The 120,708-nt window shown below is 39.9% G+C and overlaps 3 protein-coding genes across 3 annotated transcripts; 1 reads left to right on the forward strand and 2 right to left on the reverse strand.

Annotated features, from left to right (window-relative positions):
* Window positions 1-1,620: 1,620 nt before the first annotated feature.
* On the forward strand, window positions 1,621-65,004 carry CLOCK (clock circadian regulator). Its single transcript, XM_066548425.1, has 24 exons — window positions 1,621-1,731; window positions 11,013-11,114; window positions 13,265-13,351; window positions 29,750-29,860; window positions 32,075-32,165; window positions 33,841-33,900; window positions 34,304-34,452; window positions 38,565-38,656; window positions 39,967-40,056; window positions 41,351-41,471; window positions 43,050-43,163; window positions 45,583-45,701; window positions 49,426-49,508; window positions 49,718-49,824; window positions 50,275-50,422; window positions 50,629-50,704; window positions 51,589-51,730; window positions 52,097-52,197; window positions 53,100-53,189; window positions 54,348-54,506; window positions 55,847-56,053; window positions 57,096-57,304; window positions 57,599-57,869; window positions 59,441-65,004. The coding sequence occupies exons 5-24, from the start codon at window positions 32,119-32,121 to the stop codon at window positions 59,621-59,623; spliced, it is 2,568 nt and encodes an 855-aa protein (XP_066404522.1). The 5' UTR covers window positions 1,621-1,731; window positions 11,013-11,114; window positions 13,265-13,351; window positions 29,750-29,860; window positions 32,075-32,118; the 3' UTR covers window positions 59,624-65,004.
* A 4,153-nt stretch (window positions 65,005-69,157) lies between these two features.
* On the reverse strand, window positions 69,158-78,906 carry TMEM165 (transmembrane protein 165). The gene is made up of 6 exons (XM_066549099.1): window positions 78,733-78,906; window positions 76,916-77,141; window positions 74,367-74,542; window positions 73,506-73,688; window positions 71,319-71,424; window positions 69,158-70,051 (listed from the first exon to the last, which is right to left on the reverse strand). The coding sequence occupies exons 1-6, from the start codon at window positions 78,904-78,906 to the stop codon at window positions 69,975-69,977; spliced, it is 942 nt and encodes a 313-aa protein (XP_066405196.1). The 3' UTR covers window positions 69,158-69,974.
* A 1,113-nt stretch (window positions 78,907-80,019) lies between these two features.
* Window positions 80,020-87,246, reverse strand: SRD5A3 (steroid 5 alpha-reductase 3). The gene is made up of 5 exons (XM_066549100.1): window positions 87,038-87,246; window positions 83,668-83,819; window positions 83,086-83,280; window positions 81,810-81,932; window positions 80,020-81,368 (listed from the first exon to the last, which is right to left on the reverse strand). The coding sequence occupies exons 1-5, from the start codon at window positions 87,244-87,246 to the stop codon at window positions 81,109-81,111; spliced, it is 939 nt and encodes a 312-aa protein (XP_066405197.1). The 3' UTR covers window positions 80,020-81,108.
* Between the last annotated feature and the right edge of the window lie 33,462 nt (window positions 87,247-120,708).

Raw genomic sequence — 120,708 nt, forward strand, 5'->3', positions numbered from 1 at the left:
TGCATATTATCGAACGGTATTACAAGCCTCGTACACACAAAAGGGTTGAGGCAAACACGTCTGGTCTCTGCCGCTCTGGGAATTTCACCCGTTTATGGACAGGAAAGAAACCACGGACCTCCGCTGGGACGGGTTCGTAGAACCCCTGAATACCCCGGGACGCATTTCCCGGAGAGGACCCGGGATGTCGCTTGTTGCGCTTTGGGGACGCGCGTGCGACAGCGTTCCGTGCCGCGTTCATCGTGCCGGTGGGGAAGAGTCTCCGTTCAGCGGGGCCCCCTCCGCGGGTTCGGCTGGCGGCTCTGCGCCTGCAGCCCGGTGCCCGCTGATCTCACTCGGAGCCCGACTGCCCACTGACCCGGTCGCGGCTCGGCGCCGCCGCCATTTCCCGCGGCCCGGGGTGAGGTGAGGCGAGGTGAGGCGAGGTCAGGGAGGCGCGCGCCCACCGCGCCTGCGCAGCGCACGCAGCCCTCCCCCGCCCCCTGCGCAGGCGCGGCGAGGCGCGCGCGCGGAGCGGGGATCACCTCCCCGGTGTGCCGTTCGTGCGCACGCGCGGCGGCGGCGGCGGCCCCGGGGTGCCGCGGGTTGCAGTGCGCGCCGGCGCACGCGCGGTGGCGCGAGGCACCGCGGCGGCCGGCGGCGGTGGGGGCTCGGCGGCGCAGGCGCAGTGGTGTCGGGGGGACTCCCGGGCCCGGGTGCTGCTGTTCCGCCGCCGCCGCCGGAGGAGCAGGAGCGGGAGGTTCAGTCGGGCAGTGCCGGCGGGCGGCGGGCGCAGGGCTGCGCGCGGGGAGCGGCGCTCGCCGGGGCAGCGCGGGCGGGCAGAGGCAGCGCGGGGCCAGGTGAGCAGCGATCGCGGCGCGGGGCGGTGCGGGCGGACCCGCCGGGCCCCGGTGTGCGGTGGCGAGGGGAAGGCGGGGACGCGGCGCGGAGGGGAGCGGTGGAAGTTTGACAGCTCCGGCGTGTGTCTCCCGCCGCGGACCGGGGGGGCGGGAGTGCAGTGGCTGCCCTTGGGCGGGCACGGCCGCGGCCGGGGGCGGGGGGCGCTCGCGGGGCACCCGCTAGGCCCGGTGACCCACTTTGCTCCTGTCACAACTCCCGGGCGCGTCGGGAGCGCTGCCCGCCTGGCCCCGCGCCCGCCAACCGGGCAGGCCGGGCGCAGGACTCCGCGGCATCCCCCGGGCCGGGCCGCGCCGGACCGAGCAGAGCCGCGGGCGGCACCTCCCCTCGCGGCCGCCGCTCCCCGGGGCGACTCGTCCCGCGGCCGCCGGGGGGACGCGCCCGGCCCGCCGCCCCACGCGCGGGGGAGGTTTCCGCGGCGGCCCTGCGAGCGCGGGTGTTTACACGGCGGGCGGGCGGGCGGGCGGGCGGCGGTCGGTGCCCGCTCGGCCCCGGGCCCTCCCCGCGGCGGGACAGCTCTCAGCTCTGCGGGGCCTCGGGCTCCGGCGGCGGCGGGAGCGTGCCCCGCGCTCTCCCTGCGGCAGGTGGGCTGGAGCTGCGGGTTGCGTATGCACTTGTAGGCTTTTTTAACCCACCTCCTCCCCCTTTTTTTTTATTTTTTTTTGGTTCCGATAACTTTATTGCGATAACTGCAGCGTGTTCACTCTCGTAAAACGTGCGGGATTCTCAGTAGCCCCGGTCCGTTTTCGAGTTCCTACGGCCTTAAAGTCAGTGTGTTAAATACTCCGTGCATGCAGGTGTGAAATGCAACCAGCGAGGGACTGGAAATCCGTGGTACTTCAATTTTGTGTTTGGGTTAAGGTGGATCAGGATTTTTGGTTGGTTTCACTTTCAAATTCCAGATACTTTAGGCCTCGATATAAATTGGAAATGGTTTTTTTTTTCCATGAGGAGGAGTGCTTATGAACTAATGAAACATGTTTGCAGTGAGATTTTTGAGGCTGTTGTTTTCATGTGCTGATAAGAGTTAACCTACCAAGAGGCACAGGGAAAGTCAGGTATGGCTTTGGCTGGAATATGAAACTGCATGTAGAGGCACAATGGCCAGTCATAGAAGCTGATGCTCTGAATCCTTAAAGTAGGTGTTTTGTTTTTTTTTAAATGACTGGTTGACAAACAGTGCTTTTGGTGGCAGTATTGACTTGACCTGGCCTGCCTCTTCCTTGCTGCAGCTGCACCAGCACAACGGTTCGTGGAATTGTGTCCCATAACTAGCTTGAGGAAATGATCCAGGTTAAAATTAACTACCATGGTTTTATGTTTTTGTTTTTTCATTTTAATGTGGTTATATTTAACCTGTATAATTTCTCTGGCTAACAGGTGTGACAGGAGGCAAGAGGATTGTTTAAGCAAATACCCTAGAGAAAGAAGTACTTGAGAAATACACCTCGACTGTGGTAGTCCTGGCAAAGTTCAGTATGAGCAGTTGCAGTTGTTTCACAATGTTCAGTTTTACAGAAATAATATTGACTTTGTTTATAAATATCTATGGGGTTTGGGCCTGTTATTTGAAATTGGACAGCATTTGAATGTTGTAACAGAGGGATTCTACTTGAAAGTAACTCTGCTGTTAATTTTTTTTTATAAATTAAAATATTAATTTTCATATGTATCCACTCAAGACACTTCCTCAAACTCATTACAGACATGCTTTCAGATTACCAGGCATAATGTGTTTGGTTTAGGTTCCTTTTGTAGAATATGGCAACTTTGCCTGAGAATTTTGTTGGTAAGGCAAGGGTTACTGCTTCTTAACAAGCAGTTCAAACAGGGAAAAAACCCTCAGACTTCCGGGTTGATATTTAATAGTTTAAGGTGCCATTCAGCCATGCCTTGTTTTTTATTTCTTCCGCTTCATGTTCTTGCATGGGAAAGTTTTAACACATTTAGGTAAAATAAAAGAATGTGAGGAAAGCAGTGCGTTTTCGTTACTAATGCTCTCCTAAGGACCCCCAAACCTCTGCTGTAGGTTACTTTAGTCTCTTTAAAAGCACTTTAGTCTCTTTAAGCACTTTAAAAACTGAGTGGTAATTACCTTAAATTTAATTTGCAGTGTTGGTTAATTAGCTTCTTAGTATAGAATTTCACAGAAGTCATGAATCTTTGTGGTTGAATTGGTCTTGCAAAAGAAATTGCGGCTTTTAAGAGCTTTGAACTTTTGCTTTTTCCCCTCCCTATTTTAAATTTCTGCAAAAAGTTTAATATTAAATGTGAGTTGATATTAAATAGCAGTAGAGGTATTGCCGCCCACCTTCTCCATATGTTCTTTATATGAAATATTTTTATCAACTTGGAAAGTTGTGAATTTTTTTATTAAAAATGAATAAACCTGTATTGAAAATAGTTGTGAATCAAAAATGCAGTTTGCTGCACTAGGTAATTTCCTCATTTGAAAGCAGCTCCTATATCTATGCTTTCCTTCAGGAGACACATATAATTTGTTGTCAGTGCCTCATGGTTTCAGCTTAGTTTTATAGATGAAGACTATGGATAGCTCTCCTCTTAGAGTAGAAAATTAGTATCCTAATACAGTTTTAAATTCAAAATATAGTTCAGAAGAAGGGGAATTACAGCTGAAAGGTGCCTTTTCATCACATTGTCATGAGTTATTTTTTCTTGAGGCAAAGGCTTTGGTAGATCTCTGAAGTAAAGAAAAGTTTATTTTAGTGTTTCAGCCTTTTTAAAGTACTAGCTTCTTTATGAACACTGCAAACTGTGAAGGCCAAATGCGAAAGCAGGTGTAGAACTGTTTCTGAGGATTGGTGATGTTAGTAGGTAGTGGCATAGCAAAGTCAGTAGTGATTGTTCCTGCCATTCTTACTTTCTGTTTATTTACTTTGCAAGGTATTTTTAACCTTTCAGCGTTAGTGAACTGGTTCACCACTGAAAGGGTGGCACAAGACCAGGAGAGTCACCAGGCTGTTGGGAGAACAGTGGCTGTTTTACAGTAGCTTTATCTCTAGAGGCAAAAAAAGTGTGAGACTACAGATAGTCACCAAACCATTCAACTGTTTCTCTCATCTTAAGCTTACACTGAATTATTGTTAGTAGCAATGATATTATTATTTTGGATTTAGTGGTCTTTCAGAATAAAAAGATGTGTTGGAAGCACATCTTCATTCCCGTAGCAGAATCTGAAATTAAAGATCTCAGCGTCTCTCTGTAACTCTGGCACAAGCAAATTTGGGCAGATCTGTTAGGAAGGTACCTCTTTGACTTCTGTAGGTGGTCCATATGGGGAAAGGAACTTACTAGGATCGTTGGTTATTTTGTTAACTCAGTGGGAATCTGTAATAATTTGAAACTCTGACAGATGTTACACTGTTTATTTGTTGTAGGACTTAAAAGATGTGAAATGCAAAATCACAGAGGAGAAAGAAGACTCAGGGTTAATGTAGCTGCCCTGAAGGGTTGAATTCTCTATCCCTACTGCTGCCACAAAATGCCTTTGTCATGTAAAAGCCACTTTAATTTTGGTATGCCTCACCTCTGAGTGTTTTAATTTATAGTCTTAGTGTTCTCTTACCATACTTTTTGTGTGTATTATAAATTCTTTATTATAGCTACTTTTAGAATATATAGTCATATACATAAAATGCTTTGGTCCACTGTGGTTGTCATACATTTAATATAATGTGGAAATAACAAGGTTTCACAGGTTCTTTCAACAGTTTAGAGCTGCACACTTTGGACTCTTTCCAACTGTTGCATTTTGTCATTAAAATCAGTGAGTAAATTTCCTTATTCTGTACTGATGTTCTGAGTATATTATGAAATCATCATTAATAGTATTAATATTTTATTAAATATAGATCCTTAAAAATTAGTTATATATATGAGATTCAAGAGTGATAATAACATATTTGGAGTGTGATGCTTTTGAAGCTCAGTATATGCTATGGGCATTCCTCATATTCATGATAAAATTGTAGCCAAATTAGGAATAGATGTGGCTACTTCAATGCTTTTTTGTTAAAACTATGTGTGTGATCATCTCAGAGTATGTGAGAAGGTTTCAGTTTTGAAGCTAATGTCATTTTACCAATAATGAAAGCCTGGTACCACAAGATAAGTGGTGTTAGATTATTATGCTTTTGTTAAAACACTTCTTGGAGTAAGACAGATCCAGTTAAAGTGGTTTTTTAAAATAAATACATGTGACATAATTATTCTATAGAGGTCTTTCTAGAGTTCCACTAAAAAGGATATTTGCAGGTACCTCTGAGATGGTTTTGGTTTATGTTGTATTGTGTATATGGCCAGATCCATAAAATAATATGGAGGAGTCAAAATTGATTTAGATGAGTTTTGTGTGTCTAGCTCCAAATAAAATTGATGTCTGTCTTAGAGGATTTCTAGGTTTTCACTGGTAAAGTTTTCCAAAGTTGAACACTGAAGTTTTGTTCTCATTCACATCTTCCAGAATCTTATCATAACTGAGCATCTTGGCATCTAAATCTGTTTACTATTCATAAATTAGGCAATCTGTAAATTAGGCCTTCACTTGTTCAAAGGCATGTTCAAACCACACCTCAGGCACACCTATGGAATTGGACTTGGACCAAAACCCTGTGGTGACTCTCCCTTTTGTTCAGAAGCACAAAGGAGTGAGGAGGAAGAGGCTTTGTTCATGTGTCCTGTAAAAAAAAAGAAACGCCCAAAGTAAACAGCAAACCAACAAAACTCCAAAGCCTGGAACCTCACTTTTCCTTGCAGACAAATGATTGAAGTCTAATTGGGCTAAAGAGATATACTAGGCCAGTTTTCTTGGAGGAAAAGGATATGATTTATATACCTATATTTTGGCCTGTGTTCCATTTAAAATTTTGAATGCCATTACAAACTAGGACTAGAATTACATCTCTTCTTTGCTGCCTTAGAGAGGCATGCATACTTCTGGTGCTGCTCTGTCCAGTAAAACTTTACTTTTTATTTTTGCTTCCATATTCTGAAAATTGCCACTGAAATGAAAAGTTAGGAGTTGATGCATCTTCTCAGTGTGATGCAGAGCCTGCTGAGAAATTAGGGTTTGAACCCTGAAGACTAGAGTTTTGCTTTCCAGTTTCTGTGAACCAGGTTACTGTGCTGTAACGCTGTGCTGCTGGACAAATGAGAGCACATCTCTTCCCCTCTGCTGGCATGTTAAAAGAATATAATACTCCTGCTTTGATGGGAAAAGCTTAGCTATATGTATGGCAAGGACAGGGACCTGGATTGTGAGTACTAACCTTACCTATGTCCGAGGCCTCCAGAAACACGTGAGGGCAAAATACTGTGTTCACTGGTTGCTTATATAATATAGTTTGTGTCTCTGTTAAGTTTTGAAAAAGTCTTGCTGAATGATGCAACTCTCCCTGGCTTTGGTACTTAAGATCCTTTGGTACTTTGGATCCTTTTTATAGATCCTTTTGTGTGGAATCCCCTTTTTCTGCCCTGTTTTAGTGAAGACTCTGCTGCTTTGGGGTCTGCTACAACCAGAGCAAGCCACAGAACTTGCTAACCATGCTGCATAGTAGTGGTCTTGCTGTGGGACACTTAGAAAAGGAGGAATACCTGGGAATGGGCTGATCACCCAGCATGGTGTCAGAATTTAAAGTACTTTCTAGCTGGGAGTAGTATTGCTAGTGACCTCATCTACAAGAGTTTTCAGCTTGCAGCATCACAAGTTTGTGAGTGTATCTCCATTGCTTGCAAAAGAATGATCCCAGGTCCCATAAGCACTTCATTATCTGCTGAACTGGTAGATCTCCAGAAAGTTTCAGCACTTTCTTCATTGAGGCAAGTATTTGTGAATGTAGAGGCCAGGCTGGCTGGTAAGAAGTGGCTCTTGTGGGAGGTTAATGTGTGAGTTTCCTAATGTACGTTAGAAACACTGAGGAAATAAATATATATTTTTACATCTTAAATTATGATCTTAATGAAAGCATGAGATACTAAGCTGTCTCATAAAAAAGGTACTACAAAACACATGAATACAGCTAATTTAGTATTTCAAATTCTGAGAATCCTGCTGCTGTTACAAATAAAACAAAAGTCTCCATTTTTATGTTTGAGTTTTTAATGAAGTAGTTAATAATAGTTTCTGGCATTTAAGGGCATTTGAAGTGCTTGGTGGCTATTTCATTGCATGTTCAGTGTAATGTCAGTGACTGCCTGTTGGATTTTGGCTGTTACTGACATGCACTTTGGCAGAACAGTGTTCCAATAGTTTAGAGGTTGCTGTTGAGAAGATGGTTGTGAATACAGAGAATGTAGACTCCTGCTGGTGTGCTAAGGTAGAAGGTATGTAATTTTTCAGATTACTCTTGTTAGAGATATGTTAAATGTTTGGATTTTCACCAGTCATCCAAAAGCCTCAAGATAGGAGAAAAAAACCTGTCGAATTCATGTGGTAACTTTCCCACCTTAGTTCCCCAAAGCTTAATTTGAAACCTACAGGTGAAATTGTAAAAAGATAAAAAAATATTTTGCTAAAAGCTGCTTCTTTCCTTGGCTTAATAAACAACTAGGAAATTTTCCTCGATTAAAAGCTGGAGGGAGGGAGTTGCCTTTTTTTAAGCCTGATTTCCTAAGAAAATGTGATTTATGCTTTTTCCTTGTTTTCTCTCATTCTTTCCTTACATATTCACAGTAGCTTTTGAAATAGTTGATCAGTTGTAGCCATGTTTGTAGGAGGGATGGAAATCACAGACCGTAATGTTACCACAGGTTTTGGGAAAATGGGCAAGCTGGATATAGAGAAATGTGTCACTGCCCTCTCTTGAGTGAGACATAATGCAGTGGGATTTTGGTACTGACCTTTTTTTTTAACATGCACTGGGTCTGTGTTGGGTAGGAGACCAGGAGTTGTTTGTGTCATCAGGGCTTGAGGAGACAGGAGGAATATTGTGCTGTTTGGAAAGGGAGGGGGACCAACAATATCATAGTGTGACATTATAGCAAAATAATAATAAAAATAATATTTTTCTGTCAGCAAAAGAACAAAATACAGTATTTCCCAAATCAGATTTCCAGTAAGCCCACTCCTCTGTCTTGTAACACAGAGTTACTTCTGGAAAAGCAGGAACTGAATTTATGTCTAGAATGGCATTTCTCAGCTTCTTTCCTGTCTGGCCTGTATTTGCATTACTTATTTATCATAATAAACAGCAGACTGAAATCAACTTGAAGGTTTTTATGAAGTCTTAGTAGAGAAATGTAGCATGTCCTGCTGGTTGGTTTAGAAAAACTGAAAATCTTAGTAATGCTAAAAGTGAAGAAAACTTCATTAGCTTGTGCTGCTTTTGATTCTAGAGAATTCTCTGCTGTATAATATAAAATATACTTGTCAAGACTCATAATCTTCACAAATTTTAATTTCTTGATTTTAAGTATTAAAATGGTCCATTTAAAAATATGATAACTAACTGCAAAATAGTTTTTTTTATGCTTGTGATTGTTTTAAAGTAGTTTTCATAGTAACAACAAATACTCTAAAGGAAACAGGGTTTTCCTCCACGGTGAGTAGAAAAGCAAGTGGCAGCATGAATCACAGCTTCCAAGAACTGTCAGAATAGAAATGCAGATTCTCTCTCTCTCTCTCTCTCTCTCACACACACACACGCACACACACACACACACACACACACACACACACTTTCCTGTCAGTTTTAATATAGTAATGTGATTTAATAAAGTTTTCTTGCCATCCACAGCAGCAACATCCATTATGTGTAATCAAGCTACTACTAGCAGTTGTGTGTTTGAGAACTACTGTTCAGAGCTAGTATGGTAGTTCCACTGATAGCAATTTTACATATCATATATTTTTCTGGAACTGTTTATGTTGTTAAGATGTTCTACTTCATTTTTTAGTATAGTCTTTTTTTCCAGCTCAGAAGCGTTAGCTAAACATTTTGTGCTGCCCTAGAGCTTTTCATGATGTTTCATAGATAATAAGATAGAGTTTCAGCCTTGAGAAGCTTGTGATCTGAATTTCACTGACATAGAAAATGATGACTGTGACCTCAGAAAGGGGGACAAGGATTCAAGTTAATAAGCGAGTCATAGTGAGTGAATTAAACAAATTCTCATTTCTAAGAAGATAAGATCGATCAGCAACAAGTAATATGAGAATATAGAAGCAAAAGGCAGCATAAAGCAAGTCCAAATAATATACATATTTGGAGGAAAGGAAGCAAAATATTTTTCAGGATCTGGAAAGCATAATGAGATCAGAAAAGTAGTCTGGATCAAGAGAAGGTAGAAGGTTTAAGGTAAACTTAAGGTAAACTAGAAGGTTTAATGAAATAGAGCAGGAAAAAGATCTATAGAAACTTACAGATTATGTTGATCGGTTTAGCTCTTCTGAAGAAAAAAAATGAGACAGGAAAATGATTTGAGAAAATGACAAACTGTTTTGATCAGTTTGGCAGGGAGGTTAGGACACAAATTCTACTAATAAGATATTTTTTTTAACCCTTTAAGAAATATAGCTGTCACTTGAACTTGCTTTCAAAGTGAGTGGCAAAATAACAGGCATCTGTGCCTGAAAATTTCATCTCAGGCATTCCTGTTGCTCTGTTGCTACCTTCTATTACACACAATTTTTCTGCAAGCTGGAGGACTTCATATGAATTTCAGTACAATTGAGAGTGGGGCTATAGAAGTTTTTACCATCAGTGGTGATTGACATACTACCGTTTTATCCAAGTCAAAAGGATTACAAACTTTTTTCACTAAAATAACTGAAATTGCTTTTCCAAATTATTTTAGTTAAATTTGTACTGCCTTTATATAGACAATTAGATTTATGGTTGATTTAGATTGAGTTACATTAAACTTTATGTTGCCAACAGAGGAACTAAAAATAATGTTTCATAAACTGGCATAGATTTTTTTAAAAATGCACCTTAACTTCCTGCTCTATAGAATATATTTTGCCATTTCTTATCTACATGCTGGTATTTGATTCAAATCATTGATTTTTAACATTTCATATGTCATTTGACCACTTAGAAAAATAGATATGTAGGTGTTAATGCTCTGTATTTCTTATCCCATTAGACTTGGCAGTAGATCTCCTTCAAACATTGACATTCTTCTTCCCCAGGCTGACAGCTTCTTCTTTCTATGTTATATGTACTGGGAGACAAGGTGGTAAAGAACAGGGGTGTAGAAGTTACTTTGTTTTGGCTATTTTATGTCAAAGGAAATCTGTCAATCCTTGCATCCAATGGAAGGGAATAGATTTATGTATGCCTTAAAGGATATGCTTTGCTACATGGGAGTGCTGAATAGAAAATATCAGCAGTGGGTCGATCAGTAGCAGTAGATTTTTCCAGCAGGATTATCATCACTTAGATGATATTACCAAGTTGGTGCATGTGAATTTAAAATACAGCATGGTGTGTAGTAGTACAGAATTAATGAGCTGTAGCAGGTGGGGTGCTCTTTCTTTGTTGAATAAGTAGAGTGGTTGTGTATAAAAATCTGTTGTATAGTTAGCTTTTGCTCAGCACATCTTACTGTAATTGCTTTTTTGTTAGTGAGGGGAGTTTGATTGATAAGGGGAGTCTTGTGCTGTTTGCATGCCATCTTCTCTGAGAGTTTCTAGTTGTGTGCTGAGGCAGTTCACGTGTGCTGTTTGAACCATAGTACACACAGTTAAGATTTTATTGATGCAGTTTCTTTCCAGAAGTTTGCATAGTGTATTATTAATGTTCTGCAAGGTCATAATACAATCTGAAGCAATTGTAATGCACTAATTGTAATATTGATGTTTTGTAGACATCATTACATCTGTAAATTTGGTGTTACCATTTGCCTCATGGGTTTGGATTTCAGACAGTGCTAGAGCTATGTAAAGGTGGTGTGCAATGTTGTAGTACTCTTCATGAGTATTTACATCATTCTCTTGAATAGAAAAATTAGAAAGTGAATTTTTTGACAATTTAAGGATGCGTATGAAATTACTGAAATGGCAGGAGAGAAAACAGAAATAATCAAGGGCTCATCCCCAAAAAGGCTTTTCAAACAGATTTTCATTAAATGATGGGGTTTTTGTTGTTTTTCAGAAGACCGTGCCAAAGAAGACTTTTACTCAGATGACATCACATTTGGACTACTAATGCTACCCACCCACTCTACAAGGCACAGTGTATTTCTAGGTAATTTAAGTAAGTATGTAGATATTATTGCTACTAGAACAGTAATGCTTTAAGGAGAAACAGCTCTTTTTCAACCTCAGGCAAGGTAGACATTCCACTTCAATTTGAGATTTAAATTAATGGTGTGCGTGGGCAAGAATAAACTTCAAATAAGCTTTTTATAAGCTTTTATCCTGTACACTGGAGCATGGAATGAAACAACTGAACTGTACCTGAGCTGCCTTGGAAACTAGAAGGAAGAATAAGCCCAGACCTTATGAAGGCACTGTCCCCAGCAGTGCAGCGTGCTAATGTGGCCTGTGGTTTCTGGGACTAATCTAATATCTCTCCCAGGGATGTGTTGCAGTGAATGAGCATATGTGCTGCCATGCTCACTGCTTTTCTGAGTGTTTTTTTTTGTTTGTTTGTTTGGGTTTTTTTGTGTGGTGTGGTTTTTTGTTTGTTTTGTTTTGTACTGGTTTTTGGCTTTTTTTTGTTTTGTTTTGGGTTTTTTTTTGCAGATGCTCTTGTTGAGGTGATTTAATACCCCATTCATGTAAGGATATAACAGAAGAATGCATCTTAAAGGGTTCAATTACCACTATCTCTGTTCACATGTCACCTTATTTATGAAAGAGTTGCTTCTCCCTGCTTCTTTGATTGGACACTGTGTACTGTCCAGCTGAGGATGGGCCAGGAGGTGCAGATTTTCATCTTTGCAAGATTTGTCCATCTTGTATCTTGCAGTAAGGTTGCTGATTGCTTTGTGCATGCAAAGAGGGAAGCACAGAGCAGCAGGGTAGTTGTTTATGGTTCATCTTTTGAGCAACAAAGGGATTTTGATTCAGTGTATCATGAGGATCATGGCCATGACCCTCTGTAGACTTCGTGTGTGTGTTTTTATGTTTCATCTTTCTAAGTAGGTATTATTTTTCAGATGTTCTGTTGTTTTTTTGACTGGGTAAAAACATAGACTTTTATACTGGGTCAAAAAACCCCAAGAAATCAGTCTATTTATGTAGAGCAGACATTGTGCCAATCTTGTTGAAATGGGATTATTTTGTCTTGCTGGCAGAAAGCCTTCCTGTATTCCTAGTGGCTTATAATGCATTGGAGGTGCTTGGTCATACATGAAATATGGTCGTGAATGGAGTTACAGGTAGCAGTGCTTGTAGTTAATGATGCTTTCTGTTACAGAACCCTGGTTTTAGTTGCTTATAATTTACTATGACTTAAATCTCTGTTCTATGTCTCCTTCACCTAAAATTTGACCAAGCATCAGTTTGTGTCTGAGGATGAGTTTAGAGGGAGGAATGTACTGTTTTCTTGTTGCAAAATGCAATGAAAATTTTGCCACTGGAAAAATAAAGCACCTGCATATGCTGGAGCAAGCACTCAAGGTTTTAGGAGAAACAAATTGTTATGCTGCAATATTTTTTTCTGCTATCCCACTTACATTAGGCATCATGATAGATTTCTGAAAATATGTTTTGTACCAGTTCAATGAATTTCCTAAATCCATTTCATCTGTCCAAATCAGATGAGGTAGATATGTTCCAAATCCTTTTAGTCATAAGCAGACAGGGCTACTGAGCATGTTCTAGCTAGACTGTGAGAAGTAAACAGGTCTAATCTCCTTGACTCCATTGTAGTGTCAGATATAAACACTGAGTAAGAAGATTTTCTTCTCTACTCTGTGCTTTTCCTTAACTTTATCATGCATGCACTGTTGATTAGGTCCTTCAAATTAGGCTTCAGCAGTATATTTCCATAACTGTTGTTGATTTTTTTTCCTTCAGTTTTTCTCTATTCTTTGCTTTTTCTCTTTATTGCTTTTATGTGAACATTCTCTAATGTTCACAAGATCATTATTTTATCATAATAATATTGATTTTTTTGGACAGTGCAGGCTGTGTGTGGTTAAAAGTTATGAAATACTTCTTTTTGAGCAACCTGAAAACCTCTATGTGTTGTGCATCTTTGATATTGCTTTTCAAGTAACATTTTTAAAACATGAAGACTGTATTTGTTCTGAAATGGAAAGGCAATATAATATCCTTAAAATTTTCAGATTATGTACATGTGAAAATTTGTATAGTGTCATCTTTCTTAAAAGACAGTTTTTCTTTAGGAATTGCTCTAAAGAGATCTGATTTTTTTTTGTTTTCATCTAAATTTAGCAAATGTAGAGAGAAGCCCATTCTTTCATTTGCAAAATCTTCTGGAAATCTGTTTGGATCTTGTGTACTGAACGTCAGTGAAACTAGGTAAGTCTGAATATTTTGGTTATTCTAAGCAACTAATGAATTAATTGCATGTGAAAAAAAAAAAGGTTAAAAAATCCTATTTGTAATTTACAGTTCTTGGAGAAACTCTGGCATATAACCTAAAATCTAGAGGATTAAATTATAAAGTAAATTACATAGCCCAGAAAATAAAGGGCAGAGATTAAGCAGTATATTCCTGGCTTTACATCTTAGGTAAAAAGCTGTGTATACACCAAATATATTTTATCTAGTGTTTCTTTAATGAAGTTATTGTATTCCACAGATCCCTTGATGAGCTTCCCTTAGTATTTCTTTGTTCCTGTGGCTGTTCTCTGAGATGATGTTTAGAACCAGGCTAATTTCAGTCTTACAGTAGACTAATATTCCTGTGTCATTAATCTGATTTTTCTCAATTCCCATAGTTGGTTAGCACAGGATTTAGAGATCAATTTGAGTCATTGCAGTAAGCCCATGATCATCTTAACCCCTTTTAAATTTTGAGTTAGTGGAAGTTAAATCACAGTAGTACTGCTTACAAACCTTTCTCAGATTATACTATCTGACTTTCCAGGGAAAAAAACAATACTGACACCTCTGTCTAAAAGTTCAGAGATGCAAGAATATTTACGTTTCCCTTACTGTATTTAATAGCACAGGTAATAGGAGGAAATGAATAAATAAATGAGAGAAAGGCTGAAAGAAATCAGGTAGAAAGAAGAAGAGAAGTAAAATACTTGAAGTGAGAAAACAGGACATAAAAGATGAAGTAAATAAGTGAAGAAAAGAGAAATGAAGCCTAAGAAATAGGGATATCTAGATTTATGTCTTCTGCTGAATTGTGGCACAGAGGAAATAAATTTTTTGTGGAACCCAGTAAATAGTCTTTTATCATGTTTTTGTTTTTCAATTGTGAGGCATTAAGAAGACTGCTTACAGATTTTTTCTGAAGTCTTTCAGTGCCATCAAGTATTCTGTTTATGACATGACATCTCTTTTGATTAGTCTGGTTTGAAAAGGTAGGGTTTAACTCCAATGTATGCATTACAATTGCGATTTGGATGATTAAAACTGCTTTGGAGAAAATCTCACTGTTGTCTCTCCTTACCATTTGCTTGGCTCAGTGTGTTTGAACTATATTTCTTTCTCAGAACACTAGTCTGTGAGTTCTGCTGCAGGGGCAGAGTGCTGTTCTGTCTCTACTGGGGACATGGAGTTCTGCATCAATCATGAAATTCCTGGAAAAATTTGAATGGTCCATGTGATAGTGATGTTTGCTTCTGGAGACCAGATGAAATCTAATCCAAAATAAACCCTCTTGAACAGCTAGCATAGGAGTGTCAGCACCAGCTGCTTTGATCTACTGATCCATTTCTAGGGTTTCAGATTACTTTCTAATGGGGACAGAGCCATAGTTGTTCACTTTGGTTATAGGTCAGTAGATGAGGGCAGTGAACCTCTAAGATATGTATCTCTGCTTCAAGTACAGCCATGAGTTTGGGTGCTGATTTTGAAAAGTTTTGAAGTGCCAGAAATACTTCTTTTCAGTTTTTGTAATATAAACTGTGTTGATGAGACAAATAAATTCTGTAAATGACAGTGGTTCAAATGATTAAATTGTACCTGCCTTTTGTAATTCTGATGGATTAGTTGGTGTTTTTTCCGTGCTTGTATTTTTAAATTGTTAAACAGAGGAGTCTTCTGATTTCTTTAATTTTATAATTTTTGTATAGAATTTGAAAATATGTATGCTTCCCACCCCAGGTGTTTTGCTTGAGCTGCTCATCTGCATTGATAAAACCCCAAGGCCAGTGTTTTATGGCAGTCATTAAGTAAGAGCAACACAAAAAATGAAAAAGAGATGGTCTTTGCAGGTTTTTGCAGTTATTACCCTTTTTTGTGCCTTAGCTGTCATGAATCACGACAGACTTTTTTTTTTTGACCTGGAATGAATTCCTCAGTTGTTAAGGTGTTGAAAATCTGAGTAATATTTAGGTGCTGGTGTTAAATCATTTTATCTTGAAATAGCAGTTGAAAGAGTAGTCTCCATCTGCCCTGTTTAATTTTAAGTTCAGAGTTTCCCAAGAATTTTGCATACTTAACTGTAGTATAATATCTCACACATCTAAGCCAGTAATTAGGACTAAATTCAGCTATGTTTCTTGTTTATTAGATGTTTGCAGAATCTTGACCTTGGCTTTCAGCATTTTCTCCAGAAGATTTCCAATATTCAATGAAGATTTCTGTTGATAGGGATGTTTCAACCTACTGTCTTTAAAAATATAATCATTAATATCCACCCAAAACTATTAAGCTTGTAACAGCATAAGTAGCAGCAGCATTTTGAAACTGTTTGAAAAAAATCACTGGCTTTAATAAAAACAATGAAGTTATTTTCAGTATTATTTAATTTGTTCAGAATTGAGATATAAGCCTCAATTTAAACTGAAGAAAAATGTTGAGAGTCAAAATGTGAGTTATAAGCCAGTAAGTTCTGAAGACTCCTCATGAAGTAATCTTGCCTTAAGAATATTTCACTGTTATGTTGAAGTGCTCTGTTTGTGTATTTTTCATGTGTTTGGTATAAGTAAACTGTTTCAAGCTTGAATGAGTGCTTAAATACAATACAGCTGTTTTCATTTCCCTGTTAGCATATAGCCTGAACATAAAATTCATCTTAGTTTCAGGATTTCCTTGAATATTGATAACTTTTGTTGTCCCATTCCTTAGTACCAATGTTTCATGGGCCACTAGCAAGATCCTAGGTCTTTGAAACCATTCTCACAATGTGAGCAGAGGGAATTAAATAAAACCTGATTGTAATTTTTTTTTTTATAACTGATATGTTCATTGTAAATTGAAATAGCTATAATACTTTTATAAATATTTCTTAGTGTTGCTTTTAGGGATTTAAGAGCTAGATGACCTAAGTCAGGTTTTGTTAATTGAGCAAAGAGCCCTGTGAGGGATAGAAGCATGCACTGTGAAGGGGCCTCTGTCCCAGCAGGGAGGGTCTCTGATGGTGGCAGTGACTGCCAGAGTGACTCCTGGATGGTCAGACAGGGAGCTCCCCTTAACCTTGGGATCTCAAGAGTGCAGAGAAGACTTTGAGGGGCAGGAAATGAGCATTCAGAAACAAGTATCTTGGTACACAGAAATAATGTTCTGTGAAAGAAAAACTTGGGAATTGTAGAAGATAAAAATTAAAAAACTGAGGAAGGGAGTTTAAAGGCACGCAAATGTAGCCCTAAGTAGTTGATATGATTTTTTTGTTGGGTATTTTAGATGGTAAAAAGGACTAATAGTTCTCACAGATATAACTTTGAGGACACATTTGAAAATTTGTAGAGTTTATATGGGGTGTCAGAATAGAATCTGAATTTCCAAAAAAGGAGCTGAGTTTTTGACCTTTCCCCACGCTTAATCTAATCCTGAAAATTCTTATCTTAAATATTGTAACTGCAAAGTTTTTAAGAGCTTGGTGTAGAATTTCCTGATAGGTTTTGTCTTTGAGTCAATAGCATGATCTTAAAATATTTTTGAAGGAATGGGAGACACATGACAGAGTTTTACTAGGAGCATTGAATTAGTCTGCAAGGTATTAACAGGCTTCATTATGAAAATTCCCTGTGCCTGAAGAGTAATATTCTCATCATAATTAATCAATTTAATTTACAATTAAATTGACTGGAGCCAATATTTTGAAGGTGATACTGGTATATGAGAAGAAGGAATTTGTTGTTTGTCCTTTGCTGTTTCTCTGGTGATCCTCAGAAGGTGATTTCAGTAGGTTTTCTGGACTTAGCACAAGCTCAGAAGGTTTCAGAGGAGAGAGTGCATGCTTCTACTGCTCAGGAGAAGAAAGGAAAAGTGAGAAAATTTGTTATCTACATAAATAAATAAGGTTTTAGAAACACAGACTGTTAAAAATGTTAAATGTTAGTGTTACTTTAAACTATAATTTTTTTTTGAGCTTTGTTTCCTGAACATTCAGAAATTCAGTTGTGTTCAGTGCTCTAATGTTTGAATTAAGATATTCTTCCTTTATTTCCTTTTAAGAATATATGCAGAGTGATTATAGTAAAATTAAATTAAATTTTGAGTTGATTTTATATACTTTTTTTTCTGTTGCTGCATTGCTGGTTTTGATTAGTTCATGCAGCACTATCTCTTTTGTTACAAGAATGTAATTTTCTACCTGAACAAGTCCAATGTGACTGGATGCTGGCTGGTTTTATTTCCTTTGGTTCTTGCTTGTAGCAGGGTGGCAAAAAGATACTTAGCATCTATACCCAAAGTGGTTACTGAGTGTTTTGCCGAAAGTTGCTAGGGACAATAAAACTGAACTTGTTTTTGTCTTAGTTTTGTTTATTCTTAAGCCAAAACAAGAGTTATTTCCTCTCTGTATCAATTGCAAAACTCTTCTGGTTTGTTGCTTTTTTGGGAGTTGTGTTTCTGTTTTGGTTTGGTTGGTTGGGTTTGTTTTTTTCTTTTTTTTTTTTGGGGGGGGTGTCCCTTTCCCTATTAAGGCACTTCTTGCCCTTGTGACATGAAGTACTTCTTGTCCTTTATCTCAAGTCTTGCAACAGTAATTCCAGTTGAGCCCAGATTCTTCTGGGCTTCTTCTTTTCTTCTGACAAAAGAGTAACTCCAGTGTTTTCTTTAGTGAAATTAAAATCTGGAATTCTCTAAGTATAGTGTTGAGGATTTTTTCACAGTGTAAGCTTGTTTTTTCAATAACAGGTAGTTGTATTGAGGGATAAAGTGAAAGATCTGGCAGGCACTATAATGCTAGAAAATTAAGTTCTTTACTCCTGTTAAAGTCCTGTTAACCATAGGAATATAATAGCAAGCATGCTAATACAGAAGTGTGTTTTGCCACATATTTTTTGGATAGAATCATAGGGTTGGTTTGGACCTCAAAGATCATCCAGTTCCAGTCCCTCTCCTCCATGAGTAGGGAATGCCATTCACTTGATCAGGTTGCTCAGGATCACATCCAACCTGGCTTCGAACACTTCCAGGGATAGGCCATCCCCAACTTCTCTGGAAAACCTGTTCCAATGCCTCAGCACCTTCTGAATAAAGAATTTTTTACTAGCATCTAATCTATATCTTTGCTCTTTTAGTTTTAAACTGTTTCTCTTTGTTCTGTATCTGCTTGTGTAAAAAGTTGCTCTCCCTCCTTTTAAAAGCCCCCTTCCAAGTACTGGAAGGCTGCAGTGAGGTTTCTGTGGAGTCTTCTCTGCTTCAGGCTGGAGAACCTCAGCTCTCTCAGCCTGTCTTCCATAGGAGAGGTGCTCCAGTCTTCTGATCATCTTTGTGGCCTCCTCTGGGCTTGCTTTAACAGATCCATGTCTTTCTTGTGTTGAGGATCCGAGAGCTGGATACAGTCACCCCTTGTCACTGGCCTTGATTTGGACATAGAGTCATTCACCACAACTCTCTGGCTGTGTCCATCCATCCAGTTAGTTTTCCCTCCAACAGTCCACCATTTAAACCTATGTCTCTCCAATTTGGTGAAAAGATCTTGAGTGGGACCATGTCAAAAGCCTTACAGAAGTCTTTGGATGACATTGCTTGGTCTTAACCTTATCAGCTGTTGCTCCATCATAGAAGGCCACCAGATTGGTCAGGCATGATTTGCCCTCAGTAAAGCTGTGCTGGCTGTCTCTGATCACCTGCTTGTGTTGTATGTGCCTTAAAATTGCTTCCATGATCTTCCCAGACGCAGAGGTGAGGGTCATTGTTCTGTGGTTCCCTGGATCTTCATATCTCCCTTTTTTAAAAAATAGGACTGATGTTTCTGTTATTCCAGTCAACAGGGTTTTTGTGTGACTGCCATGGCTTTTCAGGTATGATGGAGAGTGGTATGGCAACATCATCTCATCAGGTCCCATAGACTTGCCTATTCAGTTTCATCAGGTGGTCCCAAACCTGCTCTTCTCTTACAGTGGAAATACACTGAAATGACCATCCCCTAGTGCTTCCCATGTTTTGTTTTGTCCTTTTTTCAGTTACCTCATTCATTTTCCTGTTACCATTTTCTGGTCTTCAATATGATGTGCAGGACTTCTGGGAAAAGTGGTGGGTGGAGGTAGGGAGGAGGAGGAGCTGCTTGTTTGGTAATTTTTGACTTGGACTGCACTTCAGTGTTGTAGCTTAAAATTTTCCAACTGTCTCATTTTATGGAAATGTGAAGTCTCACTTCTTTCATTTTGAAGATGCTTCCAGTGAAGTACACTGCCTACTCCATTTTTCAGGCAGGCAAACAGTCCACTCTTCACAAGAGCCTTACAGAATAATTTAGCTGTGCGTGAGTCACCCATGCTGGGAAATTTAGGTACCAGAAGCACTTCCACAGCTGCACAGATCATGGATTGTGCAATCAACTTGTAAAAAGTAAAGTGGTGACTAGCACTAAATATTTTTAGACGTGTTTTTACTTACATTTATGCATTTCTGTGTGATATAGATAATTAAATTTCAAATAAAATATTGGCTTCCTAAAACACCTGTCATATATTCTTGGGTGTTGCTGTTAGCAACTGTTGTCAATTAAAAAAAAATTATGTCCATTTGGTATACCTGCACAATTTTAAGTGTTACAAATAGTTGATGTTGGTATAAATCATTCATCAGATTGTCTTTGCTAGCTGAAGAGAGGAAATTTAATGTGGCCGTGGAAATGAGTGGTCAGAGTAATGATCAAAGGCTAACATTACACAAACTTTTGGCTTGATCAAGGAGATTGGTAAAAGTGCTTACAAACAAAAGTAGCTGTTAGGGTGTGAAGTGCCTGGTCTCTATAGCCATGTAGTTACCTGTGTGGTCTGTGGGTATTGCTCTTGCTATCTTTCATGTGGTAATTCTTTATCTGTGGACAGATTCAGAGGAAGTACTTAGTCTTACTTCTCCCACATTCTAGGTAGTAAATACCCTGACCACGAGTTAGGAATAAGTGTTTGTCTCTGTTTAGAGAAAACCAACCACAGAAAAGAGGGCAAAACAAGTAAAAAAAAACCAAAAAAACAACAAAACAAAACCACCTACAAAAATCCCTTGAGTTCATTTTGTTTAGTTGTCTGGCGTGTTTTTTAGTTGTCTGGAACTGGTGTGCCAGTTCCCCTCTGACCCCTCCCATCACTTTTTCATGTGGGCATAACTGAGCAGCAGTAAGATGTTTCTGGATGTGCTAGATAATTGTATCTAAAAGGAGTAAGTTGATGATATAAAATAATTTGATGTCCCTTAAAACTGATTTAAGACTCATAAGCGATATCCTTTATGGACTGTAAAGGGCAAGAATGAAGCAGGGCAGCAAGTAAGATTACAGCCATGGACTTCAGGAGAGCTAACTTCTGCCTCTTCAGGGATCTTGTTGAAAGAATCCCATGGGAACAGGAGTCCAAGAGAGCTGGTTGGCATTCAAGCATGACTCCTTTAAGGCTCAAGAACAATAAGCAAGAAGTTGGACAAAGGGGGCGGGAGACCTGCATGAATGAATAAAAAACTGTTGTCATTTTTCAAGTGTAATCAGGAAATACACAGGAAATGGAAGCAGGGGCAGACTGTTTGGAATCAATATAAAGTACTTGTCAAAGTAGAAACACAGCAGGAAGGGCCAAGACCCACCTGGAATTAAATCTGATTGAGAATGTCAAGGACAACAAGAAGGGCTTCTTCGAATACATAAATAACAAAAGAAAAACCTAAGATAATGAGGGCCTCTTACTAAATGGAAAGGGACCCTGGTGACAGAGGATGAAGAAAAGGTGCAGACAGTGAACAACTTCTTTGCATTGGTCTTTGCTGGCAAGACCTGCTCTCCAGAATATCTGACTCACGAGACCTGGGTAAAGGAATGTTGGAGGGAAGACTTTCCTTCAAGGAGGTCAATGATCATTGGGTTAGAGAACACCCAGGTAAACTGAACATTCACAAGTCTATAGGCCCTGATGGATTGCATCAGCAAGTGCTAAGAGAGCTGGTGGACTCTATAATGAGGCTGCTCATGAGAGGTCAGGGCAATCAGGAGAAGTACCTGAGGACTGGAAGAAAGCAAATGTCACCCTGCTCTTCAGAAATGGCAAAAAGGAGAACCCAGAGAACTACTGAAGAGGAAGAAGAGGAAGAACTTCTTTACTGTGGAGGTGAACGAGCACAGGAACAGATTTCCAGGGAGTCTTTGGAGTCTCCCTCACTGGAAGTACTCTGGAACTGTCTTGCACAACCCTGTGCACTGTGCTCTAGGATGACCATGCTTGAGCAGGGAGGTTGGATGGGGTGACCCACTGTGGTCCCTCCCAGCCTAAACCATTCTGTCATAAAGGCATTAGGTGCAGAAATAATTTGCATATCTTCTTACAGACCCTCTTGGTCAACTGTTGACTTTCTTGATTTCTGAAAGTTTCAGAATGGCATAATGAGAACACAGCAGGAAATTTTGACTGAAGTTTTCTCTTTCTTTATGTAAAAAGTAGAACTGGTCATTTGAATGTAAAAGCTAATAAATCTTAATTGGGTGGTTTTTTCTGGTCTAGGATTGAATTTTGGAAAGATTCATTTGTGTGAATTTCATTATCTCTTTTTAGCTTCCTTTCCCAACTTTTAAGACATACCTGCATGCTAAAAGTCTGGCAGTTGAAGTGCTCATGTAATATGTAGGTTCACGTATTTCAGGAAGAGTAATTGAGGTGAATAGCTGAGTGTTGTTGCAGTAATAGCAACAATGATAAAGTCTCATTTTCTAAACTTAAGCCTGCATTTATATCAACACCAAACAGAAATTTTGCATGGAATGGAAGAAGAATTTTCTTGGTGTTATCTTGCTTTGAATGTGTAATAATTATGTCTGTTGAAATAGATAATTAATTTTCTCCAGGACAGTTTTCAAAAAGTAGTTGACTTTCTGTATCTAGTCATTCTTCCCTTTTATTATTGGGGTAGAGGAAAACCAATGTTTGACTCTGATCTGTCTCATTTATTGGTGAATTGCCATGTTTATTTTCCAGTATAGGAATTAAATGTTTAATAAATTTTTCTTCTTTGGTTTCATTTGTTAGGATTCTTCATAGTATTTTTGCTTTGATGAAAATGTGAAAAACCACTTTAGAAAAATTGATTGTTAAACTAGCATTTGTGTGTGATACCAAACATCTAAAATTTATAATGCTCAGTTTCATAAATATGCACATTTTTAATTGGATTAATTGTATCAAAGTGTTTTTAACTCCAGGATAGATATATTGGTAGTGTTATTTTAAAGTTTTTTCTTTAAATTTCTGTTAATATTAAGAAATCATCAAGTAAAGATTTTTTTTATTGTCTGATAACTTTATTCTGTAGAAAAAATTATTTGTAGGTAGTAAATAATTGTATGGATAGTTATAATATTCAATGGGAATTTAAACTTCAGAATGTGTGTGTGTAATTTTTTCACCTTTTGAACTTTGGAAAAAACTTGTCAATTGTCTACCTTCTCAATTCCATCTAAGAGACTGGAAGAAGGAAGTTTGGTTTTATTTGTTCATTGTGAAATGTACCAAGTTTACGTGGGTCCTGTTAGAGAATAGCAGACTGCAGATCTTAGACCATCTATTGCACTTTTTTCTTCAGCACAGTGAGCTTTAATTAAGGGTCTGTTCTTCAGCGGGTTAGCTGACTACAGGTTGTATCTTCTCAGCATTCCATTAAAGGAAATGGAGATTTCCGCAGGGATGTGGAAGTTTTCAGTTTTGAATGGTAACACTAACAGGTTAGTAATTAGCTTCTCTTGACCTAAACTCCTGTTGTGAAGTACTGGTTTTGTGTTAAGCACCATTTAAAGAGACAGTAGGAGTACTTTTAAGCCAGACTTGATTTTGAAATATATATTGTATTTTAGATGTGCAAACACAACACATACTCAAGTCTAACCCATGGTACTGTATTATAGAACCAGGAGTGGGAGATGTAGCTAAGATGTTCCTGCTCTTTATAGAGGGGTAATGTTTCTTGGCTGTGCCAATTTTCAAAGATAGGTGTAGCCACACTTTTAAAATGTCTTCTTTATTATTTTGTTCTTATTAAAATTGTGTGATATGTGTGTTCTTTTAAACACATAGTTTCATAAATCTGCTTCAGTATGTGACCAGAGCTAAAGGGATGTGCACCTCCAGTGGAAGCCAAGGAAGGGTGGGGCCTTAAAAAAATGGGAGCAAGTGGGATGATAACATGTAGCCACTGTCTTTTTTTGTACAGACTAGTTGCACATGATTTGCAAACATTATTTCTTTCAGTCACTTTTACAGCTTTGTTATTGAAGGAAGGGAATCTCTTGTAAGGAACTGTATACAAATGACTGAGAAAATATTTTAAATGAGACTACGGAAGAATAATGGCTGGTTCTGATGGCTAGGTTACTAAATGCTGCCTTTCAAATTTATCTTATAAACTTGAGTTGGTACTATTTCTTATTGTCCTTTTTGTTTTTCTGATTTGGGGAGCTTCTTTATTGATGACTCCGAAAATTTGTATTGTATCACTTTCTTTTAGTATCTTTGTTAGTAGTTTGATGGAGGCACATAAACAACACCTCAGCTGTTTATAAGTGGTTAGCTGGAATCTTGGAAGGTGAAGATAGTACAGCCTGGAAAGGGATGTAGGGGAAAAAGGCCTGGTAAGTGCTTCAGCACCCCGCAGCCAAGAACCAATTATTAGACACCTGGCAACCTGCTGAGTGCTTTCCTGGTCACCCCCAGGGAACTGGAGGGAAGCCAGGCTCAGGCCAAGAGCCCAGATTGCTAGAGAATTCCTGATGAGGTAGCAGGTCTGAGGATGTTTGGAGAAGTCAGTTTGGTGAGTCAGAGACCAGATCAGTGGGATACATGGGCAAGTGTGGGCCAAGTTTGAATGTATTATAAAATAGTTTAGGTTGAAAGGCACTGTAAAGATCATCTGGTTTCAATGTTTCCCTTTTTCCAGTCACCTGGAACTTAGCTCGATTGCCATGACTTTTCAAATAATATGGAGAATGGCTGTGCAAATACATCAACCAATTCCCTCAGGAATGCAGGATGCATCTTATCAGGTGTCATGGACTTAATGTATAATCAGGTTCCTCAGGTGATCACGAATCTGATCTTCCCTTACAGTGGAAGAGACTTTGTTCCTCTAGTTTCTGTCTTGCAGTCCATCTATTTAAGAAGCATAGGAAGAGAGGTTGCAAGCCGAGACTGAAGCAAAGAAGTTGTTGAGTACCTTAGCCTTCTCCTTATCTGTTGTTACCAGTTTACCAGCCTTGTTTAGTGGGTGTGTACACTTTCTTTGACCTTCCTTTTCTGGTTAATATAGCTATGGATGTTGTTTGTTATGCTTTGCATCCCTTGTCAAGTTCAGCTCCAGCTTCACCATGGCCTCCCTCATCCCATTCCTTCACAACTGGGCTGCATTCCTCTACTCTTCCCGGGATACCTGTCCTGGGACAGAGTAGAGGGATGCGTTTATGTCTTGCCCTTTAGTTTGACCAGCAGTCTCTTCTCATCCTTGCTAGAGTCTTGTCTTCTTTGCCTGATTTCTTGTGCCTGGAGATCATTAGCTCTTGTGCTCTATGGAGGTCATCCTTACAGATCTGCCAGCTTGTTGCTCTCCCTTGTCCTTGAGGGCAGTTTCCCTGGGGTTCGTACTGGCTTGCTCCAGAGGCCTAACTTTACTGCTCACCTGATTCACATCCCTCTGGACTGCAAACTCCACCAGTGTGTAATCACTGTAGCTCAGGTAAAGGTCTGAGGCTTACTAGAGCTTTCTTGCATGCATCTTCACTGCAGTCTGGGCCAGGATTAGGGAGCTGCACTGTATCAGGGAGGGAGCTATGGGACCATCTCTGTGTTGAGTAAGGGGAAAGAGATACAGACTGCAGAGGAGGGTAGAAGAGTGGCTGCAGAACAGCTGGTCAAGCAGAGATCAACCCAAATGATCTGGAGCAAAGGAGTGTCTTCTTTTTCTGTGAGCTAGAGAGATAGAAATTGCAAATGTGGTCAGTCCCAATTCCTAGAGAAATCTCTCTCCTGGTGGTGGGACAGTCTAATACACGAAGCATGCAGGAGAGAATTGCTTTTTCCTGTAAACCTCAGAATTAATTTTTCTATGAAGATATTATTTGCGGTGACTTTTGAGCAAATTTGTTTGAACAGCTTGTTTAGGTCCATTACCTTGTTAGGGAGTAGACCGGGGCACATCTGTGTGACAAACCATTTCTAAGAACTTAACCTCTCTTTACCTCTGTTGTCATGTTTTCTGCTATTCAAGGTGATCTGTAGCCTCTTTTAGCTGCTGTGGACTGTGTATGATGGTACACAAATAGTATGCACTCTTTCAAATGTCATTATAAATCAACTAAATCGGTGATATCACTAACTACTACCATAACAGGCCTTCTAACAGGCATGTAATCTCTCCTGTAGACTGCTTGGACTTACCCTCTTACCAAAAGTCCTTCAGTAGCAGATATGAGGCTGCCATTCAGGTAATGGCAACCCACACAACCAGTCTTCTGTTCTACTGCACTTTCTCCACTATATATCCTTGAGTACCCCCTGAGAAGGTGATGGACCTAAGGAAGCTGCTCATCCACAGCAGACTACTCATGGCCACTCAAAATTTTCCTATTAAAAGCCATCTGGGATCCCTCCATGCTAGAAGCAGCCCTCTCCTCTGAAGCACTGGAAGATGAACACCTGCTGCTATAGCATGTTTTATCTCAGAAAATGACATTTCTAGGATGTTGTCATCTCTTCTGTGCAAGCACAGACCAAAAACTGATTTGTTGGTGTGGTAGAGGAAAGCTTGCAATATGTGACTGTTCCCAGCTGCTGGAATAACCAGCTCTTCAGCTGCAAAGTTTGAGCAGAGTTCCTTGAAATTGCTTTTAGCCCCATCTTTTGATTTTTTTCCAATTGCCCTTTTTCTTTTTTTTTTGAGGTAAAAAAGGAGAAATGTCAGTTTTAAAAACAGTATTTTCACAGACAGCCTTTGATCAGCAAGAAAAGATTAATCAGTCATTGCCCTAATTTGCTTTCTGTTGGTATATATACCATTGCAAGCAAAGGAGCAACTACCTTGAAAGCTGCTTACTTGTTCTATTAGGCCAAAATATATGTGATTAGAGAGCAAGTGCTTATGGTTTACCTGTCTAAAGATCTCTTGCTCTACAAAATGCTATGGTTCCTGGAGAGAAACTAAAGCAGGACAAATTCTTCTTTTTCTTCTCCCCTCTACTCCACCTCCAAAAAAAGAGGAAGGTAAAGAGAAAAATGTCTGGGCTGGAGGTGATCCAATGAAGCAAAAAGCAAAATGGACAATATGAATGATAGTGATGTTCTATTCTGGGCAGGAGATAATGGCTGGATCTCTGCTTGTCCTAATTAAGATATGATGTCCTAGTAGAGTAAAACCCCAGAAATTCATTATCCAAGTGATCAGAAGCTTGTGGAAAGAAGTGTCAGGAAGGTTTATAATTATCTTCAGAATCTCTGTAATGAACAGGGCTTCTGACACTGTGCTTACACTGGGAGTCAGGTTCTGCTCAGCTGTTTGCTCAGTGTGATGTTTCTGCTCTTGGTCTTTCTTACCCTGCTGAGTGACCAGTGTTAAGAGCTCTGCAGGGCACTAGGTGCTGTGGCTTTGATTCTTTAAACAAGATCTTCTCTACAGCTAATCCTCGATTTTAATAACTATTTTACTCCCCTGACAAAATTTTATTATAGCAGAGAAATCAGATTGTATTAAAGAAGTTAATCAATCTCCATTTGAAGAAACTGTAGGGCTGGAAAACTGTATTGCTTCATATGTTTTTCCTGTGATAATCCCGGTGTAAAATTATTTGCCTTAATAATACAAGCCACCTCACATTATTTCTGGGGGTGGTAATCTGCAAAATCATCTAAGTATTACTTGTATGCCATGATATAAATTTGACATAAATCAAGGCATTTGTACAAAAATATTTTTTACAGTACAAGAGCAATACTTATTCTTCCTTAAAAAATATTTTTCAGTGTTACCATTATGGTGAAGTGCTGGAGACATAGAGATTTCATTTAGTGGCTCTGTACAAAATGAAATACAGGCAATGCATTCACCATTGTCCCACTCGTTTTTCAGTGCAATCCTGACAGAACATTTGTCATTAGCAAGACTGTACAGTAATTTCAGAGTTTGTTCAATCTTTGAATTTGTTTTCAATATTTAATATTACCAATGTGCAATCCAATATTGTTAATAAAATTGGACTGAAGGTACTGAAATTTTTTCAGTCTAAAAAATGGAATTCTTTATCAGATGGTGTTAACTTTATTACTTTATGTTGTATTATGACTTTTTACCCTGTAACTTATTGAGAACCTTTTTTATTTGGCCAAACAATGACTTGGGACCCAATAACTTATTGCCTTTCCGTGAGTGATAAGTCAGCATCGTGCAGAATTTGCAGTATTGCTAGTTTTTGTAATTTTTCTACAGATTGAGCAATTTTGTGTAGTAATGGTTTGCACATCCATGGCAGTAACTAAGATTTTTGATTGAGGACCTCATCTTCCTTTAAGATAGTAAGTTTCTAGCCACCTTGGTTACAGAAAAGTTGGTAAACATGCCTGAATGTGTTTAAAACACATAGTGTCAAGCGACAGACACACATAATATATTTTTCTAAAAACTAATGAGTTATGGAGACAGAATGATGACCTTTGAAGACTTATGGCTGCCAGTGCTGGCATGTAGGTGTTTTAACCTTTCTGCTGGCTTTCACATGCATGCCATTTCTACTGAGTTAGAGATCTATGTGGTTTTGGCTACAAAAGCTTTTCCACTGTGATTAGCTTCTCTTTTGGTCTGACTTAAGCTTACTTGTCTTCTTTTATGATATATGCGTATTCCTCTCCTGCTTTTCTTAAAATCCCTTTTTGAAATATGTGTAAGAGCTCACTTTTTGAAATTATAAAAGATGGTTCTGTGATTAGGACCTGTAGAGTTTGTCTTAAGTGTGTAATTGTGATTTAAAATAAATGCATCTCTACATACTGCAGAGAGGAGGTCTAAAATTTTCATCATTAGAACTCTGTTAGGCACTGGATGAGAGTTGGCAGAGTTGTTCTACTCCAAGCAGTTTAAAAATACTGGTTTCATGTTGCAGACTTCCATGGGACTCATTGTCACTATTAATGTTTGCACTTGTCAAATGGAACAAAACAGAATAGGAGAGGAGGCTGTAAACACCTAAAAAAGTAGGTCAATGGGCCAGCAGGTTATTTGGCCAGGCAAGAATGAGTGGCTTCATTGAATCACATTGTAATTGTTTTTCTCCTGTTGGCAGATTGTTCTGCTATGCTTTAACTTTCTATGTTAATGTTTGCATCTGCATTTTAACCACTTGAGAACCTCTGTTAGGTGCAGGAGAAGGCACTCTTAATTTTTTAAATCAAATAAGTGATAATTCTGGTGTTTTCTATAAAAGTCATCAATGAATTTACAAGTAGCATAACCTTAGTTTATAGGTTCCAGCTTCCTTTTTAGGTTTTAATATACTTTAAAATAACGTTTTTTAGAAATGGAGGAAGTACACGTTGTAGTGAATTTGTTTTATTTTCAGGACAGTAAGCAAGGCAGATAGAAACAGGGAGAGGGAAAAAAACTGATTTCATGTAGCTTAAAAATGTGGAAAGTAGCATGGTTCAAGGGAAGTAACTATAAATGAAATGTAATGGTATAAAGAGACTGGAAGTAGGCAATCACTTATGTCAGTACTGAGTTCTTGTTTGGAAGAAGTTCAGTTGTGAAGCAAGTTTGTGATACATTCTAGGAATTGATTTTGAAGTGGATTTTTAAACAAAGAGTTAATGGCTGTGTTTGAGGAAGAACCAATAATGCAACTGGGCAACTTTGCTAGTTGTGAACAGCAGCAGCATTCTACACTTGCTGGAGTCCTGAGAATAATAATTTTGGAGACTTGGAGAGGAGATGTAACACAGAAAGCCAGAAGAGACCTTAATAAGACCTTCAGTGAAAAGATGTTTAAATAATGGTGTATAAATACACTTTGAAGGTAGTGTAAGTGGATGTGAAGAAGTAGATGATATGAGTGATACCAAATTCAAAAGTGAAAAGGACATCAAGGCTGAAGATATAGGCATAACGTGATAGCTTAAAGCCAAGATAAAACTGTGTCAGAATGTCTTGCTTATCAAGAAGAACTTTAAAGCAATGTCAATTCAGATAGTAAAATACTTGAGCTATTTTTGATAAGCAGAATATTGCATTTAGAGATTATGCTCGTTAAAACAATTGCTTGTCTTTATTATAAAATGAAGAAGTAGATAATTTTTAAATTCACTGATTTTCAAGTTCTCCATTGTTATTTTTTGACAGTTTGGAGTTTATTTTCTGCTGAAGAGGATACCTCTAACTCCACATTGTTCTTCACGGGAGCCAGGTTTCATCCCTAAACCTCATACTTCAACAAGTCCCAAAGTGTAAAAGGTAAAACTGTGTTCTTATAATTGATAAGGTTCCCATGGCTTTCAGTTATCAACACTGATGGGCTGAGTAGCAGTGTTAAGTAGTGTCTTTTGCTCTCCAGAACATGACTGAGTTTGAATCTTAGAAAATAGACATTTATTTACCTAGTGTTTGCTTTCAACTTGACTGGTTTTGGTGGCATTATCTCTGCAGTCTTATCCTTGGCATGTATAAGCACTGAGAGTGTTCAGAGTCTTGCAAATTTGGATGCAAAGAGAGAAGGGTCAGACCTTGAAAGGTGAGAAACCAGTGTGCTACAGGTGCATTTCCTGTACTTTTCAGTACTTTAAACTATTTGTCTTGGATACCAGATCTAGGTTGTCGGTTCTGACATAGAATCTGTAGATTGTAATGAATGATTTTGTTGAATTCTGGGAATTGAGTGCTCTGTTAAAGTGAAAAATACTGACTTTTAAATTCTGATTCTGCATAGTGAATATGTCATTTATGTCACAAGTAAAAGTTTTCTGTATTTAGCTGTACAGGTGGTTTTCTTTTGCAGATTAGGGAAAGTGTATAATTTGTCTTACAGAATTTCATGTTGCTCTTGATCCCTATAATTTTAGATGCCATTTCTGTATAAAAATTAACACAGAGCTAGAAGTGTAATTAGTGCATAGTTGTATTAGTGCTTACCATGTAAGCTAAATGAAAACAAGTTTATAGCTTTTGTCTTGATTGTAAACTTAGTTCCATGCCAGTCACAATAGTTAGCTTTTACTGCTGAGCAACCTGTCTCTTGTTGTGCACTTTTGTGAAAAATTGAAATAGACACTTCTTCACAATTCACTTTTCTCATGCCATTTATGGCTGGTTTTAAATGCCACAACTCTGTTACTTGGCAAAGTAATTTGGGGAATTTATTTTGTCAGTATGGCCAGTGCAGTTGTTATTTGGAAGAATTGGAGGGAAGAAGTGGTTTGCTGCCAGTGTGTCTTCATAGCACTAGATTTTGGAGGTGAAGGCAAGGCAGAGGTGGTCCGTACTAATTGAAGAAGTGGGCCATTTGGGCAGAAACACCAGCATGCCTTGTGATATGCTTTGAAAGAGATCCTGCTGCAACACAGCTCTCCCATTTACTTTCCTGCTGCAGTTATGAAACTTTGTGGTGAAAAATGCTATTCTTGTGAAGGAAACCCACACAGTATGTGGCTGTTGTAGATGCAGAGATAGTTTGGTTAATCACAAGCTTTCTTCCTTAGTTCGCTCCTCAGGCTTTTGCTGCTGTATTTCTTGTGGTATTGACACTGCAAGTTCCACTGGTTTTAGTACTCTCAGAAACAAATCTTTTTCAGAAAATATTGAGTCACTAAATTAACTATTAAGTTTGTAGCCTGCTAAAAATTCCTGAAGATCAGCAAGTTCAGCTCTTATAAAACATGTTGCAAACAGTTGTTCCCTAATCAGTGCCAATGTTACAATCCTGCTGCTCCATTTGAGCAGCCTCTGAAAACTGACTTTTCATATGAAAGAAACAGGTTTAATTCTATTGGTTTATGTTTGAATTTAAATTTAGCCTTTTCATAACCTGTGTTGTATTCCTTCTCTCACTATTAATATTTCATTCACATTCTTAAGTCAAAGTCAAATGCACATCTGGAAAACCAAAAACTTCTTGTCATGAGTAAGTGACTGCTTTAAGATATGGTCAGATTAAATTTCGCACAGTACATAGATCACAGTCTAATCAGTATCTTGTTGTTATCTTTTTACATGTCTGTTATAACAATGTGCTCAAGAAAAAGTACAGTAAGAATAAATTATAGTTGTAAGCACTAAGTGCTTTCTGTTTGCAGTATTTCTAAATACAACGTACTGCTAAGTGTATTTAACATCTGTTCAGCCCTCAAACTTATGAGGGTTCTTTAGGAAAAAGTTCAAATAAAAACTAAAAGCTATATCTGAATTCAGAGTCATAAAGTGGTCTGTATTGGTTTAGTACAGACTTACTTACTGCAGCCTTAATAATGTTCTCTTGAACTCTGTCATTTAAAATGAGGTATTAAGGCCCAGGTTATGCTGGTAATGGAGACTGCTTTAGAGAAGGTAGGAGGGCAGAGCAGAAGGCTGGAAGAGAGGGGAGGATTAGGAGCAAATGAAAATGTCAGTATGCTTTAACAAAGAACACATTTTTTTTCCCTCAGTCACATTTTGATCTTTTTTCTTCTCTTACAGGCAAGCGTACAAATGTCTACCACAAGACTAAAGTGTGCTATGTTATGTTTTTTACCATAAGCACCCATAAAATGAGCTCCATTGCAGACAGGTATGTTAATAGATATGGAGAGTTTTGGGAGAATTACTGTTCAGTTCTTTAATAGTATTTTTTAATACAGTTAGTACATTTAGATGTTAACTTATGCAAAAATTAAAGAGTGAGGTTTTGGTTATTTTTGAGAAAGTTAATTTGGTAGTTGCTAGATGTGTCATTTTGTAGTCACTGGAAATAGTGATTTCAATTGCCTGATGTTAATCTTAAAATGCATTACTTGTTTTCAGCGTTGGAACAACATCTCTGCAAGCTGAGCTGATTTTTAACATTTACTTGAACTATTAATTTTTTAGTACTTCAGTTTTTGATTAGGAAAAGCAAATACATTTAAATGATTAGTGTTGCTGTGGATGATAGTAAAGTGACCTGCTAACCTATTTCAAGGGAAAAGTAATAGCTGAGGTATGTTTTCTGCTTGATTCCTTGAGCTGCACTCTCTTAGCAGCTTAGGTGAACATCTGTATTTAATATCCAGTATATTACCATTTTTGAGACTTTGGGAAATGAAACTTGCATCTAATTTGTGTCAAGTTAAACACAATTTAAAAGAAAAGAAGAAAAGCAAAAGGTAAAATTTCTATAATGCTTGTTTAACTTGTCAGTTTTTCTAGTGAAATTCTGTGGCATCTCACTGAAGCTTCAGCCTTTTAAATATATGACTTGCTTCTACAAGCTTGATGTTTATGTAGTAGTATACAAAATAGTAACTTCCTAACATCACTGCTTATCATAATGTACAGTAAAATTGCCTGATGGTTTATAAATCAGAGAGATGAGATAAGCAATGTAGAAGAGTTACTTGGCTTAAGGGAAGGGAACATTAGGATAAGAAATTTCAGGGTAGACAGACAGAGCTCAGTGTGGACAGCACTAAACAGGCTGAAAGCAGGGAGAAGTTAGAGAAATAACATGTGAAAGTCCATTATACAGCAGTTTTGGGAAACAGAAGAACAGTTTTGACTTCACTTTCAAGGCGAAAGGAAGTGAAACAAAGGAAATGTAGGAAGGATGCTGAGGCATCTTTAAAGTAAAACACATTCTTATTTTGGTATTTTAACACCTCTTTAGCAGTAGATGGATAGTTGTCAAGCTAAGAAAGTTATGTGATACTTATTGAGGAAGAAAATACAATGAATAGTTACTGTTTAACATTGATATTAATTGTGTATTTATGGAATTAAATATGTGGATGAAGTATTACATATTCCTTAGCACTCTTCCACTAATAGTATTTCAGAATTCAAGAAAAATACATATTCAGTAATTGGAATGGAAATTGCTAGTAAGTAAAAATAAATCACATATGTCTTCTCCCGTGTTTTCAAAAGAGTAAGGTAATGCAAGTAATCAAAAAGATACAAAACCATATTTAAGCATTGTTCAATTAAGTGTTTGTATAGGGCTGTAAGTTCTTTTGAGAAACAGTTCTGTCAGAAATAGAAGTTTTTTTTGCTTTTTCTTTAGTAAGTGCAAGCAGAACATAGAAGACTTAGCTTCAGGTTACTGATTATGGTCCTTGTGAGACATCACAGTAAGACAGTTGCTTTCTTGATGTAATGGAGATGATGATAGTGAATAGTCAGCTCTTTCCCCTTCCTCCTTCTTTGTTATTGGACTTTAAAGGAGAGGAATTTCCACTCCAACATTTATTTCTTTCTGTTTCTTTCAGAAATGATGGAAGCATTTTTGATGGGCTGGTGGAAGAAGATGACAAAGATAAAGCAAAAAGGTAAATTTCAAAGTTACTTAAAGCTAAGAAAGGTTCTATACTTTAGGCTTTAACTTATCAGTGTGATTTCTAAACAATAAAATGGTTACTCTTAATTATAAGTGTATTACTCAACAACATTTCTTCTACTGTGATTTTTCAGGTATATTGTATATTTGTAATTGTGGTTCAGTTATTTGTGTTTTGTAAAAGGATATTTTATTCCAAAGGCTTCACTGCACTGTTCCTTGAGGAGGAAGCCATTCTTCAAAAATATTGTCTGAGATATGGAGTAGGTGTTTTTGTGACAGTTATCACAGCAGAAATTCTAAAGGAGCTGTTTGCTTCAGGAACCTGGAAGTAGTATACAGCTTATAAGAAAGTCTCACAGTTTTTATAAAACATTTTCATATTTGCTTTTCAGAGTGTCTAGAAACAAGTCCGAAAAGAAACGTCGAGATCAGTTTAATGTGCTTATCAAAGAGTTGGGTTCCATGCTTCCAGGTAATGCTCGGAAGATGGATAAATCCACTGTGCTGCAGAAGAGCATTGACTTTTTACGGAAGCACAAAGGTAACAATAAATCTTATTTATAAATTCTTAATTTTTTAAGTGATACATTATTACAAAAAATATTAAAAATTTTGCAGCTTCTTTAAGGATTTTGTCAAAAAGTTGTGAAGCGCTTCTGGAGAAAGATATTCTTAAGATCATCTAGGTAGCAGAGATATAACTGTGTAAGAGCCAGGACTATTTGTTTTGTCTCATAGTTGTCAATGAAATCTGTTTCACAAAGAGAAGATTTATTTTTGAAATAACCACAAAGTTTTTTGTTCTGGACAGATGTTGGTGCAAGTTGTTAAAAGTTTTGCTTCACAGGAAAACTGCCGATCCATTTGACTGGAAGTACTTGCTGGAAATACTTATTAGGTTATTTAGATAAGCCTGACTTGAACAGTTGATTTGTTGCTCTGGGTTCTACATGAAGCAAGATAAATCACTGAAAAGCTAGTCCAAGAGAAGTTAGTGCTCCTTCTTGTCATCTCAAGTGCCTACACACCTCGCTGCTTAAACAAAGGTGATAAGGCAGTAGGGCATTGTGGTTTCCAGCAATGTTTTTGAGTTGGTTGCTTGACAAGAGAAAGTGAAGTACTGGGGCAGAGAGACCAGGAGTGTAGGCATTTTTGCATTTTTTTTTCCTTTTAGCTGGGAAAAAAACTACAAATACATTAGCTAAACTTTTAAAGTTTTAAGATGTATGCATGGATGTATAAGCCACTGAGTGTATGTGTGTGTGTTGTTATTTAAAGGTCGTGTGAAATGTCAGAATGATCAATATCCTTGAACATCCTTGCTATGCTTTGTTCCTCTGGCTGTTTGCATCAGCTGATGGTGGGATATACCCAGATATGTTGTACTGAAATTTATTACAGGTTGTTATTTCTGTCATGAAAAAAAATTCTTCCACCAAGTGTATTCTTGTTTGTGGCTGTTAGATATTATATATATAAAAATATCTCTGTTCCTGCTCCTACACTTGTTCTTAATATGGCACCTTGTGGTTCACACTGCCAAAAATAAGATGAAAACTGAAGAAAATGGACTCCTTTGCTAATTCTTTAATTTCCTTGGATAATTTCTTGCAATACATACTGACTAGAAAGCAGTAGGGTCAAAAGAAGTAGCTATAAGGTTATAAAATAAGTAAAGCTATTAAGTGGATGAATAGTTATATAATTATCAATAATATATGTGTCAATTTAAGGTATGAGAAATGTTTTTCCATGCCCTAGCATGTCTCTTCCATTAGTGTTGTGTTTCCAGTAACACCAAATGTGTACTGAATATTGCTATTAAAATTGTAAACATAACTCAAATGAAAAAGGAGGGGGTATCATTTATATGAGAATTCATAAATTTGGGGGGTCCCTTTCCAATTAAATATTGATTGTGCTGTTTTAATTTTCTGAGATACCTGTGTCTTATGACAAAAATAAAAGCCGTATGAAGGCCCCTCTTGTGTAAAATTTAGTTATTTAGGTAATAAGGCTTTGTGAAAATCAGTTCTGTTTCAAAATTATTTTATCTTGCTGATTCCTGACACAAAACATAGAATGCAGAACAAATGTGTGCCAGCCAGCCAGCAGCACCAGTCATATTATTTTTTTCTTCAAAGTGCTTTCTGAGATTTGATTTTTAATAAAGGGGCAAAAAGCAGCTCTGGAGATGGTTGCCTTTTAAGGCATGGCACTTCTGTCCTTCACTTGGTGTGACAGAATGCAGCTCTGTGTGACTGCACATATCATATTAAGTTCCCTAAAGCTCTGGCTGCCAGTCCTTACTAGCATTGCTGTGCACTATTTTACATTAAAATGTTTTTGGACAAAGTGTTGGCAAAGTTCAGAAGAATATTTTATCTTCTGAAGTGCGTGGATATGTTACAATAAAGCTGAATGACCTAGCAATAAATGGATTGTTCAGCACTGAGTAGCTGCTTTATGGTTGAAATCCTACTGTGTTCAGCCATCAGGATTTAACTGCATTGCTTCTGGCTCTTTCTGGACTATCTCCACATTATCCAAGCTAGGTACTCTGGCACCAGCTCCAGATGAACTAGCTGAATTGGTTGTTGGCCAGTGTGGATTTCTCACTGGGAAAATATAGGAGGCTAAATACACTGAAATTGTATCACTGGGAGCTTCTCTTTGACTAATACTGCCTGACATCTTTCTTTGAATTTGTAAACAAGAAATTTTTTAGAATTAGTAAATACTGAGGAATTTAACTGCAGGTAGAATAATTGCAAGTAGTAGACTGATACTCCTACAACTCAAAGAGAAATGGTACAGATCTTGGCTTGGCTAGCAATTTCTTTAGAGAATTCTCAGTGCTGGTGTAGACATACTTCAGATACAGAACTTGAAGACTGAAGTTTAATGTGCAAGTTTGGTTATGCTCTTTTTGTTACGTAGCTCAGGAATGTGGCCCTACTGTCATTTATCTATGAGTGCAACCTTCTGACAGAATTTCTAAGTATTTCTCTGAAGGTACCAAGTGAAACAGATTCTTTCTGTTGCTTTCTGTTTGCCTCTGTCATACTTGCTCTAATGATGGAAAATATAAAAGAACACCTGTACTTGTGGTATATCAGAATGGTGTGTTAGAGGCGTGAACTTCAGCTTTTATTCAGCATAAATCCATTCTAGTGCAAAAGACAGACTTTTTAATTCTGAAGTAGGATGGTTATAAGGGCCAGAATGAGCCAGTGAATCAGACTTTCCCAGTTTAAAGTGAACATTATCTGTGTTCTGTGGAATGAGTGCACTAAGTTCCTGGAATTTTGCCTCCACTTTGGTGGTAGAGCTTTTCATTTTTGTGTCCTTTTACTTGCCCTTCAGTGTTCAGTATCTTTGTGCTAACTGAAAAGCTACATTTGGAGTTATGCTTAAGTTTTATTTATTCTCCAGCCCACTCTTTCTGCTTTGTGCTGCCATTTCAAAACAGATTGGAAGAGCCTGATTAATTTCTATGTTTTGTGAGATCTGATAATTGGAAAGTCTTATTTGTTGTTTTTTTCACCTCTTCTTGCAGCTTTCCACTTTTGTCCAGTTTCTTGCATGACATTGCTTTTGTTTGCTGTTCTTTTAGTTAAGTCTAAAGCTCTTTTATAAAGTTTTTCCCCTTCGGTGTGGTAAACAAAATTACAAACTGCTCCAGCCCTTTGCATATTTTAACTCAATTCCAGGTTTTCTGGCTCTTTAACCCACCTTAACAAAAACTCTAGCTTATGATCTTTGTGCAGATTTGTCCTTTAAAAATCAAAAACCTTAAAAATTGGTTTGGTTCTTTTGATTTGTCTGAATACTTAATTGCTTGTCCAAGATTGTTCTTAAAACCAGCACTTCTGTGATGCCCTTGTTATTCATCAAAACTGAAGCACTGTGAGGTCTCGCTTCTTGTTGTTCCGGTTAGTGGTTGATAAGGAAGCATCACTTGCAGAACCCAGGGTCAGGCTTTGCTTAGCAGCTGTTGATTCTCTCACCTGTATATGGAAGTTAATCTATATACTTCTCAACTCCTTCAGGAATCTCTGCTTAATCTCTACTTTTATGTCCAGGTTCATCTGTGTGTTTGTAACAGGCAGGAATTCTAGAGTGGAGTCTGTCATGCAGCACTTAACAATCTTGGTTGAAAAACTACTCTTTTTTAAGTCTAACCAGAAAAGAGCAGGAAGAAGAGAAACAACAATGACAATTTTTTTTTGCAAGGGTTAGAATGACAAGATTTGCCAAGATACTTGAGCATTAGCCATTTAAATTACATAAACAGATTAAGAATTTTGGCTTTCTAAACCTTTGTAAACAACACTCTTAATAAAACATTTTATTATAGTCTCAGAGGAAAGCATAGTATTTTTTCATTATCAAAGTCCATTACTTCAGTATTACCTTGAAGCCTGGCAGGGCTGCAGCACAAACTGGTTGAAGGAAAGAGAAAACAAATTTAATTATGACAGAGGAGAAGACATTTATTTTCTTTTTAAGGAGCAATATCTACATGTAATGAATGAACAGCAGAGGAGACTGGAGAACTTCTTCTGTTTCTTAACTGTGTATATGTAGTTTAGGGGAAAAAATGGCTTTTAGAAGTGTTAATCCTTACACTGTGTATGTGTTTGATTGTAGAAATTACTGCACAATCAGACGCCAGTGAAATTCGACAGGACTGGAAACCAACATTCCTTAGTAATGAAGAGTTCACACAGTTAATGTTAGAGGTATATTATTTCTGGTTTTTTGGCAGTAGAATAATTCCTCACCAGGAGTCATTCCATTATGAAATTTTTCAGTTTGATGGCATACCTTTTTATTCTCATATTTGGGTTGTAACTATATGTTTTCATGAAGATAAACCATCAAAATTCCTATGTATTCAGAGTTTCAGAATTATGTTTCAGAAAAGCAGATTTTCTTTGAACTACATTTTCAATTAAATAAACATAGTAACAGAGCAAGTCCGTAAACTAAGGTATTTACTGTCCAAGTGGATATTTTAAATTATCAACATAAGGAAGGTACTAGAGAAAAAATTATTAGGCATAAGTTAAAAATCCTAATTACGAAAAAGGCATAATATATCCATGTAACTTGTGAGCAATAAGTAAGTGTTTTAATTTCTTTACTTGCTATGCTTTACAAAACTTGTGAGAATGTTACTTTGCTGAAGATTACTTGATTAGTTGCAAAACTACAGAAAGAAACTTTAGGTATAAGCTATTTTTTCATTAAAATGAGCATAAGTAATTTATATCTTGTTAGTGAAACAATTTTTAATAATAGTTAAAAATATTACAAATTAACAAAAACTTTTTTTATTTTCATTCCATAGTTAAACCTTTGCTTTGATGCACAGATACAAAAAAAGTTCAGGGTTTTGGCATTCAAAAAATATTTTAAAGAATCCTCTGATATAAGAGGTTTTTTCGAAGATGTGAGCTTTAAAATTTCCTGTTTAGAAATACAGTTCTGTCATCCTTTGGTTGGTACTTTTCAACTGAAACATGTTGTATTCAGAGGAAAGAAATTTGAGTTCCGTAGAAGATAAGGCATTCAATATTGTATCTCACAAGTTTTCAATAAAATCTCACTGCAAGTTTCTTTCTTTGAGATTGGGAATATTGAGATTTTTAAATACTAAAATTCATTGATTTTGCTGGCTGTTTTACTTGTTCTTCTCATAGTTTTCCCACATCTTCTTGCATTTGTCTCTAGCTCATTTTTATGAGCTTTCTGATGTCTAAAATGGTGACGGAATTAAAAATAACAGGAAGGCAGAGTGGGAGTTGGGGAAAACAGTGGCTGTCTATATATGTACTTGCTTCTGAAACCACAGATTATTTAACAACAGAACAGTATGGAAATTGTAATGCTTTTAGTGTAAAAATAAGATTAAGGATTTTTACATTCCCATTTCTGTAATAAACTAAAGTAAAATTGGTCTGTATTATTTTCTGTATTGAATATAGCTTAAAATTTTTAGTATGCTCTGTTTCTTTTTTATTTAACTGCCCATTATGTTTAATTTCAGGCTCTTGATGGTTTTTTTTTAGCAATTATGACAGATGGAAATATAATATATGTGTCTGAAAGTATAACTCCCTTACTTGAACATTTGCCAGTAAGTAACAAATTGCTTTCAGTAACATATCAGTTTGTCTGTGGTTGATTGCTGTTCTGATAGGAGTACTAATTAATTGTTGGCCTTTCTGGCTTTGTAGGACAGATATATGCTTTGTTTTAATGTTTCTGATTTTTCTTTAGCACACCTGCTTCCTACTGGTCTGACTTCTATATTAAACATTTCCTTTGGAAATGCAGAATGCAGTCAGCACTGTGTTAGAAAGGATTATGAAGTGCCTAGCATCAGTTTCAGTGTAACTGAATTAGCACAGTTGATTGCAGGAGACCCTTTAGAGTTCACAGCCTCTACATGAATCAGAAGAGTATTATGAAAGATCTAAATAATTGCATTTTTTTAACTGCTTTTTTACTTCTTTTTTGTCAGAGCACTCTGATAAATACATTGGTGCTGGTTCTGCTTTTTAAGTCAGTATATACTTTGGGTTATCATACTCACTTATCTTTAATCTGGGTGTCATTGCTCACTGGTACATGTAACATTCTAGTTTTTAAAGTTACCTTTGAATAATGTTACTCTGAAGTGAGGCAAATTAATTACTGTGAGCAATTGATGAGATAAATTGAGTGCTTTTCTAGAAGAGAAGGACAAATTCTGTTTAAAGGCGAGTTGCCTTACTGTGGTAAGAGACAAAATAAATTCTCTTAAGGTATGCATGATAACAGTCTGAGAATTTTTAAAAACATGCAGGTAATTGTGATTTTTAGTTTTTCTTTTAGTAGAATTTGCCAGGTTCTCAGAAACACATTTGTTTCTGGCGTTAAGTTGTGATTCATGAATTCTCAACATACATTTTATGATTCCTTTTTTTGAATACTTAACCAAATGCATTAATGCATGTAGTAGTTGTTCAGTTTTGCTGCATCCATTCCTGCTGTTCACAGTTTTGTGTCCATAGCTGTGGAATTGATTATAAAATGCAGTAACTGGCAACTCATGCTCACCCAGCAGCTCACTCATCACCCCTCAGTGGGATGGGGGAGGCAGTTGGAAGGGTAAAAGTGAGAAAACTCATGGGCTGAGGTAAAGACAGTTTAATAGGTAAAGCAAAAGCCGTGTATGCAAGTGAGTCAAAGCCAGGAATTCATTTACCACTCCCCATGGGGCAGGCATATCAGAGTGAGGTTTTTTTTCCTTGGGAAGTACTAATATGTATTCCAGCAGGTGGCTTTGTTGAGTCAGTAATGAACTGTGGCATTGTTTTGTATTAAAATAGTAGGCTTTGTGACATTGTACATCTTGAATTAATGCTTACTAAATATTTTTCTTTCAGTCTGATCTTGTGGATCAGAGTGTATTTAATTTTATCCCAGAGGGGGAACATTCAGAAATTTATAAAATATTGTCTTCTCATCTGCTGGAAAGTGATTCCTTGACACCGGAATATTTAAAATGTAAGTAGTTATTTTTGGCTAACCCCTGTAGGCAGCTCAGCCCCACACAGCCACTCACTCACTCCTCTCAGTTCGACGGACAAAGAATCAGAAGAGTAAAAGTGACCAAACTTTTGGGTTGTGATAAAGGCAGATTAACAGGTGAAGTCAAAAGCTGTCTGCACAAGCAAAGCAAAATAAGGAATTAGTTTGCTCCATCTCTTCAGTAGGCAGTTGTTCAGCCATCTCTAGGAATGCAGGGCTATGTCATGTACAGTGATTACTTGGGAGGACAAATGCCATAAACCCAGATGTCTTCCCCTTCCTCCTTTCCCCAGCTTTTATTGCTGAGCACATGCCATACAATGTGGAATATCCCTTCATTCAGCTCTCCCTGCTGTGTCCCCTCCCAGCTGCTGGTGCACCCCCAGCCTCCCCACTAGCGGATCAGAGTCAGATAAAGAGAAGGCGTTTGCACTGTGGAAGGGCTGCTGTGCAGTAATGGACACATCCCAGTCTTAGCAGCACTGTTCTAGTCAAAATCCAAAACAGGGCACTATGTGAGCTGCTGTGTAGAAACTTAACCCTATCCCAGATAAAACCAGTACAGTGGTTGTGTTAAAACTATCTACTTGGAATTATACAGGATCAGTTTTTCCAGTGTTATTTAAGCAGACACATATACTTCAGCCCTGAAGAACAGAAGTGTTACTTTGTGTCACCCCTGCTCTAGAGTAGGATTTTCAAAGTTATGTTGCCTTTCAGTCTATAAATTTCCTGTGTGACAGAAATGTTCATATTGTTTACAGAGCTTCTATTTAGACAGTTTTAGCAGTTGGCAAGTATAAATACATGGCAGCCTAATGGAGTTTGGGAGCGTGTGCTTTAGTGAACTTAAGTTCAGGGCATTTTCTTTAATACAGCTCTAGGTCTCAGAGGTTTTCATGCCACTAATATTCAAGCCCTTTGTGCACAAAATCTAAAGGAGTTCTTTAGATTAGTTACTGTCATGCTGGTTAAAAGCAGCCAATGTTGATGCCTTATGATTTTACCCTTTATATTTTTCAAATCCTGTATGGCACTAGTGCATAACTCTAAACTCCATATAAAGTGTTAGTTAACTATTGGTCAGACAAAACAATCCGTCTAGACCTGAGATTCAAGAACACCCTACAGTCTCAGGCCCCAAAAATTGTAAAGAAAAGTGAACTGGAGGGGGGGGGGAAGCAAACTGGGGGTATATGACTTCATTACCTGAAGCTGTAATTGGAGGATTAACCCCTTATATGTAAATGGACCAAATGTATGTTGTCTGAAAAACTCGTGACCATTGTCCATCTTGGGTGTATCCTCTGGAAGGCTTCTGACTGCCCAAGGTGTACCTGTTTGAAGGCCTTTTATAAATACCCACTTTATTCTTTTATTCTTGTCTAGCCTGTTCTAGGTAGCCACTCCAAGGCATTACTGTAGCTAGCTGTAATCACTACACTTACAGTATTTCAATTGTATTCAGCTTAATTATTCCTGCATTTCATTTCGTGTTGCATGTGTGCTTCATCAATCATATAGCCTATTACTTTGTTTATTTTTTTTTCCTAGCAAAAAATCAGCTAGAATTCTGTTGCCATATGCTGCGAGGAACAATAGATCCAAAAGAGCAACCTACATATGAATATGTAAAATTTATAGGAAATTTCAAGTGTTTGAATCATGGTAAGTAATTTCAGCAGTGTTGGAATGGAAAATGTAGGCAGCTCCACAGCTAAACTGGCTTGGGACCATGGTGCCAAATGTAGGTGAACTAAAATCAGGCTTTCAAAAGAAGATCTTGAAGCAGTTTTGTTACTTCTATATTGGTGTAATGAAAAAGAAGAAAAACTGCCTATCATGTATTACAGGTCTGTGTATTTGAATGCAAAATGTAGTAAATGTGGTTAATGCTTTAAATTAAGGAAAACTAGTATTCTGTAAAGCATTGTTCACAAGAATGTAAGAGAAATTTAAGGAAATGCTTTAACATAAAGAATCTGAATTTAGTTCAGCATAAGCCATATTTAAGCAGGTGACTAACTTGAAGATCTGTGGTACTGAGTACCTGCAGTTCTCATTACACAGGCAACTGAGAAGGAAAATGTAGGTTTTCCCCCCATTTCAGTTCTGCGCTTCACTTGACAGGAATTACCACTCAGGTGAGTGGGTGGGCCCTACAGTTTTCTGCATTGAGTTCCTACTCCCTTCCACTGAAATTATTTTTATTAGCTATGTATAATATTCTTTCTCTGTACTGCATCTCTAATCTGTTTGGCCAGGTTGTGCTGACTATTTACTTGAGAAGCCTGTTTATTTGTCCAAGTGGGTTCTGCAGTGTGGTCAGTAGTAGATTCTTAGAAAGCTCACCCAAAAATATTATGAAAACCAGCATGTTGTAAATAAATCTGTGGGGTTTTTTATCTGATACCAGTGTTTCACAAAATGAGAAGAGGTTGGGTCTTAATGCAAATGCAGTTCTGTAATATTATAGGAGACACAAGAAACAGTCCTGAAAAAGCCGAATATCATGCTAGTCCTGGAATGAGGAGTTGGGAAACTGCAGACCTATTGGTTGCAATTCAATATTTGGAAATACTCTGGAAAAAATAATTTAACTATATATGAATTTCAGGAAGCTAGCAGGGAATTGAATGGCAATCACTGTGGATTTTTCAGGTAGAAATAGCATCAAATCAGTTCAGCTTCCTCTACCAAAGAGTAACACACTGTGTGGATAAGAGGACAAAGCACAAACAATGATGGACTTTCAATACGTGTTTTTGTTATCATATTCTCTTCGCACAAACATGTAAGGGAAGCCCTTGTTAATTGAAATTGCTGGAAGGTAGCTGCAGGAACTGATTGAAAAGGTTAACCAGTGTTCACCATCAAAGTGTAGTCTGGATTTGATCAGGATTTTCATTAATGTTATGAACAATTGAACATAGTTTGCAGTTATGAAATAATCCACCAAAATCGACAGAAGAGTTCATCCCCAAATTAGAAAAGAAATTAGTTTGGGCAAAAAACCCAGAAAAATTGACTAAGAAATCATGCAAGTTACTACATTTAGGAATATCAAACTATATGAACAGGGATAGTTGCAACCAGTTACATAGAAGTCCTTTAGGAAAAGGAGTTACTGTGGAATGTAAACTGAGCAAGACCATATCACCTTGACCAGCCACCAAGCTGAGAAAATGCAAAAGCCTTTCTAAAATATAGTCTAAATCACATGAAATAATCCCACTGTACACTTAGCACAAGGCAAGATAAACTCTGAAGAACAAAGGACAAAGGCTAAGAAAAAAATAAAAGAAACTGCCTGTTTTCTTTCTGATAGAAAGAGCAAGGAGCTGTGAGATGAAATTGCATGAAGAAAGTTCAGTAGGAGTTCTAATCTAGAGCTGAATTAAAACCATTGGGGCTTTGGAAAGCCTTCAAAGTGATTTGAAATCACCATCTCTAGACCTTAGTAAATATAAACTAAATTGGTAACTGCTGGAAATGAAAGATAAGGTTACTCTGTTTTGAGGTCTAGTCCATCATTTGCCTCCTTTTGATTCCATCTCTATGATTCAATAAGTGGAATTTGTTCCCAGCTCAGTATCCTGATTCTTTCACTTCCATAATTGTGCCTTTGATTCTTCTGTTACTCGGTATGTCATCAGCATGTGTTGCTTAAATGTGATAGAAGGTCTAGAAAAGAAATACTTACCTCAGAGTTCAAAAGAAAATAATAGCCAAAATATAAAGATATTTTTCGTAATGTGTAATCCAGTGATTTTTACCAGTTAGCAAGGATTAGAACTGTTACTAGTTCCTTAAAAATGCTCTGTCAGCAATAATATTGTATTAGTGGTAGTTCTAGTTCTTTGGGAAAGTTACTTGATGGTCATGTTCCCATTACTACTATGTAACTACTCCTACTACTGTGGTACTATTCCTGTGCATGTAAGTCTAGATATGGAGCATTTTTCTTAATGCCTGTTAAGTTACAAGCAAACCACAGATATTGGGCCACTTATCTTCTGATATTACTGCCATTTTCCTCCATACTTACACTGTCATGTGTGTTGTCATCTCCTCTGTCTGCCCGCAGTTCCCAACTCAGCGCACAATGGTTTTGAAGGAACTATTCAGAGATCACACCGGCCTTCATATGAAGAGAAAGTTTGCTTTGTAGCCACAGTTAGATTAGCTACACCTCAATTTATCAAGGTATGTACAAATGAAATCACTTTTATATCATTCTTAAATGGACTCTGAATGGGAAAACTTCAGAGAGAATGCACACAACATTTGAAATACTAATGAAAACTGTAAGGAATCCTGTTATATGAAACTGAAAGTGTCTGTTTCTTACTTCAAATAAACTAAGTTTTATGCAAAGTATCAAAAAAAGTTGTGGTGAACACTAATTTTAAATAGTAACATAAAAGAGAAATATGCATGAAATAAATTTCTAAGTCCACAGGAATATAATTTAGCAAGATGAACTTAATATGAAAGATTACATTGAGATTCCACTTTCACTGGAGAAATGATTGATTTTAGTTGAAACTTGGATGTGAATTTTTTGTTGCTGGTGGTCTTTCTGCAGTTTGACACAAGTAAATCTCGGAGGGCTTAATGAAAGCTTACATTACTTGTCAGTAATGAAGAGTTAGGTTTGGGATAATAGAAGTCTTTTGTTTCAGTGCAGTTATTCAGAAACTCAGTAGTTTAAACCTACCGTTTTGCTTAGCTGCTAATGTACCATGTGAAGCTGCCTTTCCAAGTTTAGAATTGAATGCATATGATACTTGTAGTTCAATAAGTATAATCCTGTTTCTCTCCAGAACCAGTCAAAATAAATACTCAGGATAAAGTACAGTATAGTCTGTGATTGTGATTCCAATTATATGTTTCATACAAATGCATGAATCAAGGTTCACATAGTTTGCTATGTGACATTTGTTTTTGCAATTCAGCTGTAAAGTAATGCCATGAAATGTATGTGGCCCGATGTTAAACTACTGTAGTAGTCTGTAGTACAAGAACTCTGAACATTTAAACATTCTGCCTCTTAAGTTTAAAACACTGATGTCTTGAGTTTAAGACTGTTGGTGGTAGCTTCTGAAGACATGGTTTATATACTTTGCACTTCAAAAGCATAGTAGGAAGCCTGTGGAGAAATCATATAAACCTCCTCAGTTCTGTCACGCTGAATAGGAATTTTGTGTCTCCAGACTCTATGCCAGAGAAAGTTTATTCTTTCTGAAGCTATGGAAATCTGTCATGTGACACTTTTCTTTCCATGCAGGTCTAAAAAATATTCTTCCTGTTATGCCTACAGTTGGTAGATATGTTATATGTGGGATTTTTACTTCATGAAATAATTGTGGAAAAAAAGACCAACCTGACATTTGCAATTGCTTTTGTCTTTTAAAGTATGACAGTTCATAGTAAAACTTTTATGTTTCCTACTTCTGGAAGCTGAGGAAGATCCATTTATGATCTTCAAGTGTCTCAGTCTCCTGCAGGCTAAAGCCTTACAGATTATTCTGTGGCCAAAGTTTCATTCCTGTACTTGAACCTCTGAGCCCTGTGTGCCCAAGGAAGCTTCCATGTTATAAAATTTTTAAGATCCTCCTGAGACTTTAAACCGATGCTGTTTATTTGGGAAATCTTTTGAAGATTTACATTAAAGAAGAAGACTCACATTAAAGAAGAAGACTTACATTAAAGACTTGATACCTTCTGTTATTATTGAGGCTAGCATTGACTAGACTTAAGCAAATTAGTGTCTGTCAGGAATTTTATGATCCCAGTAACTTCACTAACAAATGTGTGATGCAGCCAGTAAGGAGATGTGTGTTTCAATACTTGCCTTATTTAAGGTAGAACATTTCTGCTCATCTGTCATTTACTCTCTTTCTTTCAGTTGGCATATGGTTCCAGATTTTTTTTTTCTCAAATATAATTTCTCAGGATATGGAATGCTTTTTGCACCTTTAAGTTCACGTTTTTATTTTATGCATATGACTCTACCACTTCTGCAACAAAACATCTCACAAATTTTGCTCCCTAGTGAAGGCATTTGGTTGTACACATTCTTTAAAACATTTGTCTTGCATTTTGGCTAGTTGATGATTGCCTTCTATCAAGAAGGCAGGATTAATCCAGCCAAAAGGATTTTACCAGAATACTTTTTGTTACAAATGAAAGTCCTTTCTTTTCTAGATGCCTTGTTGACAACTTCAACAAGACGCCTTGTTGAACAAGCTGGCTTCTGCCCAGGGGTATTTTACAGTGGAATATCTGCAAATTAATAATATAAATGCATTGAATAATTAGATACTAACCTGCTGCCATTTCCTCTCTAACCATTATGTTTTTACTGTGGTTTTACTGCCTGCATTCAGTGATTTTTACTTTTGTTTTGACTTGTGCCAAAATATTTAGATCAAAATAAGCAACAAATCAAAGGTATATCTCAAGGATATACTCTTGCTCTGTCATTTCTCTTAGTTTGAGTGGTGCTTTATTAAATGCTGTAATTTTAGGAAAGTAGATGAGCTTTGGGTTCTAGGGGTAGTTTCAGGTTTGAAGCTTAAGTCTTGCTGTCTGGAGTTAACATCAGCAGTCATAAATTTGTGCCCAGAGTTGTTAAGTTCAGTGCCTCCATCTAATTCATCCATCGTTCCATCATTTTCTAAGTCATTGTCTTTAGATTTTACAGTGATGAATGTGAGGGAAAAACATTGCCTAGATATGGTCACTTTTTCCTTTTATAGGAAGAAAACTTAGATCTATTTAAAAAACTGTAAAATATGCAATTAAACTCCTTGGATTATAACTTGAAAGAATGAAAAGAAAGGTGGTCCCTCTGTTGGTCTTCTGCTGTATTTTTCTGCAGAACTACTTTAGTTACAGATGTTTTCAGGGCAGCAGTGTGCTTGTCTCTCCACACTTGTTATGAGTATTATGTCAGTGTAGCAGCAGCTTCCACGTTGCAGTTTAAGAAACTCTTTTACCTGATCATCAATAGATTCCAGTGTGCTCCTGGCACTGGAAATGCCATTGCAAGCTCCTGCAAATGACAAATGTGTGCAGGTGTCCAAAAGACTTACCTCTTAATTTTAATGTAATTCTTTGAGGTGTGTATCAGCCATCTTCCTTCTCATAAGGCAGTACTAGAGGAGTTTGCAAAGGAATTGGTTGGCTTGGGGTGCGTGGTGTTGTGACTGTCTCTGCATGAGGCACAATACTCAGTGGGGCATATTTACCTTTCTTGAAGGGGACAGTAGATGTTGACAGTAGAAGTCAGCTGAAGTTGTTTGAATACATTTGAGTGGAATACATTTAGAATTATGTGCAGAATACCTTAAGATTCTGTTGTAATGGAAATACAGCTGTTCTCTTACTTTTCATGAGTTCTAAACATAAGAATAGTATGTTATTTGTAGTACATGTCTGTGCACTCAAAGGATTTAGAGTACTTTGTGTTCACTAAAGGGAAGAATCATATTCCTAAACTCCGAGTAATGAGACCATTTTACTAATGTTGGGTTTTACCCATTAAAAAGACAGACTATAATCAGACTGGTGGGAATGTTTAATCTCTTCTTTTGAGTGTTACAATTTAAAAGCATAACTGCAGGAACTATGGATTTCTTCTTGTACTACTGTGTTTGTAGATATTCCATTTGAGTTTATTCTCATGACATGGTTAGTCCATTTAAATCAACCAAGCGTCAGCTTGGCACAGTTGAGATTAGATTCAGATTAGATTCTACCTCAGTACTGTGCATCTAAACAAGCAAAACCAAGGAAGCTGTCTAAAAATAACATTATAACTATTGTGGAATTATCTACTAACTTTAGGTATGTCTGAATTTTGAAAGAGCTTAGGTACTAGAATAGAGCAGTTTTAAGAGATTCTTATTTTTTTCCTTTTTAGGAAATGTGCACTGTTGAAGAACCCAACGAAGAGTTCACATCTAGACACAGCTTAGAATGGAAGTTCCTATTCTTGGATCACAGGTGCAGTTCCTTCTGTGTAGGAGCTGAATCACAGTGGTGGCTGTAGTATTTGGAGTTCACTAATCTGCATTAACTGCTCATAGCTTGTGTTTGGTTTAATTTTTTAATTTTCTTTGGAGCATATACGGTAAACAAGAAAGCTTATATAATTAATTCTGATTTGTTAGAGATGTGTGTGAAAATAACATTATTTTTTTTTTATTAATTAGGGCACCTCCGATAATAGGTTATCTTCCATTTGAAGTTTTGGGAACATCAGGCTATGATTATTATCATGTGGATGATCTAGATAATCTGGCAAAATGTCATGAGCATTGTGAGTACAACCAAGTCACTAAAAGGAGCAAAGTTGTTAAATTGATCACTTGTTCTGGTGAAATTTTGTGATATTTTGAATGAAGTGTCTTTATTCCCATTTGTTTGACATTATTATACTGCTGTTCCATATCTTCTTTTCTTTTGATACAGAACTACAAAACAGATATAACTTTCTCTTACAATTCTGGGGTTTCATTGTGGTAAACTGGAGTGCACAGCTCTATGACTAATACTTTTCCAGTTCTTCCAATGGCATTTAAAAGGCTTTATAATGTTGAATAAGTGCAAAAGCTGGTGGAAAATTTTTGAACCTGTTCTTGGTCATTGTCTTAATCCTGGATTTAGACATGGGTTTGGGCTATATGAACCTGGCAAATAATGTTCTTTTAATGTAATTGGAGTATTTACAACCTGGCAAGACAGTAAACTTTATTCTTCATCTTTACAGTGATGCAATATGGGAAAGGGAAGTCATGTTACTACAGATTCCTTACAAAGGGACAGCAATGGATTTGGCTGCAAACTCACTACTACATCACGTATCACCAGTGGAATTCCAGGCCAGAGTTTATTGTCTGTACGCACACTGTTGTAAGGTAGGTTATTTCTTAAAGTAATCCTAGTGGTATGGGAGCTATCTTGATGGTATTTTGGAGGTAGAGAAATTATAGCAGTGTGAAGAATCACTGGAGAACTTCTTGAGACACTTTATAAGCAAGATGGTTTTGAGGAGTTTGGTCTTTGAGGTGTATTTTTTAAATCATCCCATGATATCGTAGTTATCTTTGGTTTGTTCTTCTAGTTATGCAGAAGTTAGAGCAGAAAGACGACGAGAACTTGGTATTGAGGAATCTCTCCCAGAGATAACAGCAGATAAAGTGAGTATTTTATATAATCTTATTTTACATCTTCACATACTAAACAAAATATGCAAGCAAATATATCGCAGCAAATAGTGTTTTATCCCCCAGGAAAGTAAATATTTGATCTCTAAATAATGTGACTATGGAAAATTATCAAGGAAGTCTAGAAAGAGTGTTTAACTCTGCCTGTAACACCCTTATCTTTTCAGGAATAAATGTGCATGTAGTTATAACAGTTATAACACCCATAAGTTTTTATTAAGATCTGATTTCTGCAGTGTAAGATTTCTAAAAAAATGGTCTCCCTTACTGGATGTACCCATAATCTGAAAACCAAGATCAACACACCAAGAAGGAATTCACAATAGGAAAGTAGAAGCTGTTTAATTGTGTGACTCTATCTAACTTCTTAAAAGTATACAAAATTTGTCTTGAATTAATGTCCTTGGAAGCTCAATGAGTCTTATCAGCTTGTGGAGATGACCTGACATGTTTTACTCTGACAGTTCAGAAATGTTTTCCTTTGGCAGTTTCACAAGTTTAATCTGTCAGTGCTCCTAATGGAACAAACTCATCCTTTCTCAAAAGAATAAGCAGTTCACTCATTACACTGTTGTTCAGAGTGAAACGAGTGGCTACAGAAGGAGCTCAGCTCAGTAGTCAGTTTGTGGCCTAAGTCTGCATGCATTTTGGTTTCTGGGCTTATATAGCTTTGGCTTCCAAGGATAAAAGCCTCAAATGGAAACAGAGCTTACAGCCATCAAACAGGTGACTGCTTCTGCATGGTCACCTGTGTGAGGGGGTTGATTAGAAACAAAAAGGTCTGAGATATTTTCTAACAGAAATATGCATTGTGCTGGATTAGATAAATTATTGGTTTTTTATGTGTGTCTCTTCAGAGTCAGGACTCTGGGTCTGACAATCACATAAACACAGTGAGTCTCAAAGAAGCACTGGAAAGGTTTGATACCAGCCCCACACCTTCTGCTTCCTCCAGGAGTTCAAGAAAATCTTCACATACTGCAGTATCGGATCATTCATGTAAGCACCAACTATTGAAAACAAAATTGCTTTCCTTAGGAGGGCTTTCTCTACTTAATTTTATTAAATGCGTAACTGGCAGTTAATAATCATTTTATGAAAAGTGTGCAGGTGAAAATACCCTTTGTGATGGTTCAGAGATCTGCAGACTACTCTGAAAAAGACTTTTACTTCTAGAGTACAATATCAGACACTAGTACACCCTATTTCAATCCATCAGACTGGTGGATAGTCAGGGGGAAAAATGAGTCCAAGCCTTTACAGTTTTTTTATTCATTAAAAGCTTCCTGTAATTAGATTGTTGCATTACAGAATTGAGATAGCAGTTAAGATGTTTCTTTTTGTTCTATCTCTCAACATTGTCAGCAACACCAACTAAAATGACAGTGGACACTAGCACTCCTCCAAGGCAAGGCTTATCTGGTCATGAAAAGACTGCGCAAAGAAGATCATCTCTGAGCAGTCAGGTAACTTCAGAGAGGAATGTTGTACTTTAGAGTGGAGTTCACCTTTAAAAGCTATTATTAAATCCATATAAGCTTTATTTCTTCTAAAAACATAGTTTAAACTTTAAGAGTTTTTCTTGGAATAAGCGTCTTAGGAATTGCATCATCGGTATTGGTGTAGTAGAATTTAAAGGAATACAATAATTAAGCATATATGTATTTAGGTTTTGTCATTAGGATTTAAAAGAATGTGAATGAATCTCTGCTTTCATTCACACAGAACTTCTTTCTATGATTCTGGATTTTTAATACACACATATATACGTGTAAAATTGCCAGTGTAATGCTATGTGTGTCCCCGTAGAGAACTCAAACAAATCTATGACTAAGAATATTAGTGAATACTTCCATATCCTTTCTGAAATCTTGGTAGTATGAGAAATTGTCATGCCTCATGTACTTGGTGCATGTTTTCCTGTTGAACTAATACATTCACTTCATAAACAGAATGCTTATTAAATATGCATTACAATATTATATATTAATATACCTAGATTTCTATTAATATAGAAATATAATATATAATATTTCTAAAAATCATTAGTTTAAGAATAAATCAAAGGTGTCAACTTCCAAACTTGTTGAAATTGAGACTTCTGAAATAGTTCTTGTTGTAATTTCTGTTTTTCTGCTTATATATATTTTTAGCAGTAGAAAAATTATATATATATTATGTAGATAATCAATTGCTTTTGTTTTCTTAATTCTCTAATAACTAAGGTTAGATATTTCAGGAAACAATTTACTAGTTTGTATTATATGTTCATATAATGCTGTTTTGAATTTGACTCTTTAAAGAAATACTTCATGTCAAATATGAAGTTCATTCTCTTATGATTATGGAACAATTTTTTTAATCCTAGTCTTTAAGCTCACAGTCTCTTGGACAACCAGTAACACAGCCAGCAATATCTCAGCCTGCAACTTTACAGCTCCAGTCTGGAATGACTCAGGTATGGATTAACTCAATTTATTGTTTGCTATTTTTTAAACAGTCTTGTTCTCCTGCAGTAATGGGCTGCCTGTGGCTTGGGTGGATGCACTGTTCACTGAGAAAAAAACAGTTTGGATGGCCAGGCCCAGAGAGTGGTGGTGAATGGAGTTATGTCCACCTGGCAGCCAGTCACAAGTGGGGTTCCAGAGGGCTCAGTACTGGGGCCAGTCCAGTTTAATATATTTATTGATATGGACAAAGGGATTGAGGTCACCATCAGTGAGTTTGCAGATGACATCCAGTTGGGTGAGAGTGTTGATCTGCTGGAGGGCAAGGAGTCTCTGCAGAGGGATCTGGATAGGCTGGATCCGTAGGCAAAGAAATTGAGTCCTTTGGTGCCAAATTATTCTCTTGAAATGAGCAAATTCTGTAATTTGACACTTTTGCTTTAGTTTTTTCTTCCTGTTATTTGTATGGATATAGTTTTCAGCCTTGTGCATTAGCAACATAGATATAAAAACAGTTAAAGCTAAAATATTTTAGGGCATGAATTTAAAAATTCATCAATGCGGCTGGCAGCTTTCAGGCATATGCTTATAACACAAGGCTGCTTGGTCTGTGAAATGCTTCTGTGTAATAAGAACAGGATATATTCCTCAGACATCTGCTATAGGCCCCAAGTCAGTGTAACATTTTGATATACTGACTTGGGGCCTATAGCAGATGTCTGAGGAAAAACAGAAGTGGCTAATAGTTTCTCTATGGGCTCAGCCTTCAGCTTTTTGTGACTGAGGGTATTTTCCCAAGTTATTTGTATGTTTTAGCTCTGGGTGAATCTTTTTTTCTAAACTGGCACAATTATAATTTTTAACATGAGAGAGCTTTCACATCTACAGTACCATGTAAATTACTAAGGCTAGACACGCACATACACATATGTTTGTGATTTGGACACCAGTCAATTTCTTGTGCTATGGAATTCTTTTAGTTCACATCAACTAAATGTTGATTCTGATTCTGTGATGTTTTCATACGCATTAATTGGTTCTCAGATAATGGTTTATTAGTAATTTGAAGAGCAATGCTTGATTTATTTGCTTCTGTGGAGGACTGTACTTATCTCTTGTGAATAAAATGTAATTTTTGCTCAGCTTTTAATTTGTTGATTGCACTACAGCCTGTGTTTCAGTTTTCAGCTCAATTAGGAGCTATGCAGCATCTAAAGGACCAGCTAGAGCAAAGAACACGCATGATAGAGGCAAATATTCATCGGCAGCAGGAAGAGTTGCGTAAGATCCAGGAGCAGCTTCAAATTGTTCATGGTCAAGGACTCCAGGTGAGTTATTGTATCACTTGCAGGTTTCGTCTGTAGAGAATTTAGACATCTGAATTGTGTCTTGGGCACCTAATTCCACAACATGATCCTCCATATTCCCTGTCAGCTGCCATCTGGGCCATATATGTCTAAAATCCGTAGTATCTGAAGCTGCTGTTCCAGAGGTACCTGATGTTTTGCTTCCAGATGTATCTGGAAATGCCCCAGTGTTGAGGAGGTCAAGCCTAGCTTATCACTTAACCTAATTAAATGTAAAAGGATGGAGTGGTCATTCATTCTTGCAAAGTTTTGCAGCCATTAGAATATTAATCCAAAATCTGCAGGATCTGTTTTTCCCTTTTAGCTCTGAGGATGTTAAATCCATGTTTCTTTGCTTAAACTGTCCTATCAGGCTGAATGGCTCTACTTTGCATGGTAAACTTGAAGGAGTTCCTGAGCCAGAAAGACTGAGGTCTAGAGGGTGCATTACTCGGTCTAGCAGCTGACTACATGATTTCTGATTTTTTTTTAACCAGTATATATTTTTCTGGTTTTGTCATTGTCTTTTCAGCAGCTATGCTTGGAAGAAAAGAATTACCCTATTGGGTTTTTCTAGTTAAAAGACCCAAACAAAAAAAAAAAAAAACTGATCACCTCAAACTAAGATATATTTTAAGGAAATAATTTAATATTTTCAGTCTGGATTGTGACTAAAGAATAGAAAAAATACTTCCTGGAAGTATTGAGAATGTTGCTTAAATTCTCTTGGAAGAGTAGGAGTTTCTGGTGTGTGCCATTTTCAGTTGTGTGATATTTAGTGTAAACATGCCAGAAGTAGACTGCCTTATTCATGTCTCAAAAGGAGAGATTCACAGCTCCCCTTTCCATGCAGTGTGGAGGGACCTTGTTCAGGAATGTGAAAACTAGAAAAAATACTTCAGTGATGCACATTCTGCCTTGTTGTAGACTTGGGCCTAACTTTTTGTAAAGAACATAATATTTTTGTGCTGAATTCTGTTTATTACAATACTGTTGGAAAGTTCAGTATAATCATTACGATTTCCTGATTGTCAGGGAAGATTACATTCTTGGTGCTATGCCTGGGTCTATTAATTCAGAGATTTTCTTCATCTGATTTAGTGTTACTGAGGAATGTCCTACAAAAAGAAGTGTCATTTCAAATATGTTTTGTCTTTAGATAGTTGTAGACTACATTACTGGTTAGTCTCTAAATGGTGCTTTTTCTTTAAGGACAAATATTGAATGTTAATGTTTAGAACTCTGGAAATTAGGATTCTGATTCTTACCAGAAAGAGTTGAGTCTCTGAATACTGACCCTATAACTTGTGGAATTTTTTAAGATGTTCTTGCAGCAGTCAGCTTCTGGACTCAACTTTGGTTCTGTGCAGCTTCCTTCTGGAAATTCTTCAACTGTTCAGCAACTTGCGCCAATAAACATGCAAGGTCAAGTTGTTCAGACTAATCAGACTCAAAGTGGGATGAACACAGGCCATATAAATACTCCACACATGATACAGCAGCAGCCTTTGCAGAGTACCGCAACACAGGTAAAATTCCATTTGCTGGATTGAATATTTGCTCAAAACCACATCTGAAACACAGCAGCTTCCCTGACATTCACCTGTTATGAACGAGTGTTTGAGATTGCTTAAAAAATCATTGGCAAGGATATCAGCAAAAGCCTGATTTAATATTAAGTGGTAGCACGACAAAGTTTGTTGGCAAGATTCACTCTACTACTTACTGGATAGTTAAGGCACAATAAGGAAAAATCAGGCAGCAACAAAACCAAACAAAATCCAGGCAATCAAAACAGAAGTGAACTGAGAACTGTCTAGGGGTGTGTATGTGTGTCTGTGTGTGTGTGTTTGGGTGCATGTGACAAAACAACTGTGAGGGTAAAGATACAAAGGAACATGGCCTAAAAGCTTAACAGCATTCACCTTATACATTAAATGTAACAATGTAACAAAGAAATAGCTCTTAACTTATACCATAAACTTAACCTTAACGATTTAGCAGAGGCATAACAGTCAACAGCATGTATCACCACAGAAGCTGTTTCTTCATGCTGAATACTTCTAATGGGTTTGACCATTATGTGTATGAAGACTCCATAAATATCTGGTCTCTGTGGTCACCCTCCTCTGTACCCTTTTCCACATTCCATACTTCTTTTTGAGATTTGTGGAAAGGCAGACTAGTGATGCATTTTACCATCTCAGCAGTAGGCTAGTTCCAGATTTTCAAGTAAGAAATTCTTGACATTATGTGTACATTTTACTCTAAGTTGGGCACAGAGATGCTAAAGGACTAAAAAGATAATTTTGAATAAACAGTATGCAAATAGCTGAAAAATTTACGAAAAAAGAAATAACCTGAACAGAAAAAGAAGTTAATGTAAGATAGATGTCCAAGGTCAAGTCCCATCTCTAAATCCTCAGTCAGTAGAAATACTTGTGTACTTTAAATTAAGAATTCATTTGAATAGAAAAAAACTGGTGGTTTTGAAGTATGGGCTGTGACAGTGAGGAGAACAGCTGTAGTACCTGGCTATTTTCAACTTACTATCTCAAAATTTCTTTCCAGCATAATCAACAAAATGTACTTAGTGGACACAATCAACAGTCTTCTCTTGCCAGTCAGTCACAGAACACAGTCTCAGCACCTTTGTACAACACTATGGTGATTTCTCAGCCAACAGCAGGAAATGTGGTGCAGGTTCCCTCTAGCTTATCGCAGAACAACAACCAGAATGCTGCTGCAGTAACCACTTTTACACAGGACAGACAAATCAGGTAAATCTTCAAGACCTGTATTTAAGATGACTTTTTATAACAGTATGCTTATGCAGTTGCACCATATACCAAAGGAACTAAAATAGCATTAAAAAGATCATGTGATTTGTGTTTCAATGGTATGGATACAACCACTGAAATGAAACAGCTCAAAGTAACATGTTTGCAGGCTTTTCAAAATCCATGTTGTTATAGCAAAATATGGCTTTGAGAAATCTGCTTTTCTCAAGTGTATGTAGTGCTTCATATTTTTTTTTTCCTGAAGAGACTCCAAATGTCTTTTTCTATTAACAGATTTTCTCAAGGTCAGCAACTTGTAACAAAACTTGTCACGGCCCCAGTAGCATGTGGAGCAGTAATGGTACCAAGTACTATGTTTATGGGACAGGTGGTGACAGCTTATCCCACTTTTGCTGCCCAACAGCAGCAGACACAGACTTTGTCAATAACACAGCAGCAGCAGCAGCAGCAGCAGCAAAGTCAGCAGGACCATCAGCAGCAGCTCACCACAGTGCAACAACCAGCTCAGTCACAGCTGACCCAGCACCCCCAGCAGTTCCTACAGGTAATGAATGTAGAGCTGTCCACAAATTTTCCCAAGTTCTGGCACTTTCAGCATTACTAGGTTATCCAGGGGTGCTTTACCTGAAAACAAAGCACTTAAAATAGTAACCTGTGACAAAGCCAAATGCATGAGGTAAGTTTATTCTGTAGCAGTTCTCTAAAATCCTGTTACTTAGAGGAGAGGTGGTCTTTCCTGCAGTGTTATTCCGTGCATTGTCCTGTCTTACATCTTTTTCCCTTTGAATTGCTGCTCTTGATTGACTGTAGGATGAAAAAACAGATGTTTTCTTTAAAACAGTTTACATTTTCTTTCATTAACTTTACATGTTAATGCAGTAAGGTATGAGAGATGATGGTTGGTCTGGAAAGCAGCACACAGCCCAAAGCAAGACATGTCCCAATAATATGAGGCATGAAATTCTGTCTGGGCTGCAGGGGAGGCTGAGCAGCAAGTAACTTTGTAAGCAGAGAGTAAGAAGGGAAGAACCTTGTTTTAGTGGAGAAAGAAGAGAGATTGGGTCAAAAGAGAAGGAAGACAAACCCAAGCAGTTTAGAAATAGGAAATCTCTAAAAGAAACAGAAGGTAGAAGGAATTGATGGGGAAATCTGTTGCCATTTGTTGATTCCAATTAATTACTGGAACATGCATCACCCAGCATCTAGAGTTGGTAAAGGAGATGTAGTGGTGGCTAGAACACTAGAGAGGCTGTTTAGCAGGTTGGTAGTGTCTGTGTCTCTGTTTCTAAATTTAAAAGTTTATACAATTTTGACTTAATTCTGGTGAAACAGATACGTGAAATATGAAGATCTCAAAAGGTCTGTGCCTACTCTAGAATTTCACTCTAGGCAAAAGTCCAGTATTTTTAATATAAACTATTAAAGTGCTAGAATTTGAAGTGAAGTAAATACTCTTTAAAAAGGTCAAAAGTGCCTTTTCTACTTCTGTTCACTGGGGCATCTTACAGTCTGATTGTGTAGGTGCAGCAGTTGATGTACTTTACTCTCTGCTGCAGAGCATTTCAGGATTGAGATGTCCTAGTGCATTTGTACCTATCCTTCATTGTTTTATTCAGTAATCTTTTTTTGGTGTTCTAAGAATACTGTTAAAACCAAGTACCATTTCCCACAGTAATAAGTCTCCTTCAGAGGGGATGTTGGGGTCTGCAAATGCACCATTTTCTTTGACTGTGCATTTTGTCTGTGGGGAATAAATGTGATCTGTGCCAAATCATGCACTATTTTTTCATTTGACTGCAATGACAGCTACCTACACTTACTCAAATAGATTCTTTACACCCTGCTATGCTTTTGTGGTGTGAAATGAAGACAAATTGCCATGTATTCCTACCTATCCCCACAGAAATTCCAGAGACCACTTACAGCTGCTTTATGAATTCAGATGTGCTGGTTAAATGTATTAGTATGAACAAATCCTTGCATTGTTTGCTCAGCTTAACTGGCCAAATCTGAAGTTTATTTTGATTGAACCCTCATAAAAAGTTAAAAAGCAGCTGGGCCCGTATTTCCCAGTGCAGCAGGAAAAAATAATTTTTTTCTATTTTCGTGTTTTAGACATCCAGGTTACTTCATGGAAATCAGTCAGCTCAGCTTATTCTCTCTGCTGCTTTCCCACTACAACAAAGCACTTTCACTCAGTCCCACCACCAGCAGCATCAGTCTCAGCAGCAGCAGCAGCAGCTGTCACGACACAGAACTGACAAGATGACTGATCCTTCCAAAGTTCAGCCACAGTAGTGTGGGCGCTGCCTCTTTTTGAAGCAAACTGCCAGGAGGGGCTGCCCCACAAACAGTTGCACTGAAGCTACAGAGGTAAAAGTATGAAGGCTTTCTAGCACTGTGGTGTTGAGATCTACTTCTAACTTCTGGAATCTGTTAAGAAAAGCCACAAGATGATGATGGGGACATGGCCAACTTTGAGCGTTGCCCCAGTTTCTGTGTTCTAAAGGATTTGCTGCCATGTTGTAATTTGTCCAGGTGAAATCTCCAAATGTGACTGAAAAGAGAGTGATGCTGAAAATATTGGTATTTTTATCAATCCTGTACATTTTTAAAGTATTAAAACGGACATGGAGCAATTGTTTTGAATTAGCAGGAAAAAATGCCAGAAATATAGTCCAAAAACCATCTAATTTTTTTTCAGATGATTACAGGACAGTAAATATTTTGAAAATGTTGTGTGAAATCCAGTTCTCTGTTGTACAGATGCTGTAAAATATTGTGTATATGTCTGCATAAAAGGAGAAAGAGCAAAATATTTTATATGATGCATGAAAATGTAATCTGTTATTTGTAGGTTTGAATATGTTTCCCTAAATTCTCACGCCATACTCAGACTAATGTTTTCCTCTGTTCTACCCTTTTGTTTACAACATGATGCATCATTATTTTCACCCTTAATGTGGGCACAAGTCTCTTGTTTGTGCTTTGTCCGTGATGTCAGGGTTTGTTCGGTGAGGTATAGTGTGTTGATAAGTTGACTGCTTGAAGTTAAATTATTGATGAAGCTGTTTGAACTGGTGATCATGCATCAGGGTTCAGGACATTCAGATTCATAAATATCATCCATCATTTCATAATGAATTCATCATTTTATTTGAAAAATAGGAATTTGCACTGCTTTCTTGCGGATGGTTTGGAATTTTATTCCCCAAAGCTATCTTTTGATATAGTTCATAGTTGGAAATATTTATGTAAAAGGTTTAAAAAAAATGACAGTAATTTTCAAGAATGTTTCAGTTATAGGAGTAATTTGCACAAAAATATATTTACATTTAATAACCTTTTGGGCACTTTTTAACCACTTTCTCTGTGGTGAGAATTGTAACTTGTTAAACCATGTTGGAATCTTTTTATTCTCCTTCAAAAATTAGTCAGAACTAATTCAGGGTCATTTTAACAACAACAACAAAACCCATAGTGCCTTGATTTTAATTCAGGTGATAATGTTGAACATCTTGAATTACAATGTCTTGAATCTGTAACCATTTTCAATTTTGAAGTCTTAGCACATTGTCAACCAAACTTGTGTATTTACTTCATAGATATTTCTGTATTGTGTTAATTTAACAGTGGTCTGAGTTGAGACCATGAATATTTTTGACTGGTACTCCCCCTCAGACAGTAGCCAGAAATACAGGAGTCTTAAAAATCTCAGATCTTTAAGGTAATACTCTTAAAAAAAAAAAAGAAAAAAAAAAAAAGGAAACCTTAAAAGACAGGACTCCTTTTGCAGAAGGAAGAATAATAAGCTGATGTTTTAAAATTGTTTTTGGAAGCATTTAAAGTGTGTTTTGGGGGAGATCATGACTGCATTTAACACTACCAGGTATTGATTTAAGAGCTATCACTGAACTAAGACTTCAGAAGGCAACTTCACTTTATAAAGAAAATAAAAAGTTCCAACAGATATGTGCTATTTAAGTAAACATTGGTAGGTTTTTATGGTACTAGTTTGTGGAAACCAGAACTTGAGAGGAAAATTAACAAATGCTGATAGATCTGATAATTAATTAGAAACAAAAACCAGTAAAAGCAGTTAAAACTAGTGCTAGGGAGAGAAAGCTGGATTAATCTTGAATACTAGGGAGGAGTTGAATGAATGTAACAAATGGTGATGGTCTGTTTTGTACTGTGGAACAGTTTGATTGTATTACTGGATGAACCAAACCCGCAGGAGGTAATACCAGTTTAGCCAAGCCTTTGATGCCGTTGGTTATGTTTTGGGGCCAGCCTTTGCCTCTGCACATGTCCCAGCATTAGACCTTTGTTATTCCCCAGTCATAAAGCAAGTGCTTGGCACCAAAAAGCCAAGCAGTGAACAAGGAAGGAGAGTGTGAGAAACACAGTACCAAAGAGAATCCGATTGCTCTCTGCTCCAAAAAGCCTACTGCAACCTGGAGCAAGGAACAGATGCCAATACCAAACATAGCAAGAAACACTTTCCCTTCTTTAAAGGGATTTCTGGCATTCTTCAGACTGGGATAATTGTCAGAGACTTGTTTCTCTAAAGTTCTATGTAAAGAAATCCTGCCTTGCTCTGCTATCCCTACCACTCCATTCCACCTGTTTCTATATGAAGCTGCATTGACTAGAGGTCTGTGCTATCACTTCTCTGCCTAATGGAAAATAGGTTAGATACAAATTTCTTTAACCAATTACAATAAAAATATAGTGCTAAAAAATAAAACTGGGAGGGCTTTAATACTGCTGTTAGAACTACTGAATAATGGTAAAATAGGTGTATTAAGCTATTATACTGAGAATTACAGAAATTAGAGATACCAGCCAGACAGTTAATGATGCAGCTTTTTATATAAAAAAATTTCAGCTTCTCTTCCCATTCTCCCCTCCCCAGATACTCTGGTGTGCTGCTATAGGTCTGTCAGTAAAAAGGCTAAACTAGGAGAGAGAAATCAGATTATGGGATACCGTGGCTGCTGAAAGAGAGTAGAGAAACATATGCTTTGATCAAGAAGCTTTTTGTAGCCTTAGAGAGAGGTCATTCAATTACAGAACTACCAGCTAGTAGAGAAAGGATAGAAGACGGAGAAATTCTAAGGAACTGGAAAAATACAGCACACATTTGAAGAATTCCTGATGTGAATCAGGTGAACTTCACAAAGGCAAGTGTGTAGAACTTAGTCCAGATTGTGTGCAAGTATGGAGATGCTTTGTTCACAAGTAGTGACTAAAAAGTGTATATTAACAGATCTGCAGCTTTCCCTGTTGCTGAATCAATTGCTGAACTGTCCTTGAGTTTTAGTGAGAAGAGGACCAGGCTGTTGCCTCTTTCTTAATCAGCCTTTTGCTTCTGCTGGACTCATTTACTACAGACTTACTTGCAACATCCTGATAAGTAGCATGACAGTGAGTGCTGTGATGCTGCAGGTTCTGGAGCAGAATTGTTGCAGAATGACTCTGACAGAAGGGAAGGGGTCTGTTAAGGGGAGGATTGTGAAGAAATGGGCTGGTGATACATAATGGAGTGAAGAGGATGGCATTTGCATGGAGTTTAGGAGATAGACATTGTCTGCGATGGGTGAGGCTTTGAAGAAAAGTGTCTGGGATAACTTCAGAGAGAAAAAAGAATATAGCTATTTTTATATTATATTTAATATATATTATATTTGTATATAAATATGAAAGGATTCTAGTAGGAGCTCTCCATATGCCTTCCACTTCATCTAGAAGGTTTACCTTCTGCACTACGGTTCCAGTGTGTCACCACCTTCTGTGGGCATCTTGCCTACTGCCAAACACCAAAATTAGTAACCCAGCATCCTTACAAGAAATAGGTTTCATTTCAGCTTTATGTAAAAATGAATAAAGTAAAGATATATCAGGCAGTTTTTCACAGGAAAAAGAAATTATCTTAAGACTTAAATAGCACTTTCTCTTTTTGGTTGGGGGTTGGTTTTTTTTGTTGTTTTTGGGGTTTTTTTGGAGTAATAACAAGCACTTTATTGAAAAGACTATTTGAAAAACAGTTTATTTCTTTAGTCAGTGAAACTGTTAAAAAGGGGGCGCAACAAGGAATAACATGTAAAACTGTCAAGAGAGACATTTCTGGAAAATGTTTCTTTATTATGGTGATCCTTGAGGTTTAAAGTGCAGGATTAAAAAGGCTTCTAAAACTAGTTGCCTTTGTGTTTTATATGGCCAGGGGAAGGGATTAGGGATGATAGCTTCCTTGGAAGGAGGCTTTTTAAGTTGCACAGTTGCCTATGAGAGAGAATCATCTGGAGGCTCATTTGCCTGCTCAGTAATTCTAAGTGTCCCTTAGGATTATAAATTGTGTAAAAATGTTATTAAGGTTTAAAGATGTGGCCTTTTTCAAATGTTAAAGTCGATTCAAGAATCATTTATATTTTCAGAGATTTAACCCAGGTATTGTTATGAGTGTTTTAAATGTCACGGCATCAGGAGATGTCAAACGTGTCAGATTCATAAGCTTCTCTATTTGAAATAATTATTAAAATTAGATGTACAGTCAGAGGGCTGGAAAATGGTTATTTTGATTAAAAGGGAAAAGAGACTAGTTTTAATAATTAACCTTTTATTTTTTTACTTATCCCTGGTGGAAAAAATTGAAGAGAATGAAATGAATTTGGATTAAAAAAGACATATTTAAACAAATCATAGTAGATGAGACAGCTGTGAGAGAACATTTGAAATTGTCTTGGTTGTCCATGAGACTGGGTAGTTGCTTTTTCACTACCATGATTTTTAACACTACATTCCTTGTCTTTTTCTTTTTTTGTCTTTTTTAAACAGGTGATTTTAAACTCTGCGATATTTCATGCTATGCCATCTGCATGAATTTTGCCAGCATGATATGCTATATTCAAAGAAAGTATACCTAAATAAAAAGGAAGGGGGGGGGGAACAAAACACTGTGTCTGAAAAAAATATTTTATGGCCTAATAACAGAGACCCCAGCTATGACTGAGAGATGCTGCATTAATAGACAATCAATCAATGGGTAATTATTTATGAAACGCTTTTGGGAATGGTCTTAAAGATGTAACTGCTTTGAAAGCAGTTGGTGAGCTGTCGTTTTCTAACAAGAAAGGTAAAAAATATTTATTTTCAAATATATCAGATTGAATTTTGAGTTTTTAAGCAGTGTTGATTTCACAGTGTCTTGGGTTTCAGCTTTGTTTTGTATTTTTTTAACTGGCATTAGATTTATATACGTAAAAGAAAACAAACAGAAAAACCCTAGTGCCGTTCATATTGACGTCAGGAAATGTAGATACAGTTCCCTGGTGTTCATGTGACCATTACTAACTGTCAATTTTTTAACTGAATAAATGTAACTCATTTAAAATTTTGCTTTCTGTAGCTTCTAAGGTTCTAGAGGTTTTTTTCTGAGTTGCTTGATGTCAGTTTTATCCAAGTTTCACAGTGAAGCGCTCTTACCCTTCCCACGACTGTACCAAAGGCACTCTCTCTCCCCCACCCACAGAACTGACTTGTGAGAAGTTGCTTGATGTCACTTTTATCTTCTCTCCCCTACCCAGACAAATGACTTGTGAGATTTCAGTAAAATGCATACTGTATTTTTTCCTTGTCTTCTCTCTGTATCTCTTTATAAACTGATGCCCCACTCTAAAGGCTAGAGACCTCTGATTTGTGTATTTACATTACTGCCTTGGAATTTACTCACACAGCACTTGACTGAGTGTGCACAACTTAAAACTGCTTTCATACCCTCATGTCTACAGCTCCTGTTCTTGCCAAAGGATGGAGAGCACTGCAGCAGGTTTGGTTGGGCAGAGACCTTCCCTCATTTTCTGTCATGGGCAAAACACGCCTCTCTAAATTGGTGCCACTCCCCTCCCGGGGTATTTCTTTTGCTGGTGAAATGTCAAAGAACAATATTTTAAAAGGAGGAGAGGTGGTCTGAAATGTTGGCTGTGCCACTGAGCAAGGAAGCAGAGACTTGCATTTAGCTGCAGCCACAACTTGTTGAGAACATGTAGCTCCTGCCTCGAAGAGCTGTGTGATAATATGTAACCTGTCAGGGTGGTCTGACCCCCTTTTCACTGATCAAAGTGTAAACATTAATAATTCCACATTAATTAAATGTTTAGGGAAAGGAGGATGGGAAGAAAATTGTGTAATTGAAATGGAATGCCTGGAGAAAATTATAAATACAGTTAGCCATTTTTACAGTCTGCAGTATTTTCTTTTTCTGTAATATCACACTGGATGCCCAGAGGAAGATACTGATCTTTTGCCTTTGAGAATTAAATAATACTTGTGCAAGCTGTAAATTACTTCTATATGCCATAGGGCCCCTACTCCCTAGGAGTGAAACCAAATCAGCTGTAGAAGTGCTGTAGCTGTAGTTAAGAACTGTCACCACCCATCAGTGATAAGACTGAGAGCATGTAGCAAGCAAGATTGTCAATTTTCTTAAAATTGAACTTTGGAAAGAGCAGTACATTTTTCTGTACACTTATCATGAAAAAGAGTGGTAATTACAACTGCTGCCACACCTGTAGCAATTCTTTTAAATGGTATTTTGCTGTCATGCAAGCTTGAAAACAAAACCCATGTTTATAAGAGAATGAAGCTGTTAAGTACTTGTAAAGATTAACAATCCAAAGGTTGGTTGTACTTCTGACTCAGGCATTAGTGATACAAATTCCAGATTTCAGCTGTTTGAGGGTAACATAAAATAGCAAGAGCCTTACTAGTGTTCTTTGTAGCACAGTCTATCACTGTCAGACCCTTTACAAGTACATTTCCTTGGGAAGGAAAAGGAAGTAATCCCAAAGAAACATACAGCTATCCTAGTGCCCACATCAATGGGAAATGCTGCAGAAATGACCCTGCATCTCCATTAGCAGAAGCCTGTAGCTGCAACTTGCCAAGGGTGCTGACTTCAGGGGCCATACAAGGTCATCTCTGGAAAAATGCCATGTCAGTACAGCAAGTGCCATTACATCATTATTTCCATGGCTCTGGAAATTAAGAATAACTCAGATTATATTAGGATGAAACAGTCTGATCCTCTTGATTTAAGATGGGATTTTGTTTTTTACATGCACAGTATCTGGGACAAACATGGAAGTACACTGAACTACCAACCTCTTTCTAGAAACAAAACTGCTCACGTAAATCCGGTGGCAGCATTCCAGAGCCAGCCTGGGCAGGAGGGGCAGCTGAGGTGAGGGAGAGCCTGTGTGGCAGCAGGCTGCCTCTTGGAGTGCTCGGGGAACACACACAGCCCCTCTCTCACTTCCAGGTTTTCCAACTTGGTGTCTGACTCACAGATCTCAAAACAGCAAGCCCAGGCACCAGCCCAGCACACACACACCTGCTGGCCTTACCCCAGCAGAGTGGGTTTGCTGGTGATCTGGTCCTGTACTTTGGTTCAACAGGTTTCCTTTAAAAAACTTTGTCCTGGATGGAAGATTAGTTTACTTTAGTCTTGGCTTATTGCACTTTGCCATATACAGAGTAATGAGACAGGCTTTAGCTAAGAATTGGGAATAGGCACCTTTGAAAATAACAACCACAAGCTTTTCTCATTGTAAACATCTCAGTTGATGTAAGAATTTTCCATCCCAGTAGAACTGACCATCATCTCCATTTGACTCCTATTGTGTGGAAGTGAGGAATTGCTGGCAGAGTGCACTCGCAAACCTCTGCTGGTGCAGTGTGCAGGCAGAGCTGTAAATTCCTGTTTTGGATGCTGCTTTTGAGGTTCCTTTGGCAGCAACTGCAGTCAGCTGCTCTCACCCCAGCAGGGAAGGCTGCAGGATGGATGGAAACCTGTGGTGGACAGTTAGATATAACCTGTTTCCCATGTTATAGACACAATAGTTTGCAGAGCCTTCCCTTCAGCACTTGAGCTCTCACTCACTGCATTTCACATTCTCCAGCTACAAAAGAACAAGAAAGCACACAGGATTGTGGCAATCGAGGCTTCAGCTGGTTACATTATATATAAATGCCCATACATTCTATATTGCTTATATCTCAAGTATCCAGGTATTTTGAGACAGAACAGCAGCACACCCCTCTCGCTGGCAATGTTCTACAACAACAAGAAGTCTGATAAAAACTGCTAAAATCTGGCCCCTGCACCAGCCAAGAGGTGAGAGCTGGCCAGGGTGCAAGGCCTTTGAGACACTGTTGAGGGACAAGGCCAAGTCTGTGCTGGAAACTGCACAGCAGAGAATTCTTAGCACTGCTAAGAATATGTCACTGGATCCCTCCATCACCTTCAACAGTCTTTCCTTATGTTCCAACTCAATTCTTTAAACTGTGAAAAATGTTAAAAAAAACTCGACAATGTTAAATCACTGTCACTAGTAGCAACTACTGAAGCACCTTTCAAAGCTTTTACTAAAATTTCACAAGCTATCTAATTTCATGCTAGACTTCCAACAAGTCAATGTTCGTGCTTAAAGAAAATAAAAATCAAAAAGTTACTCTAACAGCACAATTCAAACTAACCTGCCTAGCTGGTCTTTGAGAGCAGCCAAATACATTGCTATGACTGGGCAAAAGCAGTACTTGGCATCTGTGTAAGTTCATAGTAGTAAAATACAGATGTGGATATTGCAGAGATTTGTTCTGCAAATTAATGCTTACCTCTACAAACAACCTCTTGAAGAGCTTCATTCTTCTGTTGATCCTGTGATCCTAACTTTTCATATAAAAAATAGCATTAAGCAGCACACATAAACTTTGGGAACCTTCTACAATTAGAGCATGGGTTGAAATTAGAAATTATGAATGAATGAATTAGAAATTAGAAATTATGAATGAAGAAATTAGATGTTAAAAAGTAATTATAGCAAACTGGGTCGGCTTTTTGGATTTTCAGAAAAAAAATCCTGTGTCTTTTCCCAACTACATTTAAAAAGAAAAATCAGGTGGCACCACAGTTACCCTGCCTGGGAGGGATCTGTATGAACGTCCAGTGGCACCACTTCTGATTAACATAACAAGAAGCTACGTTAATACAAACAGAAGTTTAGGCTCTTCCTCGTGGATCCCTGTTCCTGCCTTGTTTTAATGTGACCTCTGCTACAAATGCACTCCCTACAGGAGGTGAAGCTCATCATGGACAGTGTGGGTCCTTAGACTGTGGGAAAGAAGAGGCTACAGGTTTGGCTACAAAGTTTGCTTCAAAAGAAAACAAAAAAACCCAAACCAACAACACCCCTTAAAACAACTCAAAAAAAAAACCAAACCCAAACCACCAAAGCATAACAGTTCCTTTGGGCCAAGACATGAACATGTAGACCTGGAGCCCAAAATGGCAGCCTGTTTTCATACCACTGTGTGTGCCTGGCATTGTACTGCTATGGTCTTTAGAGAAATGTGGCATTAAGGGGTTTTCTGGAAAGAGAAACCCAAGAGAAGGATTAGGGGCTGTTCTGTTTCTGATCTACAAATGGAATGGTCAAATCTATAATGCTCCATTCGTACTTCAGCTTCACAAAAGGGCAAGTTCATAATATTAGACACCATGTCTACTATCTTCCAAGAGTGCTATAAGGCAGATCTTAGTGGGTTATAAAGGCTCAGAATCCAAATCACCACTGGAGAGCAGAGATAAGCATGCATTTCTACAACCCATATATCTTCAGTGCTCAGCATTTTCAAAGGCTTCATAAGGCTGGTATTTATCAGAAGCAAAAATAAATTTAGTAAACTTTCCTCACCTAAAGTACATAATCACTAGGTAAACCTTTGTAGCAGGAACTATGGCAGCCATCAAAACCAAACTGAAAATAACACAGATTGAGACACTATGTTTTATTAATACTCTTCCAGATTACATTTCTATTCCTAAAAAGAAAAATCAGGAATACATCTAAACCTAAGAATACCATTACTTCTCAGTCCTGGGAATAGAACATGGTTAGGTTGGACCACTTCATTACTTTCTGTATACCTTAATATTAAAAAAAAAAAAAAAAAAATTCAAATAATACTAGCTCCAGCCAGATTGCATATTGAACACAGTAGGTTGTTAATCCCCCCACATCAATTTCCTGATAAAAATCCCTGATTAAGAAGTTTTCCCTCTAAATTAAGTTTATAACATTCTCTGTTGGTTGGCTCAGCCACTGGATGGTGTAGGAACTGCTCCCAGGTTTCTTGTTGCTTAGATTATCCAGCCTCAGGTGCACCATGGAACCACCATCTTTGGAGGTGGAGCCAGCAGTTTTCTCCTTAACACAGTCTGCTTCAAGAGGCCTGAAGAATCAGCTCTTGAAAAAAACAGGAAAGGTGGTTGTGTGTAGGGGAAGAAAGGAGGAATTCTCAACACTTTGGAGAGTTGATCCTTGAGCTGAGCCAGGTCCAGCAAGTGAGAAAACCACTCAAATCCCACCATGGGAGCAGGCACCACAGCACAAACAAACCAGACAATAAGCAGATCTCCAGTGCAGAAGCTGTCCATAAATGCATCAGTCCCATGAATCATCTGCTATAAAAAGTTCAGTGTCTCATCTTCAGCATTGTTTAACTAGAATTCTGTACATTATATACAAAAATGCACAAGGATAACTGCTTGATGCTTCCAATCCTTGTTCTTTTACAGCAATGAAAAATTTTAAAAACCAGAGTCTGGACTTATAAATAGTGCAGAAAATGCAAAGGCTAAGAAGACAATGCCTCCTATGATTGTCACTGAAAAGAAAACACAAAACAAGAGGAAATTAGATGTCAAAAAGTAATTATCTTCCATGACACATTACAGACATTATTTTAAAAAAATGTCTGATTCCCAAATAACCTTACTTAAAAATTCAGGCTACAAGCAGTGGATGTTGTCTCTAGCTCACTACCGGGATGCCCATATGCCAACCCACTGTCTAAGCATCTCCAAGGATATATTCTGGCCCACAGAAGGAAACTTTGTTTTACTCTTACTTGAGCCAGTATAAAACTAGGTTAACATCTGCTGTTGAGTATTTGGCTGTATGGCAGAAAATAGGATGGGATATTCTCATGCCAGAGGAAGCCATCAATTGTGACTGACATATATTTAGCATTTTTTACATGTTTTAGGCACCTGTACTGAAAGAAAAAGTATAAAAAACATTAACTACTTGCAATGGCCACAATCTGCTAGAGGCTGGGATAGAATTCTGGGAAAGCACCACTGCATATATTCCCCAACTCTTTAAACAAACTAATATGTCCTAGAAGGATCTTTGGTTTAATCTAAGGCTATTTCTGTGGCTCAAGATCCACACTGTGCTTGGAGCATATTAAACCATTGTTAGATTAGCATTTTGTCACCAATTTCCTTGGCAAACAAACACAACAGCGTGCATGTTTCACTTATAGCAGTGAACCTGGTTTTTTACCACCTCTGCAATTACAGCACAAACATTCTGAATGAACACATATAGGAAACAGCTTCACAGGATTATTTTTGGGAGCAAGAAATCTCAGCACATCATAGGACTGACAGTGGAAGCAAGTTGCAGCCTAAGTTAAAGAAAAACATACAACCCAATGTAACCTTACTGGTCCTGCCTGTTGCAATTAGCAGGTATGATAAAAAAACCCATTTATGCCACAGAGAGTAGTTTTTATGGCTTTTAAATGGCTGGTGTAAGTCATTAGGATGCAGTTCTGTTGCTCACCTGACGGTCTAGACTCAGAATTGCAAAAGAATTTCTATTATCCACTGTCAAACAATAAATACTGACCATTTAAAATAGTGTATTTCCTTCCTCTGGTCTCCTAAGAGAAGTAGCCAATAGTGAAGTAAAATGAGGTGGGGTGTAAGACAGACTCAAAAATAAATCCCCAAATAACCCAAAGGAAACCAACAGTTTTTATGGTTTTTCCTAAAGTTTCAAGAAACACTGTTCCCAAGCATGCAGCTCTTTACCCCACAAGCATTACCAGCATTAGTTTTTTGTTGGAGTGAGTTTTCACTTACCAGTCCTAACAGAAATTTTTTGTGCTATCATTCTCCCTCCAATAACTGCTAAACCAGTGCATAGGCAATGTCCCACTGTTCCTCCTACTGCCACACCATAGGGGTCCTAAGGGGAAAAAAAAAGCACAAAGGGAGGATAAATAATCACTGTTGAAAACCCACTAGTCCTACAACAACCTCAGAGCAGTGCTTTGATTCCCTGGTTGCAAACTGCCAGGCATGGAGGATACTGTCTGGTGATTGCTCTGCTGCTCAGCCCTGTCTTAAAGACTAGTAATAGTGAACATCAGCTGGTGAGACAGACTTAAACCCAGCCTAAGATAGGAGCATATAGCATGTTCAGCTATGCAGCATCTTTAAGTTGTTAATCATAGATCCAGAAATGGCTCTGCTGTAGTTAAACCAACAAGCAACGTCTAGAGGGAACGTGGCAGCAGTTGAAAAACACAATATGCATCAGCTGGAAGAACACCCACCTATCTATAAAGAAAGAGCAAAATAAGTCCTTGAACTGCAAATGAAAGCTTTCAGCAGCTACAACATTCCAAGTTCTCTGCCCTGCTTCTCCCACTTGTGCTCCACACTCTGCCCCACTCCATCACCCAAAGGGGGAAGCATAAGCATGAAAGATCTGAAGTCCAGAGGATAATAAATTATTTTAAAATTTGCTGTCAACAACAGCTTTTCACATCACTGAGTAACAGCAGCTCCTCAGTGTGTGAACAACTGCAGTACATAAAGAGGTTTCTCAGATCTCCTAAGAAATTACACAGCTAAGGACAGCATGTGTCCCCTGCTCATCTCTATGTGACACTTTTAGTTCCAAAAGGAAAAAAAAAGGCTGCTGCCATCACCTAAGGAATGCATGAAATCTCAAAGAGGCAAACAGCAAAACTGTCTAAGAAATTCTGTGGTTTGAAGACAACACTCACTAGCCCAAAAGAACCAAAACCACAAGCCAGTGAGAAAAGGTGGCAAGCCCCAAACAGGGCAGGAAGAAGCAGGGCTGAGCCAGCAGAACAAACAGGCCCCCAGGAGCAGGACCCAGAACCCCTGGATACTCCTACAGCCAGCAATTACCTATATAGCCCTCACTGGCAGAAGGTGGATCTCATCCCCCCATTCCATCATAATTATTCACTGATTTTAAAAGCCAGAAACAAGATACCTTCAATTCATTTTTTGTTTGGTAGCACTCTTATGAACATTTCATATTCTACAGGTACAGCCCACAGGTTTTAGCTACAATGCTCAGCACTTCACAAACCAGACTAAGGAGTCTGACAGACACTTCCTAAGGGGACACTTAGGAAATGCAAACCAGAAGGCAACAATCCCCTGTAAAAAGATGGGCTTAAGCAACTTGCCTAGCAAATTGGGCAGAGGCTGTAGTGCTTCCTTTTTTTCCAAGAACAATGAGATCATCCTCTGCTGCTGTTAGCTCTAAACATCTTCCCTACACTGTAACAGAGACAAGAGGTTCCTGCAGGTTACAGCCTCCTTCATTACACAGCCCTGATTTATCCCTAGGGAACATCTGAAAGTGCACCTGAAAGAAGCATGAGTCCTAGGGAAAAAAATGTAAATTATCTCAATGCATGAAAGAGCATATGCAAGCTACTTATATTTATTAAAAGCTTGACTATAAGCCTTCATCTTCCTTTAAGTGTAATACAGCTATATACACTCTAACCACAATGAATATAATTTAATTTACAGCATTACATAGTGCCCAGCAGTTTAGAGTTTATTGTCCTTCTATATTAACCATATTAATTCATATTTTAACAAGAGGTATCTGAGGAGGTTATCTTTCTAACAGTTTAAAGCTTGATGGAATGGAAGTATTTTTAAAGTTACCCACTTAAAACTGAATGACCACAAAGAGCAAAGAAACATCTCTTCTGTAACATCTCTCAACACTGTAACAAACCCCAATTGATGTCAGCTGCATGACATAAAGCAGCTATTTCCAGAAATGCCAGTGCAGTCCCAATCATGTAACAGTAGTTTTAATACTACACAGAGCTTCAGTGCATTTCCTGTCAGGTCTCGACACAAACCATGTGAGGCACATCAAGGCAGCAGGTGTGAATCTGATACCTCCTGCAAGAGTATTTTGTTTCTTATCCCTCTATGGGCAACCCAAAGAAGGCAGAAGAACAGCAGGGACTCTGCAACACTCACCTCTCTGGCAGCCAAGACTATGGTTGTTAATTGGGAACGATCGCCCCATTCTGCTAAAAATGTTAAAGTAAAAGCTTGAACAAAGATTGGTGAAATAAAGTGTAGCCATTTCTTCTGAGGTATAGTGGTGCCTGGCCCGGATTCCACATCTCCTGGCCCATTTAACAGTTTAGTTCTCTGAAGCTGTGGAGGTCAAGGGGAAAAAAACCAAGAAATAACCATAAAATTAAAAATGTCATCCAAACAACCCAAATTAAACACTTAGCAATAAAGCTAGATATTTTGTTTCTAGAATGTTATCAGCCACTGCCTGCTGCATTATCAACATATTTATAGTCACCATTACAAAAAAAATAGCTATATATACACATACTGTGCATACATTCACACATGCTGTGTATACCTAATATATACACATACTGTGTAGATGTGTATATCTCCACATGTGTGGAAATATACACACATATATACATATATATAGCTGCAATCAGCTCTAACCTTTGATTATTGTCAATCTTGTATTGCTTACAAATAAAGTGTCTGACCATTAGAAGAAATAAAAGAAGAGCCAGGAATAAGCTGTTGGTGTCCTCTCTGGTAGCAATGCATTAAAATCACATCAAAAACGCCCACTAACCAGAAGGTCCCTTCTCTTTTAAGAAGCCAGGCTTGCCACAGAACTGGAATCACCTGCTGAAAAAGCCTTCAGGGAACCACTTCTACCCCATCTACCACACATTTTCTGTGTCAGTTTATCAGTCACAGACACAGCTGAACACCCCAAACATGACAGTGCTGCTCTGCAGCTTCACAGCTGTAATTCTTCCACCAACTGTCATCAACAGCAATTTCATTACTTACTTCCTCATCTTTTTTTTTAATTTCTGCTTGAACTTCCTCCAGCTCTTCCTGACCTTCATCTGGACTCATTTTCAAGCCTTCCCGAAGCATTCGGATGCCAAAGATTGCAAACAGTGCTGTTGACACATAGTATGTGTACACACGAGGAATAACCGTGGTGGCATAGCCAAACAAAACTGAAAAGAAAACAAATGTGTCATTTAAAAAAATAAGCATGAGGATCATAGTTGTTTTTCCCACATCTAAGAAATGCTTGCTAGCAAAGTCAGCAATCCAAATATCCACTGATAAATAAATATTGCATCTTTTGTTAGTTCTGTATAATTTTCTAAGTTTTTGGAAGATAACATGCTAGAAACTCCAACCGTTACTGGTTATGCCAGAGACTGAAGTCCACTAAGACACAGACAATGCACTCCAGCCAAAGCTGAGGCACTGCTGTTCCTGAGAGCCAGTCCAAACAACATTATCTTTCCCATCAAGGTCTATGCAAGTCCTGTCTTTCTCCATACACACCATTAAACTACCATCTATAACTGTGTTAGATTAGTCATAGTGTATTCCAGGTAATTCCATTTACATGTTGGATAGCATCTCTTTCCAATCATTTCATTTATCAGATAAAGTCAGAATAAGATTTTCAATGAGGTAAATCTACCAGGCATATCTACAAATTATCCAGCTGGGTGAATCCATGTCTGTCTTCCTTTGCCAAATGCACATTACTATTTCCTTGTTCCCCATATTCCCCACATACACACAATGTGACCAACTTCAATCTTTCTTTATTTCAAAGGCAGATCCCTCTTACAGACTGAAAAGCAACCTTCACAGCATGTCTTTTAGAGGTATTGAGGGTGATTAAACTAAGCCAAAACAAGTTCTTAAATAAGAACTTGTACCCAGGACAAAGTACTTAGTTTTCACAAAGTAACACCACTTAGCATTTTTGACAGAAAAAGGCCTATATAAATGGGAAGAAATAAAAAGTCCACGCCTTATATTCAGGGTTGTTTGGACCATACACTCACAAGTGTTTCTGCTACTTTATTCCACAAGCAATTAGATAAAAGGAAGCATATTTGCTTTGTGTGCTTTTCTGTACACACCTTTTTAGTTGAAAAATACAATCAGAAGTTATTACATGATCTAGAAATAATTCTGCACTGCCACTACCAGAAGTAAGAATGAGACCAGAATTAATCAGCCTTATTACTCATAAATGCAGCACATACATAAATAAATAGCAGTACTATTTCCAAAGTAAATAAACCAGGAGTTAAAACTAAACTTCTTTAGAAAGACTGAAAATACTGCAGTAAAACAATGCAAGAAAGCTAGACAAAAAGGCTTTTTTCTAGCATTTCTTACATATATAAACATAGACACAGTGAAATAATCAGAACTGTAAGACAGTTTATTTTGTCAAGCACAGCTTGAAAAAAATATCCCCAGTAGATTACTTGGAACTAAAGAGTTTAAGTGAGTATGTCTTCATGAAATCAAGGTGGGCAACCCCACCCAGGAATTTCCAAACTCAGCTTGTATAAAACAAATCAAAAGGCAAGAGATAGGAGAAGGAAAGGGTGTGGGGGAGGAAGAATCAAAACAAATTCCTTTCTGAAAAGGGAATAAATAATTGGAAACCTCTAAACTGGGGGATAAAAGCAAAAAAGGAAGCTTTTATAATAAAGCATTAAGAAAGATTTGAAGAAAATTAGTATAGAAAAAGAGAGCTATAATGGGCAGGAGAAATTACACACAATGCAAGTGGAAACTGCTCTAACTAAATCTGCAACAGTCGTAGCAGTGTGTGTACACAGCAACAGCTACACACCCAAAAACCATTCACAGAAACACTTGCCAAGCAGCCTGTGCCAGTGAACTGGCTGTCTCCAGCGTGTAGAAACCAATCACCACTATTTCAAGGATTTCTGAAATGGGCATGGTTAGAAATGAGCATATAGACAAACTCTGTGCTGCATCTGGTCTGCCTGAAGCTGCTCCATTTTACAATCACAGCTACCTAAGTGCCCACGGCTACAGGTTCCTCAAGTGCCCCCTGAGACCTTACTTCCCACTCCTGCCCCTCCATATTCCACTTACACAGCTCCCAGCACAAATCCAAACAGCTATGCGTGCAGGAATACAAGTCAGACGAGGAAAATGCGTCATCATATAAAGAATCTTTTACCTTAGGAGGAAAAACTCAAGCCACTCCCACATTCCCTTTAGGCATACTAATTTAACAGGAGAAAAAAAAAAAAAAAGTAAACCAGTCCAAAAATCAAAGGAAGCACTTAGGCTCTCCATCTCATTCCCCTTCCTTAAACACCAGCTGAAGCCTAGGGAACACAAAGACTTCATTAGAGGAAAGAGCCTAAATACCCCATCTGAGATGCCACGCTCCACATGAAAAGCTTCACACTCTCCTCCAAACAGAAAACTGTGTGTATGTACTATCTGCATTCCACTTAAGGTTTTTGCATAAATACATACCCATCACTTCCTTAAGAGATAAAACAAACGAGAAAAAGCAGCGTGCTGACCTGACAAACACGTCATGAGTCCCAGGGCAAGCATGGCACCAGCCAGCACGGTCAGGCGGTTGTAGCGCATGGCCATGATGGCCGCGATGAAGAAGGTCTTGTCCCCCAGCTCCGACACGATGATGACCGAGATAGCAGCCACGAAGGCATGAATAAAGCCCAGGTTAGTCTTGTCAGCTGACTCTTCACTGACAATGTGGACTGGAGCAACTAGGGAGGAGCCTTTCTGTAAGAAGGGGGGGCGAGAAAAAGACAAAACAAATCCTAAACACTCGTCAATTAGGCTTGAATGCTTAATACACAGAAATACAAAGCCTTGTATTTCTCCTGTCATACCAACCTGTGTAGAGTGACATTTTAAGCAGATACACCTCTCATGTTCATTAATGACCATTAACTAGTTCCTGGCTGCCACCTACCTCAACCTGGCAGTTAGGCACTAGGCAAGAGGATCCTGCTGATTATTAAAACATTACTGCACTGTGCATGCTATTACCAGAACATGAGAACCACCATTACAACAAAACATGGTCAGCTCAGGTCCAATATTGCTGTCTTTAACATCCCTACCCATTTTTTATGGCCTTAACCGTGAACAGCTTTCTGATATAAATATTAGTAAATGCTTCAAAATAAAACTGGGCGACTAAAATACCTTAGGAAAAAAATAGCCCATTCAAAAATGGTCAGGATCATTTTCTTCCCTTGCAAAATCTTTGCATCTCAGATGCATTAAAATTTCATAAATTCATAGAATGGGTTGGGTTGGACAGAACCTTAGCAATCATCTAGTTTTAAGACCCCTGCAATGGACAGGAACATTTTTCACTAGACCAGATTGCTCAGAGCTCCATCCAACCCGGCCTTGAACACTTCCAAGGATGGGGCACCCAGTACCAGTGCCTAACCCCTCTCACATGAAAGAATTTATTCCTATTACCTAGCATACACTTCTCCTCTTTCTGCTTGAGCCCAAGCCAAATTTTGTGCCAGTTTTCATCAGCTTCTTCTGCACTTGCTCTGTGTTTGCTGAAAACTAACTTTAAGACTCTCAGTGGTGAAACCAGACCAGCACACTCCAGTTCCCACTCACTCGCCGAAGTGTTTACCTCTACACACAGTAAGGTATCTGTGATCAAATGCAAGGCCGAAGATCTCTACACGGATGCTCACATCCCTGACCAGGGATGGCTGAGAAAGCTTGTTTCAGCACATCCACCAGCAGAGACAGCCCGCAGCCTGCTCTGACATGACGGCTTCCCAGCATTCCACTTTCAGCAGTGCTCCAAGTTTGCTGGTGTTGATATTTAGCTCCCACGCTCTGTGTGACACGCTGTGACTTCCCAGAGCTCCTTCACCTTTTGCAGCACTCTATGTTTTCTGGTTTGTGTATGTGACACCAGGCGTGCTCCATGTGCTACACCAAGCCACACGTCAGGAATTTTTCCATCCCTCTGTGCGATCAGTGGAACTAGAATCCCCTCACCGAGAACACTGCTGAGTAAGTTTTAACGCAAAGGAATTTATATCAATTGTTGAGAGAAAAAAACCCGGCAGCTTTGGAGCAGCAACAAAGCGTGCTTTCAGCTGCTTCTGCGGGGGCAAGAGAGCACTGACCCCTTTCCCATGTCGCACACAGATGTCCCTCTTTGAGCAGAAAAAGGGGAGGATGCAGTGGCCCTGCAGCCCTCCTCTTTTTCTGCTAAAAGCGGGGCATTTCGGAGCCCGACGGCCCCCGGAAGCGCAGCGCGGCGCCGGCCGAGCGCTGCCGCGGGGGGCACAGCGCGGGCAGCCGGCGCGGCCCGTCCCCGCCTCACCTCAGCCCGCGGCTCCGCTCCCTGCGCCGCCGGCGGTGGCGGCGGCTCCTTCTTCCTGCCGGGCTCTTCCTCGGGAGCGGCGCGGAGCCGGGCCGGGGCCGCCAGCAGCAGCGCGGCCGCCAGGAGCAGCGCGATGGCCCGCGGGAGCGGCGGCAGCGGCGGCGGGGACCCCATGGCGGCCGAGCGCGAAGCTGGGGGGCGGCGCGAGCCCCGGTTGAGGGCGCCGCGTCACCGCCCGCGCCGCGGCCCCGCTGCCGCCCCGCCCGCGCCCGCTTCCTGCCGCGCGCGGACGGCCCGCCCCGCCCCGCCCGCCCCGCCTCCCGCCCCGCCTCCCGCCGTGCTGCCGGGCCCGCTGCCCTATGCCGGGGCGAGGGTCGGCACCCCCTCCCTCCTTCGGCCCTCGGCGTGGCGAGGCGACGGGCAAAGGTGGCTGCGCTGCGTTCCCGCGGAGCGGGCGAGTCCAAGCGTGTCCCTTCCCCGTTCGGGGTTGCCTACGGGCAGGGAAAGGGCGCAGCGGCAGGGACGGGCAGCGGCTGCGTGAGGCGGCAAAAAAATCCGCATAGGAACGGCCCGGACACGTCTCGGTTTCGTTGTTGGCCGAGTGCGCAGCAGCGCTTCGTGTATGCGTGAGGCCAGCAGGGCCCCGAGCACGGAATTACAGAGCGGGTCGGGCTGGCAGCGACAACAGCGGCTAGCCCATCCGAGCCCCGGCTCAGGCACCGCCATCCCGGAGCACACGGCCCAGGGCCGTGTCCTGAATAGCTCCAGTGAGGGAGAGTCCACAGCCTCTCCGGGAAATCTGTTCCAGTGCTCAGTCACCTGCACAGAAAAGAAGTTCCTCCTCATATTCAAGTGGAACTGCGTGTGTATCAGTTTCTGTCCCTTGCCTCTTGTCCCGTTGACCAAGGGGAGCCTGAATCCATCCTCTTGGCACCATGCCCCCCTCTAGATAGTTGTAGACATTGATGAGTTCCCCTCTCAGTCTCTTCTTGAGGATGACAGGCCCAGCAGCTTCCTCCACCTTTCCTTGTGTAAGAGAGATGCTCCAATCCCATAACCATCGCTGTTGCTCTTGCTGGACCTGCTCCAGGAGCTCCATGTCTCTCCTGAACTGAGGAGCCCAGAACTCAACACAGCACTCCAGGTGATGCTCTCCCAGGATAGCTGCGTGCCCTGATGCTCTCCCCAGAGCAAGGACAGGAATGTGCTTCCTGAGGAGCAATAAAGCGATTGCTCATGTTTTTCAAATACGTAAGCCCAATTTTGAAAAACCATTCAAAATAGAAACAGAGTGTAATAAACTTTTAATTGATAAGATATACTTCATTGTATAAAAATACTTCTTATGTACAAAATAACATGATGTAAGTAGACAACATGCTGAAACACCAGCACCCATATCAGTTCGTTACACTAAGTGATCATTCAGACCAGTGTCATGAGAAGGAACAAAATATTCAATAGTTAAGTGCAAAAGAAGTCCCTGTGCTAAATGACATTATCTCCCCAGTAAAGAATTTCTTTGCAATGTTTGTTAGGTACTGTTTTCTGTGTGTGCTCTGCCCTAGCAGTTCATTATATCTATTTAGAAACCAGTGTAGTTGTGTTTATGGTCATCCTGCACAGCTGTCCCCCCTAACACACGAGGGACTCCAAAAACCCACTATAAAGACAACAGAACCACAACAAAGAACATTAATTTTCTGCAATTTTTCTTCTACTGTCTTTTTAGTCAGAGGACCTTCCACTATTTTCGCACTTGAGGGACAAAGCAGTCTTCATCAATGAACAAAACCACTTTGGTGCAGAAGAGATAATGCAGCGAATGGGTCTGTTTATCTCCACTGCTGAGCATGAGTCACTCCTCCACCACAGCTTTCTCCATCGCTTTTTGTGCTTCCAGTAGTAAAGCGGTGGCTAGTTTTCATTGTCACCAGGGAAGCACAGAAAGATACACAATTTGCCTCCCTCTGAAGTGATTCAAAGAAAAGAGACTTGGAAAGAAATATGCTTCAATATTAGTCAAAATTACATAAAATACAGTAGTTCAAATGATTCCCTCCTTTCAATAGTTTTCACAAATATGATTTGGACTTGCTGCACAACAGCAAGTGTTTTATGCATAAGATATAACTATAAAAGACACAATTAGCATCTCTCTACTTTGAATTAAGGTCTTTAGTAAACCTCTTTTAGCTCACATGATATGCAGTGACCTTACATTTCCTCAGAAATTGGTCACTTGGATGAGATTATCATTAAAATTATGGGCTTTTGAGATAGAATTAGAGAAAGTGTGTGACTTTACCTTGGTTTTAATAAGCCATTAATCTCTTTTATTCCCAGTTTGCATGAAAATACTTTAGAAAAAATTATCTAAAAAACAAGTGGTATAAATGCTTTTCGATGCTTTGGGTATGAGCTAAAGTTTTTCTGATAAAACTCATGACACAAAACAGCAGCCAATGCCTGGTTAAAAAGAACATACATCACTACACACCACCATGTCACATTGTGTATTCCAAGTGTGATGGCCATAGAAACATATATTAGGAGCTCTGCAAAATAATGAGGGCAAGAGACGCTCTCAAACCAGTCTCCAAAAGGTACACTGTGGCTCAGACTTACAACCTTTCCTGCAAGCAAACAGAAAGAAATTAACTGGGAAGATGCATTAAACAAACTGTTCTCACAATTACGGAACAATATACTTATTAATCATCATAATCTTCTCACAATTATAAGCAATGTGCTGATTAATCATCATTATCCACCTTCATCTGATCTGACAGCTTTGCACTTAATGAAACAAGATGCAACCTCTGGCTGTGCAAACAGAGTATGGAAACCATGTCTATCCTTAAGTTGTTAGCTTCATATTACATTTTTCAGAACTATATATACAGACATACCACACCCTCTCCTCCCACTTCAGCCATCCAAACAGCCTCATTTAATCTACATACTACAGGAAGGGAGAAACACTTGTTTTTAAGGTATTAGAAGATACAGAAGCCTATTGAAACAACCAGAAAAAAAAACCTAAGTAAATATTTGACAGAAATGAAACATCTTACCTGATCTGCTTTTTCTAAGATTAGCTAGAATTGCAAGGCATCTGTGTTGGTGAAGAGAGGCCCAAATGTACATCATAACTCCTATGATGTGATACCAGCAGATCTGCACAGAAAGCTTTTTTCCTGAATGAAACATGTTTTATTAATATATGGCCAGGAAGTAACTTCCCAAGCATCATCTCAAAACACTCTATAACATAGAGTGTTATAACATATATTACATCTCAAACAATATATATATAACATATATAACATCTCAAAACACTATATAACATTTTCTCAAATGTTACTGTCTTACAAAATTCTAGTAGTGAGCCTCTAATTCCTTGAAAGAGGCTTTGAAATCCTGTATCATTTGAGTGCCCAGGTAGCAGTTCATTTCCCTTGACTGCTCTATACTAAAATACCTAGTTATTAATCCAGCAGTTTGAAATGCAGTGTGATGTGCAACGACGCATAATTGGTAGTCTAAGACCTCAATATTCAACACTGTTTGTACCTATTATTATCCTAATTAAACATGCTGTCATGGCTCAGGTCAACATGCAAGCACACAGTTGTCTCCCTCACAGTGACACACATACACACACACACATATGTACATACCACCCCTGCCTGACGTGGTTCAAAGTGCTTAAAAACTTCACCAAACTTAGCAACGACTGCCTCACAAAAATTAACCACAGGAGGAGTGCTACAGCCAGCTGATGGTTCATCTGTGCAGGGGATTTAGCAGCTCAGTTGTGACACCCAATGGAATGTGTTGACAGAAACAAGTCATATAATACAAATTTCTCATGTATTAATGGAAACATTACAGTACCAAAGGAAAGAAGACACTGCCTGAGTCAAGGCAGAGCAGTGGCAAGTTCTCCATGGGAAAAAAAGGAGGTGGCCAAGGCAGCCTTGCAGACTCAGCTTGCAGGAAAGCTTACAAGAAAAAAAACTCCTCTTCAGTTTGAGAACTGAAGTTGTGTAGTGGCATTTGAGAACTGGTACCTATTACTGTCCTTCACAAAGCATATGATCTATATCCTTTCAGCAGATAACCATGACGGTTAACATGAAAGTGTCTCCCTGCCTGTGTTTGGGTATAATGCTGGCTGATTGTATGATATACTGAAATGTAATTTCTTTGAACTATGCCAGGAAGTACTTTTATGTCTCATCAGTTAACACACTTCTCAAACAAGCAGCTCTCTATGAAACCATTTGCCACAATGGAAACAAATGAGAGCAAAACTGCATCTTTGATGATAACTAAGCAGGCACTTACCATTCCTGACATTAGTAGGCACTTGACACAGCACAGTTGAGCCAACAGCAATGTAGTAACCAAGTCCAAAGCAGTACTGCACTATATGAATGACACCACTGGAAAACACACTGGTCCAGAGGCATTCTGCAAGTCTTCGACAGCTATGCAGCCAAAGGAGCAAGAGAACCAGGAGTGCAGAGAAGTGCTCACTATCTGCTTGCAGACAAAAACCAGCAACTTAGAAACAGACAGTAACAATTTCACCCTGACAATGCTTCAAAAAGACTGTTCCCTCTTCCAACAGCAGAATTTTATTCTCATTTTAAATTAACCAGGAAAAATATTTGTACAGGTGAGGCACTGCTGATCAGAGCAAGATTTCTTCCAGAAGGCGCTAATGGCCTTTTCTGTTAAAAGGACTGCTGAAAGCCTGCATATCCATAAATATTTCTATCTTCAATAATGACAAAGGCACTTGGTGTACCAGGAAAGTAATTTGGAGCGTAGTTGAAAAGCAACCAATGAAGTAGCACTTGGATACAAATTCAGTGTCCAGGTTTTTTATTTATATGGCTACATTATCATATCTGGAATACTTGCCTGTGTCCTTGCTCTGAGAATCTCTGCCAAGAGCATGGTGCATGTCCCGAATCCATGATGGGAGTGACTTTCCAAGGAACTCAGCTCGGAAAAGACAGATCAGCAGGAAGCCATTCCAGAGCACAGAAACCACATAAAAGTGAGTAAACCACCTGTGGGAACAAAAAAGGGTTTTCATTAATGTTCTCATCATTCCTTGGAAAGGTAGCTGCAGGACATGCTTGTCTGATGGAGAGTACATTCCATTTTGGTGCCCACAATAAATGTCCAAGTAGAAAACTCAGGACTTCAGTGGTACCAAGCAGGAATAACCTTAACACATTTTATCCCAGTGAAATGCTGCCTGGAATAACCTAACTTAGCTTACCTAAGTAAACATAGCTTCACTAAAGAGGAGACAGTGTAATCCACACATTGCAAAAGTACTCCTCAAGGCTTACAACTACTTGTGATGTACATTTTCTTTATAATTTACACAACTCAAAGTACATCCAGATTAGTCTTCTGCTTATTTCCAAGCTGCTGCACCTCACAGCACTCCCACTTTTCTCAGTTCTAGTGGGTGCATTACATGACATGTTAAAATTCATCAAAGAAACCCAGAAGTAATTACCTTGCTCTACATTAAAATATCTTGTCCTTCTGCAAATTCAAGGTCTGCAACAATCATACAGAAAAAAAGCAGTGACCATCAACACCACTGGGTGATTAGAAGGCAAGACCACACATTTGGTTTTTTTAAGAAAACAAAGAATCTTCCAACCCCATAATGCACTTATAAAAGCATATTGTGCATTACCAAAATGCAAGGCATGACAGTCAAAGCAGGTAACTGGGCTGAGTTAAATAGCCTACAGTTGTTTTCAATATCCAGCTCAAACTAGGTGATCCAGTATTTCCCTTATGCTTTTAAAATTAGAAGTTCTTCTGGCAGTGAAGAAAAATCAGGACTTCTGGAAACATCTGCAAAGAGATAAAATATGTCCCATGGGAAGATGCTGATATGTTGTCATTATAGTGCAAGAGTTCTAATGTCATTATATTGCAAGTGTTCCATATTGCTAGAGTTTTGTACCTTCTTGATGTTTATTGTAGGCAGCTCCTCTAGGCACTGACTCTTCCTTGTCCTCACAGCAGCCAACTGACTCCAGTTCCCCTCAACCAACCAATCCACTCTTTTTTTAACACGCCTCTCATTGGCTACAGGTGTGGCCTGTTAAAATCAGGCCTGCTCCCAATCTCTAATAATTGGCTCAGCTGCAACTCCTTAATGGGGTAAGATTAATTTCTATACTAGCTTTACTTTCTTATATTGTATCCCCCTACACTGATAGCCTTACTTGACAATGTAACTACTGGTACAAAACTAGGATATAACTGTATAGTCAAGTGAAGACAACATTTCTGTTGAACATGCAAACTCTTCTCTTGGGGCAGTGAAGGGGTACAACACTCTTGCTTAGTGAAACCAATGACTCTCCCCAGAGCAGCTCGGGTATCTCTCAAGAGCACAAAAGAGATCAAGTCAGAATCACAGCACTAGCGAGCATCCCTGTGTGCTCCAGAGCACCTTGCCCATTGGCAGCTGGTTTTCCCTATAGATTATGATTTCTCCTCAGTTCCTTCTTCTACAAAGCAGAAACTGCAACATTCTCTCTGCTGATTCACGACAGCAGAACTAAAATTTAACTCCCCTCCCTCCCTTTCTAAGACAAACAGAATTTGTACATTGATAAAAACTCACCATCACCTCCAAATTTCAAGCTCTTTCCCTGAAGTCCTATTACTCAGTTGACTCATATCTTGTGACTTGCCAGGAAACTTTCTCCACACATTGATTTTTGCTACCAGCACACAAACAAGCCCTGGCAACTTAAAAGAGACACACCCTTCGAGCTTTCAGCAATTCCAGTTACAGTGGGGATATATCTGACCTAGAGATCAAACCAGCACTACAGCAAGTACACGTGCCATCCCTCTTCAAGGAGAGGAATTTTTACTATTTGCCAAGCCAACCTGAAATGCAACACAACATTTTACAAAACAGAATGGCAAAGTTAAAAACAAGCTCAGGCTAGTGAAAACACAATGCCTGACTGGAAACAAGAGACAGTTGAAAAGAATAGAAAACGCCTTAGTGGCTACCTTCAAGATCTTCTCTATTCCTTCAGGTAGAAGTGTTATGGATTCACTGTCATTATTATGATTAACTAACAGAATTGCTTTGTACATACTGAGGCCTTGAGACCAATTCCTTGAAAAAGCACATTCTTCAGACACCAATCTCCCTATGCAGGGGTGTTGGGAAACTTCTATTGGAGAAAGGTCAACTCAGACAAGAAGCTGCAGTACACAGTGATTAAGACAAAGCCTTTATGAATCCTTATTTTCACTCAGGGTACTGCACATTTTAAACACATCCCTGGGTATATTCTGTATCATAAAGCCTGATAACCAAGATTACAACCTTTCCATGAATAACTTGCTGTGTCACAAAACTTTTTTTAACTTTTCATTTGAAAGCTTTGTATACAAAATGTGTCAGAGATTGTTACAATAGGGGAGATCAGATCTTCAGGCCAAGTAGCCTCCCAGTCCTGTCCTGCTGGCCTTGCAAGACCCTGCCTGGCTCTATGTTCAAGTCAAAGACTAGTTCTAGTCATGAATCTCAGCTGATTAAAAAATAAGAAATCCCATAATACATAAAACCAGAAAGGGGGGTGGAGGGGGTACTGCCTCCTTTCATGATTTCACTAAACATCTAGTTATTTTAATTCATTTAATTACACATCTAAACATATACACATATTTAATTTTGTTTCATCAAACATCTGTTAAGGTGGATTTGGATAATGCAGTGGTTCTTTTGCCTTATCAGAGAGACTGTTCATGCAAGCTCTAGATTGCTGTATTGCCATGCTGTTATTGGCCACATTTCAAAAAGAAACCTTGAAGGGAGAAGGCAACGACTACGAACTGGAGTAAGACAGTCAACCTACAGCACATTTGCAGAGTCACAATCACTCAGGATTCCTCGTTCCCAGGTGCCTGACCTGAGTCTTGCAGGGAGGTTTGTTTTGGAGACCTCGCATGCGACTGGGATTCAAGGGATTCGGGTTTTGTTCCGATTTGGAACACAGGGATTCTGGACGATCGCTCACAGTCTCTATGCTCCTCGGTTCTCCATCTGCAGAACCAGAGTAACACTTCGCAACAAAGCTGAGCCCATCTCTATAAAACCCACGCCGTGCTCTCGGCGTGTGCTGCTTGTTCACTGCCGCGACCTCCGGCTGCGGTACCCGAGACGCGCACCCGGTACCCGAGACGCGGCCATCGCTGCGCGCCGCCACGGCGGCAGGACGGGCCTCACCTCTTGGGCACCTGCAGGAGCCGCAGCCAGCCCGGGAGCTGCCCGCACCCGCGCTTCGTCTTCCCGTAGCGAATGAGGTCCTGGAAGAGGCCGGAGATCACCAGGCCAGCGCGGCCAGGCCGCGGCGCCGGGGACCGCCGGAGCAGCAGCAGCGCCGCCAGGAAGGCGGCGGCCAGCAGGGACCAGGCGGCGGCCAGCGCCGCCAGCATCTCCCCGGGCCCGCTCCGCCCCGGGCCCGCTCCGCCCCGGCCCGGCCCCTGCCCCGGCCGGTTCCGCCCCGGCCGGTTCCGCCCCGGCCGGTTCCGCCCCGTTCCGACGGCGGCGCTGTCCCTTCCGCTTCCCGTTCTCGGGAAAAGCGGAGTCCCTGGAGCCCGAGCGGCGCTGCGGAGCCGGGGTGCTGCCCGCTGTCCCTGTCCCCGCGCCCAGAGCAGCGCCGGGCCGCGTTGTCTGACAGCCTTAGGCGCCGTTCCCCGCCGTAGTCTGCTGGAAAAGCTGGCAGCCCGCGGCTTGGACAGCTGTACCCTTCGCTGGGTTAAGAACTGGCTGGGTGAGCGGGCCCAGAGAGTAGGGGTGAATGGTGCTGCATCCAGCTGGCAGCGGTGTTCTGCAAGGCTCAGTATTGAGCACAGTTCTGTTTAATATCATTATTGTTGATCTGTATGAGGGAGTCGAGTGTACCCCCAGTAAATTCATGGATAACGCCAAGTGGGTGATAGAGTTGATCTGCTGGAGGGCAGGAAGGCTCTGCAGAGGGTTCTGGACAGGCTGGATCCATGGACTAAGACCAGTAGTGTGAGGTTCAACAAGGCCAAGTGTTGGGTCCAGCACCTGGGTCACAACAACCCCCCACAGTGCTACAGGCTGGAAGAAGAGTGTCTGGAAAGCTGCCCAGCAGAAAAGGACCTGGGGGTGCTGGTGACAGGGGCTGAACATGAGCCAGATGTGCCCAGGTGGCCAAGCAGGCCAATGGCACCCTGGCCTGTGTCAGCAATAGTGTGGCCAGCAGTGATTGTCCCTCTGTACTCAGCACTAAGGAGGCCACACCTTGAGTGCTGGGTTAATTTCTGGGCCCTTCAGTAGAAGAAGGACATTGAGGTGCAAATTTTATATTTTACCAATGTACTTTTACTAAGCAGAGGTATAAATTCTGCCTAGATTATTTTGAGATATGACTACATTAATCAATCCTATCAGTGAATCCTTCAAAGCAGCACATGCACTGCTGAAGCACTCATGACGTCAGTGACATTGCTTTGAGAAAAAAATCATTGAATCTCACATTTCTTGCTAAAATGTGTTGGTAGCTCTCTGGTTATATCTGCATGACAGGTTATAATAAATATGTGTCATTCAATACCATTTATGTCAATGCTTGGTGCTCAGTGTAATTCTCTTGTCAATTGTGTATAACTGAAACCTAAATCTGGTTCAAGGATTTCATGGCCAAATGGTTTCGGTAATTAGCAGGAGATGAATATATCAGCCAGGTGGGTGTAAATCTTTGGGGAGTGAGAGGAAGGAGCTGACTATATGTGGATAATTCCCCAGCTGGTGAGAGCAGGGGGAAGGAGAGCATGCCCAGGATGTGCTGGGCAGGAGGTAGGAGTGTCACCATCCCTGCTTCCCAGCCCTGCAGCTGGGGGGCTCAGCCAGCAGCTGCCTTGCCATGCTTATCTCTGAGTTCTACATAGCCACATTTCCAGAGTGCTGCTGTGGTGACTGGCTCCAGCACAGCAAGGCATGTGTAAGCAGGGAGCAGCCATGCCTGCTGTGCAAGCAGTGATGGCATGGGAGCTGCCTGTGACAGCCTGCAGGTCACAGCTGCAATGTCCTTCTGCAGGTCCTGACTTGAAGCACCCTGTGCTCTTGTGCTGCACATTCCCCCCAGCTGGACATTGTCCACTCCACTCTTGGAGTGTATCTCTCTGAAACACAGCAGATATACCTCTTTCTTTTCAGCCTCATTTTCTTTCTGAAACAAAAAGGAGACATGTCACATCTTTGTCTCTGCAGTCTGCTCCTTTTAAAGCTTCCACAAGACAGATAAGACAAGGGGCAGCAATGGTCTGGCCTATAAAGCAAGTCCTTCCTTGTCTGAGCAGCAACCTTCTAAAACTTGAAATAGTTTTGCTCAACAATTTTGTTGGCCAGTGCAGTTTCTATTTTCATGAAATCATGGTCTAAAGACTCCTGGCTGGGTGTATGGCATGGCTCTGCAACAGTCTGAGTGGATCCTTGGCTTCCACGGCACTCCAGATTCATTTTTCTGTAGAGTTTGGGCTTTGGGGATGTTTGTAAAGAGAAGGACAAGGAATGTGGCTGTTACAGTGCCCATGAGACAGTGAAGCCAGAGTGCCTACAGGTGTGCTGCTGGGGAATAATCTGGTGTATGACAGCAGGGCTCCAGCAGGACAGTCCTACATACCCAAAGACATGCAGTGCATCTCGCCATGTTCCCATTTAGGGTGACATGCACTCAACTTTTTGGCACTTCAATAATCTTCCAAATTGATTTAACCCAGCTCCTTGGAGGTACAGCTCTCATGGAGGTCAGTGAACTACCAAATATTTAATATCAAATACCTCTTTCCATGAGCTAAGCTTTAAGGAATGAAGAGCAGGAATCTTCTAGGTGTGGGTATGAGTGTATGAGGCACTATTTCTACATGGCAAGCTGTGTTGCTAGCTGTGGTGTGTTACCTGCAGTGTTATGAGCAGCAAAACCAGGCAAAGAGGGTTTAGTAAGCCTGACCCCACACTTGTTCTGCACTCTACCAGGACACCAAGGTGGAAAGGGAGAGAATTAGTGTTTGAGAAAACTGCAGCTGTAACAGGTAGAACAGGTCTCTTTTAATATCTTAACAATCACCTTCAGCATGGATGCCATGTAGGATTTCCTATGGGGCAAATAAGAGCCACAGCATCAATGCTGTGCCCATGGACTAACCCATGGCAGTGATCATGTGCAGAAGCTTAAAGGAAAGTGCTGTGGTACAATGTTTTGGTCAACACTTACTCAGAAATTGCTTTAACCTACTGTGAAAGGGTTGCAGAGTCCACCTTTCAGCAACGCTTCCCCCAGCTCCATAGTGTCCCTGGAAGTTATTGTCACTGCTATAATAATGGTAAAACCTACAGGTGTAGGTGGCAGATTTAATGATGAAAGAATTACAACGATTTATGTTTATACTTGAATCCTTCCTTTGCTTGTGGGTGCTGGCCCTTATAATGCAGAGCAGATTTAAGTTACACAGGGAGATGCCAGATGGATCATTTGGAAAAGCTGGTGGTCTGCAGGGGGTTGTGGAGTTGCATCCCTGAGGCTTTCTTGACCACATAGTCAGTGCTTCCTGGACACCCAAGGCTCCCTCCACTCCAGCCATGGCTGTCGCTACAGGAAAGTGGGATCCAGCCTCCAGTGTGGTCAGCTTGTTGGCTATTTCCTCAGAGTTCAGATAATTGGAGGAAGAAGGGAAGGAGTACAGCTGTGTGGCTGGGAAATTGTTTGAAGGGAAGAGGAATCAGTAGTTATTTGTCTTAAATATACTGTCTGCATTTATAATTTCTAGCTAAACTGAGATGAAGGTATAAGTTCTACGCTGCTACTGCTCATATTGTGTAAATAGTTTGCTCAGCAGTAAGAGAGAGCCCTTCTTTCTAGGGTTTTTTTCCCCAGTGCTGTACAATTGTGGCTAATTGTGTGACACCATGTGCAGTGACGATTTCCCCACTTTTTAGGCGAGTAACTCCCTCTAGGTGGCACCAGCACTCTTCGGGTCCCGAAACCCGCCCGCCCTGCGCTGGGCTCCGGCTCCCGCTGCCTGGAGTGCCCCGAGCATCCCTCCAGCATCCTCCCCGCATCCTCCCGGCATCCTCACAGCATCCTCACAGCACCCTCACAGCATCCTCCCAACAGCAGCGCTGCGGGGCTCCCACCTCGCAGCCTCTCCTCGCGTTAGCTGTCTGGAACAGCTTATTTTTGCGTTTGTAGGCTTTGAACTTCAACAATTCCCGACATTTGTGTTTGCTTGTTGGCTTTCTGTGGCAAATACTTGTTCTCAGCCCCGTGACACTTATTCTGTCTCGAGAGGTGGAGTTCAACTCACCTAACTTTATCCATCTGAAAATTAGGTAAATAGATGAAACTATTTGCGTAGGTTCCTGATATAACTGATGGAGACAGGTATCTCTAGAGTGTTATTTTTTTTCTTCCTGAGCATTGATGTATCAGCTGTTGAGCTGTATTGTCCTCCCTGCTGAAGATCTGCTTAAGGGAAAGAGAGTCTCAGAGGATCCAGAATAAAAGTGGGTATAAACTGTTTATACTCCTGGATCTAGAGTTGATGAGTGTCATACAAAGAGGTTTTCACTAAGTTCAATAAAAAAAACTTTTTCACAAAAGGCCAGGTCATGCAAGAGAGTTGTCTGTAAATGTAACTGCTTTGTGTTTCCTGCCTGTTAAAGGAGACCTACTCAGACAGTTTATAGGTTTCTGTGAGACTTCACTTATAACAAAACTTATTAGGTTTTAGTATATGGAGAATGGAGAGAAAGCCTGGAAAGATGGTGTGCAAAAGCAGAGAAGGAGGATCAAGGCTTGGCTGAACCATATAGGAAAAGCTGGAGAGGTCAGACAAGAGCTCAAATTTCTGTGTCACAAAGCTGGACTTGTGTGGGCCACTGTGGACCATAACATCTGATAGAACTTAATGAAATGCTTGTAGGGTGTGGGACAGGAAAGTTCTGCTTTGGAGATTTTCAACTCAGGCCATCATATTATTCAGAGGAATTTGTCTGCATGAGGGGCAAAAATCAGCATCATTTACTGGCCAGCCCACAGCAGATTTCACTGCAACTCCAGACTTACTAGACTTATAAATAGTGATTTTGTGTTTTTTTTTTTGTTTTGGTTTTTGTTTGTTAGTTTGTTTTTGGTTTTGGGTTTTTTTGTTTTTTTTTTCATTTATAAGGGAGAATAGGGAAATGATTCAGTTACTCAGAGACTTCTTGCTGGTTGCTTTGTTCAGACTTTTCTTTCCAACAAATATTTTTGTTTGCCAATGAAGCCCAAAAACTTTATGAGCTAAATAGCTACAGTTAAGTTTCTTGGTAATCTCTGAGACAGGATTAAATGTGAATTCAGCACAAAAACAACCCTGAAAGTAGAATTAGAGGCCACAGTCTTTCAGACTTGTATCAAAATGCTTAAAGCCAGTACAGGTGAGGATTTTAAAATCTAGACACTTGTTTATAGGATGTAATGATCTGTGTTCAGTTGGTTGGTACTAGTGGGTCTAGAAACCTTAGCTGTCAAAACATTATTTGATTCAACTAATTAACAGAATTGGCTAAAGCCATACATCTCTGTAATTTGTGGGCAAGTAAACCAAGAAGGCAATCAGATTGCTGCATTTTGAAGTTTAAAATGCCAGCCTGTGTCTACTGGTTTTGGTCACTGGCAGAATACACTGAGATGCTGTGGCCAAGAAAACATAAATCACAGAGCACAAAAAAAGCTCACTTAGAGATGTGAGAAACTTACACTGAAATGCACTTCCCCCATTCAAGGGATGACTATGTGCCCTTGGCTTTCAAATTATAAAATGTGAGTGTTTCCACTAGCTGATAGAAAGCAGGAGTCAGTCTCTGATAAGATGAGAGCTCCTGTTCAGGATTGGTGCCATGCCTCTGGGATAAACACTGTTATAAACAGTTATATTTGCATAGATCTTCATTCATAATTCATGCACAGGAATCCACAGACTTCAAGGTGTGACTTCTACATGTCTGAGGGCCATGATACTAAGATACATGATTTGTTCACCATTCAGCTATATTATTTGCTGAGTTTCCACCAAACACAGCTAGCCAGTATCTTGCCAATGTAGTCAACTTGGAATCTGAGACAGTTTGGAGTTTCACCCTGGGAATAAAAGTTGCTTTATGATATGGTATTGATCTCAGATTGGTAATGTGCTGTGAAGGCTAAATCTGGGCAAGCTGTGTGCTATATGAACTGGCATTTGGATTTTTGAGAAACTATCATTATCTAAGGAAGTTTGTAAGGGAGAAAATTACCTAAAGCTCATAATTATCACTTGAATTACTTTGATTTTCAATATGGCTTAATGAAAATACACCTTTACTTAAGATTATAAGTAAGTTATGGTTAAAATGAGAGCAGGGAAGATAAGTTAAAATTTTCAGGAATGAGTCCTTAATAATTTCTTTGTCAAAGGGCACTGGTCCTTGCTACAAGCACAGGGCTTGGCAGGGGCAGAATTCAGGCCCTAAGAGTAGCAAATTATTATCTGACTCTGTACAAAAATCTTCAAAGGACATACCTGTCTCTGTCTTCTGTATATTTTATATTTATTTCGAAATCTGCCAGAATATATTTGCTTGCAGAATGATCAGGATTTTCCTGGAGTAGACAGATTGCATTCAGGAATGGGTTTAAAAGCAAAAGTTTTTCCCTGAGATTCTTTTTGAAACTTTCAGACTCAAATACAAGGTGTGAGAGTTCAGGCACTAACTGCCCGCCAAAGGAGAAAGACCAAGGCTGATAAAAGTAATGGAGGGCAGTTAGCTGTCTCAGGGATATCAGCTGAAGAAGGAAAGCTCTAAATAGACTAGGCAGGCAATGAGAAAAGTAATAACAACATTTAGATCTCACAACTGGGAAGAATCAAAGTTCCCTCAAGGAAACACAGACCATTTCTATGCTGCTTTATATACTCCATGGAAATGGATGACATTAGTGGGCTTTTCCTATACCCTCTGGGACTGTGAATGAAAAGTATTTTAATGTTGGTACCTGTTTAGTAAACATAATCACAGAAACAGAAGGAATTTTAGGACATAGGTCCTGTTCTCTGGGGTGGCAGATGTTCCAGTCTATACATGAAATCATGAACAGGAGCAGGACCCACATTTGTCATGGACTATGAGAATGATATTACTGAGTAGCAGAAGCACCTTCTCCTCTGGGCATTATAGGGAGTGGGTATCTCTCCCTTTGTATGGGAGCTAAAGAAAGTGGCTGTGTCCCAGGGGTATCACCTGCTTTGAAAAGGAAACATTAGGTTTGAAAATGCCAGGCTGCTGCCCTGCTCCAGAATGCAGATGTGTCATTTTCCCTACGTTATCAGTGCTCTGCCATGGCATGAAGCCACAGGCTAAATTCATGCATGTGCTCATACTTACTGGTGATCCTGCCTTGGGAAGGATGCAGAGACTCAATGAACCCTTACTGTCTGTGACCTGTGACTAGAAAGAAATTCAGGTTTTCAACTACTAAGTACAGTTAACAGCTGTAAAAACAGCTGTAGAAAATCATTTGTGTTGCTAAAGGTAAACATGTCACAAGGGAAATGAAAGCTGTTGATGAATATTCAATTTTTTTTTCATTTATCCTTATTGTATAAATATAATCTGGGCAAATTAACTCTTCCTGATTAACTAATTTAGTGTAATATTGGAAAGACAATTTAATATCTTTGATTTCTTATTAATGCTACATTGCTACAAAGGGCAAAAAAGATGCAAGGTCTGTGCTAACAGTATATTATTTATAGTTGAAACTGCTTAGTTACCTTAGCAGGACTTGATTCTAACTGCATCTGAGCTCAGCCTTTCAGTCTGATGTGGTAAATGAGGAAAACCTACTGCTGGCTTTGCAGTATTTTCAAGTGAAGGTGCAAGAGAATGGTATTTTATTCAAAGGAAATCAGTTTTATCTGATCTGTAGCTTTTGTTACAAATCCCAGTCTAGTTCTGAATGAAATCTGGACTGAGAAGGGAATCAGTTCCACTTTAGCTCACACATCTTCTTTTATTCTGTCAAACCCTTTGCTGTGTACTTCTTCCCTTGCTGGCATGTGCTTAAGTTTTGTACTCCTTTTTGCCAGCTGTTTGATTAATTTTTATCTTGTCTTGCTTTTCTAATTCATGTTTTTCAGTAACAGATTTTTAAAGGATTTTTTTTCCTTGTTGTGCTTACTGACTGAAAATCTCTAGTAAATATTCATCAAGAAAGTGTTACGTTAGTAATTTTCTCAATAAATATTTATTAGGGACTTAACACTACAAATGCCTGTAGAATAGTGATAAATACTGGCTTCAGCTGAGAGAGTAACAGTGCCTGAAGAGCACTGCATGCTGCAAGCATGTTCAGATGCAGCCAATCAGTGACAACTATCTGGTGATTTTTAGGTAGGAGAGCTGAGATTTCCTTACCTACCAGGTCTGTCATACACATGATGGCACAGGATTAGCTTCTGAGCTGGGGGCACAGAATTAAGAGGCAAATAATTTAAAATGGCAGCAGCAAACCAGAGGAGCTGGGGGTTGACACTGGTTTTAAAGCACTTTTGAAAATACTCTGTATCTTCTCCCAGTGGAAACAGTTTTCTGGATATGATAGATATGTGAGAAGCCAGAGGGGCTTCTTGTGATACAGCTAGACAAGCATTGTGGTGTCCACTTCATTGGCATCTGTGTGTATGACTGGAAAAAAATTTAAAATGAACCCTGGAAGTGTTAAAGCAAATGAAAGGTCATCCACAAGTTAATTACTTGTAGTGCCTTACCTGTGTAAGGCATTTGCACTGACACATGCTGCTCTGCTGCTCTCTGAACTAAGGGCTAGAAAAATAAACAGTTATGAGTGGGTAGATATGACTGAGGCAGGGGGGTCTCTGTGATAAATAATCCCAGCCCCTGTGCTCAGAGGCTGTGAGCAGCTTTGGCCAAAGGCACAGCTTGCTTGCCAGCCCCATTGTGTGATTCATCTCGGTTCAGCAGCCGAGACAGCAGTTAATAAACATTCTTATTGTCTGGACTCAAAACATGCTGAGGTCACATGGGGCTGGCACTGTTACCTAGGAGGAGATGCAGGCTCTGCTCTCCAGACTGCTGTTTTCTTGGCTCTTTTAATGAAATCTTATCCTGACAGGTTTCAAACCCCTTGGACTGAGAGCAGCAAGACGACTGTCAGAGCAATAAGGATGTATTATTTGCATGTGCTTCTGGCCTTTGTGCCAGGAGCACAGCAATGTGCCAGGAACTCAGAGCACTGTGCTCTACCCATAGCTCTGCTGAGCTTTACACACAGAATACTGTTCCTGCTGAAATCACTCCTGAAGCAGCTAGAAAAGGAAGAGAGAGAGAGAGAGAGAGGTGAAAACCACAATGATTTGTACCACTATGTAAACAGTTTAGGTTTTCCTTTCCAACTGTGCAGCCCATGGGTGTGAGGAGAAATACAGCCAGATCATTAAACCTTCTAGGCAAGCTTGCCTGAGCCAGTGCTCAGTGTAGACAGGGCACAGGACAGTAAGTGACAAACACCTCTCTTTAACTGCCACTCACACCATGTCAGAGGGCTGGAAGTGGCCCTGTCTCCTCTGTCATGAGCAGGGATGTAGGGATGTAAGCACTGGGCATCCTGCATGGTGGGTCTGGGCTTGATGGGCTGGCCTCAGAAGGTGTACAAATGCTGCTGGCCAAGAGGGCAGACCGTGGCCTGCCAGAGCTCTAATTGGGCAGGAGAGTTCCTTGTTCCTTGCTCAGTTCCTTGTTCCCTGATTCCTTTAAATTCCATCATCTTGTAGTTCACTTAGATCTTATTTCAGGAGTCTCTCTCTATTCAGCAAGGGATTAAACACAAGCTTCAGTGGCTTTGCTCAACAGGATAGAGCTAAACTCAGGACCTTCCTAATACTTATTAGCACAATAGTCAGAGGTCTGACTGTCGTGAGCAGTGTATGTAAGAGCTGTGAATGCCCACTGAATGGCCAGCCTGCTGCCTGTCACTCCTGCATTTTGTTGTGACCACCAGTGCAACAGTCATGCAGAGCCCCTCTCCTTGCCCTCAGCCCCTGCCTGACTGGTGTCTGGAGATGGCAGCATTTGCTTCCTCCCACCTCTGCAAAAATCATTTTTAGCAGTATCTCGTCTGCCTTCCAGTTCTCGGTGATCAGAGGGCCTGTTGGAAACTTTTGGACTCAGCACTTACTATCAAGGTTGCCTGTGGTTGAATTCAACTCCTGATCTGCTCATAAGCTCCCTGAAAATTCATCCTGGCTGAGGAAACATAGTTTTTAATTTCACTCCAATACAGACAGTTTTAGCCTGCTAAATTCCCTAGCTCACCTCCAAATTGAACCAACAGCTTTCATCTGGCTTGAGGATTTAAGGAAAAGCATGGATTAATTCCCAGTGAGCCATGCTGAAGTGATGTAGTGGAGAGGCAGTTTCAGTGTTTGTCACACCTAAAAATGCAATGACAGTGGACAGTTCTCTCTGCTCAGTTTTTTTTGCATGCAGCAGTTGTTTCCACTTAGATCTAAAGAGACTTGGAAAGTGATCTGATGAATTAGAAGACACTACTTAGGAGGAAATGAAAACAAATCTTGGCAGCTCTCTGTTGCTTCCTCAAGCCTTTCTGTGACTAGTGCTAAGCTGTTATTGTACAGGATTTTTGAAGATGCCAGGGAAGGAAAAACAAAGGGATTTGTGTGCAGCACGAAGTTTTCCACTCTGGCGTTTTGGATTCCTGTTTGTGGGGCTGACATGGAGCTATCCTGCTGCTGTCCCCTGCAGCAGCCTGGAGCCCTTGCCCCTGAAGGGGGCTGCTCTCACCTTGCAGGAGCCCATGGAGGGGGCTGCTCTCACCTTGCAGGAGCCCCTTGCCCATGGAGGGGGCTGCTCTCACCTTGCAGGAGCCCATGGAGGGGGCTGCTCTCACCTTGCAGGAGCCCCTTGCCCCTGGAGGGGCTGCTCTCACCTTGCAGGAGCCCATGGAGGGGGCTGCTCTCACCTTGCAGGAGCCCCTTGCCCCTGGAGGGGCTGCTCTCACCTTGCAGGAGCCCATGGAGGGGGCTGCTCTCACCTTGCAGGAGCCCCTTGCCCATGGAGGGGGCTGCTCTCACCTTGCAGGAGCCCATGGAAGGGCTGCTCTCATCTTGCAGGAGCCCCTTGCCCCTGGAGGGGGCTGCTCTCCTGCTCTCACCTTGCAGGAGCCCCAGGCTGGCCTGTGCTGAAACTCTGGTGTGCTCCCAGAAAAACAGAAGAGGGTTCTTTCTTCATTTTGTGATGAAAATGAAGGACAGGCATACATCTGAGGAAGTAATAGCATTGCTTCTCAGCTCAATTCTCTGCTTTGGAAATTGTCTCTGTCTCTCTGCGAGCCTCTCAGGAACCCTGGGCCAGTCCCGAGTCGGCAGACACCGGGGGGCAGCCCCGACACGGCCGACAGCGGAGAGACACTCTCTGTGTGTGCCCCGAGAGTACTGAGGGCACCTGGGCTGACAGCAGGGAGACACTCTCTGTGTGTGCCCCGAGGGTGCTGAGGGCACCTGGGCTGACAGCAGGGAGACACTCACTGTGTGTGCCCCAAGGGTACTGAGGGCACCTGGGCTGACAGCAGGGAGACACTCTCTGTGTGTGCCCCGAGGGTGCTGAGGGCACCTGGGCTGGCAGGGAGACACTCTCTGTGTGTGCCCCAAGGGTACTGAGGGCACCTGGGCTGACAGCAGGGAGACACTCTCTGTGTGTGCCCCGAGGGTGCTGAGGGCACCTGGGCTGGGCGCCTTTGCAGCACAAGAGACACCAGAGACATCGGTAGAAGAGAAAGGGCCGACTCTTAGCAGGGGTTAATCCAAGGTTTTATTAGGAGTCCCGAAGGAGCTCCTGCACCTCAGGGGCCTCCTGCCGAGAGCCCCGGGAGATGTGCCAAGGTTCCATTTAAAGGGAGGTGGAAACCAAAAGTAGATAACATTTTACCAACCAATAAGTGACTCTAAGGGATGGGAACTGGGGGATGGACATATAGGACAGCGTATGGGGCAAGGCTTGGGGGGCTGACTCCCAGCCTCTGGCTAATCACTCGACAACTTGGACCGAAACTTCTGGATGGAGGGGATGGGATGGTGAGTGATTGACAGAGAGCCAGGGTGGGGGTTTGGGGATGATCTCATCCCGGGAGAGGATAACACAGGTAAAGGGAGGGATGTACAGTCTGGGATAAACCATTTGGGAAAAATATGGGAATACAAAACAAAACTACTTCAAAGTATTACAAAATATAAAAACGCACTACAACAGGAAATCAAATGGGGCTGGTGAGTCCTGCAGCCAGGCTGGCCTGTGTGGGACCACATTGTGCTAGTCTGAACATGCCATGCTGCTGCTGAGCATCTCATAAAGTCTGCTGCTGTAGCTTTTTAATGTGTGTCCTTCCAGAAATTTCCCTCTCTCTTTCTCTCTTCATGTCTCTTTTTTCTTCTTTTTTCTTCCTTTTTTTTTTCCTCACAGCTATACAGGAAATGTTTTGGAAGGGAGAGTCAAGAGACTTAAGTCTGGAATTTTTATGTACACCAGAAACTTAAATGTGTGGTTCAAGCTGATAAACTCACCACACCTCTTTCTGTTTTCTTTATAGACTTATTACAAATATCTGGCTTGGAACCTTGATTTATGGTCTGAACAAAAGGAATATAGATGGTAGAGACATGAAAAGATAAATCTCTGGAGGAGACATAAAAGAGTTTGTTCAACTTTTGGATTGTTTCTTAATGAAACAATAACAGAAAAGATCAGAACACTAGTTTTTAAAATGTTTGTGTTTAAGGAAGCTGTTGAACATTAGTGATGCCACATATAAAATATCACCTCTGTTGTTTTATGCCTGAGTTGAAATTGCCTATACAGTGCAGCCCTGAGTTTCTCATAGCATCACAGTTTGTATTGCTCTCAACTGGAGGTTTTTACAGAAAAATCACCAGCAAGCACTGAGAGCTTATGGGGTATTTTTAAAATTTCCCAATAGTGCATTTAGGAGCACTTTTTGGATTCATTTCCTATGGAATGTTTTGTGAAAATGTGTATATTGCCATGATGTTTAATTGAGAAAACAATAAATTGATAATTTCTGTTTATCTCTTATTTTTCCTATATATAGTATTTTAAATAATTCTAATCAAAATGAGTCTTTGTGACTTCAGTTTTGACAGCTATAAACTCAAAGTCTCTGTGGACATAAAGGATACCTTCATCCCCAGCAAAGACATGAGACTTCCATGAAAGTTTGACCTAGAACACCTTTTTGGGGAAAAAAAAGGACATTTACTCCTGACATAAAAATTTTCAGTGGTGAAGAATTCCCACAAATTTTGTAAGTTTTTCCAGTGATTAGTTATCCTTACAGCCAAAGAGCTTGCACTTTTATTTCTAAGCTGAATTTGTGTGGCTTCAGCTTCTCACTCTATGGACTTATTATACCTTGGTCTCCTACAGATGAAAATATCCAGCTTGTAGGCTCAACACATGTGCATGCACTTATGATCAAATCATCTCTGTTCTGATTTGTTAATTTAAATAAGAACCACCACTGGTATCTCTCCATGAAAGACACATGTCCTTTATGGCTGTCCTTTGAATCTCTTTCAGCAGAGCAGGATCCCTCCTTGACTGCAGGCACCAGAATGAATCCCACTGCTCTGGCAGCAGTTTAATCCATGACACATAAAGAAGAAATCTAACCTTCCTACTCAGTATCTATTATATGGCCAAGAATTGCACAGGGCATCCTACTGCAAGAGGACTTTAATCAGTACTTTATATATACCTGAATACAGTCTAGTTTGAATGACAGTCTGTTCATTTGATCCACCTAATTGTCTGGCTTGAAACCTCAGAGATTTTGCGTGTCAAAATCATATGGCACTGAAAATAGATGAGGATAATTTTGTGAAGTCAGCAGGTTTCTACTGTGTTCACATATATAACATCACATATATGATGTTCTAGGTTCACTTTGGGGGTTATTGTGCCTAGAATGGAGCTCTTTGCCTTTGGAAAAGGGGATTTTTGAAAGCAGAGATTCATATAATACACTGACTCAAGCTAACATTATGAAAAAATGGGTGCTCTAAGTTTATATATTTTAGCATCTAATTGCCCAGATAAACAAATGAAGATTTACTTTCCCCTGTGAAGCTAGAAGATCTGGGATGAGGAACTCACTTGCAGGTTTAGTCTGTCCTCATGTCAGTGGTAAGTGAGAGTTACTGTCCTTTAGTGGTCACTGGGTGTCCCATGTGAAAGGAACTGCTGAGTCTTATAACTACAGGTAGCCCCACCATGGTACTGCCTCCATGGCTGCTCTTAGCAGCACTTTTCCCAAGGACTGAGTAAGTGTTCCCGGGCCAAAACAACTGCAGAGATAAATCTACCCATTCGTCCCCATCAGGATGTCTACCAGAAAAAGAAATGAGGCACCTCATCAAGAACAGGTGGGGAATTTACACTGCTCCTAGCCAAGCTGTCATTCCCCTGTGGCTAAATAAGATATTTGCTCCCAGTTCCTTCAAGAACACTAAATTAACTTAAAAAAAAAAATCAGGTCTGTATCCAAATGTAAACAGATTATCTCTGGACCCTAACAAATGAGATTGCAGCAAAGAATTATGTAATTCTCAAATTTGACCTCCAGTCAATGCAAACCTTCAAGAGCAGCCTCCTCTTTATGGGGATCTATTCCAAGCTTTAAAGCATCCATGGCTCTGGTTTTGTCATGAGCACATAGTAAATGTGTCTAAACATAGCTACTGTGAATGTCTGGAAGTTACCAGTGGAGGCAGAAGCAGCTAATTGAATACAGCACCAGCAGGCATAATGAATGTGCCTTGATTTTAATGTTATGGGGAAGATTAAATATTCAAGTGACTACATTAGTATTAATTGCATTGCTTATTCTGGAAATGAAAAAGGTAAAGAATCACTAAAATTACTGTGTAAATTCGACTCAAATGAAGGGATTAAAGGTAGAAGGAAAAACGAAAACAAAGCATTACCAAATCCTTTTACTCGCTTCATTTGGTAAACAAGATCTCTCTGTTCAACTAAAAAGAAATATTGATAATTCTAATATATTATGCGCCGAGTGAGTATTTTCCATTGCAACAATTATTTTCACTTAGCACGTTAATGTTGACAGAAAAAGACCAAAGGCACCCTTGTGACTTTACCAGCATGTCATAACAAAATGAAGGCTTAACCTGTTTCTGAAGGATTGACTTTCAAGCAGGAAACTGGGCTATTTTGGAAACTTAGCTAATGACACTGTTATTTTTTCTCCTGAGTGATAAGGTTGATGGATACATACCATTTGTATTTTTCTTAATCCTTTTTCTCCCATGCCCAGGACTATCACTTACACCATAAGCTGATCAATCAATGTATATTAGTATCTAGCTCTATGGACAAATGCTCTTGCTCTATCGTTTGCAGCTGTAAATTTATTTTGACAGAATTATCTGACACACGGTATGCTTTTTTTCCTTTGGAGAACTGTAAAGAATAAAAATTTTTGGAGGGACCTAGTATAATTTGGTTTCCAAATCTTAGTGAAATCCTACAGGTACCAAGTGCCTGTGTGCCTCAGTAGTCCTGGACAATGCAGCCAAAGGCTCATAGGATCTTCCTTATGCTCCAGAATATTGTCACAGTACAATGAATGGGATAGATGAAGTTTCTATGAAATGTGGAGATGTAAAGGGCAATAAATATACAGATTTATGAGATTTAGAAAGGGTACTAATAACAGTAGCTACCACAGGTGTTCAGATGTTCCAATTTTTTCCCTGAGGTGAATATTTTCAAGCTAGCTCCCCAAAATAAACTCTTTCAGCGAGCACACCATAAAGGATATATTTGGATTACAGAGCTCTGCAGTATCAGTGCTTGGCTTCCTTATGGAATTTAAAATACATTTTAACTGATGGTGAAGAATTTCCAGTTGAAGAGAAGAGATGCTCAATAAAAACATGATTTTACCATCACCCGACACTTCTGCAAGGTCACGAGGGCAGATAAACAACTTCCTGCAGCTGTGGCTGCATCTGGCACACGACTGAGGCAGAGAGCGTGCTTCACAAAGATAAACATATCAGGTTGTATCTCCATAGGCTCCTACACTTCTGGATAAAGCTTGGGGAACTGAACTTGGCCCTGCAGTGCCAGCAGCAATTAATATTTGAAACTGCTTTGCCACTAATTAAGCAAAGCAGCCCTGCAGTAAGTTTAACCTCCCCCACTCCAATAATGTGTGGTGATTGTGGGTACCTTGCTGCCCCTCAAACCCCACTGTTTTTTCTCACCTGGAGACTGCAGCTTCAGGGGCAGAGAGCTGAAAGGGAAGAAATGACCTGTGGAAGTGTATGTGGTGTGTGGGTGGGTGGTGTGTGAGAGCCAGGTACCAGATCTGCTTCCAGAATTGTCACATAAATAATTCTTGTGCTGGGGCATGAGTTCCTCATGGCCTTAGGTTTGGGGATGCTGCTGTGTTCCCAAGACACATTTTATTAGCCATTTTTAGAAGATAGTATCTCTATGGATTGCTTAAGTACAGTAGGCTTGGTTGAAGAGGATTTCTAACATATTGTGGCTCAGGTGGTTGACTTTTCCCTCAGAGGCTGTCGTGGTACTTTTGGGTGTAGGTTGGGGTAGCTTTTATTTCCTGTCTGAGCAAACTGAAATCAATAAATGATTGTCAGCTGATCCCCGATTGAAACTTTTTGGCATATTCAATGACACAAGCTGAGTTAGCTTTAACCTGAATAGTAGTAGGTGGAAGGAATTAATGAAATTTTGCATGGTTTTTGTATTTGGATAGTGGAATAATGTTGCACAGCTGGATTTTCCTTGTAGCTCCTTTGGCAAATTCTATGCGGGTGCCTCTGCATGTTTCTGGAGGGAAATCCAGTCCTGGAAAGGTGCCTTCCTCTCCCTGGGCTAGGAACCCAATTGTCCACAGAGGGCAATCCACACCCTCCTCTGAAGTAGGAGAGGAATAGACCATTGTCCTCTCTGCTGAGCTTGGGCACCTTGTGGAATAGGGAAAGGGATCTGAAAGGGAAGGGTAGGCAGTACCCAGCATTTTTATTATTTTATATATTATATTGCATTTTGGTTATTGGTTAAATGGGGTCACATTGATATGGTGGAGAGGTCACTTAGCCCATGACTGGGAGCTGCAGCCCTGTGAGCTTGAAGAAGCACCTGAGAAGTGCCCCACAAGCTCTGTACAAGAAGTCCTCAGAGAGCCTGCATCCCAGGTAGTGCCTGGACAAGTCTGTCCATAACACACCACAGAGGTGGCCCTTGGTGGATGTAACACTGTGGAGGTGCTGGGCAGACACAGAGTTCTTGGGGCAGCCTCTTGCCACCCTCTGATTCAAGGACCCTCAGCCAGCAGCTGGCAATGGAAGGATCACATACATGTTGTACCAGCCAGATCCCTCAAAGAGGACAAGTAGAATTCCTCCTCTGCCCTCAGCATGGCAGCACCAAGGAATGGTGGTTTGGTGGCACAGCTGCCTTCTCTGCCTTCTTACTTATTGTTGGGAGACACCATTTCATTGCTTTCTTATGTGTTAGGATTGCTGGCCTTGTTGCCTGTAGGATATTTATGATATATTCCATGGGAAAACTAAAGTTGCTAGGACCTTGGTCCCAAGTTTATTCTATCTGGAACCGTGTAGTTTCTTGTTTGAATTTAATTCAGTTTACCAAATAAAGAAACAAAGTGAATGAGTTATAAAATATCTATTTTCTTAACAAAAGCCCAAGTTCTGTAACAAGCCATGCCAGGTAAGTATTTGTGTACAGTTCAACACATCAGAGGGCAAACTGCAGGAGCTGACAATATAGGAACCATTTGATGTTGTGTTTCTACCCCACTTCCTGGCAGACACCTCTCAGAGATGACAGGGGAGTATCATTTTTACATGATGGTGTTTCTACCAAACTGCTGATAGAGCCCTTCACAAGATCACAGGAGGGTCCCTATCATCTGATTAGCATTTAGAGAAGCTGCTCATCTGGGAGGGAACCACAGGAGACCACAGGCTGCACCCTCAAGGGCTGGGAGAGGAAAGGCTCAATCAGTGGTTGATAAGGTTTAGCAATGATAAATCACAAACAAAACTCCAGGCTTAGGAATTCACAGCACAATCTGTCATGAATTTCCTTCCCGTTCCTCCCTCCCTCCCCAATATCTGATGAGAATTTGACTTTTAAAATGATCTCTGGCAGTACAAGAAATCAAGTCAGTGAGAATTGCTGAGATAGTCCTGGCTTTGATTACTTTTCTTAGTGTTCTATTTTATTTTACTTTTTTGTATATCTGTTTCTTTGTGTGTATGTATGTCTCTGGGTGTATTTATGCAATATTGTAATGTTAAAATGCAAAAATTCTGTGTGAAAAACACTTGGTAACAGACTAGAAGCACTTGAAAAGAGGGACATTTGAAATCTGTCTAGGAGCCCCAGTTCCCCACTGAAGCAGACTGCAAAGCCCTTCAAAAATCACTTCAGGTTTGACTTCAAGCAAAAAGACCTTTTCTACAGGAGGTACTTCTGCTGGGAGAAGTACTCTGTGCATCAGGTTTTGAGGCTGTCACCCCTGACTCACTCAGCCAGCTAGCAGCACACAGGTCCAGTGTGCAGGCACAGAGGGGGAGGGATGCAGCTGGAGGTGCCTCCTGCCCCACTGCAGCTGGGGAGGACACGGAGCACTCAGGGTCCAAGCTGTGGGACAGCACATGTGACTGAGCTCTGGAATGGCAGCACTGCTCTAGGTCTGCCCAGCACACTTCTGCTTCTGCACCTCTTCCCCTTGTCTACCATTTTGTTGATGAAAAAAAAGAAAGGAAAGATGCAAAGATCTTCAGGTGTCCCTTTGCCCAAAAAATGGTATAAATAGGACTTGACAGAGTATTCCTTCCTCGCTATAGCACTTACGAGTCTCACCTGCACAGCCTCTCTCAATTTCAGGGTACAGTGAGCAGGGTAGAAGCAGGCCCTTGCTTTGTCTCTGTCTCTGGGCACAGGAGCCTCCCTGTAGACTGTGAATCCCCTCCCCAGCACCTTTTCCATGCTGCATGCACCTCACATGAAGGTTGGAGGGAAATGAGTGCTATTAGATGTCTTCCATACAAACTAGGTTCCTCCCTCTCTTCAGGGAGATGCTGGATGAGCAAACCCTGTGTGAACAACATCCCTCCCAACTGCACATCTGCTGCCCCTCACTTCTCTGACAGGAGCACATGTGGGTGCAAAAGTGGGGTCAAATAATCACATCTATCCAGTTAAGCTAAAATCCAAGGAAGAAAAGTACTGTTAGAAGGGACTGTAGAGGAAAAAAATGGATTTGAGGGGGAATGGTTGCAAAAAGGAGACAAGAAAAAAACCAATTCTCTAGGAGAAAAATCATTTGGAAATTGCACATTCACTGCTGCCTAGTTTGAGGGATGGATGGTAAGAACTGCATTGAGCTTCTCACAGAACTGCCCCTTGAAAAACATTAAAATGTTGGCCAGTGGACTTGTGAAGAAATCTGTGGGTTTTAACCCTGACCTATGATCCTGGGATATTTTAGAGCACTGTTGCACTGCTTTACTATCTTAGCTGATAGGATGAACTGAAAAAAAGCAGAATTGTCCTTTCCAAACTGATGTGAGAAAGAAAACTGTTTCCAGAGGTGAACATTGAGGATCAATTTTTATTTTTTACCTTCTCAAAAAAACACTGTATGACTTGGTCATACAATACATGGTCTGTTTTTTACATCTGTAACAGTTTCTGCTCCATAAGAGCAGTAGGATTCCTCCAAGGGATGCCCAAGTATGCAGAGATGCTGACACTAGCCTGATGCTGGTGCTAACAGTGTGCACTGCTTGCTTCTTGCTCTTATTAGACAATAACATGTACCCTGGGGTGTCTTCAGGCTTTTGATTAAGCTCCCTGGGATTCCAGCTTTGTAGATGGGCCATTGTAAATGCAGAGGCAGAAAAAAGATGTGACCCCCTCTGCTCCAAGGGTGGTACAGCCACCTCTCCTGGCAGGAAGTGTTCAGATGCCCTTGATGACAATGGGCAAACAGACAGTGTTTTTGTTTATTTTCCCATAAAGTGCTGATGAACAAATGAGGCAGAGGCATTAAGAAACTCATGCTGTGAGAAGAGATTTGAGTTTATCAGCTGATTCTTGGCAGGCTAAGTTCTACATAGAGTAAGAGTATAAAGCAATCCCTCCCTGAGGTGTGACACTCTGGAGTTTTATATCATAAATAAGAAGGGAGGAGTGCTTTCCTGAGAGATTTGCTCTTTTCTGAAGTCAGATTAGAATAACATGATTTATTTTCTCTGATTTTTCTTTGGTGTAACACAATCATGAGACACATCACAACTAGCTAGTCTAATTGACAGGTACTAGAGGATGAAAAGCAGCACCTATGGATAAAGCACAGCCTGGAAATACTGAGGAAGATCTCTAATTAACAGGCTAAACTTTTCTATTAAACTTCATTCATGTGACACTCTAATCTTTCTGTTGAAAGGTTATGTTCAAAACTCAGGCTGGTATCTGCTCTCCCTGAAGGCATCAGAAACGGATCAAAATATAGAACCATAGAGTATTCTGAGTTGGAAGGGACCACAAGGGTCATGGAATTCAACTCTTAAATGAATGGCCCATGGGGAGATTGTACAGAATCATGCCTAACAAAAATAGGCAGTAGTGACCCTGAGTGATCACGTAATTCACAGGCACATCTCTGACCTGCCAGGTGCTGAGGGCTGAAGAAATCAAACCTCATAGGGAGCGCACACAGGTCTCATTTTTCCTGGTACCATTACCCAGGACATCTTTACCTATTTCAACTCATAGTACATGGCAGATTTGGAAAACATTCTGGAAATTGTTGTGTGAAACAAAGTGGGATTTTGCCTCCAAAGCATCTATTGGGCAGTGGCAATGCCCTCATGATCTCTTGTGAAAAGCTGATGCCATATGGCAGGAAGCCATTTATCTGGCTTCATTGCTGTAGGGAGTGAAAATTGACAGGACAATGCTATCTGCAGAGCTCATGGAGCTGGGTCAAATCCTGCTTACCTTACTTATGTAAATAGTTCCCTGCATCTCAATAGCTCTGTGTTGTTACAAACTGTCCTGATTTGCACTTTGCAAACTGAGAGCAGAAATTGCTTCCAAACCTTCCAAATGGAGCTTTTCCCTCAAGAAAAAAAAAGAAAAAAAGCTTTCTCCTGCCCAACCAAGTCATCCACATGACTGTAGAAACCCAGTAGTCTTTAACAGGGAGTTTTCTTTTGAAGTTTGGTTGTTTAAGACAGGAGGAAAACCTTCCCACCCAAGCATAATCCTGTAGTGTAAAATCAGCTTTATATTTATTTATTTTGACATTCAAACCATTCTTTTTAATCCATATGTATAAGGTCTTAAGGATTTAGGTCTTCATCTCTTGGTGATTTGCCTAGTACTTGTCACAGTCCCCTACACAAGGGAAGTATTTTTAAGAAATTCCGCAGTTTAGGCTTTGCTATTCCTTTATAATGGTTGGAAAGAGAAGGTTGGCATGGGCAACAGATGTTTAAACAAAATATTCAGGGGTGGTTTTGTAGACTACACAATCCAGAACTCAAACCCCTTGAATTGTTGCCAAGTCTTCTTCTCAGATTCACCTGAAATACTTTAGAGGTGGTGCAGGTCAGGTCTGAGCTTCAGAAAGAATTATTCTGTGTTACCCCTAGGGAGACCTTGCCATACTGCACCTGCCTTTGCAATTAGAACATTTGCACAGTGAAGAAGCATTGGAAACAGTACAGAAGGGTACAATGGCTAGGAAATGATCCTTGAGCACAGGATCTGCATGTGCAATGAACTTCCCTGCTGCATCCTCCTGTGCAGCTGTGGCCAAGCCCCTGGGGCTGCAGTTTGTTCATGACAGGGCATGCTATGACTCGAGGGGATCACCCTGGGGCTGCAGTTTGTTCATGACAGGGCATGCTATGACTCAATGGGATCACCCTGGGGCTGCAGTTTGTTCATGACAGGGCATGCTATGACTCGAGGGGATCACCCTGGGGCTGCAGTTTGTACATGACAGGGCATGCTATGACTCAATGGGATCACCCTGGGGCTGCAGTTTGTTCATGACAGGGCATGCTATGACTCGAGGGGATCACCCTGGGGCTGCAGTTTGTTCATGACAGGGCATGCTATGACTCGAGGGGATCACCCTGGGGCTGCAGTTTGTACATGACAGGGCATGCTATGACTCAATGGGATCACCCTGGGGCTGCAGTTTGTTCATGACAGGGCATGCTATGACTCGAGGGGATCACCCTGGGGCTGCAGTTTGTTCATGACAGGGCATGCTATGACTCGAGGGGATCACCCTGGGGCTGCAGTTTGTTCATGACAGGGCATGCTATGACTCGATGGGATCACCAGTCCCAGCACTCAGAAGTGTGGTGTTCAGCACCCCAGCTTTCACCACTGCACTTCCACCAGCTCCCACAGCTGGAAGCTGGCTTCCACAGCTGGAAGTGCCTGGATGGATCCCAGTGCTGGCAGTGCATTATGCCTGTGTTTCACCCACGAGGGGCCTGCATTCTCTCTCTTTCACTCTTTCATTGCCTGACACTGCTGGAGCCCAATTCCTGAATTCTCCCTTGCATGAGACAACACTGACTGGGAAGAGTGAGAAGACTCATACATAGCCTTGAACTCAGGAACAGAGATGTGAGCTAAAAGTTGTTTTTGAAATGTTTTGCTTAGTTGTTTAAGTATGTAAGTATTTCTTCTGAGTAAAATGCAAAATATTATCATAAGATGGAGAAATTCAGATGTGCTCATCTGGAATTAAATGCAATCTTGATTTGTTAATTTTGGCATTTGTAAGCCTGTGTGAAGCTGGAAGAGGAGCAATTCCTGCAGATCTGTGTATTGGCCTGGCAGAAGACTAAAGAAAGTGAAACAGCATAAAACCTGGGATAGGAATTAGTCTGTCTAAACCCCACACTGATCCTACTTTCTTGGACTGTCTAATCTCTCTACTGATGCCAGAAATTATAAGCATAGTGTTAGCAACCCACACCCACACTTTCAGGCGATAATCAAATTGCTAGAGATCCCCCCAAAACAGAGTCCCTGCCTGCCCCAGTCTGAAGGAGCCCCTCTACATTCACAGCTGGGATAAGCATCCCCCCACCCACTTGCTGAGCAGCTGTGGTGAATGCAGCCTGCAGCAGGCTGGATGTCCTTCCCCCAGGCACAGGTATCCCCTGGGTCATTCTTCCCCTCTTAGGGGCACCCAGGAGGGGCACGGACACCAAATCTGGCCTGAGCAGATCACCCTTTGGGCAGGCATGCCCTCCCTGTGTGGGTGAGAAGTCCAATTCACTGCGTGGGATCTGCAGCTGGCAGAGACAGCTTCCTCCTGCCAGGGCCTTTGTAGTACTTAAGAGCTTACTTTCAGAGGACTAACTCATCCCAGTCTTCTTCTTTGTGTACAATTTATCCACATTTGGAGAAATCTACCAGTGTGTAGGTAAATTAGGCCCCTAAACTGGGCAATCAATAAGCTAAAACATGAAATGACTCTGTGTTTTCCACCAGGTGAAGATGTTCCACACAGAGCCCCTTGATCTCTGTAGGTGACCCCTTCCTCCTGGACTTCCACTCTCATCCCTGACAGCATGGCTTTGAGGGAACACTAGAAACAGGCTCAGGCAACTACACTCCTCCAACTCCTATGTACCTACATGAATAAAGGTAGCACAAGTTTGGTCAACACATTGAATTTAGCTGCATGAACGAGGCTCAGGATTTCTTATTTTGGAGGTCAATTTGTTATTGACATACATTTCCATGTATCCATCAATCCAAATCTATCTAAATGCAATAGATGTGCACAGCTGAGTCAAGCCTGCAACATATTGTGTCCCCTCTGCTATGGTTTTAATTGGTTGCTGTAAATATTTGGAAAGCCTCAGCTCCTGAATTCCCCAGCTCTCTAACTGCTTGTTTTATAAAAAGCATTCTAAAATAGAAATACAGAATGGTAATAATTGAGGGAGCCCACTCCTGCTGCTAATATTCTGGCTTAATTAAGTTACTCTGTGCAAAGATTTATCATGGCTTGTTTTTCTAGAAAAAATGCTCTGAATAATGAAGGAAAAATGTATTCAAAGGGATGAAATTTCTAAATTATAATTTATGTCATTTTCATTGCGCTTTGCAACTCTGAAAAAAGTTCCATTGTTTGGTGTTATCAGGAATTTCAGTGGGAACTCCCTAGAGAAAGGTGCAGTTGGCTCACTAAAAGGCTTTTCTTTTAAAACATTACTGTAGATGGCCCCATACATGAGATAAGAAGGAGGGGGTGGTAAAGAGGAAACAATAAAATATGGCAAAATGTTTTGAAATTATTGTGCTGAGTTGATATTATTTTTTAAATTTCCCTTTTTTCCCCCCTGCATTGTCATATGAAGAACATGACTTCATATTTTCATCAAATGGACAATACAAATTCAATGCTCTGGGAGGAAGGGGAAGTCTTTCTTCCAAACTTTTCAAAACCTATGATCTGTCAGTAAAAGCAAATATGTTTATAATAGAGTAATTAGTTGAAATTTTATTTACTGCAGAGACATGGACTTTGGTAATTCTTTCTTTCAGGTCCATATCCTGCAGAGCAACAAGACCTTTCAGACTGGCAGAGGATGTTCATAATTTCAGGGAAAAATGTGATGTATAATTAATGACACCTCTCCTGACTCTGTGTTGTGTTTTCAGCCTGTCCCTCCTTTCTATCGCTTTTTTAAAATTACCATTTAACCATAAACAGCTCCTCACTACTGTCCCAAACAAAACAGAATAAAAACATTTCAGCATTTCTGCTCCCTTTTCAGCTCTTGGTCTGACCCTATAACCATATAGCTCAAGCCCAATCCTTACAGCCCAATCCTATTTTAAGAGCTGATTTCTAATTATAACCCATCCTGTTTCTTCAAGAGCCTTAATGTTTTATGCATTTACTCTGTACAAAGGAGAGAGCACCTCATGCTGCCCATTTTCATGTTGATTTTGCCCAAGTCTCAGGGTATCTGTGTGTCACAGAGCTGAAGGAATAAAAAGTGCTTGTGTTATAAATTCCCCATTTAATGTGTTCTTCATTATATTCACATTTTGCACTGAATTTTTCAGTTCTTGCTTTCTGTTCAAGACAGTCCCACTCTTCTCTCTTGCTGCCTGAAAATTGAAGCTTATGTGAATTGATATTTAGGTCAATGTCACTTATGCTGATAACTCAAAGAAAAAAAATCCTGTGGATTTTTTCAAATTAATGACAGGGTTTGCATAGTTTTGCAGAATAAAAAGATGCAAGAAAACTATTAGGTTTTGTATTTCTATGGTGAGAGAAACATTTCAGGATTCTCCACCCTACTTGCTCCCAGACTTCTAAAAGTTTTATTTGTTTTATTTGCTCGGTAGTAGTGGCTATTATTAATATTACCTGTTATTACTTGTTGCAAATGTCAGCCCTTTGGATTGATATTGCCCATGCTGGTGGTCTGCTTCAATAATAGTAATAATAATAATCATCATCATCATCATCATCATCATCATCATCATCATCTGCTTTCTAGTCTTAAAATGGGGTTTGTTTGGAAAAATATCACTTTTAACATAAAGAATTAAATTTAAAATGTCTATTGGTTCTGAAAAAAAAATCTCCTTTTTTTTTTTTTTTTCAAATTACAAATCTTTTAAGAAGTAGCCATGATCTGAAAATTTGATCTAGGTGTTATTGCCAAGATCTCAGAAGAGTCTCATCTTGCTGAAGTACCTCTGCTTCAGCTCTTGCCATGGAGCACCTCCACTCAGCTCATGTGTTACCTGACAGCAGCCAGACAGGGCAGGTTGCACTCAGTTTGACTGTTGGTCCCCAAGTCTTAAGGGAGTAAGACAGCAGCCAGAAGAAGTGGAAAACCTCATTAAGGCCAGGATTATTTCCACTTGTACATGGACTCCATCTTTCCAAATAAGAAGTGGAATTTAACACTGACTTGATATTTCACTACTCACACAGATTGAGTAGTGCTTAGGGTCTCACCAGAACAGACAGCAAGAATTAACATTTGTTCATCCCAAGATCCTCTGGTAGAAAAGAGAATTTCATTCCCCAGCTTTGCATTAAGATGAGTGATCAATGTACAGTTTATGCTATTTCTGATAAAGCAAGTCTTCCCTCCCCAGAGGTTACTGTTCTTGGGGCTTTACTTTTTCATACTGGTAGCACTGCTTCCTTCTTGAACTGAAGATAAATGTAAATGGGAAGGTCAAAGATCATTGGAACATGAAAATTGAAAAAGAATGCTTTTCTTTCTGAAATTGCCACTTTTCATCTGTTTCTCAGGGTTTATTTTTCCCAGCTATATTTTGAAACATCCTTCTGGATCAGTGACAACTTCCTTGGTGTTGCTCCCAAGTAAAGTCTCAGTATTTCTTTTGCAATTTCTTTGAGTCAAAATCAGTGAGAGAGATAGAAAATGCTGAATGGGAGGAAGAAAACTGTCCTTCAACCAGCATACAAGCCACACTCTAATAATGGTCAAATAGTAAGGATAAGTCAGAAAAACAGGAAGAGAAACAAATTCACTTTCATTAGGAGAACTGCAGGATTTCACCTGTAATACTATCTTCTTTCCTGGTGTTTGTGTAACTAACAGGCTCCATGTGAGCAAACAGCCCAGCTGATACCTCTTGTGGGGTGTTTGCAGCAAAGCTCATTCCCCTAAGCACACATCTCACATGCTAATTGATTCCACCTTCCCAGAAGGGCAGGATTTCACGACACGAGCCCTCGGCGCGTGTCCACGGTGTGCTATGGGGACCTGCAAATAGCAGGGAGGAATTTTTAGAGTGCATCTAATGGCCCTGGCTTGCCATTAAGCTGATAAGTGTAAAAATCACCCTCCAGAGAACTTGTGACACTTGATGGTTTTCACACGGTACTTTTGTAACTTAATCATCCCCACATCACCTCCCTGTGTGTCTGAGCTACAAGGCACAGCCTCTGCTCAATGGACCTCAGTGGCTCTGAAGGGTTTGTTTGAAGGGGTTTGTGGTGCTAGAGGATAATGCTCTGCTTGTACTTCTGTGGTTGCATACCAGGAGATATTTTGTAAAATGTTAAATAATGAGAGAAGAGTGAATGTGATGTAAGACTACGGGACTGAGCAAATCTGCTGTTTGGGATAAAGATGCATCTCAAATGCCTTGATTTCCTGAGGCTTTACTTATATCATTTGCCAGGATTAAGAGAGAGATCCCTCATGTCCTTTTTCTGATTGAACTTAAGTGCCAGTACCCCAGCTCCCCTTTAGTGGAATCTGCTTTATGACTTAATTGCAGCAATGCTAAGGCATCTGGCAGCAAACACCACACTGAATATGGGGCATGGAGCTGGATATTCAATGGCCAGGACAGCTCTCTGTGCTGGGACTGCTGGGGATCCAAGCATCACAAAGGTCCAAAGGAAAAGCTACTTTAGGGGTTGGCAGTAGTGACTTTGGGATCTGCCTAGTTGCCTCTTTAAAATGAGGAAGAGAAGAGTAGATAGAGTACAAGGTCTGGACAGGGGTAACAAGATGACAGGAAAACAAAGTGAATGCATTGCCATTTACTAGAAGTTTGACTCTCTAGCTTTATTCTAGCCCCTCTGCAGCTTTTCCCTCAAGGCATGGCATCACCTACGACACAGGTGGAGCAGCACTGGTCATGGTTGCAGTGGCTTTTCTCTGGAGGATGCCCCAGCAGCTCTAGTTAGGCAAAGGGGCCCATGACCTGAGGAGAAGGGGGACACCTGTGGTGCCTGGGAGTCAGCAGTGTGAGGAGCAAGTAGGGATGAGCAAGGAGAAAGCCCCACCATGCTGGGAGGGCTGGGTGTTGCTGGACTCCTTCTTTCTTTCTATCCTCTCCCTTCGCACAGGCAGGTATCTCCTGAAAAGACTTCTGGCTTTTCCTCCTCTTGTCACACCTTTCTGCAGTAATATCTAAGGGTTTAGTGGAAGAAAAAAACTATTTATACTGCCTTTGTTCTGAAAGAAATATCCTGTCTTCATTCTTTTTTTGGATTACTTACATGCCACACTGTGTGTCACTCCATTATTATTTTTGCATAACTTGTTTTCCCTGGTCTATCAGTTGGTCATATGATAAACTATGTGATTTTTTGCCTTTTTTAAATGATGGCTGTATTCTAAATTTTAAGACGTTTCTTTACATTTTGCTCGCCAGTACTTCTCTCTTAAGTGCCAGCTTCCAGATTTCTCACAGAATCCATCTCATACCAAATACTTCTTCCCTGCTCATTGACTGAGGAATTGTGGCCAAGTCTCGGCTGTAAGTGATACTGCTGCTGGCAAGGCACTGCTTAAGGTGGTGAACTCAGCTGGGGGATTCTCTTTCTGCTCTTTGTTTGTACAGTACCTAGCTGAAGGAGGATTTAATCCCTGCTGGACCCTTTATGCACTATCACACACTAGAAGCAGTGGTTCAATTGCTTACTCAGCCTGAGTTAGTTCTTATTTGTACAAATTGTCAGACATTGTTGAGTGTTATTAACTACAGCCATTAAGTATGTATTTAATTAGCATGTGGACTTTCTGACAAAACTGTGGCAATGCCAAAGTCAACTACATTTCCATCCAGCAGTGTATGCCTCACTGGGCACAGAGCATGGGGCTGGGGTTCACCACTGGCAGCTGTAGGCACAACACCTGTGGTTCCAGTGTCCCCTGCACCATGGACAGCTGTGTGCCCACCAGGTCCTTGCTTGAAATCCTGAGCTTTAGGAAAAAGTCAAAACTGCCTTTGTGTGACCAGTGCTGTGCTCCAACAAGAGCCTTCAACATGTCTCTACTATGTGAAGATTTTCCTTTCCTCAGCAAATAATGATCAACTGGTTTCCATGACACTTTTCCTTCATAAAGCATTGTTTTTATATTTGTGAAATGGCAGACCAGGGATCTTCTCGGCTTACAGAAGAACTTATTTTCTTTGCACCTAGTAATGACTGTTTATTTTGTCATAACAGTGGAGATAAGATTCTGTGATCCTGTTCAGCTGTACCATGATCCACATCTTCTTGGAAAGTAAACAGCCAGCTATTTTCTACAAGTCTCCAAAATTTTTAAGCAACTTGAGGGTCAAACTTGTGTTGTGATATATGAAAACCAGAGCGTTACATGAGTGCAAATAAAAATAACTCCAAAATAGTGATAGAGCACTGGTTCAATTATAAAATTGTGTGAGAGATGACATTTAACCTCTTAATGAGGTCACTTTGAAGTGGATATGATCTCAGGTTTTACATCACCTCCACTGTAAGATTGTTTGAGTTTCTAAGTGAGGCTACTTATGACCCATCTAAATACAATGTGTGATTATGTTATGTTTTTACCTCCAAATTTCACATTTTTGCACCTTTTTTTGACTATCTTTCTCTATGCTTGACAGATTTTGAAAGGTTTTGAAATTCTGTCCAAAGATTCCATTTATTCTGCTGTGTCTTTTGTTGCACAAGCAAATATAGTTTGCATTATTCAACACAACACTGATAAATGTTGTACAACAAATACAAGGAAAATCCATCTAAAAATATAACCACAAAAACTAGAATGAAAATCAGAAATTAAAGCCAAACTAATTTCAGTTTAGCAAAAAACTAGTTTTGGTTTGAGATTTTTTCTGGAATATCACATCCTAAAGCTCTCTTCTGTTTAAGAGATGGAGATGTTATGGAAGTTAATGTGTGTCCTTTTGGACATTAAATTGTTATTAAAATATTACTAAAATTACTAAAATGTTACTACTGGAAACTGTAAATTTTGTTCTCTAGAAGTATTTGACTGGATCAAAAGAAAGACCAGTAAGTAGGAACAGAAACATAAGTATGTGCTGAATTATCTATTTTTTATTTATAAAAGTTATGGCTCTATGCTGCTGACAATGCTAAATCTCCCATTTGAGACCTTTCGAATTGATAATTTTTTGAGGAGTTAAAGCCTCTTAGTATTCACACAGCACCAAATGGCTTATTTATATTTAAATCAGTCCTTCTTTATTAGACTTTGTTCAAGCAATATTTCAATTTTTCACTATGTGGATAACCAGGCACTTGAATAAGTTGTCCAGAAAGGCCATGTAATTTCTGTTCTCAAAGATATTGAAAACTGGACTAGACAAGGCCCTGAGAACCTGATCTAAATTTTTTGTTAGGTCTAATCCAGGAGATGCTCTGAGTGGGGAACAAGATGATCTCCAGAAATCCTTTCTAACTTAAATTATTCAATGGTTTTCTGCTTTTATGACTGAGTTTTAGCATTTATGACAAATTATTGAAAGTAATTCAACAACGGTGCTGTCAAACAAGGTAAGTTTGTGTTCTGAGGACGGAAGAGACTTCTTCCTTAGTTTTGTGATCATTGCAGCTAGTTATTCTTTCTTGTCTTCCTTCTGCTCTGGAATGACTTTCAAGGGTAGAATATGTTTTGTAGTTGTCCACAGCATGACGGACACTCAAGGGATCTGGAAATACACTCAGCTGTACACAAAAGGAAAATAATCTAAATATAGACTCTTCCATAGTTAAGCTCTTCCTGCTGGTCCTAAATTAATTTTGTTTTAAAAAGAGAAAGATCCTGTACACTTCCTATCACAGATCCAGGCATAAGTGCAGTTTACATAAAACGCAAAAGAGCAGGAATCCCAAAGGAGATCGAAGCATTTTCTGAAAATAACATTGTCAGTTTTTAACTCAAATTGAGTATCACACAGATTAAATTGATGTCACTAAAGAGCAACCTTCCTCATTGCCAATGTAACCACCTGAATAGAAAAAATAGGCATTTCTGAATGTGGATTTGACATCAAACTATATATTGCAAGCTGCAAAATTCTTAATTGCAGGCAAACACCACTTCATGGAGTCTCATGATGTAGCAGCCAGCATGTGGAGATGAGGGAGGAAAATGAGGGGTTGCAGTTGCAGGTACCAGGGGAAACAAGATCTCTCTTTACTTTTTAATTCTTCTCTTTTTTTGGGAGGGGTTGGTGGTTTTTGTGGGTTTTTCTGTTGTTTGGGGTTTTTTTGTTTGGTTGGTTTTGTTTGGTTTGGTTTGTGTGGTTTTTTGTTTGTTTGGTTTGGTTTGGTTTTGGGTGGGGTTTTTTTTGTTTGGTTTTGGTTTTGGTTTTTTTTGTTTTTTTGGGGTTTTTTTGGTTTTTTTTTTCTTTTGTTTTTTTCTTTTGTTTTTTTGTTTTGTTATTCATCATATAGCACTATCTGAAACTCAATGCTGCTGTTCCCTGTGCTGAGGTGTGGAGTCTGGCACAGCCTCAGTTACTGCATTGGGCTCGGTGGCCCTCGTGGGATACTCCCCATCACTGGGCTATGGCACCAGGTGGTCACAAAATAAAAAAATATGGGTTTTTGATCTCTACAGTAAGTATTGAACCAGTTAGTTATATCTATAAATTGTTCCCTAAAGAAAAAAGGCATAAAGCCTTCATTTCAGAATGTAACTATCCACTGCAACTTATCACAGTGAGTGCTGACCATTTTCATGTGCCAAATATAAACTGACTAATCTCCTATATCCCAATCCTTCATTTTACCAGATCTATGATGAATGAATCTAACTGAACAAAGATTCCTTCTACTTCTGTCTTCTCCCACACAATGTCATGCTCTGACTTAAATGCTTAAATCTGAGGTACAGTTAAGACACAGAGAGGCTTTGTGAACTGAGGGAACTCTTTCTAGCTTTGCTGCCACTCCATTTCAGTTTAGGAGGAGCTAGGTAAAAAATGTCTTATCATCAGTTGTTCTTTTGCAGTCCTTGATACTTTGCAAATGAAGGCATTTTTTTCAACTATAACTTGAAATAAATCACCCTCTTCTACTCACTAGGTTGGACAGGGATCTGATTCTGTATTATACAGCTGAAAAAATTATGCATTTAGCATACACATGTGCAATTCTATGAAGATGGGCTGTGATTCAGGGATGCATCACAAAGAACCATAAATCCCTGATCCTTTACTGGCCATGTGCAGAACAAGGAGGCAATAAGGAACTTTATTACTGGGCAGGAACCAATTGAATAGGGGGTTGCTAAAAGTGGTTTCGTAGGATCACATTCTGATGGCTTCAGACAAGCTTTTGTTCACGTGCTTTTTTCTAGTCCGGTACCATAGCAAGCGCTATGCTTCGTACTGCCACCAACCTTTCCTGTGCCAAGTGTACCATCCAGCTCTCACTTCAGCTGCATTGAAGGGATCTTTGTGATTTCACTCATCAGCCTCTGTACTTGCTCAGCAGTTATTTAAAAAAAAAAATCTGATCTCATATTGAAGTAAGAAAAGTTAAAATTATTAAATAGCTCACAGCACTTCTGCTGCCATTCAGGTGTGTTGATCTGAAGGTGCTTTTCCACAGAGCTGGGTGTGCACCACGGCTCCTGTTTTGCAGCCAGGGAATGTGAGGCAGTGATTGTGTGTCCAAGCATGGATGGATGTGAGATCCCTGGGTTGCAGTCCTGTGCCATGACTGCTAATGGTGCCCCATCCTGCTATAATCTAGCCTGCCCTGCTTTGGGGAAATGAAAAGGAAAATAAAATTTGGATATACTGTTCTCCTTGTACCTGCTGTCTCTGGTTTAAGATGAGTGAGGGCCAAGCATGGGCAGGTTATCTCAATGACAGCAGCATGCTGGCTGCTCTGCAGGAGCTGCTGACACTCGTGCTATGCCTCTGCAGTGAACAGGGTAATGCTTGGAGCTGACACGGGGAGAGAACACAATCCTCTGGTCATGCAGGTCAATACCATGACCTTGGCAGACTTTTAAAGTTAAATTTGCCTTCTTTGTATCACATGTTGCTTGCAAGTGTGCAAATCCCCTCAGTATGGTTCTGACAGTAGTCTGATGTCTAGAGAATTTTCTGGAAATTTGGGAAAATCTACTGGTGCAAATAATATGCTTTAAAAAAATGCCTGTTCTTTGTGGAAAATACTAATGGCAATTTAAGAGTGGTGCCAAATGACTGAACATGAAGGGAGTGCCCAGTCCAGCTACTTGCCAGAGCTGCAATATCTGCAACAATTCTTCCTTGTGAAAACACCTGGAATAGTTGATCTAGGACAGCTTTTCTTCCTCACAACAGCTGATTGTATGTCTATAATTCTTTACTGGATGTGTGAAAGGTTTGCATGCCTGACTAGCTCAAGTTCAATGGATGCTAAGGCTCCTTGAGGGGGTGGTGGAGAAGGTTTGTGCAATTTTATCTTTTTCATTATCTTTCTACTCTTTTTTTCATTTATCTCTGTTTTGAGAGGCAGAACCTCTCAATACCTCCCAGGGAGCTGAGAGATCAGGGTCTGCATCCAAGCTGTCTCCTCTATAATCCTGGTAGCCACTGGATTTAGCTGGATAGTGGGAGTTAACTCACCTTCATCCAGGAAACCAAAGCAGGTAATTTTTGTGACAATCTCAGCAAAGATGATACAGAAATATTTGAAGTAAATCAGATTTGCACAATGCACAAAGTTAATGCACACAGTGTCATCACCGTGTTTTGCCAAGGTTATCCCATTTACCTGGAATAAAGCAAATAAAGTGCATAATGTTGCTAATAATAAATAAATAAAAGGCAGCAGGGTTCTGGGCTCTTTAAATTCTATTACAAAGGCTCATTTGAAGTGTATCTCCAAATCAAGATCAATGCACCTAACAAAATCA

This window comes from Molothrus aeneus, chromosome 4, assembly GCF_037042795.1.
Source record: "Molothrus aeneus isolate 106 chromosome 4, BPBGC_Maene_1.0, whole genome shotgun sequence".
NCBI lineage: Eukaryota > Metazoa > Chordata > Aves > Passeriformes > Icteridae > Molothrus > Molothrus aeneus.

Excerpts from the sequence above, each read along its gene's own strand:
- CLOCK (XM_066548425.1), top strand. The coding sequence starts at position 32,119 with ATGTTTTTTACCATAAGCACCCATAAAATGAGCTCCATTGCAGACAG. Across the intron at positions 40,057-41,350 it reads CCTTACTTGAACATTTGCCA|TCTGATCTTGTGGATCAGAG; the intron begins GTAAGTAACAAA and ends TTTTTCTTTCAG. Across the intron at positions 50,705-51,588 it reads CAGAGATAACAGCAGATAAA|AGTCAGGACTCTGGGTCTGA; the intron begins GTGAGTATTTTA and ends GTGTCTCTTCAG.
- TMEM165 (XM_066549099.1), bottom strand. The coding sequence starts at position 78,906 with ATGGGGTCCCCGCCGCCGCTGCCGCCGCTCCCGCGGGCCATCGCGCTG. Across the intron at positions 74,543-76,915 it reads ACTCATGACGTGTTTGTCAG|TTTTGTTTGGCTATGCCACC; the intron begins GTCAGCACGCTG and ends TTTTCTTTTCAG. Across the intron at positions 73,689-74,366 it reads TTAAAAAAAAAGATGAGGAA|CTTCAGAGAACTAAACTGTT; the intron begins GTAAGTAATGAA and ends TGACCTCCACAG.
- SRD5A3 (XM_066549100.1), bottom strand. The coding sequence starts at position 87,246 with ATGCTGGCGGCGCTGGCCGCCGCCTGGTCCCTGCTGGCCGCCGCCTTC. Across the intron at positions 81,933-83,085 it reads GCCTACTAATGTCAGGAATG|GAAAAAAGCTTTCTGTGCAG; the intron begins GTAAGTGCCTGC and ends TGTTTCATTCAG. Across the intron at positions 81,369-81,809 it reads TCTTAGAAAAAGCAGATCAG|GAAAGGTTGTAAGTCTGAGC; the intron begins GTAAGATGTTTC and ends GTTTGCTTGCAG.